The 140,944-nt window shown below is 51.3% G+C and overlaps 3 protein-coding genes and 1 long non-coding RNA gene across 17 annotated transcripts; 3 read left to right on the forward strand and 1 right to left on the reverse strand.

The window, feature by feature from the left end:
• The first annotated feature begins 15,866 nt into the window (after positions 1–15,866).
• On the forward strand, positions 15,867–78,220 carry ZNF185 (zinc finger protein 185 with LIM domain). 8 transcript variants are annotated; one of them, XM_077145773.1, is made up of 26 exons: positions 20,656–21,030; positions 24,754–24,780; positions 26,493–26,613; positions 26,838–27,048; positions 28,500–28,577; positions 28,676–28,799; positions 28,976–29,041; positions 29,936–29,974; positions 30,450–30,527; positions 30,780–30,869; positions 31,524–31,610; positions 32,950–33,033; positions 33,148–33,189; positions 34,205–34,288; positions 34,651–34,740; positions 36,913–36,996; positions 38,793–38,897; positions 41,112–41,201; positions 45,356–45,559; positions 56,456–56,659; positions 68,483–68,593; positions 69,668–69,748; positions 71,568–71,639; positions 73,526–73,628; positions 76,813–76,911; positions 77,333–78,220. In XM_077145773.1, the coding sequence occupies exons 4-25, from the start codon at positions 27,042–27,044 to the stop codon at positions 76,909–76,911; spliced, it is 2,022 nt and encodes a 673-aa protein (XP_077001888.1). In that variant the 5' UTR covers positions 20,656–21,030; positions 24,754–24,780; positions 26,493–26,613; positions 26,838–27,041; the 3' UTR covers positions 77,333–78,220. The 8 variants fall into 8 exon arrangements, with proteins under 8 accessions (XP_077001890.1, XP_077001887.1, XP_077001889.1 ...); XM_077145772.1 differs by lacking the exons at positions 20,656–21,030; positions 24,754–24,780 and adding an exon at positions 17,166–17,242 and having other exon boundaries at positions 26,493–27,048; XM_077145778.1 differs by lacking the exon at positions 30,780–30,869 and having other exon boundaries at positions 20,657–21,030; positions 26,493–27,048.
• A 10,097-nt stretch (positions 78,221–88,317) lies between these two features.
• Positions 88,318–93,740, forward strand: PNMA5 (PNMA family member 5). Of its 7 annotated transcripts, none has more exons than XM_077145161.1 (4): positions 88,355–88,430; positions 91,409–91,468; positions 92,101–92,160; positions 92,316–93,740. In XM_077145161.1, the coding sequence occupies exon 4, from the start codon at positions 92,409–92,411 to the stop codon at positions 93,738–93,740; it is 1,332 nt and encodes a 443-aa protein (XP_077001276.1). In that variant the 5' UTR covers positions 88,355–88,430; positions 91,409–91,468; positions 92,101–92,160; positions 92,316–92,408. The 7 variants fall into 7 exon arrangements, with proteins under 7 accessions (XP_077001274.1, XP_077001276.1, XP_077001275.1 ...); XM_077145162.1 differs by lacking the exon at positions 88,355–88,430 and adding an exon at positions 89,242–89,257; XM_077145163.1 differs by lacking the exon at positions 88,355–88,430 and adding an exon at positions 89,324–89,346.
• Positions 93,741–109,341: 15,601 nt separating this feature from the next.
• On the reverse strand, positions 109,342–109,931 carry LOC143671157 (uncharacterized). The gene is made up of 2 exons (XR_013169497.1): positions 109,767–109,931; positions 109,342–109,574 (listed from the first exon to the last, which is right to left on the reverse strand). It is a non-coding gene; the product is annotated as an uncharacterized LOC143671157 (long non-coding RNA).
• Positions 109,932–130,435: 20,504 nt separating this feature from the next.
• On the forward strand, positions 130,436–132,545 carry LOC143671075 (paraneoplastic antigen-like protein 6B). The gene is given in 4 exon segments (XM_077146029.1): positions 130,436–130,797; positions 130,799–130,929; positions 130,932–131,000; positions 131,388–132,545. Coding segments are annotated over 4 exon segments (1,539 nt in total). The 3' UTR covers positions 132,365–132,545.
• The last annotated feature ends 8,399 nt before the right edge of the window (positions 132,546–140,944 follow it).

Consider the following 140,944-nt stretch of genomic DNA (forward strand, 5'->3'; position numbering starts at 1 on the left):
TCCAGCTAGAACCTTAGTTCAGCCCCTGCAAGACTGAGCTTGCCCTGGCTCACACCCCAGCCCATAACTTCTGTGTCCATGTCCTCAGAGCCACCCCACCCATCCTTCCCTGATGGCTGACAGCCTTCAGCACATGTCCCAAAAACGTCATCCCAGAGCACAGAAAGGCCAGTTCCCTCCCAGCTTGGGGACAGCCACAAGTCCATTGCCAGGTTCTGCATGTCAGTCCCTCCTCCCTCCATAGTGACACTGACCAAAGTTCAATACCTGGTCCCGGGTGCTGGGCCAGCTTCTGAGCTGCTCTCTGGCCTCTGCACCCACCCATGGGGGGCTTCTGCAGGAAACACTCCAGCAGGCCTTGTTTTTCCAGACTCCCTCCCCTGGCCTTCCACAGCCAGTCTGCCGTGACCTGCGCCAGGCCCCAGGTCTCTGCCGTGCACCTGCTATCCTCCAGCTAAGCCGAGCCAAGGCCCCCTGCTCCTGCTTTGGCTCAGTTTCCCTCACTGCCTGCAGTGACCCCAGCTGCCTTCCCTAGAACGCCTGGCCTGAGCCTCCCACTTGGAGAGCTGTCTCTTTTCTGCCCCCCCAGCCTGGGGCTCTCCTCGCTCAGTGCCTTCTCTCTTTACAATTTGTGCTTTTACCGTCCACCCTGGGCCAGCAGCTCCTCGAGGTCAGAGCCACCCACTGGCCTCCACAGCCCAGAGCAAGGGCTCAGGGAACACAGGCCACCACCCGCCTGGCTGGGAACCCTGGAAGGGCGGAAAGGAAACAAGCCAGGGAAGGAGCCTGAGGCATCCTCTGACTTGAAGATTCCTGTCTCACACAGAAAGCTCTCCCTCCCACTGAACTGAAATCCCTGGGACTTCCTCGCCTTCCCTCCCTCCAACTCAGGCCTTCCTCCAGGGTTTAAGTGCTGGCTTAGCCTCCCATGCCCCTGCCAGCCCCGGGGCTCCACAGGAGAGCAAGTGTGGCTGGCCTGGAAGGGCTCCTAGAGAAGGAACCCCCAACCCCCACCTTGACCAGCTGGGGGAGCCCTGGAGAGCAGCCACCACCAAGGGCCCCCGGGCACTTGGCAGAACCAGGGCCAACTGCCCCGCATGTGGCCCGTGTGCATTGGGGTGGCCTCACGCAGCAGCGGCGGTCCCTCTGAGCAAGGGGAGGTAGCTAGGAGAGATACAGCAGAGGCCTGTCAGGAACCTCTTAGAGCCTTCCATCGCCAGGCCTGCCCCAGGAGGGCCATTCATCCCCGTTCCTTGAGCCCAGGGAATGCCCTAGAGAAGTTTCTGGAGTGAACCAGGTAGAAGAGAAAAGGAAGGAAGTGGGAGAAGGCTTCAGCCTGTCTCCTACTAGCTCTTGCAAGATGCCACGTCCAGCTGGGAGACACCCACTGATTCTGTTCCCCACAGAGCCAGGTGGGAAAGGGGGAGACGTCAATCCAGAAGATATTTACCAAGAACCCACCATGTCCAAAGGGTTGCAGAGATCAGCAAAATGGAGTTCCTACCCTCAGAGAGCTCCCAATCCCACAGAAGAAAGCAAATGCCAAAGTCAGTCACCCACCCCTGCAGCACTGAGCTCGGCCAACTAAAGCCCACCCGTCCCATCCAGCCTGCTGCTTGTTTTTGCCAATAAAATTGTATTGACACACGACCCTGTCCACTTACTTAAGCATTGTCCATGACTCTAGTGCTACAACAGCAGAGATGTGGAGCTCCGACAAAGACCCAATGGCCCATAAAGCTTAAAATCTTTCCTGCCTGGTCCTTTATGGAAAAAGCCACTGTGGGAAAGACCCCAGGGCCGATGGGGACTTCTGAGCCAGACCTGGGAGGCTGAGAGGGGCTAAGCCAGGCTGAGAAGAGGAGGCATGGCATTCCGGAGTCCGGGGGCAGGAGATGGGGCTGCAGACCCCTGGAGCTTGGACATTTTTCCTCACTGGGTGAATCTGCAGGAATCGGAGCTTAAGGGTGTCATTCACCAAGCTAGGGACCCAGAAGAAAGATTTGGGCAATGAGGAAGGAGAGGCTGAGATCCGAGCTGGCCATGTTAAGTTGGAGGAACCTGGGGATTTCCAGGTGGAAGCGTCTAGAAGTCAAGAGAGAGATTTGAGTAGTTCTAAGCCCATTGCTGCTACTTGAGGCCATGGGAATGCAGCAGGATTAAGGATGCAGGGTTGAGAACTGAGAGATGAACCAAAAGTGAAGTAGGCAAGGCTACGGAGAAGCAATTGGGAATGGAACGGGGTCAGCCATACCGGTGGCACTGAGGACTCAAGGAGGCGGAGGGCTGGACAGGCAACGAGGACCTGCCCCCAAGGCCTCACAGCCAAGAAGTGCCTGCGGAACTCCTCCTTGGTGCTGGTGCTGGGCGAACGGAGGGGAACAATCTAGCAGAGGCCATGTGGGGGTGGATGGGCCTAGGCAGGCCCATGCCCAAGCAGATTTTCATGTCATCTTCACGACACCTGCATCTTATTTGAGCCTCCCCTCTGTATTCTTTGGCAGTGGTCTTCTCGGAGGCAGATGTGCTTAGCCCCAGACAGCGCATTCCCAGATGCACGGATGGACAGACAGATGGACAAGCCTGTGCAGCATGGCCAGGCTGACTGTCCCCACATCTGCGAGAACCCCAAAGCCTCAGAGCGGGGCAAGGGGTTTCCTGAGGCACACAGCTGGTTAGGGACAGAGTCAAGCCTCTGCCCCAGCATCCTTTTCCCCACTGGCCTTCTACTTCTCTCACCTTTGCTGGCAATTTGTTCCTTTCCTACTGCTGCTGTAACGGATGACTCCAAACCTAGTGGCTTAAAACCACACAGTCATCCCCTTACAGTTCCGGAGGTAGGAGGAGACCCTGTCCTTGCCGCTTCTAGTGGCCGCCTGCTTTCCTTGGCTTCCCTCGCCTCCTGGCGTTCTCTCCTGCAGTCACTGATTTTCCTTCTGCCTCCCGCTTATCAGGGCACTCGTGATTGTATCTGGGGCCCACTCAGCTAATCCCAGGTCATCTATGCACCCCAGAACCCCCCGGTTCATCCCATGTGCAAATCTCTTTTGCCATGGAAGGTCACAGTCCCCGGGGACTAGAACGTGGAATCTCTGGGGGTTGTGATGCAGCCCGCCGCAGCCGAGAGCAAGGTGCCAAGGATCTGGGAAGGGGCTTCTCTGGGCTTCTGGGGCAATGGCACCCCTTAGCAAGCTGGCCTGGCCCCCGTCAGGTCTGAGGTTCCATCACGGGAGTGAGACAGGACTAGCTCAGGGTAGGGGCCAGGTGGGAGACGTAGGCAGAGGAGAGGGCCGAGCAGGCCACTGAGGGTGGGCTCCAGTGGGGAGGGGGGCGCCAGGGCAGGCGAGTCCCAGCAGGTCCGGTGGCCACACACCCAGGGTGGGGCACCCCGCCAAGCTGGCCGGGCGAGGCGAGCCCCTGGGCAGAGTGCCCATGGGCTGCCCATCACTCCAACACTCCAGCCCACCGGGGCTCCCTGTGAAATGACAGATCCTCGGCACTCACTGATGACTGCCAAGCCCGGACACAGGCCACTGAGAGACGGCAGGGGCTTGGGGGGCGCCGAGAAATGTGGGTGCGTCTGCAGGGCAGCTTCGAGAAGCCCTGAGAATCCAGTGACCCAGGTGAGCAGGTGCTTGTCCCAGCTTGTCCCGGGCCTCGGTTCCCAGGACGGGGAGGGCGGGCCTCGGGTTTGGATGTGCCCTTTGGTGCCCCATTTGGAGCGGGCATTAGGGTTGGAAGGCGTGAAGCCAAGGCCACGGGCCCTACCGAAGGCCCCAACTATGGCCCCAGTGGCCCCGAGACCAAGCCTGCACGCCGGGCCCCGTGAGAGAGCCAGGGCAAAACCCAAGGCCCCAACGACCCTGCTCCGGCCAGGGCACCCAAGGTGCCAATGGCGACAGGTGGGACTCCCCCTTGGAATGCCTGCTGCCCTCTTGGCCAGGCCAGGAGAAGCTCCCGCTGATGTCACCAGCCTGCGATTTCAGGCTCTGGGACCTGCCTGCCATGGGAGAAGGACCCCTCCAGGTCCCTCAGCACCTGAACCCTGCCACCTGCAAAGGGCTTAGCCCACCCAGCAGCCCCTCGCATCTTCAGTCCAGCTCCCACCACGGGCCTTCCAGAAGCAGCTGAACCTTCCCGGTTTCTGGTGCTGAGAAAGGAAGGAGGGAGGGCGGGAGCCTCTCACTTACCAGGCACCATTGGCCAAGCAGGTGCTTCACAAACCTCCAGTAGTGAGTGAGAGGTGAGCGCCGTGGCCTGCTCAGCCACTTCTGCCCTGGCAGCATTGGGGCCTCTGGAGCGGGTTGCATGTGTAAAGCGTGGTGGAAATGCTCATGAGCTGTCAGTTGATTGGATGCAGTCACGTGTAGCTGCGGTGACATCATCTCCACTCGGTGCCCAAATCCAGCTGCAAATCAAGTCTGGTGACTCCCGGGCCGGGAACCTCGTCTTGTGGTGGCATGTCACGCCTCCCCCTCCCCACAGCTCCCTGGGCTTTGGAAACAACCCCCACCCCCACCCCCACCCCCCCCTGCAGGGGGCAGGAGTGGCTGGGCAAGCACACGCCTGTGAGAAACTCAAATGTGCTTTCAGCTAGTCCATAGACCAACTCTCCAGGGCCCTGCAGTCCCGAGGGTCCCTGGAGCCACAGTTTCCTACAACCAAGACCAAGGGACCCCAGTGAGACATGCTGCCCCCAGCAGTGCCGCCGATTCACAGGGTGGCGGCGGTGCCCGTCCCAGGGCTCCCCGACTCCGTTGGTGCTCCCCTCTCCGTGCACCCGGCAGCCAGGAGCTGCTCTCGGCACCCGCTGCAGACCCTGGCAAGGGCTGGCCATTGTCTTCGCCTGGTAGTGCAGAGGCCGGACAGCCAGCAGCAAAGAAAGCAAGTCCATCCCCACCCCGTCCCCTTTCAGTGCTTCCCATTAGGAAAGAGGAGACAAAACCCAGCATGAGGAGCCAACACACCTTGCGCACAGCCCCCCGGATCAGGAAACAATGGAGGAGCTAAGCATCCATCCCAGGAAGTTGGTTGGAAAAGGAAGAACAAAATGAACTCTCCAAAAAGAAAGTCGGGTGGTGCAACGGTGCCTCAGGGGCAGAGTTCTCGCCTGCCAGAGACCCGGGTTTGATTCCCGGTGCCTGCCCATGCCAAAAAAAAAAACAAAAAAAAAAGAAAGACCAAGTGAAGATGCAAACAGAAATTAATGAAATAGGAGCGGGGGCAGGGAGTGCATGCAGTAGACTCAACAAAGCAAAAGTTTATTCTTTGAAAAGACTAATAGAATTGACAGAACTCTGGTGAGCCCAATCAAGAAAAATAGGAAGTCCCTGGAATGAAAAAGGGACCGTCACTACAAATGCTATGGACATTAATAGATGAGAGAAGAAATTATGAACAACTTGAAGCCAAAAAGAGAAGTTGAAACAAAATACAAATTCACAGACAAAAAAAATGCAAGTTAGTGAACTAATTTGTCTAAAATGCAAATCAGAATAGTCCTACAGCAACCATTTAAAAATTGAATTGAGGGGGGGTGCAAGGGTAGTTCAGTGGTAGAATTCTTGCCTGCCATGCAGGAGTCCTGGGTTCCATTCCCAGCCCATGCACTTTCCCCCACCCCCACCCCACCCCCCCAAAAAAGTGAATTAGAAATAGACGGTGGTAATGAAGCAAATGTTAAAAAAAGAATGATCATGGTGGTGACTATACAACTTTGTGATGATATCATGAGCCATTGATTGTATACCACGTATGGACTGTATGTGTGCGAACATATCTCAATAAAAATATTTAAAAAAAAAGGAAATGGATGGTGGTGGTGGCAGCACATAATCGTGTGTGTAAATAACAGGGCTGAACCGTACGTGTGACGGTGGTTGAAAGGGGAAGTTTAGGGTCACGTGTATCACTAGAAGGAAAGCTGGAGGTTAAAACATGGGGCTGTGGTGGACAAGGACTGGGGTTAACTGCACAAATATGAAAAGTTCTTCAATGAGCTAGAGCAAATGTACGACACTACAAGGAGGTAATAATAGGGTGGAGTATGGGGGTAAATGCACCTAATGCAAACCGTGGACTATAGTTAACAGTAAAATCTTAATGTTTTCCATCAAATGAAGCAAGAGTAGGGGAGTATAAACAGCCTGGAACTATGAGAATATTCTAAAATTGATTGTAGCAGTGTAAGCACGGCTCTGGGGTTGTACTGAGGGCCGTTGATCGGATACTCTGGATGGATTTTATGATGTGGGAAGGAAAAAAAATCGAATTAGTCATCACAAACCCTCCACCCCACCCCACCCCCACCCCACTGCCGTCCACCTGGCTGGTCTTGACTCCCCAGCTGTGCAAACACTAATGTAGGGGAAGGGGGTTAAGTAGATGTGATTGAAGTCCATAATCAGTGGACTTTAGGCAAAGATTATCCTAGGATAATCTGGGTGGGCCTGATCTAATCAGTCGAAAGGGCTGAAGAGCAGAGCGGAGGCTTCCCTGGAGCAGAAGGCATTCCTTTCTCCGCCCCCGGGACAGCAGCTCCAGGTGGCAGGCAGAGTTGCAGCCGCCTTCCTGCCTACCAGCCTGCCCTGCAGATTTCAGACTTGCAGTTCTGCTTCTCTGGGGGGACCCGGACTGATACACCACCCCTCCAAAAAAAGCACTCCCAGCCCAGGGTCTCGTCAGGGACCCGTACCCACCATTCAGGGAGAAAAGGAGGCCAATCGTACAAAAACGATTATCTTCCAGAGCCTAGAAAAAGACAGAGTACCCCCTATTAGGAACAGACTGTAAAAAGAAAATGACAGGCCAATCCTACTCATGCACACAAATGATGGGGGGAACAAAAACTCTCAACAAAATATTAGCAAAGTGCCATATTTAAGTTGTTGCTGGCACAGGGTGGTGAAAACGTACAGGCAAGCATTGTACCGAGAATTCTCCGGAAGCCTTATCCAAATTCCCCAGGGTTGTTAACATCTTGCCACATTTCGGATTAGATTTTTCAGGAAGGAGGAAGGTGATATTTTGTTGTGACCACTTGCATGACCAGAACCTTCCACTGGAGAGTGGCCATGTGACGGAGGGGTCAGAGGCTGGGCCCCGGTCCTAACCCTGATAAATGCTGGTCGAGTGACAGCGGCCGAGTCCCCACGGGACCACCTGGGCCTCCAGGCACGTCCGCGATGGAATTCACCTTGAAAACAGTGGCAGCCCAGCAGTCAAGCTTTTGGAATGAAATGCGTTTTAAATCAAGACCCATATCCTTCAGCCAGCCTTCCTATTCTTGGTAGCCTTGGCACCTCCATGCCCCAAGGACCCAACGCTTAGAAACCGGGTTGAGTTTGGTTCCCGGCTGCGTAGATGCTGCACCTCCTGAGGCCCCACCCACCCACCCACTCTGTCCATTTCGCTCAAAGGGTAGCCTCAGTCCTTTGTGCACCTAAAAATCAGACACTCTGGGGATGGAGCCTGGGCACGTATATTTCTCCAAAGGTGACTTCACTGTGAGCCACTGGTCATAGATTCTGGATGGATCGTCCGGTGTGGGAAGATATTCGCAATCAAATTGCATTGCAAAAGAAAAAGAAAAGTTGTCTTTATTCCCTCCTGCCCTGTGAAGCATAAAGTGCCTCAATCGTCCACCCCTGCAGGTGGGCTGCGTCCTCACGCGCAGATTCATCCTTTCTGCCTTTCCTTCTGCTTCAAAGGAGGAGCTGACTCTCCCCAGGACCCCCACCCCATCCCCAGCCCTGGCCTAGTGGAGTGGATGGAAAGAACGAGAGCTTTCCAGAATCAGACAGCTGTGCCACTTGGGGCATTACTCACCCAGCAAACCCACTTTCCTCCCAGGTTGCCTTGGATTGCTGTGTGGCCATGGACAAATGACCTCCCCGCTCTGACCCTCAAGCTCCTCCTCTGGCCCACAGAGGAGGAAAGGGCGGCAGCTCCTCTCCCCAACCCCAAGTAGGCACTGCAGGTTTTGGCAGGTGTTCGGACAACAGCTCTGCCTTCTGCAGCCCAGGAGGAGCCGCACTTCCGCCAGGGGTCTCAGGAGGTGCCGTCGCCTCAGCCAACAGCTCTCATTGCCAGCAGCCAGGCAGAGTTTAATTTTCACCAGGCGAGCACCACCTGACTGTGAGTGGCGTCGTTAGCGTGGCTCCCACAAAGGACCCCTCATTCCCCAGGTAACCAGCTGTGCGAGCAGGCTGACCCCAGCGGGGCCTTGGTCAACAGAAACCTTGAGTCACGGCCTGGAGAGAGACGACCTTAGTTCAAATCCCGGCTCCAGCACTTGCCAGCTGTGTGTACCCGGGCCTGCGACTCACCTCTCTGTGCCTCCATTTCCTCATCTGTAAAACAGGAATAACAGTGCTACCCACCTCATGGGGCTGTGGAATAAGTGCCTAAATCTTGGCAGGTGCCATATAGCCTCTGGTCAGTCCCATCACTCGAGCTCTGTCAAGCCGGCCTGCCCCGCCGATGAGCAGCCAAATCCTGGACACGCTTCGGAAGTTTCTAGTCCCTTGTGATTAGTACAACTCAGACTAGTTTGAAACTCGACAGCCGCAGACTGGATTTAACTCTCCCCCTCCTGCAGCCCACTGCGGCTCAGAGACCCCCCTCCACACCCCATCACCAAAATGTCCCTGTGTGGCTGACACCCCCCGGCTCTGGCTGGCCGGTGGCCCTTGGGTGGCAGGCACCCAGATGTCGGCTCTCCCCTGCCCAAGTAACCAACGCAAGGAAGCCGGCATCCTCCCTCTTTCGTCCTCAGCCCAAACTCGCCGGGGTCAAGCCTGTCCTTTCTTGTAAAACGCACCCCACACCTGTCCTGGACTTGGCCAGGCCAAGTGGGAGGAGAGGGGCCAGGAACTGGCCTGCAGGGAGATGGGTTCCTGGCAGCGGGAATGAATGGGAATCCGTGGTGACTGCCAGCAGCCGGCGCTGCTGGGGGAGTCTGGATGTTACAGGGAGGGGGGACCTGTCTGTACCCCTGCCCTGGCCCCTGCCCCTCACTCCCAACTGCCAGAGCAGGAGTCTCTGGGGGCTGGGAGGCTCCGTTTCAGGGGGAGGTTACAGCATTTGGCCCTCTTTCCTCTTCCTTCCCCTACCGTCCGAAACACACACTGACCCTTTCTCTCTCTCTCTCCCCCACCTTCTCCCCTATTTATATATAAACTATAAAGGAGGAATAAAAGCTTAGTGGCTTTGGGATAAAGGCTGAGTCCAACTTGGACACGTAGAGTTAAAAGGTGCAGCCCATTGATTGGATGGCGGCTGGGGGGTGCTGGGAGACACCCCCAATTCTACCCAGCCAACAGTGAGTTGACCTCCTGTTCGAGTTAGACCAGCCAGTTTCCTCTCAGTTGGGGGCAAGCCCTGATTCTGGGGAGCCAGCGCCTCCTGGATGAGTTGACATTCACCATCTCCACGCATTTCTGATTTTGTTGACTTTCATTGTTACCCCACAGTGCTCACCTTCCCAGACTCAAAAAAGTGCTTCGTTCAAAACCCAAGTTCCTGCCGAGCTGCGGAGCTGGGGCCAGTCATTGGCTGGGTGGTAAGAATGTCTTTCTTTTTTTTTTGTCTTTATTACTGTTGTTTTTTAATCACAAAACGAAAACGGTCATAAAAATTCAAAGAGGGGCGGGGCCGCGGTGGCTCAGCGGGCAAGAGTGCTTGCCTGCCATGCCGGAGGACCTCGGTTCGATTCCCGGCCCCAGCCCATGTAAAAAACAAACAAACAAACAAAATATAATAAAACAAGAAAATTTTTCCCTTTCTTCCTTCCTTCCTTCCATCCTTCCTTCCTTCTCTCTGTCTTTCCTTCCCTTCCTTCCTCTCTCTTAATAATAAAAAAAAAAAAAAAAAAAATTCAAAGAGTACAGAGAGGAATCAAGAGAAAACAAAAAGTACCTTCAGTCAACCCACACAAACCCACTCCCTACAGGTCACTGCTAGTACCAGTTTCATGTGGAACCTTCCAGAAACTTTCTCCATATATACAAACATGAAAAAGATCAGAAGGCATTTGGAAATGAGATAGGCCTGTTTTTAAAACAATCAAACATTGCAGGATCGTGTCTCGCTTTTATGGCCACTGCTTTCTCCCCACCCTTGCATTCAGCAATATATTATGGCCATTTTCCACGTCCATAACTAGAGACCTACAATCACCGTCTCCTGGATGGGAACTTAACTCGTTACCAGTTTTTGTTTTTATTTTTTAATATCCTGAACGATGCCAAAGGGCGCCCACTTGTACTTAGTTTTTTTTCTCACCCTGATGCAGTCCCAAATTTGTCAATGCATACATATGAGAGCATGGGTAACACAATTCAAAGCAACAATGAGCTAACACTTTCTCTCCACCGCATTGGCAAAACTGAACGCGTCTGAGCACATCACATGCTGGTGATGGGAAGGAAAATCAGGGTTGTGTCGTCCAGTGAACAGGCACGTGCCCGGTGACCCAGCATTGCCCCTCATGGGTGTCCCATCCGTGGAGCTGCGCTGCTCCAAGCCTTGTGGCAACAGCTGTGATGGGGTAAGCTGCGGGAGGAGCAGGTGCGGGAGGGGACGACAACAGCTTGGTTTGGGACATGTGCTTAGATGCCTAAATGGTGTGCAAGTGGAGGGAAGGGGATGAGCAAGGTGTTAGGGTAGAGGAATCCGGCAGCCAGGGCAGAGGCCTGGCTGCGGGGGAGTACTTTTGGGAATCACCAGCGTCCCCACGGGATTTTTTCTTTTTTTTTTGTATACTGTGTGGTGGGGGTCACATCTCATTCTTTTTCCATGTGACTATCCCATTATTATTGCAGCACAATTTGTTGATTTTTTAATTTGTTTTTGGAAATGCCTGGGCTGGGAATCGAACCCAGGTCTCCCACGTGGCAGGCGAGAAGTCTACCACTGAACCCCCCCTCGCACCCCCTCCCATGGGATTTAAGGCCACCAGGTGCATTGGGATCCCCTTGAGTGCAAACGAGAAGCTTCCGAGCACTGAACCCCGGGTCTCTCCAAAGTTAGGAGGGGGGGAAGGGCTGTGAGAAGGGGCCAGAAGAGACCACGAAGCAGCAGCCAATGAGGCAGGAGGGAAATCAAGAGAAGGAGGCGTCCGGATGTCAGGAGGAGGTGACAGGGCACGATGACAGTGGCAACCCCTGGAGTCTGAGACAGCCCATTTTCCCACACCCCAGCCAACACAGCGCTTCCCCTTCTAATTTGTGCCTACCTGGGGGTGGGGGTGGGGTGGGAACAGCTGGTTGTATTTACATTTCCTTCATATGCTAATTATCCATTGGCAAGTCTTCTTTTGCCCTTTGTCGCTTCCCTTCCCTGGCCTGCCCATTTTCCTAGGAGGTGGCTTGGAAGAGAGCTCTTTTGTAATTTAGCCAGACCCAGCCTTTCGCTGTCACAGTCGATGCAAATAACTCTCCCCCATTCGTCATTTGTCTAACAACAGTTGTGGTGGGTTTTGCCATCCAGAAGGTTTTCATTTCTCCATCTTTTCTTCTATGGTTCCTAGTTTTCATGGCATACTTACAAAGGCTCTCCCCACCCCAGGATTCCCTTTTTTTCTTTTTTCTTTTTGCATTAAGTGTGTGAGCTGGAGGACCAGCAAAGCCAGGCAAACACCTATGCAGCTAGGGTGAGGAAAACCACCCTAGGGAAGAGGTTTCCCACTAGAGGTCGGAAACAAGAGCTTGGCTTCCAACACGTGTCGTTGGAGTTGACCCTTAGACACTCATGCGGCCATTGCAAATAGCCACGGCAAACACTCATGGCTGCATAACAGGCTCCGAGCTCGTGCACCTGATCCTCACAACCACCCGAGGAAGGGAGAAACTGAAGCCCAGAGAGGGCAAGTCACTTGGCCAAGGTCACACAGCTCTGAATTGGCACAGGTAGGATTTGCACCCAGACTGCCCAGTTCCAGAAAAGGTTTCTCAGAAAAGGCGAATGACCAACCGTCAGGGCAGAGATGTGAGTGTGGGGTTTGGAGGAAATCATGGGTGTCGAGAACAATTTTAAAGGAGCAGTGGGGCCGAAATCCTTTTTGGTAGGGGTTTGTGAGAGAACAGGGGAGGGGAGAGAGAGAGAGACTTCTTTGAGGAGTTTTGCTCAGAAGAGCAGAGAAGTGGGGTACAGTGAGATGCTTTTATAAGAATGTTAAGCCCCTGCTTAGGTGAGAAGTAGGGGGGTCCATTCTGCACAGCTGAGGGCTCTCTACCATCGCCTTGGGCAGATGGGAAGCAAGTAGACAACATAGGATCAAATCTCCTCCCAAAGGGCTGACTGGGAGGAAGTGATGGGGGAACGGGCCGAGTGGAACTTGCCATCTCCGGAGACACCCACCACGGCCCCTCCTTCCCTCGGGCACAGCCAGCATCCTGTTGTCCGTCCCCAAGACTGTAACGCAGGCCTCCCACTTTCTGATCCCTCACCTCCTCTCTTTCCAGCCGGCTTGTCCGCCTCCTTGCACAACAGGGACCTCCCATCCATTGACCCCTCTCCTCTCTTCACTCAAAAGCTCCTGGGGGTGCCCAGATGGGGACCGCCGGCCCGCTCAGGACGAGGAGGGGATGGTGGTGGCCTCTGAACTGCTCGTATCTCCAGCCTCTCACTGCATTTTCCCTTCCCAGGTGGGTGATCCTAGCACCTGGGCCTCGGCTCCCACAGCACCCAAGGGTGCAGCCAGGCCAGGCATAGCAGGGTCCCCATGTCGTCACTCCCTCCCTTGGTCGCGGGACAGACCTTCCTGCTGGGAAGCCAGGGTCCCTGCAGCCAGCCTCTCTCTCTGGGCAGGTCTCCCAGCCCCTGGCCTTCCCAGTTCCCGAGCAGGAGGTGGCACCCCCGTTTTCTCTCTTGGGTCCGTGCACATGCTACCCGTGGGATACCAGCCCTGCCGGGGTGGGGGACAACGGGTGGAAGCCAGACAGCTATGGACGGATGGACAGATGGACGGGGTCAGGCCCTCGGCGGGGCCCCTCGCCGGCAGCGGCTGAGCCCGGGGAATGAGGGGGCGCTGGGCAGGGAGCCCACCGTCCCCTCCTCGTGGCTTCCCTTCCTCCTCATCCCAGGAGCCTCCTCGCCGGCCAACTGTACTAAAACTCCGGAAAACCATGGCGGGGAGGTTTTCCAATTAGAACATTCTTTTTCTGATCTGCGGCTGATTCTTAAAGCAGCAACAGGCAGTTCTTCAGGGCACGCGGGGACCATCTGCCAGCAGGCCTGGCTCCGCTCGTGCGCACGGGGCTGCCGAGGGCCGGTCTGGGGCGGCCTCCGAGCCCGAGACACGGGCGGATTCTGGGTTCGGGGCTGCAGGTCACCCGGGCCGGCCGCGACCTCGGTGGGTGTTCCCTGGGCTTGTTCAAAGCAGCGGATGGAAAGGGCCGCGGGGGTCTGCGGGGGTGGGGGGCGGGGGGGGAGGGGGGCCGGCTGTTGGCACGTGGCCTGCGGGACCTTCCCTGTCACCTTGCTTTCCGATCAGGCCTCAGAGCCAAACTGGTGTGCCTCCCCCATCAGACTGGGTGGGACCTGGGGCGGCCCGGTCTCTGGGCAGGATGGGGTTAGGGGCGGCTGCACTTTTGGGGTCAAGAGGCCCAAAGAGGACATCTGGTGAGTTTGGAGGAGCTTCGCCCAGTTCGCTGAGGGGGGGGCACCAGCTCCCAGCCATTGGAGGAGCCGGTTCCCAAGGCAGGGGCCTGGTCCCACAAGTCCAGGGCTCTTTAGCGCCCATGGCAGGTGCAGGCACACCTGGGGGACCCTGCCCCCTGGGGGGATCCGCCCTGCTTGGAGCCGGCAGAGTCACCCAGCAAGTGGAAACTGGTCGAAAAGCTTAAGAGGATGAGGCAGCCGGGTGGGGCTCCTGGAAGGAGGGAGGGGAGAAGGGGGTAATGACGGAAACAGGAGCGGGGCCCTCCCGGTGGGCGAGTGAGCCCAGCACCCCGGCTTCTCCCCTTGGCCTCCAAGCCGCCGCCTCCTGCTCTGCAGCTGGTGGGGACTGGGTGGGGGTGGGGAGGCTCCATCTGAAGCAGCTGGAGCCTTTAGTCCCAACGCTGCCACAGGCCAGCTGTGCAACCCCGTCTAGGACATGTCCCTCTCTGGGCCTCTGTTTCCCCGTTTGTACAACTGCAGGGTTCCCGTTGGGTGAACGGCTCCAGGCCCTTCTGGTGTGGGACCACCGCGCCTCGGGGAGCAGCCTTCTGCCTAGCTTGGGCGGGCCCTATGGGGCCTGAGAGCTTGCACGGCCCCACCCGTCCTCTCCCTCCGCAGCCTGGGGACTCTAAATGTCATCCGGCTCCTCCGAATTCTGTTCCCCACACCTGGAAATCAAAAGGGGTTCTCCCCTGGAGCTTAGGAGTGCAGTTGGCCAATTCCTTCCAAAAAGAAATACCTATCCAGCCTCCCTACCTGTGTGGCTTCCCCAAAAATCCATGTCCACCATCTGCTCCGAGGCTGTGGCTCCCCCAACTCAGCATCCGGGGACGCCACCTGCCCCCCGCCCCCCCCACTCCCCGCCTCTGGCCTCCCCAGTCCGCCCGGTCAGACACCACCCTCAAGCCCAGACCCGTGGAGGCGGCACTGCTGCTGAGCCACGGTGCCTCCGGGCTGACAGAGGCCTGCGGAGACGGGGGCCGGGGCGGGGTTGAAGGCGCAGGCGGCGCTGAGCGCAGGGAAGCTCGGGGCAGCTCGCAGCGCCCAGGGCCTTGGCCTAGAAGTTGAGGGGGCCCCAAGGGAAGAGTTCAGAAAGGTTTGGGAAGGAGATGATGTCGCAACTGCGTGTGAGTGGGAGGCCCCTTGATGTCCCTTGGGGCGGGTGGGGGGGGGAGGAAATGTTATTCCAGAACCAGGGGACAGCTTGTGCAGTCCTGGCGGGGTGAGGGCACTTGATGTATCTGGACCCACATCATTAGGGGGACTTGGAAGCGCGGCTTAGGTGACTGGAGGTGGCTGGGGGGGGAGGGGGAGGAGGAAGCATCAGGGCTGAGGGGGAAGGCAGCGGCCAGGTGGGCAGGGCAGGGCGGGGCAGCTACTGTGCCAGTCAAACCCGTTTGCAGGCAGGGCCAGCTGCAGGGCCTGGCAACTGGGCAGGGAGGGAGGAGCGGCAAGGCTGGTATGCCCTCGGCTGCCGCTGTCATGGCGGAGCTGGGCAGGGGCTGAGTCACCAGGACATGGGAAGAGCTCGAGGCCCAGGGCAGCCTCTTGCTCATGCTGTCCAGCCGCCGCACCCCGCCACCTCCCGCTGGGTTAGGGCTCAGGAGTGAGCGTGCCCTTGTCCACCGGTGGCCTTGGGAGGGAAATGCCACCCTCTTCCTTACCCTGACATCTAATCCGTCACTCTGTCCTGTACATTCAGTCTCTTTAAAGCAGGGGCACTTGAGGGGATGGAGAACCAGGGAGCGGATCATATGTGAGCACGTTTAGGAGCTAGGACGTCAAGCCCATGGGGAGCCATCAGCAGCTGGGGGAGGGGGTTTGAAAGCCGGCCGCCAGCCTCGGATACGTGATTCTGGAAGCAGAAAAAAAACAAACGCTTGCTGGCAAGAGGCAGAACTTATAAGCCATCTGTGCCTCTGTCCCCACCCCAGTGCCTGCCCCCCACATTCACACACACACACACACAGAGGTGACCCCCAGGCAGGGAAGGATGGGGCCCGCTTCCAAAGTGTCACTCGGCCCTCCATGCCCCCTTCTACAAACATTCTCAGAACCCCGGTGCTGCACTCCCGGACCTCACAGCCTGGAACAAGAAAGGGTGACAGCCACCGTGACAGATTGTGACAGATTGCGTGCTTCGGGACAGGATTTACGGACACCTAAGCTCAGTTTTGAAGAACGAGTCATGAGGCAGACGTGCTAGTGAACCAACAAGAGCCAACACCCCAAGGTGAGAGGACACGCGATGACCTCGGGAGTCAGAAGGCACCCAGTGTGGCCGGGAGGCAGCCAGCAAAGGGTGGGGGGTGGGGGTGAGGGGCGAGAGGGCCGCAGCCACCCAATCCTTGGGCCATCCGAAGAGTTGTAAGCGCAGGAGTGATGTGATCGTATTCACCTGCTGAAACTGTTAAGCTAACTTCCGTGTGGGGTCGGGATGGGAAGGAAGCAGGGCCACTAGTGGTGATGCTGGTCCAGTGGCCCAGAAGAGATGAGGGCAGCCTGGGCTTGGGGCTGGAATCGGGGTGGCCGGTGGGCGCCCACAGAAGTGGCCCGACTTGAAGAAAGGCCTCGACGAAGGAGGGCCTCGGGACCCCACGCCAGGGACACAATCATCTCGACAGGCCACCTCAATGCAGCCCCTCAGACTGGCTTAACGGTCCCCAGGACCTAGCCGCCTTCCCTGGCCCCCAGCCCAGTGCCTGGCATGTAGGGGGCCTTCAGTAAGCAGGAAGGAACGGCTTAGCCAGCCGTGCAGGCCCTGCCCGGGCCTCTGCGCCCAGGCCCAGCACGTGGCAGGCCTTCAGGTCCGCTGGCCCTGGTGCCCCGGGAGCCCCACCCCCGCGCGCACCCCAGAGCCCCCCAGGAAGGCCTTCTAGGGAGACCAAACGCCTCCCAGGCGCCGCGGCCCAGAGCTCCTGCTCTTTCTTCCCTGCCTCCAGGACTTCCTGCATGATCTCAGCCGCCAGGCACCCCCAGCCCCCGCCCTGTCTGGGCGCTCCATCTGTAAAATGGATCTAGGAACAGTGGTTCTCCAGCGCCTGCGCCCGACAGCATCTGGGGAAGTCGTTGGTCCGCGCTGGGGGCCAACCCGGGGCCCTGCGCTCCGGGGGAGGGGACGGGACCCGTCGGGGTCCTTCACTTGGCCGAAGCCGAGGCCCCTGCCCGAGGCCGCCAGCCGGGAGGAATTGGTCTGGAAGCTACTCCGCGGCCGCAGGGCCTCCTGGCTGCGGCGGGGGTGGGGAGGTGGGGGGGTGAGGGGTGGGGGGCGGAGGGGGGCTCCCCGGGCCTTGATTTCTCCCGCGGCCCCAGGGGCGGGGCCGGGAGGGGGCGGGCGCGCCGGGGGGACCCTGGCGGGAGAATGTGCGGAATGCGCCGGGCGCATCTACCTACCCCAGGAGAGGCGGGCAGGGGAAGGGGGCCGGCCGAGGGGAGGGGCGAGGGGCGAGGCTCCCGGCGGCCGGAGCAAACCTGTTTGTTCTCCTGCGGGCCGAGCCCAGTCGCGCCTCCTCGCCACCCCGCGCGCTCCCCGCCGCGCCCCCCGCGCCCCCGTGCCCCACTAGCCGGGCACCTGTGCCAGGTAGGGCTGTCGAGGGGCCGTCGGACCCCGCCCGACGGGGAGGCAGCGTGGGGTGGGGGGTGGGGTGGGGTACCCGCCGTGGCCCCACACCTGAGGCCCAGCCCCGTTGCCCGGTCTGGTGACTGGGGACAACTCACGGCCTCAGTTTCCCCCTTCGGAAAACCAGACCCGCTCTGAGCATCCCCCGTCACCCCCTTGGAGGTGTGCTGGGGTTGGTGGGGGGAGGCAGTGCGCTTGGATTTTTCTGGTTTCCCCTGTGACCAGGAGGCTAGCAGGGACGCAGAGGGGGCCAGCGTGCTTTCCGAGGTCAGTGCCCCCCACTTGCTGGCCACCGTGGTCCCTCTGTCATCCCTCTTTCGGGAAGAGATGGTTGGATAAATGGCCTGCAGCCAGGCTGCTCTGAGAGTTGAGTTCAGGCTCACAGGAATGAGGGCGTCTCTGATCAGCTACCTCACCCTGTGTCCATTTTGTGGATGAGCAAACTGAGACCCAGAGGCCGGCCCTGCGTGGGTGGCTTATGAAGGGCAGGTGCTGGGCACCGGGCGCGCTACGGGACGGCCTCCTGGAAGGGAGCTGCTCAGACAGAAGGCGCCGAATCGAGTGTCGCGGCACTATCTGGGGATCTGCAGCGGGCTGGCTCAGTGGCTGGATTGTTCTGATGGGGGCCAGGGGAGCAAAGAGCCTGGTCCTTTTTTTTTGGAGAGAGAGGCTGAAAGCTCGGCTCCTCCCGTCTGCCCTGCTATTTCCCAGCTGGGACGCCTGGCAGCTCCCTCGTCCAGAAGGTAGCACTGTGGGCTGCCTCCCACTGGGGTTCCTGGGGACTCAGACGGGGTAGGTGGATGGGTGGGTGGGGGCTGGGTGGGCTTTGGGGCATCAGCTGAAGTGCACGTCGGAGTTGTGTTCTCCCTGAGCCGTTTAGTTTGCCCTTAATCTTGATATTGGCATCTCCGGGCTTGTGAAGCCGATGGAGGGTGGGGAGTGTGCCCACACGCTGGGGACGCCGAGCCCCTCCCATCCCCGCCTCCACCCCCAGCAATAGTACTGTAGGGCCTGCTCAGAGCTCTGCCTGCCTTTTAGAGGCAAGTGGCCAGATGCACAGACCTACCCCAGGTGTGGGCTGGGCAGACACATCTCACTTGCCCCAGGCCCCCTGGGACCTGTCCCATCCCTTCCTTCTAGCCCTGGTCCAAGCCCCTTCTTGGCCTGGTCTGGCCTGTGAAGCCTGGCCCTGGCTAGGGCCTCTCGCTTTAACTGCATGGCTCTGATGGGCGCCAACCTGTGTCAGGCTAGGCATACAGCAAGTGCTTAAGCTGTGTTCCTTCCCATCTGCCAGACATCCATGAGGCAGTGACAGGTGGCCGATGACCACATAGGCTGCCGTGGCTCTGACCCACACAGGCAGGGGTTATGGGAGCCCAGGGCAGGAGGAGCACATCTAGTTGGGAGGCTCAGGGCAGGCTTCCTGGAGGAGGGGGCCTTGGAAGCAGGAAAAGGAGCTCAGTAGCCAATGGTTAAGCCCCGACCCCCTAATCCCTGCATGTCTCTCAAGGTCCCTTGAGTCTAGCCTCCCCAGCAGAGCTCGCCTTATGCCATTCCTGTGAATTGTCCACCCAGAGCTGGGTTACGGGGGGCTGAAGAGAAATTGGACCCGGGCCCTTGCCCCAGGAGTGACAGTCAGATGGGGGAGACAGATAAGCCACTCAATAAGGAGCTTCCACCTGAATTGAAGTGACAGCAGTGGCTGTCCCCTTCATTTCCTGCTCAGCTCTAAACAGAGCCCTCTCCTCCCTGCCCCTTCTGCCCCAAGGGTGGCCATCCTGGGGGCAACCAATGTCTTCCCACCACCTCCCCCAGCCCATCTTGTGCAACCCACATTTCTTCCTAGCCCCCTGCCACCCTCCTCTGAACCCTTCTCAGCTGCGGGAAGCTGGAGGCCTGCTGCACCCTTCCCGACTTGAGGTCCCGCTGTTGACTGGGTCCCAGCCCCTAAGGTACAGGGTCACTGCTGAGCCCTGAGGCTGTCCCCACTGCTGGACCTTTGTGGCATGGGACAGGAAGGTGGCCGGGAAGTAGGAGAGTGCCCATCTACCAGACCTTTGGGTCCCCGTGGTTGGGGGGGACCAAGGGATTTTTTTTTAAGCCAGACTAACACACCCCTGACCATGGCAGACATCAGTAATTGATCATCGGTCATGGCTTTGGGAGCAAGGGCTTTGATGATTGCTCCCACAGTGACCCCAGAGGGAAGGTGGGCGACCCGGAGCCCAGACACACAGCCTCTGGACTCCTCGGTTTCCGCGCCGGCTGTGGGGCAGCCACGGTGGCCAGGGGTGAGGTCGGGGGCCGGTGGGCAGGACAAGCTGACCAGGAACAACTTTGAAAAGCTCTCTGCTTGTCTACACCACCAAGGTGTCCATTGTCACTCCACGGCTCAGACGGTGGTGACAGGACACTGCGGTCTTTGGTTGATTTTCAGATCTTTCTGTCGGGGTCAGGTGAGCTTTCCCTTTGCTTTTCAAAATCTCGCCTTTGCACTCTGTGCTTTGATTCAATTGGGAATGTGCAGGAAGTTGGTAAGGATTGAACCGAGAACTCCCCGGAGGCCTTGTCCGGATTGTCCAGGGTTGTCAACATTTTGCCACATTTTTGGATTAGGTTTCCTCAGGAAGGGGGAAGTTGATATTTTGTGGTGAGCCCTTGTGTGAGGGGAACCTTCCTCTGGAGAGTGGCCGTGGGGGTCAGGGGCTGGGCTTGGCAGCCGCACAAATGGTGAAGCATTTTTGGATCACGGGTGCCAGCCCGGTCCTGGCCCCAATAAACGCAGCCAAGTCCCCACGTGGCCACCTGGGCTGGCCTTCGCTGGGGCTGAAAGCGCCACGCCGGTTAATGACCTTTCAGATGTTTCTAGCGTTTGGTGGCTTCAAAGTCAGTCTCACAACCAAGGTCACTGTCCTTGAGGTGGGGTAAGGGCGGAGTCAGCTCATTTCTCTGAAGAGAAACCAAGGCACAGAGAGGGGCCCGCTCCAGACCATTTGAGGATTGGAACTGAGCGGGTGGCTTCATCTCCCACGTGCACGTTTGGGCGCTGGTGAAGCATTTTTGGATCACGGGTGCCAGGGTGCCGAGAGGATTGAGAAGCGGCCTGGGGGGTGGGGGTGGCGTTGAAGGGGCCAGTGTTGGTGGATGAGAGACTGGAGGATGCAGGGACTGATAGGCAGGCGTCGCATGTAGGGGGCACGCGGGGGGTTCGGGGGCCAGAGGGGCTGCAGAGGGAGCCGCCCTCAGGTCTCACTGACACCCGCTGGGCCCCCGGGACAGCCAGCCCGGGCGGAAGGGAGAGGAGGCGGGGCCTATGGGGCCGGCTGGCGGTCTCTGGTGGGGGCCCTGCCCCGTGCACTCCTCGCTGCGGGCCCCGGGACTGTCAGCTCAGCACGCCGCTTTCTGATGACTAGCTCAGTTTCCCCCAGAGCTTGATGTGGCCGAGGGTTGCTATGGAGAGGGCAGGCCCAGTTCCAGCCACCAGAACGGGTATCCCTGGTGAAAATGCTGACACCAGTCAGTGTCTGCTTTAGACTTCCAAAAAAAAAAAAAAAAAAAAGCCAACAGATACCAGGAAAGGCTGGACTGGCTCCTCTGCTTCTGCCCCACCCCGGGGCTCCAGTCTGCCTCCCAGCACCCAGCCTGGTGGCAAACTTTCAGGAAGTGGCAAGGAAGGAAACAAAAATGCCATCTCTTGCTCCTGTCTGGGCCTCCATCTACTGATCTAACAGTTAGGGTGGTGAGAGGAGGTAAGGGTTGGCAGTCTGGGGTCCTGAGGGCAGGAAGGTGAGGGGGAGGTGAGGGAAACGCCTGGGGGGCGGGGGAAGAAAACCAGGTGGGAGCGCCCCGGGGACGGGTGGTGGCTGGGCGCTTCTCTAACTTTCACCTTCACTCCTGTTCGCTGGTAACTTGGCCACTGAGAGGGCGGCGCAGGTAAGGATGAGTTTTCTGCAAAGGCTGAATGGGCCGGGCTAGGAAGGAATTGGTGGATGTTCTTGGAAGAAGGAGAGCGAGTGTGTGGGGGTGTGTGTGGGCGGCAGACCCGGGAGGTCCCCCCGGGGATCGCCCTCCCTCCTTCGGGGCTCCCACTCACCCATCCCAGACAGCAGCCACCCAGAGCCCCTCCAGGCTGACGCCGAGAAGTCTAGGTTCTGGGGTGCTGGCGGTGGAGGTGGGGGCGGGGGGAGGTAAAATTCCAGACTTTCATGCAAAAGTCATTTACCTGTAAAGTACATTTACAAACAGGCCCCTCGCCCCACCCCCCGCCCCCCACCTCCCCTCTAGCTTTCTTTTTCCATATTACATTTTTTTGGCCCCTGCTGCAACCCAAATCTCCTCCGGGCCAGAGCTCACCCGGGGGTCCTGGGAGCTGAGCTGTGAGCCGCAGATGAGACCAAGCCTGGGCCTTGGCGGGGCCTGAGGTCTCAGCGGCCACCCAAGCCGGTGGGCCCATCAAGCTCTGCAGTCATCTGAATCTTGGAAGTGCCAGCTCTGTCCCCCTCCGGGAGGAAAGTCACCTGACTGCTGACTTGTCAGGATGGCCTGACACCCTCCCCCCTCCCCAAGAAGTGGGGCCCCAGGAGGTGGCTCCATTAGAATGTCCTGGTCCTGTCCCTCACGCCCTTTTGGCCCAGCGACAACTGGTGAAAAGTTTCAGATCACGCCGGCGGTTGCACTTCTTGGCTTTAAGCAGGCCCCAGCCCCTCACGCCCCCGGTGAAGCCAGAGCTATCCCCTCCTCTCCTGGGCCTCTGGCTCTTGGGGCGGGAGGGGGATTCCAGAGGGAGAACAATGGAGCCAGGAGGGAGCCTCGGCAAAGTGCCATTGCCGGCTTTTCTCTGGGCCCAGCCTGAGCCCTGGGGCCCCAGCGATGAGCAGAGGGGCTGGGCCCAAACTTCGGGTGCAGGGGCGGGGGTGGGGGGGGGTGCTCTGAGGCCCTCCCGCAGCCACGGATTACTGGGCTCCTTGTCCAGTGCTCTTTCCCGACCGCTGAGTTGGAGGAGACAGTGGTAGGAGTGGCTTTGGGTCAGGGGCTCCCTGCCGTCCCTGTGTGGAGGACCTGGTGCCGCCCTTCCCGGGAAACCCTTGGGGACCTCTCTCGGGCCCTTACTCCCCAAGGGAGGACCCTTATCTGGAGGCTGAAAGGCATTTAAAAAAATTATTTTTATTGAAAAATATCCATGCACATACAGTCCCTACATGGTATAAAATCAATCAGTGGCTCAGAATATCATCACATAGTTGTGCATACATCACCATGGCCATTTTTTTGGGGGGGTGCATGGACCAGGAATCGAACCCAGGTCTCCCGCATGAAAGGTGAGCACTCTACCACTGAACCGCCTGTGCACCCACCATGATCATTTTTTAGAACATTTGCATTGCTCCAGAAAAAGAGATAAAAAGAAAAACCTCATACATCCCATACCCCTTACCCCTACCTCTCATTGGCCACTAATTATTGCCCTTATTTTTTTTTACTCTTCTGTGCATACCCTGCATAAAGGGAGCATCAGACACAAGGTTTCACAGTCACATTGTAAATGCTTATGTAAATAGTTATACGGTTGTCTTCAAGAATCAAGGCTACTGGAACACAGCTCTACAGTTCCAGGTACTTCCCTCCAGCCTCTCCAACACACCATGAACTAAAAAGGGATATCTGTATAATGCAGAAGAATAACCTCCAGGATAACCTCCTGATTCTGTTTCAAATCTCTCAGCCATTGACACTTTAGTTTGTCTAATCTGAAAGGCATTTGCCTGAAACTCACCCAAAGAGGACCCTGGCGACTGTTTTGGAGGGTGGCCACAGAGCACGGGACCTGGCCACAGTTCTTTTCCCCTCCCACCCGGAAGCCCTCCAGATTGCTCTCAGACAGAGCTTTACTGACAGTTGGCCTGGGGACTGGGCTGAGCCCAGCTTCCTTGCCCAACCACCACCCCCCGCCCCCGCTTTCCTGGGGTCTACTCAAGTTCTCGGAAGAAGCCAACCCACCTGAGCTTAGCCGAGGGGACCCTAGGTGGGCTGGCATGGGACGGCAGCTGATCCACACTGAGGGTCCCGGGATGGGGTGACACTCGGGGTACGCATGCCCCTCCATGCCCATGGCGGGCTCTGCTCAGTCCCCAGCACGCCCTGCCTGGGCTTGTCTGAAGGAGGGTGGCCTTGTGCTCAGCCCCCCGTCATCTCTCACTGGATGACCTTCCTCGGTGGGGGGCTCGGTGCCATTTGGGGAGGTGGGGACACAGGTAGTGGGGCCAAATGCCTGGGTGAGCGGCTGTGCCCAAGAGCCGGAGCTGAGCAGGGCACCAATTCCACAGAACTTTCTCCAAGGTGCTCTTGTATCTGGGAGACAGAACCCATCCCCGTGGGGCGCTGGGGTGCCCCTCCTCCCGCCCCCACTCTCTCTTTCTCTGTCTCCCCTGCAGCAGCCAAGCAATGGCATCACTGCCACCTCCCCTGGCACCTCACATCACTCCTTTCAGGCCCAGGGGCCCCTTCCCTGAGATGTCAGCCGGGCAGCCTGGAGAGGCTGCACCTAGCAGGGAGGAAGAGCCTGTCACCGTGTCCCCCACCCAGCCCTGCCAGGGACACTTGCCCTGGCTGCTTCGCCATGGCCTCTCAACTGGCCTGCCCCAGACCCCACCCGCTGGCTAATGGGAGAGGGGGAAGGAGTGGGACGAACAGGGCTGGGGGCAGGGCCCTGCCTCTTGGGGAGGTGGTACTGGACAATCTGGACCCGGGCAAGGGGGCTTGTACGTGGAGGGTGCTTGTGTACTGGGGCCTTTGACTAGTGGGGCTCCAGGGGTGTGCCATGAAGAACAACTGGTATGGAAGTGGCTGGAAGAGTCAACAGGGTGAGTTGGGGTTCCCCAGCTAGCAAGACTTTCCCCTAGCAAGGCAGAAGGGGCTGCCCAGTGTTCCAACTAGAGATGGACTCATGGAGCCCATTTGAAGACGAGGCCACCCATCAGTGTCACGCCACTCAAGCTGGGGACAGATCCCAGGGAGTGCCTGCAAGCTCCCTCCTGGGAGTGTCCTGTCCGGAGGAGGCCCAGCAAGCAGGGCTGCAGGCAGCATGTCGGCTGGGTCACAGGTCTGTACCCCTTTATAGATGAGGAGACTGAGGTTCAGAGTGGGACCCAGGCAAGACCACTCAGGAAAGGGACACAAGATGTGAGTGGAGGACACAGTCAACGGAAGGGTGCTCTCAGGCTGGGCAGCATCCTCCAGATGCCAGGGTGGCCGGAAGTAGTTTAAAGGGGCCCCAGGTTCCCAGAGGAGAAGGAAGCCGGGACGGCCCAGCCAGACGGGAGAGCCCCTTAGTTTTTGAAGGCAGCTGGCGATGGCAGCATCACAGGGACCACCTCAGCTCATTCACTACCTTTCTGGCGGGCTGAGCCAGGAAGGTGCATGCGTACCACTCAGATTTCTTCTTGAATTCTTCTTTGCCTTTTATTCTGTCACAGGTGGTGGGCGAGGCGCGCTGAGGGAAGGTGAGTGGTTCCTGGACAGCGTGGAGGGGTGACTGCAGGCAGGTGGCGCCGCTTGGGTTCCGTGGGACTTGCAGGTCTGAGTGCATAGGGCAGGCCCTGGGTGGCCGTGGGGGTCTGGAGAAACTCGCTTCCCACCCACCCCCGGAGAGGACTTGGGGTGGCCTATGGGTGTTGGCCGCCGATGCCCAGCGCCGCAGCCTTGGAGGCTGCCTGAGCCACCCGGATCCCGTCCCTTTGCCTGAGTTTTCGATTCTGTCGTGGGTGGGGTTGGTGGAGGGAGGGGTCTCTTCTGTGGGCTGAGGCTGCCTGCTGGGCCCGTGGCCTCGGGACAACTTGGGTTTCCTCCCCGAGACACGCCGTGTGGCTTCAGTGCAAGGGGGAGGCCCACCCCACTGCGGGCAGGGAGGCTCCAGGCAGGGTGCTCACATTGTGTGCTCCCCAGCCCGCCTCCCGGGGACATCCTAGGGCGTGAACTTTGAGCCTGGGACGAGGGTCCTAGAGCATGTAACCCCCCGCCCCCACCACACACACACACACACGATCTCTGCCCATGGCCACACGAGCAGTGCCCCCAAACACACACACACACACAGTGTACAAGAGCAGGAGCACGTGTCCCAGGCCACACCCCACCCCCGCCCCCCTTGAGGGTAATCAGTGCTGCCCCAGGTCCTGGCAGGGCCCTCCTCCTCCGGGCAGGGTCTGGGCCCGAGGCACTGACTCGGGATTCCCCCTCGCCCCCCGCTGGCACCTGGAATATTCTGGCGGCTTCCCGCACGCACGCCTCCCTGCGCTGCTCCCCTCCTCCCTCCCTCCCGGGCGGCCCCGCCGGGCCTCCGCTCCGCGACAGGGATCACTGGGCCCGGCAGCCCCAGCTCCCGCTGCACAGGGCACAAGCACCCCGCCTGCTTTGTCACAGGCGAGGTACGCGCCCGCTGTGGGGAAGTACGGCACCTGGGGAGGAAAGCACTGCCCTGCACATGCCCTTCCCTGTGCTTTGTTTTTTTCCTTTTGTTGTTGCTGTTGTTTACCATTTCTTACTGTGAACTGTAACATATATCCAAGCAGGCAGAGAAAAAAAGCAATAATTCTCAAAGCGTACTTTAAGTAGTCACAGCATGAATCCCAGAGTTTGTCACAGGCTTCCATTCTGCCATCTCCGATTTTCCTTTTGGCTGCTCCAAAACCCCCGAGGCTAGAAGGAATAGTCATATAGGGATTCAGCAGTCATACTAGTTTGTTAAATCCCATTCTCTGTGTTCTACCTCCTCCTTCTCCTTTGGTCCTTCCCCCACTCTATGGGGATCTTTGAGCAATGCCCGTTCTGCCTTTTTCATGCTGAGAAGGGGTGTCCACACTAAAGGACAAGGGGATGTAATTAATTGATAATCTTGGAGAGGCTGGTCCCTCTGGGCTTCTTTCCCTGTGCTTTTTAATGCATAGATATATTTTATGTACATTGCATCATCCCACAAGTCTTGCTTTAGAATCTGCTTTTCACTTAATGATCTGTGAGAAACCTGTTTGAAGGCATGTTGAATCTATAGCAGTGGCATTTTTCATAGCTGCATAGTATTTCCTTGAACGGATGGGCCATAGTATGTTTAAATACAGCTGGTGGGCACTTGGGTTCTATCCAGACCTGTTCTACTCAGCCCTGGGCCAACATCTTCTTGTCTATGGCTTTGTTCCCCTCATGTGGCCGTTTCCAGAGTATTCTGCACATACAGACCACTGGCCTCCAGGAAGCTCTCCACATCACCCCCTGCCAGCTCCCTCCCCATCAGCAGTGCCTGACGTGCCTGCATTCTCTGAGGCTGCTCGTGACTGTGGGTGAGGACTGTCCCCAGCTGTCCACTCTCACGGACGCCATCCTGTGCCGCTCTCTGTAGAGGGCCCTAACGAAGTACCACGACGGGACTGTCCCTGGCCTCTTGGTAGCTTCTGCCAGTTGACCGGTCATCCCTGGAGTTCCTGGACTTATAGAGAGCGTTGCTGCAACCCCTGCCTCCTCTCTCTGCACCTGTGTCCATCTGTGTCACTTCTCTCCTTCTTAGGACCCTGGTCAGATTGGATTAGAGCCCACCTTACCTCATTGTGGCCTCATCTTCTCTGAACTCATTCCATCTGCAAAGACCTTGTTTACAAGTAGAGTGACACTCATAGATACTGGGGCTCAGAGCTTTGGCATATCTTTTGGGGGACCCGATTCACCCCGGAGCACCAGGAAAGGGGGGTGGTGATTCCAAGAGGAAAACTCAATGTCAGGTATGTTGGGAGCTGCGGGGCGCCCCGGCCCTGCCCTCCATGAGGCTGGCAGAGGGAGGGGGGACAGGTCAAGCTGGGAAGACTTGGGTCAGCAGTGCCTGAGGAGTTGGGCGGCAGGGAGAGCCCCAGGAAGCAATGCTGGCCTGAGGGCAGGGCGGGTTCAGCTCCGGGTGGAGTTGGGAGGGCATTCCAGGTGGAAAGGGGAGGACACGGTGATGGTGGAAAGATTCTGCCCTGGCCGTGATCTTTCTGGCTCTCTCAGATCTGTTCTCCCATCAAAACAGAAATCTGTCTTCTGAAACACAGCCCGGCCTGAGGGCAAGGCGCCAGGGTGGAGGCTGTGCCGAGTCCTGGGTAGGGAAGGAGTTTTCCAGCAGCCTGGGGCCCTGGGTGGGCTTGATTTGGCAGAAATCTTCCAGGCAGTGGCGCCATCGAGTTTCTGAGAAGCTGAGGGGAAACTGGAAGGAGTCTGTCTTTGGGATGCCCTGCAGCTAAGAGATGCCAGAAGCTACGTCCTGGTGGGAGTGGCAGGGACCCCCAGGCCGAGGAATGGGGGGCCCTCCTTGTCCCAGCGGAGGTGGGAGGCTCAGCCAGCCAGTTGGTGGCCCCAGGAGTCAGAGGGACTGAGGCCTCGGTCTGCAGTGGCTTGCCTTGGTGCAGACCCAGTCCTTCTGTCCTGCTTGGTGGGGCTGCTCCATGGGCTGCTGGGATGAGGATGGACAGCTGGGCCTTGGATCACCTGTGGAGCGAGTCCTGCCTCCCAGAATTCCGTCTGGCCTGGCCACCCACCCAGCTCTTCGGCTCTGTCCTGCTCCTTTGTGACAATTACTCGGGGGCCAGCTCTGGCTGACATGGCTCATTTGGGTTGCCCTCGGCCTCTGCCCTGCCCAGTACAGCGGGCCCCACATCAGGGGGCCCCCAGGTTCGACCCCCACGGAAACATTTCCGAGCCCTGCCAGCTGGCAGTGGGGACAGGTACCCACTTAAACATTGGCTCATTCCATCTTCGTGTCCATCCTGAAAAGTAGGCTTTTCATTCCCATTTTGCAAATGAGGAAACTGAGGCAGCTCTGAGAGGCTGTCTGACTTGCCCCCGCGGTGAGAGTGACAAGTCTGTCAGCCCCTTGCCCTCCCCCACTCCCCGACCGTGCATCTGTCCTCCAGGTGTCCCACCCTCGGGTGCATGCCCCTGCCTTGCCTTCTGGGCCTGGGCAGTATCTGGGGGAGCTCCGTGAAGGCTCCCCCCTGCAAACTCTCTTCTCCCGGGGACCACCAGTGCTTGCCGGACACCCAGGCCTCCACCCACAATGGCCACCCCTGCTGCCCAAAGAACATTCTGGACAGTCTTGGTGTGCCAGGGGCCACTGCGAAGCCTTGGAGCCCAGCCAGTGACCCTCGAGCCGTTGCAGACACATTAGGGGATGAGCCGTGTGCATGTCTTTTGTCCCCAGGAGCCCTGTCGAGCCCCCCGAGAAAGGGCCGCAGAGGAGATATGATGAGCATCTCGGCGCTCGGCCGCGGCCTCAAAGGTGAGGGAGGGAGGGCCGGAGAGGGGGGATCCCCTGGGTCCCGGGGCCCTGGGCTCCCCTTCTGAAGTGTCCTTGCCTTGCCCGCCCCACGCCGCCAGGGAAGGCCCTATCGCCCGGTGAGGAAGAACGCAACAACGTCCTCAGGCAGATGAAGGTGCGCACCACGCTGAAAGGGGACAAGAGCTGGATCACCAAGGAGGACGCCTCCGAGGGTCGCACCATGTAAGGCGCTCGGCCACAGGACCCCCCACCCCCACCCGGGGCAGTGATGGCGGTGGGAGAGACCCTGCCCCCTGGGAGGTCCCCTGGAGCTTGGGGACAGTGGGCAGGGTGGGCCCCGTGGCCTGGCCAATGGCAGAGCCCGGGGGCCACTGTTCGGGGGTCCCTTCTTTCTCCAGAGAGCTGCCCTCCAGCCGGAACCGCGCCACGTCCTTCTCATCGGCGGTGGACGTCCAGAAGGCCAGGTAAGGGGCTGGGGACTGTCGTGCAGCATGGAGGACGAAATGTCCCAGGAGGTAGGACAAAACTGGATGAAAAGGAGAACCAGTGCGGGAGAGCAGCAGTCCAGGGGTTCCAGAAAGAGAGGACGACAAGCCGAGGGGGAGGAAGCCGTTGGCCCTCGGTCCAGGAAGGGGCGCTGGGGAGGCTGGGGGTTGAAGTCCACACCGCGGGGCGCCCCTCACGCAGCTCCGCTCCCCCTCCAGCTCTCAACCAGGGTGGGAAGGGCCCTTACCGAGGAGAGGACAGACAAGGAAGACAAAGGTGGGGTCCGTGTAGAGCTGAGCCCGCAGCTCCGACCCAAAGCCCCGTCCATTCCTGGACAGGAACACCCTCTGTCTGGAGTCCCCAAGTCCCTGCCCAAGAATAAGGAAACTCCTTGATGGTGGGTGTCCTGCCCTTCCGGCTGTGGCACTGAGCCGTCAGCGCCTCGGCTGCTCCCAGGCAGGAGGCCCCCAGCCCCCGGAGCCTGGCATTTCCCATCTTCCGTCCCGGCACGTGGGGGTGGCGGGCATTCATGGGGCTGGGGCAGGGAAGAGACGGCTTTTGGCTCCCTCCGGCTCATCTCGGCCTCGTCCCTCTGGGCCTTGTGAGCCTGGAGGGGGCCGGGGTAGGACATCAGGACTTTGCAAGTCCTTGGGGCTGACCCGACATCCTGGGTCCCCAAGAAGAGCTCTCCCTCCGGGCGTCGAGCGTGGCCCGAGCTTTGGGGAGCACTGGAGGGCCTGAGGTGCTGGGGTCTTTGTCCCCTGGTTCCCCCCTCCCCGCATCGGGACCCCTCCAGCCACCACCCTCTGCTGTAGGCGGGGCTGGAATAAAAGAAGCCTCGCTGCACTTCACGCTTAATTTCCCCCCGGCAGGCCTCCGGACACCAGGGCTCCCACTGGCTACATCATCAGGTAGGTGACTGCAGGGCCCAGGTGTTCTCCCCATGCCAACTCCCCCACCCCAACTTCTCACCCCTGCACCCCTGTCAGGGCACTTCACTGAGCTGCTTCTCCTGGTCTCTCTCTCTCTCTCTTACTCTTCTCCCTTATATAACTTTTATATAACTTTTTAAATTGTATAATATAACATATATACAAAGCAAAGAAAGAAAGAAGCTATAATTTTCAAAGCACTCTTCAACGACTAGTTACAGAAGATCCCAGAGTTTGTCATGGGCTACCACTCCACCATCTCTGCCTTTTCCCCCTCTACCTGCTCCAGCTAAGACTCTATAAAGGTTTCCTGCCCTAAGTTTGCCTTCCTGGAACCTCTAATTCCTGGAGGCTTCCAAGCTAGACAAATCCCAGAACTCAGAGGGACCACCCTCTCTAAAGTAGCCCCCCCATCCTTTGGTGTGGACACTCCTTCTCCGGGGCTCTCTTTTAGGGGAGTGTTCACCAAGCCCATACACAGCTCGTCGCAGCCCCAGCAGCACTTTCCCAAGGCTAATGGAACCCCGAAGAGGTGTGTTCTCGGGGGGCCGGGCCGATGGGGGCCGACGGGGAAGGCGGGAGTCTGGAGAGAGGGCCCAGCCCCAGCTCACGACACAGAGGGGCTCGGTCCACCCCTGGGAGGGGGCTGAGGGGGGTGGGGGGTGCAGCACGGGTTCTGAGCCGGGGCCACCAGCGAGGGGAAAGGCCAAGGAAGCCGAGTCACCAGGCTGCTTCCCAGAAGCCTTTGGGGCCTGTGGCACAGCGGAACGTCTTGCCTCCTCAGCGCTGGCAGTCCCGTGAGGGCAGCTAGTGCTGGGGGTCCCCGGCCCTTGTCCTCTGGCTACAAGATGACCACGGAGGATTACAAGAAGCTGTGAGTTGACCGTCTCCACCCCGTGTCCCCTGCAGAAGGAATGAGCCTAGCCACGGGGCCCTTGAGGCAGCTGGCAGCTGGCCTCTGGGCACAGCCTTGGGGGAGCTAGTCCCACCAGCCTGAGACCCTCAGCCAGTCACCCACTAAGGGAGGGGTGGTGCGGTAAGGGGATCCCCCCAGGAGGGCCCTGCACCCCCTCCACTCCTCCAGCTCACAGCCGGGGCCGGGCTGGTGACCCCAAAGACGCTTTCTGCCCAAGTCTGCATATACGTTTATATTCCTGCACCTAAATGTTTGGGGTTCCCCCTGAAGCTCTCCTGGGGTCCCACTCAAAGGCACCCTCCTGTGCACCCAGTGGGGAGGGCTGTGGGCAGAGCTGTGGGGCCTGCCCACAGTTCTCTGCTTTGCCTGTCCCTGGCACCGCTGTGCAGCAGGGCAGGGTGGCTGGGAAACCTTTCTGGGACATGGGAAGGCAGGGAGACAGAGGAGGGCCAGCTCTCCAGGAGGAAGAAATGGCCCCAGCGAAGGCCCCCAGGGGTGGTGGAGGCCGGGAGGGGCAGTCTGTGGGTGGGGGCAGGGCGGGAGGTGGGGGGGACAGGAGCAGCTACCCCTGCCAGCATTCTCAGCCCTACTCCCCCTGTCACTCCGCCCTAGGGCCCCCTACAACATCAGACGCAGCTCTTCCTCGGGGGCTGCGGAGGAGGAGGAGACACCCTTCTCTTCGGATGAGCAGAAAAGGAGGTAGCACGGGTCCACAGGGCTTCCCAAAGGGAGGCTGCCCACACGTGGGGTGTGCCGGGCGGGCCCGGCCAGGCCAGGGACTCCGGGTCAAACACCTGTCACCCCAGGCAAGGCCCCTTCTGTCTCCAGCCGCAACTCCAGCTTGTGCCCCTGCCACCCCCCTCCTGTGGGCACACATGGCTCCTGGGCACCCTAAGGGATGAATGGTCCATCAGGGGTCCCTAGCCGCCCCCCACCCCAGTGGGCCGCGATGGAGAGGGACTTCCAAGCCCAGTGCCTTCTTTTATTTATTTTTTAATCACATAGCTATATATCTATCATCATGATCATTTCTTAGCACATTTGCATCAATTCAGAAAAAGAAATAAAAAGAAAACAAACAAAAAAATTCATACATACCATACCCCCTTACCCCTCCCTTTCATTGATCACCAGCATTTCAATCTAAATTTATTTTAACATTTGTTCCCCCTATTATTCATCTTTATTCCATATGTTCCTCTCATCTGTTGACAAGGTAGACAAAAGGAGCATCAGACACAAGGTTTTCACAATCACACAGTCACACTGTGAAAGCTGTATCATTATACAATCATCTTCAAGAAACATGGCTACTGGAACACAGCTCTACATTTTCAGGCAATTCCCTCCAGCCTCTCCATTACATCTTGAATAACAAGGTGATATCTATTTAATGCGTAAGAATAACCTGCAGGATAACCTCTCGACTCTGTTTGGAATCTCGCAGCCACTGACACTTTATTTTGACTCATTTCACTCTTCCCCCTTTTGGTCGAGAAGGTTTTCTCAATCCCTTGATGCTGAGTCTCAGCTCACTCCAGGATCTCTGTCCCACATTGCCAGGAAGGTCCACACCCCTGGGAGTCATGTCCCATGCAGAGAGGGAGAGGGTGGTGAGACTGCTTGTCGTGTTGGCTGGAGAGAGGGGCCACATCTGAGCAACGAAAGAGGTTCTCTTAGGGGTGACTCTTAGGCCTAATTTTAAGTAGGCTTGACCTATCCTTTGCAGGATTAAGTTTCATATGAACAAACCCCAAATTTGAGGCTGAGCCCAGCACCTTCTGTGTGCCTTTGGCTCCAGCTGAGGAAATCAAAGCCCCAGGCCCGGCCTGCATCCACTGCCACTGCATGGCCACCTTACTGGGGCCTGGGCTGGGAAGCCCAGCAGAGCACCCCCACACCCCGGCTGGAGGCCCCTGGCATGATCTGTGATTGCTGGGGTGGCCCTGAGCCAGCCTGGGTACAGCCCAGGCCAGGCTGGTGAGACCCGCCCAGCTTGATGCCATCCAATGCGCCACCCCCGCCTTGTGCCCCCCAGGTCGGAGGCCGCGAGCAGCGTGGTGAGGAAGACACTGCCCCGGGAGCACTCCTACGTCCTGTCGGCTGCCAAGAAAAGCGCTAGGTGAGCCTCACCCCTGGCCCCCTGGGAGTCTCAGATGCACTTTCCAGAGGACACAAGGGTGTGTGCCAAGGCGGGGGGCTGTGCCAACACACTGTCTCTCTGTCTTCCTTGCAGCAGTCCCACCCAGGAGACACAGGTCCCGTTTCTCGCCAAGCGGTGCGTGTCAGCCTCCAGCCCCCGTCAGCAGGGAAATCAAGGGGCTCATGGGAGGGCACAGGGGTGGGCAGGGCTGCTGGCAGCTCCGTGGTGGCATGAGCCTGGCCGACGGGACATTAAAGCCATGGCGTGTGGCTGGAAAGTTCCATTTGTCCAGGGCTAACAGGGCTGAGCCCATGGCTCCATAAAGCCCACTGCATTTCCCAGAGCCCTCTGGGGTCTTGATGCAAAAGGAGCTCCAGGGGTCCAGAGGGTGGTTCCATCGGGAGCCCCCTGTCCAGCTGGGTGCAGGGAGGTGTCTGCTATCCCTCCATCAGCCAGGCAGTCGCTGGAAAGCACAGGTGGGGGGGGTCTTCTCCTTGGTCTCTGTGTCTCTCGCCCCACCCCCTGCTCTCATGCTGCTGCCTGGTCCCCCCACCACCACCTAGACCTCCTAGAGTAGGGAGGCAGGCAGGAACACAGGTGGCCGTGGAAGAGGCCCATCATGATGAGCACCCACAGAGAAAGGGAACATGACCCCCTCCTCCCCCCCTGCACCAAGGCAGTGAGGCGTGCCAGGGCCAGTGGGAGAAAAGTTCCCCTGGGAGGTGACCATGATGGGCCCAAAAAGGTGACACCTTTGGTGGAGGAGGGGGATAGTCTAGGGGTGCAGGGAAGAGAAGGACTCCAATTCTAGAGAGCTGAGTTTTAGGGGCCTTTGGTGGGGCGGCAGGTGGAGAAGCCAGCAGGCTCAGTGTCCCGGGCCAAGGGGCTGGCGGCTGCAAAGGCCGGGAATGGGACCAGCTGGCTGTGTTGGAAGAAAAAGGTGGGGAGGTGACAGGGGCTGGGGTGCTGTGACTGTCCCTTGTCTCTTTAGCTGGAGCCTAGGCTGCCCCTGAGCCTGGTCTTGGAGGGCTGGGTCCATTAGGCACCAAACGAAAATGTGCCCTTCAAACGCTGGCCTGCTCGAGGGTGGCCAAGAAGGCTGCTGGTGTCCTGGGGACACGCTGTGCATCTCTCCTCTTCTCACCCAAAGGGTTGAGGTCGTGGAGGAGGATGCACCTTCTGAGAAGAGCTGGGACCCGCCTGCCCTGGCAGGAGCCTCTCCCAGCCTCAGCAGGTACTCGGTGGCTCCTGTCTGCCCAGGGTCAGTGACCCCACGTGTCCAGTGCCAGGCTCTGGATCCCGAAACCTGTCACCACCTGTCTGGCTGGCCGTCCCAGGGCTGAAAGTGGCAGAACAGCCTGGCCTCCAGGGAGGGAGTGCTGCGCTTTTGTCCCTGGGGTACTTATCTGTGTCATCTTAACCCTTGTGCCACCGAGCCCAGTGACAGCCCAGCAACATCCGAGAAGAGTCTGAACTGTGGGGCCTGACGGGAAAGGGCAGGAGGCCCCACCATCCCCAGTGCCCTGCCTGCACCTGCCTGAGGTGGGAGTGGGGGTGAAGGTGGGGGCTGATGCTCATGGCGACCTTCTTTGCCAGCATGGATGGAGGCAGAACCCAAGTGGCCCGGGCACTTTGGATTGAGCACACATCAAGTGTGCCCAGCTCAGCTGGGAGCCAGGAGCTCAGGTGGGTGCTACGGATGCTCTGGGTTTGGGGTGACAGAGCAGAGGCAGGCAGACAACTTGTGATCTCACTCCAGGTGGGACCTGGATTCATTCTGGTTTCTGGGTCCTGAGTCTCAGGGCAGATAATGGGGCACTCTTTTGGGCAGATGCCCAGAAATCAATATCCCCGTGGGCTTAGCGCCGTTTGGCCCAGATATCACTGCTATTGAAAGCACCTGCCTGGACTGAGAGTGGCCCCTGCCCGGGTCTCAGAGAGGTGCTTCCAAAAAGTCATTTCTGGGGCCCCAGCTGAGCATATCTGGGGTGGTCCAGCTCCCTGGATGATGGGTGGGTGTCTGGGGCTTGAGGGAGATGGATGCTTTGAAGCATCTGCCTTCGGGGGTGGCTGAGGGGGTGGCACCCATGGGCATGAGGTTGCGTGGATTGTTGGAGTTGTCATCAGGAAGGCCTGGGTTAGCAACGCACTCCAAAACTCAGAAGCGTGCCCCAGGGGGCTGGTCAGGAAAGTTGGAGTGGGAGGCCCAGGCTCCCATTAGGGGGCTCAGTTTGATGCTGCTGCCAGTTCTTCCCTCACCTCAGATCCTGCAAACATAGACTATTTTGAAGCCACCCAGGTCGGCTTTCTCCTTGACCCTGTCCCATCAGGCCCTGCACTGGGCCAGGCAGCCACCAACCACCCGCCATGCCCCCATAGGGGGGCCTTCCCGGGTGACACCCATGGGCTATGTCCAGAGTCGGTAGGGCACAGCCAGTGAACAGGTTTGGGCGAAGACCCATCCCTGGCTCTGCTGCTTCCCGGCTGTGGGACCGTCACAAATCACATCACCTCTGGGTGCCTCAGTTTCCCCGCATATGAAACAGGGTCGGCACTAATAGCTGCCTCCCAAGGCTGTCGCCGATACTAAGTGGGATCATTCATTTGAAGCTCTTAGCACAGTGCCCTTCTTCAAAAGCAGAAAGAGGCCGAGCGTGCCCCCTGCTGGCCCCGGAAGGAGGTGCGGCTGTGGGTGCCCCAAGCTGGGCCAGCCCTGCCCACCTGCCTCGGCAGATGGGGAGGGGGAGTTGGGGTGTGGCCTTGAACTTCAGCAGGCACCATGCCCTGTGTTCCCTGAGTGCCTTCCAAAGGCGTGATGGCTTCCAGAATGTTCCTGTCCTCCACTAACTCGCAGCCCAGCAGAGGGGAGGCTGAAGCCCCCCAAGAGGTGCCCTTTGAGCAGGGTCTTGAAAGCAGAGTTTGAAGGTGTCAACAAAGGACAGGAAGGAGGGCGCAGGGTGGGGCAACCTGTCTCTTCTTGAAGGAAACCAGAAACACTGGTGAGAAAGTAAGTTTTAGTGGCCTGTGATGGCTTTACTGTCATCATCATCATCACAGGACATGGGAGGAAACCAGAGCCACCCTATCATCCAGTTTCCCTCCTGGCACTTCCAGGAACTACCTGCCTCGCTGCCTTCACCCTGGCCCCTCCAATCCCTCACCCCCAGCACCACCCCATGAGACTCCTGCTCCCCCTGCTCCCCACCCCAGCTGGCCTGCCCTCCTCTGATGCCTCTGGGATGGGATTTGTGCAGATCCTCACGGCCAGGTTTCAGGCCCTGCCATGGGGCCAAGTGCACAGGAGCCCTGTGTCTGCCAGGACCCCGTGGGTGCCACCTCAGGAGCACCAGGTCACTTGCCCTCAGCCCCTGAGTCTCCGACGTGCCCCTCCCACTGGCTGTCACTCAAAATTTGTTCTATCGGTTCCACGGGCATCACATCTGCCACCGGTCACCACCAGCCCCAAATTCAGAATTCAGGCCAGCCTGGCAAATAGCAATTTCAGACACCCCACTGTGCCACAGGCAGGGCTCTCTGCCATCTGGCCCCAACTGGGTGGTCCGGAAGCTGAAGATAGGGCATTGGGGCTGGGAGAGCCCTAGCTGGGTCCCATTTCCACCCAGAAGGAGTCCTTCACTCCCTTCCTGCTGGAGCTGGGACTTGGGCCAGGAAGGCAGTGGCCCCGGCTCAGCTGCAGCACCAAGAAGGCCTGAGGCCAAAGAGAAGAAAAGACCCAGAGTGAAGAAGGGCCAAGGGTCTAGGTGGCCCTTGGTACAAGCGGATGCCCATCGAAGACAGGGGAGAGGGAGGCTTTTGGGAGCAGCAGCTCACTGGCTCACTGTCTCTGGCCTGCAACAGGAGAGGTGAGGAGATTGTCTGCCTGCAGATCACGACACCCAGGACAGGACTCCATCTGGTGACGCCAGACCTGGAAGGAACAAGGTAGGGGGTTTCTGCTGCTGTTCCGGCTGCTGCTTTCTGGGGTGGAGGCCGGGAGAGCCCGGAGCAGAGAGGGAGCAGGTTTTCCTAGAGGGGCAAGCCAAGGGCTGGGGACCTCCCTGCTTCTCCGCAGCACTTTGTTCCCACAAGCGTGCCACCTCCCTCCACCCTTTACCAACCATCCCTTACTGAGCTGCACATCCACTGCCCTGCCTAGGCTGGGGGCACTCAAGGAGGGCTTCCTGGAGGAAGCAGCCTCGGCAGTGAGTCCTGTTGGATTCCCCAGGCCCTCAACTCTCTTTGGCTCCTCCAAGCGCCACCCCTTTAGCCAGGCACCAAGTCCTGTCCCTTCTGTTTTAGAGAGGTTTCCACCCGCACGGGCGTCCCCGGGCACCCCACCTTTCTGTCATAGCCTCCTAATGGTCTCTCCCCCATATTTCACCTGTGGGACATTTCTAAAAGGCAGCAGTAGTCATAGAGCAAGCAGGGGCCCCACCAAAGGCAGCACCCAGGGGGCTGGTGTGACTACTTCTACCCCCCTATTACACTCCCTGCCCCCTGCCCTCCTCCACCCCAGGCCCCTCTCCGTTCCCCAACACCCACTACCTTGCCAGCATCATCTGTCCCTGAGGCTGTCAACGCTGCCTGGGATGCCCTGTCCCCTTCAGCGATCAGGCCCTGGTCTGGGAGTGGCAAAAGCCCTGGACTGCTCCCTTCCCTTTTCAACAGGAGACTCAAGTCAGGGGGTGGGGTGGGAAAAAAGACCAAATGGCTCAACAAAGCCCTGCCCTGCCCGCACGGCCTGGCCTGAGTCCCCTGCGCCCATTTCACAGATGAGGAAACCGAGGGCCCAAAGGGTTCTGTAACTAGGTCAAGATCACAGTCACCAGCAGGCAGTTCCAGGGGCCCTCCACCCTTCCACCCCCCAGCCCGCCTCACTGCGCAGCTGGGGACCAGTGAGGACCATAGCAATACTTACTGTTTGTTGAATGAATAAATGATGACTTGATTTATCAGCATCCTAGTGAACATTTTCAGGAGGTGGCTGAGGGTTTGTGGTTGAGGTTTGGGAGATAAGTTGGGGGGCTCAAGAGCTTTGCACACTATATGCAGCCAGGTGGGAGCTGAGATTACGGGAGGGAGCAGATGCAGTTTATATGGGCATCTGCCAAAATGGTCAAGGGGGGCGGGCAGGGGGCTGGGCACAGGCCCCAGTGCAGGGTGGCAGCTGACATTCAAGGGAAGAAAGGGAGGGAAGGACGAAGGGGACCACCGGGAAGTTGCGGCCAAGGAGGGAAGAAGTGGTGCCCCAAAGTCACCGGAGGAGAGGAGACGAGAGGGCGGGCAATGGTGCTGGCGTGTCTCCATTGGGTTGCACACTCTGAGGTTCCCCAATGACCTCGGAGAAAACAGAGGGGGTCAAATTCGGAGGAGAGGACCCAGGTTGACTCTCGTCTGGCCAAGACTCTCTCTAGCCCGCCTTCCCGGGTCTAATCCCAGCTCCTCCCTGGCGGCCTGTGGAGCTTGAGGCAAGTCCCTCGGGCTCTCTGGGCCTCAGTTTGCCCAGCTGGAAAGCGGGCACAGCTGCAAAGAGTGCCTGTGGCCTGGACAGGGCCTGGGGTCTGGCAGCCCACCACAGACAGTAGCTGTTGGTAAGGAGAACTGGAGAATCAGCCCATCGCTCTGGCAATGACAGGTTTTCAGCGCCTTGGAGACAGTGGCCATTCGGGGGAGGAATGAACTGTTCTCTTTGCACGAGTGGCGGGGGGGTGGTTACGTAATGTTTCTTTCCTGCACAGGGAGCCCTCAGGCCTCAAAGACAACGATTCCTCCAGCTCCAGGGAGCCCAGCGGAGACACAGCTGGCGAGGAGGTCTTCAGGGCCCCCAGCTTGGACTCCGAAAGGTAATTCCCCACAACCCAGGGCCCATGTACCACTGAGCTGACGGTCCCCCATGGCCCCAAGCCTGGCACTGTCCTTGCCCAGCCAGAGGCCCAGTAGTCAAGAGATGGAACTGGGGCCAGGTCTGTCCCCTTTCCGGCTGTGTCCCCAGAGCTGGGGGGCCGGGCAGGGTCTCAGTGAGTATCGGCTGAATGAATGAACAAATGAATGCATGGGGCCTGGAGGAGAGCAGACCCTTGCCCAGGACCCCCCCCCCCCCCCCCCCGGAAAGCCAGTTCTTCTGTGTTTCGGCTTCCTTCTTGCTCCCAGCCCATCAGGTTTGGATGAAACATAGAAATCAGAAGATCAGACCCCCAGATCTGAGTCAGCAAATGCTTCTGTTCCAATCACAGGCCTGCAGCCTTGGCTGGAGTAGATGGCGCCAGATAGCTGAGTCACTCATGTCCCTGGGTGGCAGGCCCCGGCCCTCTGTCACAGCCCTTCTCTTCTTGGAGTTCTCTGCCGGACTCTTGCTCCCTCTCCTATCCCCTTGCTCTCACGTTCCACCAGAGCAGGGGGAGCCCAGCTCCCCCTTGGGGTGCAGTGGAGGTGTGAGGGATGCATGGCCAATGGGTGAATGGCTCTGAGCCTTCTCACTTGCTTGGCTACGCGCTGAGAACAAGCTGGCAGGAGGCCCATTTGTCCTGCTTTCTCTCTTCCCTTCCACAGTTGCTAAAACCTCCTCTTCCTGCCCGCCCGCAGTCCCCAGCCTGCTTTGCCCCAAGAAACAGTGCCAGGAAATGGGGCAGCCTTGGGTGGGCTGGGCTAGGAGACAGGTGTGTCCAGCTGGGCCTGGATGGAGACAGGGGCCATTACTCTGGTGGTTCAGGGAGCAGTATGGTCCCAATGTCCCCGGGTCCCAGGCAAGGCCACTGGGCCTGAAACCCCGGTCTTTGAGCTGCCACCAACTGGGGGACATGCCTAGAAGATGCTTTCAGTTTCCTTGGAAGGAAGCAAAACTGCACAGTAACTTGTGAAACAGTCTGAGTGAAGAATCTTCTCGATGGTTATGACTATTTCACAGTTGTCTTAACTATACTGAGATAGACTTCATTGGACAGCAGTTTGTAAGAAACTCACCTTTCCCAAACATTCGATGTAGTTCCTGTGGAAACAGCCACCTTCCATTTCCATCCATTTTCCTAGGCTTATCAAAGAGTTTATTGAATTCACTCGCTGCAGTAGCCTGGACGGGTTTGGGAACAAACCCGAGGGACCCTTGGGGAGCATGGAAGGTCGCATGCCGTTCTGAGTGCTTGGTGTCTACTCACCCCTCTCCTCTTCTCAGCCAGCTTGGGAGGCAGGCACGCCCAGTGTCCCCATTTCATGGAGGAGACAGCCCTACAGAGGCCGGGCGAGTTGCCCCAGGCCACACGACATGGACTTAGAGGCAGTGAAGCCATGATATGTACACAAGCATCCATTTGTGCAGTGTCTTGGTGCCCTATACTGGCACAGACAGAGGATACCCTCCCGGGAAGGGGTGACCAAGAGTTCCTGAACCCAGACCAGGGGTGGCTGCCTTCCATAGTCTGTGCCCCTCTCAATCTCGAAAGCCTGGACTAATGACACACATCGGGGAAGGGCCACTGCCAGTGACCAAGTCCATGGCCAGACACAGCCTTCCAGGCTCAGCCTCAGGGCCCCAAGGGCCCCCCTCAAACTTCTCAGCTTCCTGCCACCTTCCCATCAGGGGGCTACAGCAGGACAGGGGGGCTTGGGAGGGGTCCCATCCTGGCAGTGGACCCACCAATCAGGGAAGTGGGGGGAGGAGACCAGGTGCTACTACTGATGACCCCAAGTACCCCAGTGGGGTGACCCAGTGAGCACGGGTCAAGGAGAGGAGTCCCAAGTGGCAGGTGTCTGGGGGGACAAAGGGCTCCAGGGACATGAGGTACGAAGGGCTTCACTTCATCTCCCCACCCAGCCAGCCACCATGGGGGCATGGTGGGTACGGGGAGCATTTAGCAAGCTCTAGTAAGCAAAGATCTTTCTGGAACTCCAGGAGGTAGGTCAGGTAAGGATACCAGAACCCAGGCCACGAAGAGGCTTCCCCAGGGACCCCAAGTTGGTCAGGGGCAGCGCTAACCAGCAGTTCAGGACTCACGTGACATTACAGTGACAGACACGGGTCCTTGCTCTGAGGCCCCAACAGGCCTGTGTGCTTCCTTCCCCAGCTCCAGTGCCACTTTGGCCGCGGCTATCCCGGCTGACATGAAGAGTGAGAAGCCAATGGACATGGAGGATACCAAGGCAGGCCTGCAGGGGTAAGGCCAGGAGGCAGTGCTGAGCTTCTAGGGTGGAGAAAGGCAGCTCAGGAGGTGTGTCAGCAAAGGCCTGTGAACTGGCCTGAGACACATGGTGAGGGGCAAAGCCCCAGCTGGAACCCTCTGCTTCTTGGGCCTGGAGCTTTCCATTACACCCTGTTGCCTCCACCAGGAAAAAAATCCCTAATCGGGAAAAGTCGCTTCCTCTTGCAGTCAGCAATCATTTGGAGGCTGGACTGTCCTGACAGATCAGACACAGCCTCTGCCTTTCGGGAGCTCTCAGGAGCCTGGCCCAGACATACTAATGACCCTCCCCCATCAGCTGGGATAGAGTGACCAGCAGTGCTTGGGGAGAGGGGCCAGGAAGGGAACGGCATATCCAAAGGACTCAGGAGAACCCAGTGCTGCCCAGACACTGTAAGTAGCTGAGTGTGCCTCCAGCTGAAGGTCCTTGTGGGGGGAGGGGGAGGGAGAGGGGGGAGAAGAGGTGTGGCAAGGAAGGCAGAGGTTGATTGGCTTTTCCTACCATGACGATGCTAATTGTCACAGTTCCACTCTGGAGCACCTGCGGTATCTCATACAATCCTCCCCATGACCCCACGAGGTTTATGCCTAATCAGGATGAAGAAAGGCTTGGAACCCAAGGTCTCTGTGCCTCCTGCTTTGATGGAGTGCTGGCAGTGAGGAGGGTATTCCGGCAAGCTCCTTTGAAGAGGAGACGGCACACATTTGGGGAAGGGCAGGGGGAGACAGCTCAGATAAAGGAACTGCAACCCTAAAATCCCTGTGGCCCAACAAGCTTAGCACGATCAAATTCAAGGCCTTCTGGTGAGGGGAGCCCTAGATGGAGCAAGTTTTAAATCAAAGAGAAACATGGTCTGATTCAGGCTTCTGAAAAGTTAGGCCATTTTCACACCACAGTGCAACCTGTGAAATGGATAAGATGAGCAAAGCGAGGCATAGAAAGATTACATAGCAGAGCTGAGTCCCAATGCAAGACGTCCTAAGAAAAACCTCGGGAGAAACTTAAAAAAAAGAAGTTTGTTCGTGAGATCTGTTTAGCTCTGCCCCACTCTAGACCGGGCTCGGAACTACTTGTGTCTAATGTTCAGAAGTTTGCAAAACAGGTTCAAAACTTCTTGATCACCGTGTCTCACAACCCCGGCTGCACCCTCCCTTTTTTTTTAAAAAAAAAAAAAAAAAAACTCCCTGAGCCGCAAGGAGAGATTTAGATTTACTGGCCCTGGAGCTGGGATTGCCACCATCGATGCCATTTATAAAGCTCCAGTTTGTTCTCCTGCCAGTGCGGGTGCACTGTCCGAGGGCAGTGGTTCTGAACCAGAAGTTACAAAGCAGTCTGCAAATGTGCTTGACAGCCCCCGCGGCAAAGAATTTTCAGGCCCCAAATGTCACTAGCGTTAAGAGTGAGAAACACTGCTCTAGAACTTTCACACGTCCTGGGTGGGCGCCGGGGTCAAGGCGCGAAAACCGCGGGCGGCCATGGGCTGCCAGGACACCGGACAGCGGGCGCAACACGTGCGCGCCTGCGCGCCCGGCCTCTGCGCGTCTCCGGCAGCGCGGCCCTCGTGTCTGCGCCTGGCCCGCGCGCCAGACTCCCGTGTGCGCCTGCGCGCCGCCGCCATTTCCTGCCTCCGCGGGCTCGGGCCGCAGTGCCCGCCGGGAAATTCAGCGTCTGCAGCAAAATGGCTGCTGCGGACCCGCTCATTCTCGGTGGCGCTTCTCCCGCCGCGGTGCCCGCTCCGGCCGCTGGATGGCGCCCGAGGATCACAGATGGGCCCGGCGCGCTCGGTCCCTTCCCCCGCGGGCGATGGCGGCGGCGGTGACCCGACGGGGCGGCGCTGTTCCCTCCGGGCACGTGCGGCCGCGGCGGAGGTCAGCTCGGGGGCGGCCGGGAGCCCCGAGGGGAGCTGCGGCCCTCCCGCCCCTGGCCGGCCTGCGACGCCGGGACACCCGCCTTCCCAGCCGGCTCGGGGCAGGGGCTGCGGGCGTGCGGGGCGGGCGGCCGGGCCTCACGCCACCGCGGACCCCCGGCCACGACCCGGCTTGTGCCGTCGGGCTCAGGGGAGGGGCTGGGGCCGGCGGGCTTATTCCCTGCGAGCTTCTGGCCCGGGCGGTGAGGGCCGCGAGCGCAGGGAGCCCCACTTTTCCTGGGTTACAAAGCAGGGCCATCTGTCCCAAGGTTGAGGGACTCTGGCTTCCTCTAATGCGGGGCTGCTCCACCACAGGGATGGGCAGAGGAGTTAGGAGCATGGGCTCGGGGGCTTGGACTCACATCTAAACTCTGTTACTTACTGGCTCTGTGGCCTCAGCGGTGTTATTCATCTCCTTTGTGCCTCAGTTTCCTCACCTGTAAGTAGTGGTGGTAATAGTCCCTCCCATGTGGAGTTGGGAGAATTAAATGGGTTTATATATGTAAAACCTATAGAATATTTCTGGCACAAAGTAATATGAAATACCAATTTTATCAAAGCTTCAACTTGAGTAAAGCAGCAGAGAAGTATCCCTTCTTCCAGAACTGTTCCAGCATACATGGAAAGCTAGCGGTTGCTCCCTTTTACCAGGTTGATTGGCCCAATTTCATTTGGCAAAAGAGGGTAGCTTGTTCCCTATCCCTAAACTTTTGCTATTAGACTTGACATCTAAACCAGTTGCTGTTTTTTCCCTTGATAGATTGCAAGTTTGTGCTTTTAAGGTTAATGTTGCATGAGGAGCAGGGGACCTTTAGGCATGTCTACTTACAGGTGGCAGTTGCCATCCAGTGGGAGAGTACTAGAAGGAGTGCATTAGTAAGCGAATTGGGAGCAGGCAATGGCTGTATTAGGCTACTGGCTCTTTGATCTGGTTACAGCCAGAAGGAAGGGCTTTGTATAAGCCAATTGTTAATCGCCTGTGGCTTCCGTAACAAATGATCACAAACTGGGTGGCTTCAAACAACAGAAACATATTCTCTCCCTGTTGTGAATCCAAAGTCCAGATGTGGGCAGGGCCATTGTCCTTCTGAAGGCTCTGGAAGAGGCTCCTTCCTTATCTCTTCCAGTTTCTGGTGGCTCTAGGCATTCCTTGGCTTGTGGCCGCATCACTCCAGTGTGTGCCTCTGTCTTTACAGACCTTTTCTAGCCTATTTCTAACCTCTTGACTTCTGAGCAGTTTTTTCAGGGGCCTGGTCAGGATATCTGGGAGATAGGCACCCCAGGACTTTACATTGCTCAGGAAGGCTTTATGGGACTACTTTGCTGAGATTTCCTTTTTTAAGGGCCAGACGGTTAGAACTCCTAAAGGTGTAGAGGGCTTGCTCTGTGGCCTATCCAGCCATTTGTCCCGACATTCCAATGAGCCCCAAATTGTCTTGGTGGAAAATCTTGGCTCTATTCACAATCTGGGTGAGGACAACCTCTGGTACCATATTATACAGAGGATGTCAATTCAATCTGTGGTAAAGTGAGCTCATGGCCACCAGAGATGGGAGGCAAGGTCTTTAGGCTTTCTAAGCTTGTCTTTGACTCAGCATCTCTGTCACAGACAGAGGTGGGATTGGTGTGTCCGGCCATGGTGCTACTTCAGGGGCCGGTATTCTCTGAGCAGATGGGAGTCTAGATGGGCTACAGTGAATGGTCAGGGTAGAAGCAGCGTAGAGAGGCTTAGCATCCATGGACCGTTCCCCCAGAGTCACTGGGGTGGCGTCACATCCACTTACCTGTAATACTGCTGGGTGCTACTGGAGGTAGCAGTCTGCTTGCTGGGGCATTTTGGTTTCCCCCACCTGGGGCTGAAGAGTCCCAAAATTAACTGCTCCCCTCATTAATCCAGCTGGAGGGCAAGGGTTAACTTCTATGACTAAGGAGGTCCAGGGCTGGGGACAACTGGGGCCAGGGTCTTTTGCTGTAGGGATGGGCAAACCAACATAGAGCTCACAGGGGATGCGCCTCCCTCTTGGCTGGATTCAGGGCTGGCAAAGGCATAGCAGGCTCAGTCCTCCTTTCGCACACTTGGAGAGCACTCTCATCAGCAAGGAGGGACATGCAGGGCTGGGGTCCTCCCACTTGCAGGCTGGGGGCTGTGCCTGGCTCCTCACTGCCCCACCTTCAGGAGTTGAGCCCACTGTGCCCACCATAATGGTGCTTCTCTTTCCTCAGCGCCTTCTCTAGTGATGCAGAGGAAAAGGTGGTTCCCAAGGTGGGGCAGGCCGGGCAGGAGAGGCCTGGAACCCCAAGAGGTGGCCCAAGAGACCCAGCTGTGCCCAGCCAGCCGTCTGCAGACACCAGCACCCAAGAAGGGCCGAGTGGGCCCAGAGGACCCCAACTCAAGCAGCTCGTGCAATTGGAGAGCCACTGCAGCAGGTAACGTCTGAGATGAGCTGGGGTCCTTTCTGCCTGTGGAGCCTGGGTTTTTGTTGGGGGCCCATGAACCAGGTGGGAAATACTTCCCCGGCCCTTCCCTGACAGATGACTGACCAATGGCACAGTAGGGGCTCCGGCTCCTTCCTGCTTTGTGAGGTATGGTGGTGACTCCCTGGGCCTGGAGCAGTGCTGAGAGGCTTCCTGGTGGCATGAACAGCTGGTGTGGGGGCCTGCAGTGTGAGCAAGTGTCTTTTCCTCAGAGTGAGAAGCCGTGTGCTGGCATGGGGAGCTGGAGGGAGGGCCTGTCTCCTGGAGTGTAGGGGTCCCAGGCAGGGGGAGGGGTATTTGTGGATATGAATGATGCTGGTAGAGGACAGAGAGGGTGAGAGAGGCAAAGAAAGAATGTGAGAGAAAGGGTGAAGCATATAAAGAGGGAAGGTAAGAGTGAGCAGAGGAGAATGTTTGGAAAATGGATAAATGGAGGGATGGACGATAGATAGAAAGATAGCAGCAGCCAAGAAGTAACAAAGGCATTTATTTGGGGGTCTTAGAATTGCAGTTTGGGGAGCACAGATTCAGGGAGCAACCCAAATCATGTTCTAGCTCGGCATTTCCAGGCAAGGCTTTTTTAAACAAATTTTTTTATGTGTTAGTTATTTATTTGTTTTTTAATCACATAGTTGTATATTCTTCACCATGATCATTTTTAGAACATTTGCATACTCCAGAAAAAGAAATAAAAAGAAAAAACGCATATATCCCATACCCTGTACCCCTCCCTCTCATTGATCACTAGTCTTTCCATCTACCCAATTTATTTTACCCCTTATCTCCCCTATTATTTGTTTATTTTTTATCCTTATTTTTTACTCATCTGTCCTTACTCTGGATAAAAGGAGCATCAAACACAAGGTTTTCACAGTCAAACAGTCACATGGTAAAAGCTGTATAGTTATACTGTCATCTTCAAGAATCAAGACTACTGGAACACAGTTAAACAGTTTCAGGTACTTCTCTCTAGCTATTCCCATACATCATAAAATAAAAAGGGATATCTATATAATACATAAGAATAACTTCCAGGATAACCTCTCTCTCGATTCTCAGCCACTGAGACTTTATTTTGTCTCATTTCTCTCTTCCCCCTTTTGATCGAGAAGGTTTCTCAGTCCCTTGATTGAGTCCCAGCTCATCCCAGGATTTCTGTCTCATGTTGTCAGGGAGATTTACACCCCTGGGAGTCATGTCCCACATAGAAGGGAGGGCAGTGAGTTCACCTGCCAAGTTGTCTTAGGAAGAGAGCAAGCAAGGGTATTTAAAGGAAAAGAATAGGCAAGTTGTTTGTGGTTGGTAGATATTTGGGGTGCTCCAGTTGTCCTTCAGGCTTTATGTTGTGATTTGTTTTATGGTTTCTGGATATCCTTAGGATTTTGAGGGGCCATTGTTCCTTGAGGTTTTTTGTACTTTGGCAGTTTGTGACATTGGGCTAACATTTGCTAAGGAGTAACCTGCAGAATGACCTGATTCCATCTTAAGTCTCTTAGCCATAATAACCCTATTTAGTTTTATTTTTTAATGATAGAATGATACAGCAGTTGTGGCAAAATGTTAAAAATTGATGGATCTGGGTATCTTGGGGCATAGGGGTACATTGGAGTTCTCTCTATGGGACTTGTATTATTTTGTAACTGGCCTGCAACTAAAAAGTTAAAAGAAAAAATGAATGAATGGAAGGAAGCGTTAGTCTGTGTGCATGAGGGAAGTGACAGTGCAATTGAGAGTGACAGTGGTATTGAGGGTGGCAGCAAGATTGGGACTGCAGTGTGTTGGTGGGTGTGAGTGTGCACAAGTGAGAGGGCGGCCTTGTGGCATGGAGTGTGATTATAAAGCCAGGTTCCCCCATCCCAGAGGCATATAGCCTGGCCACCCACTTCTGCCTGGCCCACACAGCTCATGAATGCGTCCGTCCACGGGGAGGTAAAACACAGCAGGCTTGTGTTGTTCAGTGATTTGAGAAAGAGCAGAGGAGAGCACTTAACACTTCTGCAGACCCAAGCAGACAGTTTATTTCCCAAGATAGAATGTGCTGGAAGGAGAGAGATGGTGGAGTCGGGTGGGTAGCCTGCTGTGGCAAGCAGGTGGCACCTGTGGCTGCACTTGAAGGGATAAAATGAAGATGCTGACCCCACTTTCCTGATCCTGCAGCTTCTCATACCACGGAGGTTCCTTAAGTACAGAGGAGGTGATTTATAGGGCCAGGCTCACCTGTAACACGGCAGGTTTCTTCTTTAAGAATATCCAATCCACCCTTGACTCCTCTGCCCGTCCTTGACCCCAGGCCCCCTAGAGGCCCGATCTAAAGGTACTGGGTGGCTTTGGACTTTCCTTCTCAGTTACCTGGCTTCCTTCATGGCCAGGGTCCCATGCAGTGAGAGATGGGTGGTTGTCAGGAAAGACTTTCTTAGCATATGGTGTGAGGTTGTAGCTGCACTGGGAAGGCCAAGGAAGATTTTGCCTGACAGATGTGCTGGAGAAGGCATCCCAGGTCAAGGAAGGAAGGGAGGCTTACAGGAGCCAAGGTGCCTAGGGAACCAGAGGAAGCTGGGGGCTGCAGTGAAGGAAGGGTTCATTGGGGGCTTGGCAGAGGTGACAAGGGAAGTTGGGCAGACTCGTGAGCTCCTGGGCTGAGGACTGGGAGCCACCCCCCCATACACACACCCTGGGATTGGGGACCCACCACTGGCCTCCATGCAGGAGAGTGTTGTGGGTGAACTTGAGTTGTGGGGGGCTCCCTACAACTGCAGATGGACAGCAAGACTGGAGTCATGGGGCTGTCAGGAAACTGTTTGCTTGGGCCAGGGGATAGGCCATATGACCTGGAGAGGCATTTGAGTCTTGCTGACTTGCTTAAAGGTAATGGCAAAGAAAAGTCAGAGTAACCTAGCCTGCTTCCTGGGCTTCGGAGTCAAGGGATGGGGGTGGATGGTGAAGATCCCTTAACTGTGCAGCAACTAGCAAAGGGGAGAGTTTGGGGAGACATGATAAGGCCATTTGGGCCATGTGGAAAATGCAGTGCCTGTTGGGGACCCAGTGATGATGTCTAGTAGGCTATAGTGGAAACAGGTCTGAAATTCAGTGAAGATCTGATCTGGGGCTAGAGATGTGCTTGCTATCAGCTCAAGTAACTGGAGGGTGTGGAAGAGGTTGCCAACCATGCCCGATGCCAGATGATTGCAGAGGGCCACTTGCTGGAGTCTCTGGAGTTCTCTGGCGATGATGGTGGTGGTATTGCTAAGATCTCCCACAGTCCTGGTTATCTCCCGGAACTGGAGTGGCCGGCACACCGGCAGCCAAGTCTTTTAGGTTGACTCCCGATCTCCTAGTCTCGTGTTCTAAAGCTTCATGAGAACCTGGTGAGGAGGGAAGATCATAGCCTCCTTCCAGGGCTGTAACACATTTTTGAAGACTGTTTTCGTTGTCTAGTGCCTAGAAAACTTAGATCAGAGATAATGGGGTAGTGAAGGTGAGAAAAGAAAGCAGTCTGGTTAAAGATTTGGTTAATAAGATTAGCTAGATAACAGGATCCAATCCAGTTAGCAGGCAGATACCAATAGGCATGGAGGCCACAGGTAAAATGTCTCATTCGGGGCTTTCCAGAGTTCATGGAAATGACTGTCCCCTGGATTTCATCTTGGAGTTTATTTGAGCCCTTTTGATAGAGATGTTGTCCCATCCAGTTGGGAAGAGGAAAGTCATCAGGCTGGTGTTTACAGGGTGGGTGGACCTGAACGTATCAGGTCAAAATTATGTTTAAGATCATCTGGGTCTCTCAGGTGCATGTGGCAAAGCAAGGTGTATGCACTCTTGCCTCCCATGGTAACTGTGCAAGTATTTGTATTGGTACGACAGTACGTGTTATTGCAAACACACACGTCCATGAAAGGGCCCTCGTGCAGGTTACAGTGGAAGCATAGATTGCTGTTTCTGAAAAGTATTGAGTTTGTAGGAGGTTTGTTTTGAAGTTTCAAAAGAAAAGCGTAAGGACTCCTGAGTGTTCACGGAAAGGATGCCCTTAAATCAGCGATAGGAATGGGAACTGGGGGAGAACTGGAGAGCCCCAAGAGGGTACATAACCCACAACTAAAAGTACAGTTCTGAGATGGTCCTGTGAGTCGAGTGAAGAAGTGCCAGAGATGCTGGGGTCTTTGCAGGAGGGGGGGCTTATTAATGGGGGAACAGCCCAGGGGAAGGAGATAATACGAAATAAGGCTCATTCGGTAAGGCTGTGGTTACAGTGGTGGGAGTTCTGTGGATATTGAAAATGACGATGGAGGGGACAGGAAAGAAGGATAGAGCAAAGAAGGGCCACACAAATCATGAGACTAGGTGGCAGGCATGGGGATCCTCGGGGGTCTTGTTCTGGCATCTTCGGTAGATGCCGCATGTCATGATGCCATGACGGTCCTGGAAAAGCTTTCTAGCTCACGGCGTGTCGGCTTCCCGCGGCTCTCTCGAGAGACAGAATTCAGTGTAAGGTCTCCTAGTTGGGGGGGATTTTCAATCCAAGTTGCTTTCGTACCTGTTTAGATGTGAGACATGAACCCAGGGCTGGACCCCTGAAGTCTTGCAGCAGTCTTAGTGACAAGGAGAGTGCTCTAAGCGCCCTTCTAATGGAGTTCAAGATGGGTTTTCCAGCAGTGTCGCTTCCAGAGAGCCAGGTCACCAGTACTAGAGGAAAAGTAGCCTTGATCTGTTGCTGATAAGTGTGGGTATAATTCATAAGTCCCTTGTAGGGCTGTACAGTGTCGGAAGTGGCCAGGTCAGAATCTTCAGGAGCCCAGGGAGAAGAGGGAATTTTCATGAGTTGGCCAGTTTTTATTTTATATGGGGAGAGTTGATGTAACCCAGCAGGGGCAGGCCTAAGGGCAGTCAGGGCTAAAGGTCCCCATTAGGTCATGTGAGACTGAGTTCCTCTGTCAGTTTGGCAAGCTTTACTTTTCAGAGTTCATTAGCTGTATTGTCTCAGATGATGCAGGATGAGGAGGACAGTGTAATTGGGTGGATAAAGGAACCAGTCTTTGGGTTTCTTGGATGACTTTACCAGTGAATTCGGTTCCTCAGGCATTTGAGAGAGCCAGTGGACTTCTCCGTGTGGGGAATATTCTTTCTCACAGAAGTTGAGCAGCGCTGGTGGCAATGGCCCTTTTAAAGGGAAAGCCTCTACCCAGCGACAGAACATGCGCCCGATAGCAAGAATGTATTTATATCCCCATGACATTTACGAGCTGAATAAAATCTGATTGCCAATGAAGAGAAGGGCCTAAATATCTATATATTAACCAGATTTCATAGGTAAATGATGAGAATCTCCAATTGAAAACCACTGGCCTAGAATATACCAGATTTATTTTTAAAAGTTAACACTTTAAAAAATAATTGAAATTGTGACCAATAGCAGGGTACTGTTGTCTAATATCAGGCAAAGCAACAAGACTCTGATAAATAGAAACATATAGACTGCATGGGCATTGACACATTTCTAGGAATTTTGTATAACTTCTGAGATGTTTATATTAACATGTTAATTCATTAAAATTTACTGTACGGAAGGCTGAATATTTTTTAAAATTTTACAGCCCTTGCCATGCAATGTAGGCAACAAGCCTCATAATTTTTAGCATCTCTTTTATTACAAGGTGAAAGAACAACTCCTCTGCGATTTTCCAGGGACCCTCTGGGATATCACTTAGGATTAGATTTTTGGGGAAGGCAAAATGTCAAAAGTTGTCAGGACGTTTGAATACCTGATTAAATAGGATTATGGGATAGTGAGAAACAGAACTTGGTTCTATTTAATCAAAGTGACTAAAGATTTAAAATATCGGAGGTAACATGATTGTAAAGAATCTTGGCTACTTTAAAAGCAAAGAGGCTTTTTAAAAAACAACCAAGAACATGATAAAGTCAATATAAAGCATAAGAAATTATTGTGACAAAGCATAAAATCTGTGTCTTTTAGGCAAATTAGAAGGAAAGACAGCCAATTTATAACCTTTTATTATGAGCAGACCAATCATCCAAGAAAACTGTTATTTTAACAGATAAAGCCAAATTTTAATTTTGCATCCGTATAATATTTGATACTAAAACTCTTTTTGAAAATCTTATAAATAAACACGTTAAATCTTAGTCAGTTTTGAGCATGAGAAATAAAACTCCTTTTCTGTGAACCTTTTATAGTGTTTTATATTTGTCCCACATAGTTTGGAACTAGTAGTCATTTTAACTTAGGACAAAACCACTCTCTTTTCCCTTAAAAAAACATATTTTGCATATCTTGCATACAAAATTGTTCCCTTTTGGCATTATTACTTTCATTAATTTCACTTATGCATATTGATGATAATTTTTAACCAGTATTAACTTCTGTTTTACAGAGAAATTATCATTAGGAGGTAGATAATTGTGAACTGTTACCACTTTGTAGCAGACTAACAAAACTTATGAATATACATGTCATAATTTCTTTTAGCTGTATACTTTTTTATGGTATAATTTTTCAGTGTGGAAAAATAAACATGTTTATTGACAGACCCAAATATATATATTCTCTCTGAACCATACAAAGATAAGAAGGAAAAAGTATGTACTTAAAAAAAATTATGTTCAGTAATTAAATATTCTGTATTTCATCTTAGACATGATGAAGGTATTGGACATCTATTGGTTAATTTAATTTAGTATAATTGTAAAGTTTTAAGTTACCAAAAAAGATCTTGGAAACTGTCTTTAAGCTGACAAATTAAAAAACATAGTTACTGTTGAAATAGTTTTTCTGAATAATGACTCCGTTTTACATTTTACAAATAATTTTAAAAACCTAGGAGATGTAATGCTAGCTTATTTGGCTAGAAGATTCAGTTATGTTTAGTAGGCCAAAAATATCAAACCAGTCTTTTTTGCCACAGATTTACCAAAATTGTGTGAACTTGAATTTTTAAAATGTTTGGATTTGTTTTTATATGAATATATATTTTTTACATTGGAAGTATTAGAAGTTTGGTTTCCTTAATTTATGGAAGTTTTAGGAATAGTTAATTTTTATGAGTGCTTATTTATCTCTAAGCAAATAGAATAGAGCTCAGTTAAGGGATTTAATAAGTTAATTAGGTAATACCAATCAGAAGATAGGAAAATATTACACATACATAACATCAATATATACACATAGACATAAACATATATACAGACACAAAATAGAGAGCTTATAGCTTTAATTCTGAATTTTCAGCCATGAGTCAAGTATAAACAAACACAAAATTCGCTGGTTTATATAACAGAGCTAACTGTCATCTTTATTCCACTGTCTGTTTTTACCAAGATTTTGTTTTTGGAATGTGGGACAAGTTGAGGTTACCTGCTCAATATGTGGGCTAAAGAGTCCCCACCAATATTTGTGGAGGGCATATTTAAAATGCTCCATGCCCTGCTGTGCAATATTATAGAACTGTGGACTAAATTTTGGGTGAGGGACTGAGCAGACACCAAGCAGTCTCCAAAGCCCATCTGACTGGATAAAATACCCTGTTTCCAGTGAGCTTTTTCTGCTTCAGGTGGTTGTTTTTGGGGTCCCCGAGACGCTCAAGAGTCTCTGGTGGGGGCAGGGCGCCTAATGCTCCAGGGAGTTGAGGGGCTGGAGTGAGAAGGGAAAGGTCTGGCAGGGCGGAGAGAGGTGCGTAGGAGGTAGGGGTGCTGGGGGGCAGATCAAAGGATCAGTGGAGTTGAAGGAAGATCTTAGGTAGTCGTAAGGAGGAAGGCGGAGCCGGGGGTGATGGGAACGGCAAGGTCTTAGATGAACCAGTGTGGAGAAATCTCAAGTTTCACAAAGAGGCCGTGGAAGTTCCAGATTCCCCTTTGTGAAATTTTCCCAGTTTTCGAGCTACAGGACTGCTGAGGGCTGTAGCAGCAGGGCATATAGTCAGCAAGGGGGGAGTACACGTGCCCAGTTGATTGAGAGTTAATAATATGTTACCCATTAAAATTTACTGTAGGGAAGGAGGTGGGTCAAGTTAGAAAAGGAGCCAGGCAGAAAAAAGGCTCACCAGAAAGTTCCGTGCACAATTCTTGTCTGGGAGCCAAAGGTGGTCTCTTGGGCAGTCTTTTTGAGGGGCTAGAAGACTTGCTCTGTGCGATCCCTAGACAAGGAGTAGGGAAAAACAATGCAGCGTCAAAGGAGAGCCAGGAACTTCTTACTTGAGAGTCAGGGAGTAAGTCCCCACTGCAAAGGAGCCAAGAAGGTTTCTGTCCTGGAAGATTCTTGTTCCAAACATTAAAGACCTGGAAAAAGCCCCATTTAATAGAATGAAAGTGACTCCCTGTCATATTACCACAGACAGATGTCCAGAGCACTGGATTAGGAGTTATGACGCACAATTGTGAATCCTCATTTTCCCAGCCACGAAGGACACAAAGGGTCTAAGTAGCCGGTGTAAATACCGAGGTGAAGACATCAGGGCCTGAGGGGCTGTCAGCACTCCATCTGAGTCACAGCACTAGTAACTGTCAAATTAAAAACAAATCCACTTAGATAGGAGGGGTTTCATTTAAAAAGTGCTATCCCAATGGGAGAATGCTCCAACCTCTCTGGATCTGGAAGTATTTAAAAATCAAATAGAAAAAAATGTTTTTAAATTATTGTTATCATTTATATATATATATATATATTTTAGTAGGAAGGGTTAAACAGAGCTTGCAGAAACTTTTAAGGGGAAAATGGGCAAGAGGGAAATGATCAACATGGTTTGACAGGAAATGTATCTCCCTATGGCCAGTTGGTTCTTGGGATAAACTAGTAAGGGGGAGCATGTTCAGTATTTTAGTGCATGCTCAGGCTTAGGGGCAAGGTAAAGTTCAGGGGTTGTGGGAAGGAGAGGTCAAGCTGAGGTAGAGGGTAAGAAATTGTGAACATCTCAGTCATCATTCAGACAATAACCTCTCCTGGGTTTCTGGCAGGAGACTGAGAAACAAGGGGAAACATAGCTGGTGGGACCAACAGGCTCACTTATGTTTAGTTTCCACCAGGGTGCTTCATGGACATTTCCCCATTCCTAAACTCAGCATGTCCCAGACCAAACACATCATCTCTTACTAAAAAATAACAAATAAAACAGAAATTCATTAATGAATTAATTCTGCATCTCCCTCTATATTTCACATCTCAAAAATTGGTGATACCATTAGGCTTTCAACCGGGGAGGCGGAAGAAGATTGCAAGTTATATTTTGGACATGTTGAGCGTGAGATACCAATAAGACATGTAAGAGGTGAGGTCCAGGAGGCGGATTGATGGACAAACTTAGGGGCTAGGTCTGCACTGAAGACAGATATTTGTGAACCATCTACATGTGGGTAGCAACAACTAAAGCCTTGGGGATGGTTCAGATTGTTCAGGGAGGCAGTATGCATAAAGTGAGAAGTAGATGTTGGAATCCTAGAGAAGTACCCGTATTAAGAGGTAGGGCCTGACAAGAGGAACCTGTCAAAGAAATGAATGAGTAGCAAACAAAGACGTAGGGCCAACCCGGAGCGTGCTGCCTTGGAAGATGAAAGAAAGAAAAGGTTCAAGGAGGGGGAGTGGCCAACTGTTCCAGAACACCCAAGCCTGTCATCAGTAGACTTGTCTGGCTGTACTGGATAGAGACTGGTTCGGGTGTTAAGCTGTGCCGCAGGACCACCTTTCGGTGGCAGGCAGATGCAGGGAAAGGGAGAGCCTTCAGCACACGAGCTTGTAAAGCACTAGTGGCCTCAATTGGCGTGTTGATGGGAAGAAGGGAGTGCCGAGTGAGTGCAGTAAGCCCTTTCAAGAAGTTTGGCAGTTGGAGGGGGGAAGAGAAGGATGAGAGCAGCGGCTGGAAGGGGGCTGAGGTTGAGAAGGGGGTTTTGTTTGTTTTAGATGGGACTTTGAGGTGATGAGACCCCGCCCCTACCCCACCCCGTCTCGATCCTCATACTTCGAGGCGAGGGAGGCATTGAGGCTGTCACGTGATCGAGTTCAGGGGCGGGTGGATTTCACTCTGACTCCAGCTTTAGTTTTTAAAAAGGGGACGAAAATGCTATTGCCTCGTAATCATAAATGTTACTACTTGGCGATCAAGTCAAGAACGTCCTAGCTGCGAAAACTGAGCAGCCGCAGCCATGCGTTTGCCCCTGCGCGGGTGTGCGCCTGCGCGCCGTCATTTCCCGTCGCCGCGGGCTCGGGCCTCAGTGCCGGCAGAGAAATACCACCCTAGACAGAGCGAAATGGCCGCCGGGGTCGCGAGGGGCTTTGGCGGGGCTTCTCTCGCCGCTGTACTCGCACTGGCCGCCAGATGGCGCCCGAGGACCACAGATGGGCCCAGGCCGGGCGCGGCCGTGTCCTGGAACCCTCGGGTTCTCGTGGGCCTTCCCCTGCTTTTTCGCGTCGTTTAGAGATCGCGACGGGCCTGTCCCCTACCCCCGACAGGCACACGTGTCCCCCTGCACGCACCTTTCGCCTTTCCCCCTCCCCTGCACGTGCCCTAGGCCTCCCGAGCAGCCGGGGCAGCCGGGGGAAAAGCGCTTCCCAGAGACCACGGCTTGGGGAGCAGATGGGATGGCTTGGGGTTCATAGGCTGGGCACATGCGCTGGGGCCGGGGGAGGATTGGGGAAAAGAAGGGAAGGTGGGAGGAGGAGGGGACAGTGTGTTTGCAAGTGAAGAATGTCTTTAAAAACCTCGTTGAAGTTATCAGCTGCACCTGGAAACTGCTCCGGTCTGTGAGAAGGGGAGCGGACCTGGGGGTTGTGCTTGGTTCCTCTTTGCCCCACACTCAGAGTCCAGTCTATTGTGCCCACCCATAATGGTGCTTCTCCTTCCTCAGCGCCTTCTCTGGTGATGGAGAGAAACAGGTGGTCCCCAGGGCAGGCCAGTCCTGGCAGGAGAGGCCTGGAGTCCCAAGAGGTGGCCCTAGAGACCCAGCTGCGCCCAACCAGCCGCTTGCAGAGACCAGCACCCCAGAGGGGCCGAGTGGGCCCGGAGGACTCCAACCTGAGCAGCTTCTGGAACTGGAGAGCCACTCCAGCAGGTAATGTCTGAGCTGCACTGGGGCCCCTTCTACCTGCTGGAGCCTGGATTTTTTTTTTTCGTTTTTAAACTTTTTTTTATTAATTAAAAAAATTAACAAACAAAACATTTAGATATCATTCCATTCTACATATACAACCAGTAATTCTTTTTTTTTAACTTAACATGTAAAAATTTATTTATTTATTTATTTATATTTTTACTCCTAAAATATCAATAATTTATTAGCATTATACAGTTTCTAGTGTTCACATTTCCCCATTATCTCATGATTTGTTTTTTTTGTTGTTGTTGGTTTGAGTCTAGGTTCAAATAAGGCCCATCTATTGCCACTGGTTGATAAATCTTTTAAGCTTTTGTTAATCTGTACCTTGCCTCACCACCACAACTTTTCAGTTTTCCTTGCCATTCAGGAATCATGTGTCCTGTTGTTCCCACAGCATGGTTTGTTGATTGTATCTCAGTGGAATTTTTTTTATTATTAATTAAAAAAAATTAACTAACACAACATTTAGAAATCATTCCATTCTACATATGCAATCAGTAATTCTTAATATCATCACATAGATGTGTGATCATCATTTCTTAGTACATTTGCATCGATTTAGGAAAAGAACTAGCAAAACAACAGAAAAAGATATAGAATGATAATACAGAGAAAAAATAATAATAATAAAAATAAAAAATATATATAAAAAAAGGAAAAAACAAAAAACAAACAAAAAAAACTATAGCTCAGATGCAGCTTCATTCAGTGTTTTAACATAATTACATTACAATTAGATAGTGTTGTGCTGTCCATTTTTGAGTTTTTCTGTCTAGTTCTGTTGCACAGTCTGTAACCCTTCAGCTCCAATTACCCATTGTCTTACCCTGTTTCTAACTCCTGATGGTCTCTGTTACCAATGACATATTCCAAGTTTATTCTCTAATGTCGGTTCACATCAGTGGGACCATACAGTATTTGTCCTTTAGCTTTTGGCTAGTCTCACTCAGCATAATGTTCTCTAGGTCCATCCATGTTATTACATGCTTCATAAGTTTATTCTGTCTTAAAGCTGCATAATATTCCATCGTATGTATATACCACAGTTTGTTTAGCCACTCGTCTGTTCATGGACATTTTGGCTGTTTCCATCTCTTTGCAATTGTAAATAATGCTGCTATAAACATTGGTGTGCAAATGTCCGTTTGTGTCTTTGCCCTTAAGTCCTTTGAGTAGATACCTAGCAATGGTATTGCTGGGTCGTATGGCAATTCTATATTCAGTTTTTTGAGGAACCGCCAAACTGCCTTCCACAGTGGTTGCACCATTTGACATTCCCACCAACAGTGGATAAGTGTGCCTCTTTCTCCGCATCCTCTCCAGCACTTGTCATTTTCTGTTTTGTTGATAATGGCCATTCTGGTGGGTGTGAGATGATATCTCATTGTGGTTTTGATTTGCATTTCTCTAATGGCCAGGGACATTGAGCATCTCTTCATGTGTCTTTTGGCCATTTGTATTTCCTCTTCTGAGAGGTGTCTGTTCAAGTCTTTTTCCCATTTTGTAATTGGGTTGGCTGTCTTTTTGTTGTTGAGTTAAACAATCTGTTTATAAATTCTGGATACTAGACCTTTATCCGATATGTCATTTCCAAATATTGTCTCCCATTGTGTAGGCTGTCTTTCTACTTTCTTGATGAAGTTCTTTGATGCACAAAAGTGTTTAATTTTGAGGAGCTCCCATTTATTTACTTCTTTCTTCAGTGCTCTTGCTTTAGGTTTAAGGTCCATAAAACCGCCTCCAATTATAAGTTTCATAAGATATCTCCCTACATTTTCCTCTAACTGTTTTACGGTCTTAGGCCTAATGTTTAGATCTTTGATCCATTTTGAGTTAACTTTTGTATAGGGTGTGAGATACGGGTCCTCTTTCATTCTTTTGCATATGGATATCCAGTTCTCTAGGCACCATTTATTGAAGAGACTGTTCTGTCCCAGGTGACTTGGCTTGACTGCCTTATCAAAGATCAAATGTCCATAGATGAGAGGGTCTATACCTGAGCACTCTATTCGATTCTGTTGGTCGATATATCTATCTTTATGCCAATACCATGCTGTTTTGACCACTGTGGCTTCATAATAGGCCTTAAAGTCCGGCAGCGTGAGACCTCCAGCTTGGTTTTTTTTCCTCAAGATACTTTTAGCAATTCGGGGCACCCTGCCCTTCCAAATAAATTTGCTTATTGGTTTTTCTATTTCTGAAAAATAAGTTGTTGGGATTTTGATTGGTATTGCATTGAATCTGTAAACCAATTTAGGTAGGATTGACATCTTAACTATATTTAGTCTTCCAATCCATGAACACGGTATGCCCTTCCATCTATTTAGGTCTTCTGTGATTTCTTTTAACAGTTTTTTGTAGTTTTCTTTGTATAGGTCTTTTGTCTCTTTAGTTAAATTTATTCCTAGGTATTTTATTCTTTTAGTTGCAATTGTAAATGGAATTCGTTTCTTGATTTCCCCCTCAGCTTGATCATTGCTAGTGTATAGAAATGCTACAGATTTTTGAATGTTGATCTTGTAACCTGCTACTTTGCTGTGCTCATTTATTAGCTCTAGTAGTTTTGTTGTGGATTTTTCCGGGTTTTCGATGTATAGTATCATATCGTCTGCAAACAGTGATAGTTTTACTTCTTCCTTTGCAATATTGATGCCTTGTATTTCTTTTTCTTGTCTAATTGCTCTGGCTAGAACCTCCAACACGATGTTGAATAATAGTGGTGATAATGGACATCTTTGTCTTGTTCCTGATCTTAAGGGGAAAGTTTTCAATTTTTCCCCATTGAGGATGATGTTAGCTGTGGGTTTTTCATATATTCCCTCTATCATTTTAAGGAAGTTCCCTTGTATGCCTATCTTTTGAAGTGTTTTCAACAGGAAAGGATGTTGAATCTTGTCAAATGCGTTCTCTGCATCAATTGAGATGATCATGTGATTTTTCTGCTTTGATTTGTTGATATGGTGTATTACATTAATTGATTTTCTTATGTTGAACCATCCTTGCATACCTGGGATGAATCCTACTTGGTCATGATGTATAATTCTTTTAATGTGTTGCTGGATTCGATTTGCTAGAATTCTGTTGAGGATTTTTGCATCTATATTCATTAGAGAGATTGGTCTGTAGTTTTCTTTTTTTGTAATATCTTTGCCTGGTTTTGGTATGAGAGTGATGTTGGCTTCATAGAATGAATTAGGTAGCTTTCCCTCCACTTCGATTTTTTTGAAGAGTTTCAGCAGAGTTGGTACTAATTCTTTCTGGAATGTTTGGTAGAATTCACATGTGAAGCCGTCTGGTCCTGGACTTTTCTTTTTGGGAAGCTTTTGAATGACTGATTCAATTTCTTTACTTGTGATTGGTTTGTTGAGGTCATCTATTTCTTCTTGAGTCAAAGTTGGTTGTTCATACCTTTCCAGGAACCCGTCCATTTCATCTAAATTGTTGTATTTATTAGCGTAAAGTTGTTCATAGTATCCTGTTATTACCTCCTTTATTTCTGTGAGGTCAGTGGTTATGTCTTCTCTTCCATTTCTGATCTTATTTATTTGTGTCCTTTCTCTTCTTCTTTTTGTCAATCTAGCTAAGGGCCCATCAATCTTATTGATTTTCTCATAGAACCAACTTCTGGTCTTATTGATTTTCTCTATTGTTTTCATGTTCTCGATTTCATTTATTTCTGCTCTAATCTTTGTTATTTCTTTCCTTTTGCTTGCTTTGGGGTCAGTTTGCTGTTCTTTCTCCAGTTCTTCCAAGTGGACAGTTAATTCCTGAATTTTTGCCTTTTCTTCTTTTGCTGATATAGACATTTAGGGCAATAAATTTCCCTCTTAGCACTGCCTTTGCTGCGTCCCATAGGTTTTGATATGTTGTGTTTTCGTTTTCATTCGCCTCAAGATATTTACTAATTTCTCTTGCAATTTCTTCCTTGACCCACTCATTGTTTAAGAGTGTGTTGTTCAGCCTCCACATATTTGTGAATTTTCTGGCGCTCCGCCTATTATTGATTTCCAACTTCATTCATTTCCCCTAAGAGGGAAATTTATTGCCCTAAATGCCCCTCCATGGTCCTTGGCCTCTCTCAGAAAACAACCCCCCACTCCCCATTTATCTTCAGACTACTGGTGACAAGTAGGGAACAGCAGCAGCCTCTAGATATGCTCCCCACAGGCTGCTTGAGTATTCCAGGGTGATCATTTCCAGCTCCTGGCCCCTGTAGAGCAGTGTGTATTTACACCAGATCACAGCATTTTTGGTAGCTCTGATAACTTTTCACCTTTGAAAACTTAAGTGGCTTGTACTTGTCACATTTTTAATGATTACAAGTTAAAAAAATATGCTTTTATAAGCAACCTGGCACCAGGTCGTAAACTGTCCTGAAACCCAGTCTTTCAATTATCATTTCCAAAAATCCACAGAAAGTTGTAGTTTTTTGGTCCGACACAGTGTAGTCATTGTCCGTGTGGGCAGAAGATAGAAGACGTGAGGAAATGTCATGTTTTCGCTCTGTTCTCCCCAGTCCCACAGGGTTAACTTCATGTTCATCCCCATGGTCTAGGATGTGTGGTAGAGGCCTCTGATCTGAGGCAGGATTTGCCACTATCTCAAAATTTCCTCATTGTTGGAGCTTCATGGCTATTTTCCTGTCCCCTTACATCATTTTTTTCTGCGGGGATGGGAGGCTGCATGGTCCGGAAACTGAACCCAGGCCTCCCGCATGCAAGGCGAGCATTCTATCACTGAACTGTCCATGCACCCCTTCCCCCTACATGATTTTAAGCCACTGCCTTCCTTTGACCCTGAGGTTCTCCTAGTCTTGTCTAAACGTCCCTCTGCCCATCAGTGTTCTAGCTCTGTGGTCACCTTCTCCTACCTCATGATCCATTGCCCAAGTATGGTGCCTCTAGTGGGTAGAGGGAGAGACTGTTCTAGCTCTGTCTTGCTGGAACGCAGCAGAGGTGTTTTCTAATCTGTTTTATTCCAAAGCTGGGCTCTGATCTCCCAACATGACTGATGGGGTACATGCCCAAAATCAGCTTTGGCACCCCTGTTGGCCCCCATTTCTGTGCATGGCCAGAGGTCCTTGTCACCTCCTGCAGCTGCAGTCACTGAGGGAGGAGGGCAAGTTTGCCTGTTAGGAGGCCCCTTTGCTCCCCAGAGACCGTACCTCAAAGCAGTTATGAGTTGAGGAATAACCAAGTGCCACAAGCTACAGCCTACAGTATGTGCCACCACATCTGGGATCAATTGTAGATCCAGGCCTCATACCCAGGGAGCAAACTGGCTGAGGGCCTGTCCTTGGGGAGCACAGCCCACAGTGAACAGACACACAGATACCAGAATAGTAGCCAGGGCCTTTGCATGCTGAGGAGGTATGGGCTTGGCTTTCCGTGCTGTCTGCACTTGCACTCCTCTGGTTCCCTGGCCACTCCTGTGAGGCATAGGAGCACTGGGGGGCTCCTGTTGTTCACGTTCTAGTCATGGGATGGGGGGGCGTCCTGTGGGTTGGTCTTTTCCTCTTCTCTTGGCTTTCCTGTCCTTTCTTTTTTTTTTTTTTTTTTTTTTGATCAAGCTGCAAATTTTATTAAGCAAGCCGGGTGTATATATACCGACTTGGGGAGGGAGTAGGGTATGTGGAGCATTATGATAGGAGGGAGTTCGCGCTGGCAGGAAGGGCTGGTTAGATAATTGGTGGGGAGTTCGTGCCAGCAGGAAGGTCCCGGTGGGAACCTATTTCCGTGAAGAACCTTGTTGTACTACATAGATGCCATTGCATCAGCCAGGGTGGCCATGTTGGCTCAATCGCTATCTTAGGTTAGCCTCTGGTCCCCAACATCTCCTCCCTTTGTTTTTCAAAAAAGGGATAGAGGAAGAATGCTGATTAAGCATTCTTTTGGCATTAACCTTTGCTGGGGGAAGTAGAGGCCTCATTCCCCAAGTTGTTTGTGGCTCTGTTTTTCTGGGGAGGGGAATTTTTGCAGAGCGAACCCCTATGCAAATGAGGCATACTTCTCAAGGAGCTCGAAAACGGCCTTTGATTGTTCTGGCCCTCCTTTGCAGTGCTTTGCCTTGCACCCAGCGGTACCAATCATTGCATAAGCCAGAAGCATACTTTCGAGTTATATGCTGCTCCCGTAGGAGGGGGTTTGCAGAGGGTAGATGTTTTCTTGGCCTTCCAGGGTCACGCCCTGGTCCTGGAGATGGAGCCTTTGGTAATGCACCTGAATGGGCCTCCCTAGTGCTGAATTAACTTGATCCTTTACAAGCTGCAGTATTTTCCTTATAATGGCAGGTGCAATAGATATTATAAGGAGTAGGGTTATTAAAGGGCCTAATATAGGGAGGAGGTAAGGGAGGATTCCGTTGAGTCCCCAGGAGGAGCCTCCTTGGGCTTCCCGCTCACGTTTGCGGTTTGCAATTCCTTCCCTAAATTTGGTCATTGAATCTTTAATTAAGCCAGAATGATCAGCATAAAAACAACATTCCTCGCCTAATGCTGCACAAAGCCCTCCTTGTTTAAGGAAGAGCAGGTCTAGCCCCTTCTATTTTGGAGAACTATTTCTGATAGGGACGTAAGGGACTTTTCAAGGTGGGTGACGGAAGTTTTAATATGGGTTAAGTCCTCGTCTATGGCAGCCCTGAGATGGGAGAGGCTTTGTTGCTGGAGGGTGATTGAGGCGATACCAGTGCCTAGACCAGCAACACCAGTAGATGGATTCTTAGACATCAGTCGTCTGTCAGCTTAGCCGTCGTTGAATAGGTTATAGCAGGGCTTGCTGGTTTATTAGTAGCTTCAGCTGTGCTGGAGAGAGAAAGAGAGAAAAATGCCTTTTCTCAGGGCAACTTTTTTGCCCTGGACAGATTGTTATTGTCTATTTGTTTTGTTAATCGCTTTGGCAACCATCTGACTGAATCGAATTCTTTAGAATATATATACACTGATTCTTTTCCCCATATCAGGACCGGATCTGGTCCTCACCAAGTGTTATCCAATGGATCTTTCCAGAGGACCGTGGCGAATTGTGTTCAAATAGATCTAAAATAGGCCTGTGGGAGATTGCAAGGTAAAGAAAATAATAAAATCAACAGGATTTTTTAGATTTATTTAAACAAGCTGTCCTTTTTGAATGCATTGTTCAATTAATTGTAACTCTCGTTCAGCTGCAGCTGTTAACTGCCTTTTGCTTAATAAATCAGAATCTCCTTGTAAAATATCAAACAAGTTTTGTAATATATAATTAGGAATCCCTAAAATGGCAGGTAGCAAAAATGAATGCAGAGTGTCAATAGCGACATGTACCCATAGCAAATGACCAGATTTTTTTAAATTGAATTCATTGGATTGATTTAAAAGGAATGCAGGAATGTGGATTCTTTATAATTGGTTGTGCATTTTTGCTAATTTTAAATTTATTGCATGCAGTTTTTATGGTATTTTCTCCCAATAGTGGCCAAATTTCAGTTTGCTTACATGACGGGGCCCAGTTGGGTCCTCTGGGAACTGGCTAGGGACCAAGAGGAGCTTCCTGGACCTAGATATCTTTATTAAAGTACACCTCTTTCTGGGGGGATAGCCAGTCCTCCCAGCTAGAGTGTACATTTTAACTATTTTTTACCAAGGTCATGTGATAGCAATATCAGTTGCATGTAATGGCAACGTCAGGTGAACAAAAAAGACTCCACAAGTATATTTTTTCCTTGCATTCAACCCTCAAATCTGATCTGCTTCCAATATAAGCCATGGTTATTTTAGGATAAATTTAGCTTATACATATGTAGTTTATATAAAGATTGGACAAAGCCTTAAGATATTTTGGCTTAAAGGAATATAGGTATTTATATGATTTGAATATGATTTAGCCAGTAATAGATTCATTTATAGTAATAGTACTTAGATTAATAGATTAAGCCACCTGGTTTTGGGCAAGAAAAGAAGCACTTTTTGCCAGTATAATGATACCCAGGAGAAAATTAGTATTTTTTATACAGATAACAACATGATAAAAGTTAACATAAGTTATTTTGACAAAACACAGACTCTTTGCTTTCTAATTATTTGGAATTTTTTAATATTTTTTCATTATAACAGGCTAAAAGTTCAAGAAAACATTGTCATTTTAGACTCATTAAATCTTTCTTGATTTTAACCATAATTTCTATTTTTACAAACCCTCAGCACTTATTATATTAGTTTAGGCTTTATTTCATATTTCATTATTCAAAAATAATGCGTAGGGGGCAATTTTTTGAATAATGACCCGATTTGTTACAATTGAAACAGATGGGGCCGTTGTTTTCAGGGCGATTTTGTAAGACAGCTAATATTGCCTGAGTATTAGGATTTATTCCGTTACAAAGTTTAATATAATTGGAGAGGTCAGTATTACGAAAAGGGCAGATTGCTGCCTGACAGGTGGTGTTAGCATTTTCATAAGCGAGATGCTTGATAAAATCACTTTCGCTCTCCTGATCACCAAGAATGCACTGGGCTGTGGTCTGTAGCCAACTGAGGAAGTCAGTATACAGCTCATTGGGGCCCTGAACTATTTTTGATAAAGAGGAGGTGAGAGCCCCTTTTTGGGGAAGTAGCCTCCATGCTTTAATGGCGGCAGACTGCACCTGGAGACCAAGTCCTCGGGGGTATTGTGCCTGGGTGGAATTAAGATGATAAGGACTTGACCCTAGAAGCCTTTTTAATGACCAAGATTTTGTGCTGTCTTTTAAGATGTTGCTTTCAGCATACTTTTTACACTGTTCCTCATAATCTGCTTTCCATAGCAGGAAATCGCCACCTGATAGGGTGGCTCTGGCGAGCTGTGACCAATCATTTGGAGTAAGCTCCTTTTCGCTAATATTGTCTAGCAAAGCCAGAGTAAAAGGGGCAGTTGCTCCATAATCATGTATGGCTTTCTTTAGTTCTTTTAAATATTTTAGATTAATCCTTTCGTATTTATTGGTTCGGGGTGTTTCCTCCCGCTCGCGACTACGCTTGCGGCTATGCTCGCGGCTACATTCTGATTTTATTTCATCCTCATCATTAGCCTTCTCGCTCCCTTCCTCCTCACTGCTTTCCTGTTCAGACTGAGGCTTGGAAGCTTCTGACCTTGCCTTTTGCTGGCTACGGAGGACCGGAAAAGTGTAGTGGGCACAGTGGGGGTTAGAGGGCTTATTTTGGTTAGTCATTTGAGAGAGAGAAGAGAGCGCCTGACTGGAGGTTTGCAGGGAGTTAAGGAGGTGATTATTTTGCAGTTTTGTCCATTAGCTCTGGCCTGTTCTTGGGCAAAGAGTTCATTAAAGGCATTTGCACTGTTCCTGAGCGTAGTGGCCGCTTCCTCCAAGGCTGTATATTGTGGCAGGAAGAGCGGAACTCGGGGCATTATAGGATAGTAATGGTGAGGAGGTTGTGGCGCACATGGCACATGGGGGGGGTTGGAAGGCCGGGAGGTCATTAAAAGCTGAGAGGGGTTTTTCGGCACAGGGGGTTTTATCTTCTTGGAGGTCAGTGTCATTTGGCATATCTATAGTGACAGAATTACATTCTGAGTGGGGTCTGGAGAGGGGACGTGCATTTTTTAAGGCATTCTCTCCCTCTCTATAAAGCTTTAATATTTCAGGGTCTGAATTTTTTAAGGTGTTTTCTCCCTCTCTACAAAGCTCTAGTATTTTAGGGTCTGAAGGGGAAGTTTTTATGGCCTCATTGATTAAGTTCCAATAATTGAAGGTTGTAATTGGTACCTTTTCCGGCCCGAAAATTTTATAATAGTCCTTTAAACAATCTCCTACTCTCGATCAGCATTTTTGGTCTATGGTCCCGTCAGCAGGGAACTATGGACAGGTTTGATAGACAAACTGAAAGGAATTTCTAAGGTCCTTTTTCTTAACTCTTGCTCCTCGCGTCTTGAGGGTTTCTTTTAATTGTCTCACGTAAAGCTCATGTGTACTAGATTCCTGTCCCATAGTGAATTTTTTAAATGAAAATGAAAGTGACTTACTGCGTGATCCTTCGCTCTTCTCTTTTTTCGTTCGTCGGCGCGAGGCAGTGTCGCCGGGGCTGCATTCACAGGCGAGTTACTTCTGTGGCAGTCCGGGGTTATGGGAGGGCCCTCCTCATTTTTCAGCACGCGACGCTTCTATCTCTCAGTTAGCGGTCAAGCCCCATGCTGGGCGCCAATTGTCCCGACCTGCAGGACAGTCAACGGGGTCCGCCACCTGCTGAGGGAAGAATGGCTATGGGACAGAGAGACACAAGAAGGACAGCAAGACAGGATTCTGATCAAGCTGCCTCCTGTCCTTTCTTGAGTATCCACGGATTGTGGGCATGGGTCACAGGATTCCAGATGCTTGTCACTTGTCCCAGTAGAAGAGGATCAATTTCCTCTTCTAGTCAGTCCCTTTCTCACTCTTTGGCTTTGTATTTATCCCCCTAGCCCCACCCTACCTGTCTTTCCTGGTTCCCTTGGGGCTTCCCTCCATCAGTCCACCTTCCCCTGTCAGTCCACCTCCTCCAGTCTCCAAGGCGCGTTCATGGGTCATAGGGTGATGTTGGAGGAAGCACAGGGTGATTTGGTACCCTGAGATGGGATACCTCAGACAGCCGGGGGTGGGAGGGCAGGCACTCAGGAAGGGCTACCTGGAGGAGGCAGCAATATCATCTGCAAAGGCATGAGAGAGAGTTGCATGTTTAGGGAAGCTGCCGTCAGTCAGTGGGCTAGAATTTCAGTGTCACGTGACAAAGGTCTAGAAGACAAGGCTGGGAAGCTGGGCAGGTGCTAGATTGTGATTGTTCTTCCCCCACCCCCCTCGTAAACTAATTGGGGGCTTGGGTATGGATTCTCTGGCAAGGGGGTGATTCTCCAGAGCCTAGTCCAGATGGAAACAGCTGTGAATGGAATGTGAGCTAGGAGAGAACAGGGTGGGGAAAAGCCTGAGGTGACCCAGAGCAGACTGTAAGCTGGTGTACACACATGGCACTGGCCTGGCTAGAAGTCACAGGTGTGAAGGGAGGTTGGTGCCCAGCAGAGCACCATGGACTGTGGTTGGCAGCTTTTGGCACAGCGGAGGTTGCCCGGGTGGGCAGGATGAGAGTGAGTGGGCGAGGCTGCTGGAGGCCCCGGGGGCTGGCTGGGGGACGGCATCCATTCTGAGTGCAGCAGAATCACACCGTCTGCCTGCTTCTTGCCTCTGCCTGGGGCAGGTACCCTAAGGATAAGGAGCAGCTGACTTTCTGCTTCGGTGATGTCTGAATTCCTTTGGTGCTCTGCCCCTCAGCCTTGTGTCCTCTGGAGAGTTTTCTGGGGGAGCGGTGGGCCTAGGGAGAGGCCATCCTGTCTAGTCAGGAGCTGCACTGGGCCATACCTTCCCTTTTACTCCCTGAGTCTCGGCTTCCAGCACCTTCCTACCTGTCGTGTTGCCGCTGTTCCCGAGGGTTGCCCCATGGCTTCACTCGAACCCAGTGGAACATGGGCCAAGGCCCATGGCCGCAGTGAGAAGAGTTCTGGGTAGACACTGCAAGGTTTGGGTTCACCACTGGCTCTCTGGGTGACCTGGCATGTCTCAGCTCCACTCCAGCTGGTTTTCTCACCTAGAAAATGAGAGGTTCCAGTCATTTACCTCCAAGGAGCTTTCAGAGGAAAGCTTAGTGATTTGCAGAGGTTGTTTCAGCTGGCATTCCTCAAACTCCTTGAGGTGATGTTCTTGGGATTAGGCTTAGAAGCCCAGTTCGTGCCTGGATGCTGTCAGTTCTCAGGATTGACACACTCTCCTCCCCTCCATTTCCTTCAGGGTGAGAAGTCCCTCGAGCTTCATGGTCGCAGTGACTGTTGCCCCTGCTGCTGAACAGCCCCACATTTATATTCCAGACCCCTTGAGTGAACAGGACTCCAGCTCAGTCAAGTAAGAAGGGACACACATCCATCTGGGAGAGGGTCTCTGGGCACAAGGGGTTCCCTGGAGCCTCCTTGGAGCTGAAAGTCTCTACTTTTATACCAAGTTGCTTCCCTGACCTTGGCACCTCCTCCAACTCCCAGCATCTTGTTGGCTAAGGGGCCCATGGGGCAGTCCTAGTGCCCCCACTGTGGGCTCCTGTTTTGGGCCTGGGTTTAGCCCCCAGACCCTTTTCTCATGGTCCTAAAAGGGATCAAGAGCAGGAGGGACATTTCCTGAGGCCTTAGTGGGGCTCCGGCCTCTGGAAGACCTGGTCTCTGTAGGCCAGTGACAGCCTGTCTCTTTCCCATTGCCCCTCGTGAGGAGAGGGACACGTGCACTGCCTCATCTGCAGTTCTAGCCGCCTCTTGGGAGGGGATGACATTGCGGGGAGGTTCCTGAGTGGCATTGGCATGCAGGGAGTATCTGCAGGGACTCTGCCAACATCAGGTCAGCAGGCGGTAGTGGATAGCATGGAAATGGGGGCCAGGTCAGGGGTCATGGCAAGCCCAGCATGAGGCAGATCTGGTTTCCAAGGCTGCCAGGGGCCCATCCAGGATGATGTGATGTCTAGGCCTCCAGAGCTCCAGGCGTAAGGAGAGAGAGGTCCCAGCCAAAAGGGTGATTGAATGGGGGACGGCACAGAGGGGGCAGGGACTGATGGGCATTGAGGAATATGGGACGTCCTGGGCCTGGGAGGAGGGGCCAAAAGCCCCACTGTCCCAAGGACAGAATTCAGAAGTCTAGGTCGAGGGTGAAGCGTGACTCCCATGGTGCTGAGTCAGCCATTGGTCACAGGGAGCCTTTCCTAGGATTCTCAGATTCAGCTGCAAGAAGTCCGTAAGAGTTTTGGCAGCCCCGCAGCTCTAGTCTGCAGCTGCCCCTGGAGCCTGGCCCTTGGAAGCCTCGGGGCCTTTGCCCCCAGCCTTCCCACAGGCTTCCTCAGGTCCTGCACACTTTGCGGGGGTCCCCCCAGCCCTGGACCCAATTTTCCCTGAGTCATCTGGTATACTCCTTTCTGGTCTACTTGTATTGTTTCTACAGCAAAGGGTTCCTGTTCGTGAAAGAGTACACGAATGCTAGTGAAGTATCCTCTGGGAAGCTGCCATCTTCCTGCCACAGCAGGTGAGAGCAACTCCCGCTCCCTGTAGCTCCGTGGCCTTCTCCTACCAGGCCCTGGGTCCTCGTTGCTGCATCCTCACCACCTCATCCAGGGCTTGGCCCACTGTGCCTCTGGGTATCAGCTTGTTGGTCGCATGAGTGAAAGAATTGCCCAGTGACATGACTGTTGCTTTGGCCTGTTATATCACTCAGGGCCAGGTGTGGCATTCCCCCTTACAGTTCACCCCCTGCCCCATTTCCCAGGTGCTCCCTTCTGCCTGTCTTTGTTTCTCCGTAGACCGCATGCTTGCTTTAATGAAATCCAGAGAGCGTCGCTCTGAAGAGAGCCGGCAGGGCGCTAGGGACTGTCAAGTTCATTCCCTCCTGTCCCGAACACAGGTTCCTCTCTTCAGCTCTCTCCATCAGACCTCGTGTGAGCACACATCCGATTACAGTTCCTGATGCGTGTGCTGAATCTGTCACTGATTCTATCCTAGACAGAATGCCATACCAGAAGGGGGCCTCAGCATCACCTCATGTGCTGGCACATACCCACACTGAGACCAGGTCCCTCTGGGAATATTTTCTGTGACATGAGATCCCCCTGCTTGTGTGAGGATTTTAGTAACCAACTGGAACGTCTGGCCTTACTGCAGTGTTGGTTCCTGGGGGTTTTGGACTTGCCTTCCCTGGTGCTGGGGTGGCCCTGGGGGTCGAGTGGAGCTCAGGTTCACACCCCAGCTCAGCCCTGCTGGTCAGGTCGTCTTGAGCCTGTTTTCTTATCTGTGACTCCTCAGGGTAGTTTTCTACACAGCTTGACTGAGATATAAATCAGAAATCATCAACTTCACCCTGCAAAGTATACAATTCAGTGACATCTTTTCAGTGTGTTCACAGAGTTGTGGGGCCATCGCCACTGTCCAGTATGGGAACATTTTTGTCACCCCCCAAAAGAAACCCTGTGCCCGTTAGAAATGACTTCCCACTCCCTTTCCGCATCCCTGGCACCGACAAACCCACTTTCAGTTTCTAGAGCCTCGCTCAGGCAGGTTTTAAGTTGGGTGACCTTTGGCCCACGTGTTATTGCTGTCCGGCCACTCCTGGTTTCTCTTCTCCCAAGCAACCAGTCTGTTAAATTGCACTTTTAGTCTCTGATCATTAAATTTAGTTTAGAATTGAACTTAATATTCAGTCAAAATTTGATGTCTTCTGGAAAACGAGTAGACTCCCTTTATCCAGCAGCAGGAGTTGCTGAGTGCCGTGTGTTTCTTGTTCTCCCTCACTGTTTTGCCTCAGTCAAACTCGGAACCACGTAGGTTCTGAGTGTGCAGTGCGTGCCAGGGTTTGTGCTTAGTGGGCGATCTCTCCTGGGCCATAGTTTCCTTTGCTATTTTAATCGTTAGTTTTTGTTATGGAAAGCAATGTTATTGAAAATGAAGATGCAAAAAAGAAAAATTCCCCACGCTTCCCACCCCGTAACTCAAGCCTGGGCATTCCGTTTCCTTCTTTTCTTTTTTTCTATCTCCAGTGTCTGCTTTCTGATGTGAGTGTGTGCCTGGTAACTGGTCAGGCATACTGGGGCTCTTCTGGGCTGCACAGCCTCGGGGATCCTGGCTCCTCACCAGCTCCCTCCCCGTGACAGGCCTCCTCTGCCCACCATAGAAGGGCTCTTTGCTGAGGGATCTCTGATACCCTGGCCTCAGCCCTCTGACTCCAGGTTGCGCTCCTCTTATGGAATTCACTTCAGAGTGGCGATAGTGAGTGCTGGTGCCCCCTGCTTACTAGCATGGTAATGATCCAGCTCTCACCTTCTGTCCTCCTCTCTGCCATCACTCTCTGGCAGCATCAGTGGCGTAGAAGATTCCTTCGACACGGAGAAGAAGCCTGCATATGATGGAACTCCGTACTCTGAGAGGTACATCTGCTTCCTCACTGGGGTTGGGGCTTTTTTCCCAAGGAAAAGCAGCTTTTGTCAGAGGCTTTGCTGCATCAGATGCCCTTGCCATATCTGTGGGGCATTGTGTAGGGTAGCCCTTCCCTTGTCGGGCTGTCACATGTGGGACAACCAGAACTTTCGAACCCAGGTAAGGCCACAGGGTGAACACAGAAGGCCGCTGAGAGGAGAAATGGTGTCAGAAAGCCCAGGGAGCTCAGTTAGAACTCAGTCGATCACTTAATTAACTGGCAGATCTGACCAGAAGGGGGAGAATACAGAGCCAGCTAGTGTCAAGAGCCGGAAAAGAGGCACAGAGAGCACCTGTTCAGCAGTTTCTAATACTGCTGCCAGGTGACGGCACAGTCACAGGATAGGCTCCAGCACAGAGAAATCCCAGTTCTCAGTTCTTGGGGTGGTAGGAAGGGGTCTTAGAGATCAGTTGACAGTCAAGGGAACTGAAGCCTGGATAGAATGGCTGACTTCCCTTAACTCACACAGTGAGTTGGTGGCAAGCCAGGTCGGGATGTTTCTCCTCTGCCGTCTGGTTCATGCTTCTTGAGATAGTGAAATTCCTGTGGATGCCACTTCACAGGCCAGGGATAGGCTGGGGAGAAGAAAGGAAGTGAGCAAATTAGAGATGAAGGGATTCCCACCAGGCTCCCAAGGGCAGACAGGCAAGGCACAGGTGAGCAAAAGGGGCAGGATGAGCCCACCATTGGGCTGAAAAACAGCCAGATACAGGCCTGTGGGTCCTGGGCAGCCACAGGGCACTTGGTGAGTCACCTCACCAGGAGTGGGGCTCTGACAGATAAAGGTAACCAGAGAAGGCAGTTTTTGGCCAGAAACCTGAGAGCTCTCTATTATTTGGAGCGAACGAAAGGAGGCAACACTCCCAGTATCATAGCAGACTCCCTCATCACACCACGTCCCAGCCCTGGAGCTATCATTACCGATGAGTTACTGGGCTTGCAGGAAGTAAGGGGATGCTCCAAGGACAGCCCCAGCCACTTGTGCACACATGTGCCTGAACACAGAGCAACGGTGAGATGGGACTGAACTGGGAGTGCTGGGTGGGAAACCACAGAAGGAGCAGGGCTGTGCCAGGGGCAGGATGGAAGGCTGCACCCGAGGCTCCCGTGGTGTTTGGGAAGCTATAAAGGGACTCCAGTTTGGTAGCATCAGCCTGGTTCCTATCAGGAGCAGGCACAGATGTCTGGAAAAAAATACCCCCACTTCAGGCCTGTAGGAGGAGTGAGGCAGGCAGACAGTCTCAGCAGGTCCTAGGGGGGGAGGAGGAGAAGCAGGGGTGATTCCCAGGAACAAAGGCAGGGAGAAGCCCAGTACCGTGGACTTTGACATAAGATCCCAGTAGGCCCTACAGCCAGACTGCCTTTGTGACATTCACCACAGTTGGCAGGGTGGGCCTGAGAGAGTGGGGACTGGGGGCAGACTGTGGTGGCCAACTGTGAAGGGAAGGGCCACACAACACATCTACTATAGAAGATGACTTTGGTTTCCCTGTTCCAGCAGGCTGGCTAGGCAGAGGGGAGGGAGAGGCAAGTGGCCTGGATTCCCAGTCACAGCAGTGTCTCTACATGAACAAGGCCTGCTTGGTAATGACCACTGGACACACACACCAGTGGGAGGAGGGTAAAGAGACATGACAGGTTTCTGGAAATAAAGCAGAGGACTATGGCAGGCTCTGGGCTCACCTGACCCAGGGCAACACTCCCAGGAAGCTGCCACCCATTGCACACCCCAGGAGAAGATAGCATCCAGAATCCTGGTACTGCATCTGAGCCTGGCTGGGTGGCACCCAAAGTCTGTGTGTTGGCTTGACTGCTGGGTTCTTGTTCATCTCACAGAGTGACTGCAGGAATCTGTACTTACTGCAACCATGAGATTCGAGACTGTCCAAAGATTACCCTGGAACATCTTGGCATCTGCTGCCATGAATACTGCTTTAAGGTAAGAAACAGGGGTGTTGCTGCAAAGAAAATCCTCCAGACCCAGGAGGCTTAGAGGTTCAGAGACCACGCAGAATGCTTGATCTCTTTGTATGCGTGTGCTCAATCTCAGGCTTTGCAGTACTGCAAGCTGACAAAGTCCAAGGGACTGAGTGAGTGAGGATAAGCCTGTGTACTTAGTAGTCCTATGAGGAAGACAAGGGCACTCTTCTGGGGGCATATTTTTCTAGACAGAGAGCCAGCAAGTGCCAAGGTCCTGGGGCAGCAGCATGGAGTGTTCAAGTTTATGCAGCTGGTATGGTAAGTGTGAGGGGAATGGTCGGAGAGGTGTTCATGGAGACAGCTGGCAGCCAGATTGAGTAGGCCTTGGAAGGCAGGGAGACCTTGTAGATTTTATTCTAAGTGTGATTGGAACTCTTAGAGAGTTTGAGTTGGGGAGTGCCAAGATCTGATTTGGGCTTTTGACAGGATCCCTCTGGCTCTTTAGTGAAGAAGAGACTAAGTGGGTGTTTTCATTTTCTGGCTCTGAAGGAAATACCATGCAATGCATTGGTTTCAACAACAGAAAATTTATGGCCATATAGTTTTGAGGCTAGGAGAAGTCCAAATCAAAGCCCTCATCAAGAAAGTACCTTCTTCCCAAAGATTGGCATTCTGGGGCTGGCTGCTGGTGTTCCTTGGTTTTTAGCCTTTCTGTCTTGTGGCAGTGCTCATGGCAGCCTCTCTTGGCTTCTCTGGGTTCTGTTAATCTCCAGCTTCTGGATGTTCCCTTTGTGGCATGCTTGCTCACTCATGTGTGTGCTCTATCTCTGTCTCTATCTCTGTATCTCTCTCTGTGGCCTTCCATATAACGCATTCAGTAATAGAATTAAGAGCTGTCCAACTTGGGCTGGGTCACATCTTAACTAAAGAAGTCACATCACCAAAAGGCCCTACTTACAAGGAGTTCATACACACAGGAGCGGATTAGATTTAAGAACATGATTTTCTGGGGTACATACAGTTCCAAACCACTACACTCCTCCTGGACCCCAAATAGACATGTTTTTTCCATATGCAAAAAATATTTGTGTTCCATCACAATATCCCAAAAACCTTAAGTCATTTCAGAAACAACATTCAGTACAAAGTCTTACCACAATTGCTTATGGGCATGGTCTTCCCTGGGGCACAAATCCCTCCAGTTGTGGATGCATGAAACCTAGAAAACAAGTCATCTGCTTCCAATATACAAAGTGTGTGGGGCAGGGGCAGAAATAGCATAAACGTTTCCATTCCAGAAGGGAGAAATTGGAAGGAAAGCAGGGGCCACAGGTCCCAAACAATTCCAAAACACTGCAGGGCATACTTCATTAGGTTTCAAGGCCTGAGAGTTATCTCTGGGATGAAGTTTTGTCCTCTAGGCCTGATGAAACAACAGCTCCAGCCCTTCCAAGTGCTTATGCCATAGCCGTGTTCTCCCTGAACACTGGGGTGCAGGCTCCACCTTCTCCAGGCACTAGGATGGTGGCCCGGGGAGGCTGCTGTGTGCATTGCCAGGTGTCATGGGTGGGACAGAGGGGAGTAGGTTTGGGCATGTATTCGAGAGTGATGTTTGAGATGTGTGCGGTGTAAGCTGACTCTGAGAGAACCACCGGGAGCGGTCCAGGAGTTGGTCAGATGTGTGAGTTGGCATTACAGGAAGAAGCCAGGGCTTACAGTCTTGAGGGTGTGCAGTCTACCCACATGGGGCCAGATAAGTCACTCCGTCTGCGAGCAGGTGGAGAGCAAGCCTGGGTTTGCTGGCGTTTGAGGCTATGAGATATTAGAGGGGTGGTGGCCAGGAGCCACATGTCAGTGGGTGCTAAGAGATGGAACAAGCTGGAAGCTGAGTGTTTGCCTTTGGAATTAGCCACACGCTGGTCACTGGTGACCTCAGGAAGGACAGTTTGGGTGGCAGGGTGGGGTGCAGAGCCCGGCAGGTGGAAATGGAGATGGTGAGTCTGTACCACCCTCTTGGGGGGTTGGCTTTGCAGGGGAGTGGAGCAGAAGGGCAGCAGTCCAGTAGAGGGTGAGCGCTCACCCCGATGAGGCGAGCCACATGGACTACTGGAGGAAGAGCGGCAGTGTCGGGTTCCCAGGCACAGGCCCGGCCTTCCGTGGTTTGGGGAGGGCCGAATACTCAGGTCCTATGCAGGTGGGTGGTGGGGAACGAGGACTGTCCTCATCCACGGTTCACTTTTCTGTCAGTAAAAGCTCCGTCATCTGCCAGCGAGGAGTGGGAAGAGGGTTGGGCCTTTGAGGAGCTCGGGGACGGGGTGAAATACTTTCCCCGAGAGTGGGAGGGTGAGTGGCCCTGAGGGTGAGGGAGATTATAAGAGGTGGGGAGGCGCACTGGAGGGGAGCAGGGAGAGCTGTGTTTACTGGGGCTCAGATGCTACCAGAGGAGGGTGATGAACTCGTGTCAGCCCCCTTGATGAGTGGAAGGAGGGATCAGTGAGGCTGTGCCGGGGACAGTTACCACGTGTGATCAAGGGAGGGAAGGGAGGCTGGGAGGGGGCAACTGAGGGCCTGGCCTGGTCCATCTGTTGGAGTTCCCCAGTGACAACGGGGACCTGCCAGAGAAGGCAGGAGGGGTCAAGGGGTGAGGCATTTGACTTGAAGCTTTAGGTAATGACAGAGGTCTAGAGTAGAGGTTCTCAACCTATGTAGGTATCAGGAAGACGGCCTGAGGAGGGGCCGAGGTAGAAAGGAGCCATCACTGGGCAGGGGAAGGGAGCAAGAGGCAGGATGTTGGAGAGGTCCTCTATCCCCATGGGTCCCCTGCTCACTCAGATGAGGGCGGAAGGAGTGGTAGAGAGAAAGGAATCCCAACACCGAACTCAGCCTGGAGAGGCCCCCTTGCAGCTCACTGCCCTAAGAGGGGCAGGCAGGAACCATTTGAGGGCTGGTTGTGTGCAGGGCGCCTCGAGGATGATTATAGCTTTCAAGCTAAATGTCATGACCCACGGCTTTCCAAATTTGTGTTTTTGACTTGTGTGTTTGTCTGAAAGGTCTCGGAAGGTTTGATAGACTTAGTGCCAGAGCATTCCTATTAAACCCAGGGTAGGGTTACGTGAACCTGAGGCCAAAGCAACTCCTGGCTTCACCTTGTGTGTTCTTCCTGCTCTGTCTCCAGTAACCACAGCCCTTGCTTTCTCTTTCAGTGTGGGATCTGCAGTAAACCGATGGGGGATCTCCTGGACCAAATCTTTCTTCACCGTGACACCGTCCACTGTGGGACATGCTACGAGAAGCTCTTCTAGGTGGGTGCTGCCACCCAGAGATCAAGCGGCCATTGGCCCTGATCTCTTCCCATGCCTCCATTCAGGACACTGCTACCCTATTTGCCCTTTAGGCTCAGGGGGGCCTGAGTGCTCAGGTGTCATGATAGAGACCCTCCCCAGGGACACTTACAAGCTGCAGGAGTCATAGGCTCTTATTCACAGGAGGCACCTTCTCAGCTGGAAGGCCAGAGCAGAGTATTTTCCTTGAAAGCAGCTGGAAAGGGTAGCAGCCAGGCTCTCCTATCACGTAAATGCCTGTGTTGCCTTCTTTCTAGAAGCCACATTTACCTGGACTTTTACTCCTGGTCACTGGAGCAGTCACCCACCCGAAGGGCCTTTGACTAGTTACTGGATCGGATGTGTGCTTTCCTATCTCACATCTGTTTATTTTTTCTTCTAGCTCCCTCAGGCTGAGAAGAAGCTGATGACTCCTTGACAAATTTGGCTGTTCCCAGCTGCCCCCAGTTGCTGGCTCCTCGTCCCACATTTCCTCCCTCTCCATTTGACTTCATGCTTTTGCCCTTTACAAGTTGAATTGGCTGACATCCAGTAGTGTGTCTTAAATGATAATGACTTGTGTCTGTAGCCTTTTATAGTTTACAAAGCACTTTCCATGATCTTATTTCAGGCATGATCAAACAGGATTGAGCAAGAATCCCCTCATGGCTCCCTGATGAGCTTAGGCAGCCCTGGACCTCTGGCGTGGGTGGGAGCAGGGGTTCCACATGTCCTGACCTAGGCAGCCGCCGAGAGCACCCAGGTGTGACCGAGAGCCCACCGCCTTCCAGTGGAAGCAGAAGGAGACTCCCCTGGGGCTTCTGAGGGCCGAGTTGAAGACTCTTGACGATCCCTGCTGGGTAAATTGCAGGCATTGAATGCTAAGGATTGGCATTGGCTAATGTTTAGCTTATATGTTTGCCATACTATTTTTTTTTTAAATTCCGTATGCATTTTAAAATAGTTGCTTTTGATCGAGCTATATAGCAGATTCTAATGACCTCCTCCCAGCCACCCTTTGCTATATTTGAGTTTTTCCAGGCAGAAACATGGGCATGTATTGCAAAGTTTGCACAATTAGATTTAGATTCTGCAGTAGGTGATTGGGACTCGGCTGCCTTTGGGCCCAGTGTCACTTTGTAAGCTCCTTAGGAGGACCAGTCTTAAGTGTTTCTGATGACAAATGAGGGCCTTTCCTTGACTTACTTGTAAAATGCCTCTCTATCTTTTGCTGGTTTCCGAACCCCATGTGCACTGGCTTGTGGCCTTGTTCCATTTGTCTGCATTGGATTGTATGTACAGCCCACCACATACTGATGCTGAGCCCTTGAGCCCAGCCTAGCCTGTGCCAAGTGAATGTGTGGAGGGCTTTTGGGGGTACAGTGCTGGGCCCGAGTCTCAGTGCAGGCCCACCTGATGGAATGCAGGGTCAAGAGGCCTGAGAGAGGCTGACTACCCCACCTTCAAGGTACACCTCCCCTTTAAGGGACTTGTAAAACCAACATGCAAGTGGTTGAAAGAAAACTTGCAAGATCATCAATTTCCGTCCTAAACAGACTCTTTCATGTCTTCAAAAGGCACAGAGTTCTGCAGGTTCAAGGAAGAGAGTGGTTGCTTTACATTTTTGCTTCTTTTTCCTTTGTAGTGTTTCTCCTTGTACTTGCTTAGCCCAGGTTAATGTATACAAATCTAATAAATGTTAAGATATTACATGTGTGTTAAGGTTTCCCTTTTTTAAAAAATATTTTATTGTGAACAACAAACAAGCATACAAACATTCTTGACATACAAATATTCTCGACATGGTTACAATCAGTGGCTCACAATATCATCACATAGTTGTGTATTCATCACCATGATCCTTTTTTGAACATTTGCATCTCTCTAGCAAAAGAAATAAAGAAAAATCTCATACATTCCTTAGCCTTTACCCTTCCCTCTCATTGACTACTAGTATTTCAATCTATTCAATTTATTTTAACTTTTGTTCCCCCTATTATTTGTTTATTTCTTGTCCATATTTTTTTACTGATCTGTCCATACCATAGATAAAAGGAGCATCAGACACAAGGTTTTCACAATCACACAGTCACATTACGAAAGCTCTATCATTATACAATCATCTTCAAGAAACAAGAGTACTGGAACACAGCTCTACAGTTTCAGGTACTTCCCCTTAGCCTCTCAAATACACCTTAAAGTGAAAAGAGGGTATCTATATAATGCATAAGAATAATCTCCAGGATAACCTCTTGACTCTGAAATCTCTCAGCTACTGACACTTTATTTTGCCTCTTTTCTCTCTTCCTGCTTTTGGTTGAGAAAGTTTTCTAAATCCCTTGATGCTGAGTCCCCACTCATCCTAGGATTTCTGTCTCATGTTGCTAGGGAGGTTTACACCCCTGGAAGTCATGTCTCATGTAGGAGGGGAGGGCAGTGAGTTCACTTGCTGTATTGGTTGAGAGACAGAAAGAGGCCACATCTGAGCAACAAAGGGGATTCTCTGGGGGTGATTGTTAGGCCTAATTTTAAGTAGGCTTAGCCTATCCTTTGCAGGGATAAGTTTCATAGGGGTGAACCCCAAGATTGCGGATTCAGCCTATTGATTTGGTTGTCCCACTGCGTGCCAATTTTAATAAATGTTAAGATATTAATGTGTGTTAAGGTTTCCCTTTTTAAGTGTAATAAGTTCACTTATTGCAATGTGTTGGGGTGTGTAATTTTTCTTCTATTACCTCAATATATTCTCTACAAAAGGAAATAAATACCTTAAGAAGTATCAAATAAAAAAAAGGTCAAGATCTAGAAACGGCAAAACACAGGCAGTGTGGAAAGCTAAACAAATATTCATTTCTTTAATTTTAGTAATATGGTATATTTTCTATAACCTAACCTATGCAAAAATATCAATTTAACATGTAATAGACTTTAAAATATTGAGATATTCTGCATTATTTTGCTTATTAAGTCTTTGAAATCTAGTGTTGTTCTAGTTTGCTAGCTGCCGGAATGCAACACACCAGAGATGGATTGGCTTTTAATAAAAGTGGATTTATTTTGTTGGTTCTTCAGAGGAAAAGCAGCTAACTTTCCACTGAGGTTCTTTCTTACGTGGAAGGCACAGGATGGTCTCTGCTGGTCTTCTCTCCAGGCCCCTGGGTTCCAACAACTTTCCCCGGGGTGATTTCTTTCTCCATCTCCAAGGGCCTGGGCTGAGCTGCAAGTGCTGAGATGAGGAATGCCAAGCTGCTTAGCAGTGCTACATTGCAATCTCCCACTTAAGCACCAGCCAATTAAGTCAGACGTCACTCATTGCAGCAGACACGCCTCCTAGCTGACTGCAGATGTAATTGGCAACAGATGAGGTTCACGCACCATTGGCTTATGTCCTCAGCAACAAGACTAGGTATGCTCACCTGGCCAAGTTGACAACTGAATCTAACTAACGCAAGTGTGTATTTTACATTTGAACACATTACGTTTTCTTTGGAAATACTTGATCTATATTTGGATTTCATAAAATTTCAAATTGAAAAAGTGAATTCACATACCCAAGTTTTTTTCAAACACAAGTTTTCCACTAATGGCACTGAGAAACAGTTTTCAGTTTAACTTCTTAAAATTTTTTTTATTGTGGTAATATATATATAGAAATATTATCCATTACCAGAACTCTCCAGATTTACTGAATCTTAATGAGAAATCTTTTATTCTTTCGGGCCACCTAGTCCTTGTTGCATGCTTCCAGTGTCTGGGGGCTCAGTCCCTTACAAGCCCCTTCAGTCGGTGGACAGACCCCGTTTTAGAAAATATATTCCTCATTGGAGTTAGAATCTGCTTCCTTTGAACTGTCATCCAGTGGTACTCTAAAATCCCTCGCCTCTGTGCCAGCCCCTAAAATACATGGAGAGAGTTATCACGTCCTCCCTCAGGCAGCTCTGCTCCCAGTGAAACAACCCTGGTCCCTTCCACTCTGCCTTTCAAGTAATCCTAAATAGGCATCAGTCAGGGCTGTGCCTCCTGCCCAAACCCAGTCCTCCAGCTGTGCCCCAGTACTCAGCCCATTGCAGTGGGCTCCTTACGGCCCAGTGCCCCAGCCTGTCTGAAACCTGTTGAATCTTCCCTCTGCCTAACAAATGAGCCAAGCTTCTGAGTTCTGTATCATCTGCAGAGCTCATCTGCATTCCACGAAGCCTCCACCCAACCCTTAAACAGAAAGGCTGACCAGGTAGGCCGAAGATAGAGGATGTGACCCTCGGAGAAAGCCCTGCACCCCTGAGCGGGGCCCTCAGGGTTCAATAGCTAGGAGCCCCACTTCTCCCCCCTCCCAACTTGGGCACCATCTCAGCTACACTGGGTACAGCAGGGAAAGGGAGGCAGAGGATTTACTACTTCAAAAGATGAAGACTGCCGCGGCAGCTCCTGAGTCGGTATTTCTGGGACTTTCAGCTGGTGAAAGTGTGAAAAGCACCCAGATGGAAAACAAGGTATCATTAAAAAAGTTGACTTAGCAGACCTAGTCCCTATCAAGCATGTTGATCCCGAGACTTGGCCTCCTCCATTCCCAGTCCTCCTGTGCCCCGTCCCCGGGCCCATGCCTGTGGGGTCCCCTACCCACACACTCCACCCGTGTCATGTCCTTTTGGGACTGCTCTTTGCTTATGAAGGGCCTTCCACTTCTGAAACTTTAACTTGGCTTCATCCTAAGGGCCATGCTGGGGAGCCCCATCTGCATAGGCCACCCTCCGTGAGCACCCTTGTACACTGTGCTTTGCTCAGGCAGTGGAGCTCAAAGTTCACCAATTTTGTTGACCTCAAAGAACTAAGTTTTGGCTTCACTGATTTTTCTCTATTGAGTTTTTCTATTCCCCACTGCATCAATTTCTGCTCTAATCGTTATCATTTCCTTTCTTCTGCTAGCTTTGGGTTCAGTTTACTTTTTTTTTTTTTCCACTAGTTCCTTAGGGTGCAAAGGTAGGCTATTGATTTGAGATCGCTCTTCCTTTTTTTTTTTCTTTGCATTGGCAGGCACCAGGAATTGAACTTGGGTCTCCGGCATGGCAGGTGAGAATCCTGCCACTAAGCCACCATCGCACCACCCCTCTTCCTTTTTAATGTAGACATTTACAGCTCTAAGTTTTCCTCTGAGGTACCTTACGCTTTGGTACCTTGTACTTTCCTTTCCATTCATCTCAAAGCATTTTCTCATTTCCTTTGTGAGTTCTTCTTTGACCCACTGGTTATTTAGGAGTTTGTTGAGGAATTGCCACGTGCTTGTGAATTTTCTTAATTTCTTTCTCTCCTGGAATTCCAAATGCATCCCAATGTAGTCTGAGCAGACACTTCGGATGATTTCAGTCCTTGGAAAGTAATTAAGACTCGTTTTATGGCCTCAGGCTTTGCTGAGAATGTGTTCTTCCCGGGGGCACTTCTGATCAGCTGCCTTGGGGGGCTCCCTGCCTGTGGCCTTCCCCTCCACCCTGCCCTCTGTCCTCTCCTGATAATGCATTTGCTTGAGAACCGCCCCCGTCTCTGAAAGCCTACCCCATGCGGCCTTCACCACCTGCCTTTCATGCCTTTTCCTGATGCCTCTTCCTGGACTGCTTTCTGCTTGTGTAGGCCATGGGACTGTGGGCGCTGCTGGCAAAGGGCAGGGCGCAGTGCTGTGCTGCTAGTTCACCCCCATACCCGGCACTCTGCCTGGGGGTCCATGCACCTTGCTTTCTGCCTGGGAGTTGTGTCTGCCAGTGTCTTTGCCTGCAAGTGCCCAGCACGGGACTTCTTTGTAGGTACCCTCACTTCAGCACCCATGAACGTGGGAGGCTGGTCAGTGCCTTCTGCAAAGGTTGGCTCCCTTCTCCTTTCGGCTCATAAATCCCCAACAGCAAAGGTCTTCAGCCGGTCACTGCCTTGGCACCTATTCCCTTAGTCCCCCAGCAGGCAAGCATTTGCTACCTCTCACTCCTATTGAATCAGACCCAGTCCATATCCCTGTAGAGCTCAGAATCCCACAGTGAGTGAAATGCCAGCATGCTCAGTGGTCTGGATGAAACATGCAGGGCAGGGAAAGATGGCCACGATCTGGGAGCCCACTCAGGTCTGGGTGGTGAGGGAACCTCTCCCAAAGTAATGAAATGTATTTGTAGGAGTTTGCAGAAACAGGAGGCCATCTCCCAGCCCCTTTCATAGGGCCCTACGCTGGGCTCCATTCCAAGGCAACTCATCCATTCCCTGTTCAGCATACATTTATTGAGTCCCTGAAAAGTGCTGGGACACAGAGGAGCAAGACAGACACAGCCCAGGCTCTCTGGGAGCACCTGTCTAGTGAGGAGAAAGACGTGGGAACAAGCCCATCTGCTAGTACCTGCCATACGAGTCCGGGGAAGAGTCACGCACTTGGGATTCACAGGGTTACGGAACAAGTGATCTCTGAGCTGAAACCCCAAGGATGAGGAAGAGTTGCTGGTTCATCCATTGAATCATTTCGATATTTCCTGAGCACCTACTGTGGGCCCCGCGCTATCCTAGGTTCGATGCCACTCTTCAAGATAAGGGTGGGAGGCAGGCAATAAATGCACACGCAGCTCATTCCCCTCCTCCCCATTTCCCCGTCCTCCGGAGCCTGGTCCTGCCAGGCTTTCACCTGCACCACGTTGCTAGACCCGATGGTCGAGCCTCAGCCCCGTCTCCTCACTCCAGCAGCAGCATTTGGCAGAACTGATGGCTCCTCCGCTAGGCTTCCAACACTGTCCTGCCTTCCCTGCCGCACACATCCGGAAGCTGCGCGTTTCTCACTGTCTCCTCTTGCCTAAATGATCAGAGTGACCCACCCTGTCTTCTTGCCTCTGTCCTCGTGCCCCATACCCAAGCTATTTCGGCATGGCCACCGGAGTGCATGGTTTCGACTCAAGTCGGATCGCACCCCTCTTTTGCTCCAAATCTTCTCCTGGGCTCCATTTTCCCTGGAGTCCAAGTCCAAGCCCTCCCTGTCTGCTCCGGCACCTGTCACCTCTCTGAGTCCCACCCCTCCTCCCCCAATCCCCCCGCCCCCCCCCTCCATTCTAGGCATCCTCCTGCCTCAGGGCATTGCATTGTTCTCCCCTCTGCCTGAAGATGCCCACCGGGCTGGCTCCCTGAGGCCCCCTGGACCACTCTGTGCAGAATTGCACCCACTCCTCAGCTCTCCTTAGACCCCTTTTAGCTTCCTCTGTTCACATGGCCATCTTGTTCATGGTTTGTCTTTCCCTACTCAAATGCAACCTCTGCATGGGATTTTTTTTTTTTATTAATTAAAAAAAGAATTAACAAAACAATTAGAAATCATTCCAATCTACATGTACAATCAGTAATTCTTCTGCATGGGATTTTTGTTATTTGGCTCACGCCTCTTTCCCACGTCAGTACCTGGCATTATGCCCGGCATCAAGCAGGCACTTGATAAATGCTGCTGACAAAAATAAGTGAGATCATTTATGACCATGACGGGCTGGAGCTGTGCCGTTTTGCCCTGGCTGCCATGTGCCCCACGAGGCAGTTGAAACGTAAGCATAAATGAGTTAGAATCCAATTTAACAATTCAGTGCCTCATTGCACTCCCCACGTTTCAAGCGCTTGGTGGCCACGTGAGGCTGGCAGCTACCCTATGGGACAGTTCATCTGCATCCTTGCAGAAAGCTCTGTCAGGCAGCACAGAGCGAGAGAGCAGCTGCATTGGTGACTTTAGATGAGAGGGGGAGGAATCTCAGGTGAGGAAATTTGTCCTGAAGGCAGAATGATGAGAAGCAGCCACTGGTACAGGGACCTGGAGGGAAGAGGTTTCCAGGCAGAGGGACCAGTCGGTGCCATGCCTAGTGGGGCTGAGTCCTGGGGGCCACCAAGCAGAGGAGCAGCTGGAAACCCCAAAGAGAGGAAGGACCAGTGAAGGAGGAGGGGAGCCGCAAGAATCTGGCATCCCAGGAGCCGTGGGAAGAATGCGCATGAGGAAGGAAGGAAGGAAAGGCCCTTGGCTGGTAGAGTTCACTGGTCTTCCCCCACCGAAGGGCAGCGGGTGTGATGGAGCAGCCTTTGAAGACTCAGTTGGGATGCTAAAGGGATGGCCAGCCTTTGGGGCAGGGTGGAGTACTGCCCACTGGTTTTGGCAGATGCCAGAATGGCTGGGTCCAGAAACTGAGGGGCAGAAGTGGGAGTGGCTCCGTTCAGTATTGTGTTCCTGGTCCACTAACAAAATATTTGTTTCCCATCCCTGCAATTTGGGGCTCTGCTGGTCCGGCAGACTTAGTTTCCAAGGGAGGAATGCTTCCACCAGGGGACCCTGCGCCGGTCCCACTGAATGGGAAGTTAAGGCAGCCACAGCCAGCTGGGTGAGGACAGGGGTCCTTGGAAGGTTCGCAGAAGGAGGAAATTCTAAAGATTGGCTACACCTCAGGGCCAGCTGCAGAAATAAGAGCTAGAGAAGCTCTGTGCATTTTGTCACGCTTTTGAGTATCTTAACTCCTTTGTTCCTTCTTACTTTCCTTTTCTAATCCCGTGGTTAATTTATCTTGGTGGTAATTGACCTCACAATTGGGCCAGAGAATGAGAATTTGCCTAATGGGACCTCGGACTCCCCCTTTTCTGGAGAGAGGGTGAGGGTGTGTTCACCTACCTGAGGGCTGGTCACGCCCCGCCGAGCGGAGGCATAATGTCACCGTGGTCATCACCTGGGAGATGAATGTGGGTGGGAGAATGTGACGGATGCTGAGCGGGAAGGGAGGGCTGGCTGGCTTGGCTTTCTCAGCTCTGCTCGTCCCTGCCCTTTTGTGTAAAGCAGAGGCCTGGGAACCTCAGGTCCCAGGTTCCTTCACCACACTGGCTCTGCGTTCCCTTCCCCAGGGAGAGGCATTCATGCCACATTGGGACAGCAGCGAAGCCCTCATTTTCTGGTAGCACGCTAGTATGGGGCATCCAAAGAAATCACACGCAGACTTTTCCAGCAGCTTCCCGGCAACCTCCTGGCAATCAGCCCTGACAGTCCTGCAGGTAGCTGGGACCATTGCATCTTGGGGCCTGGGAACCACTTATTTACTTTCGGATTTCCCCAAAGCCTGCAACAGCCTCCCTGCCCCTCAGTCCCCCCGGCCTGGTAGGGATTGTGGAAGTCACTGATTATCTGAGCCCTTCCTGCTCGAAAGTGGCCCTACCTCCCTGGCACCTGCCTCTAAGTCTGTCAGTGCTGCTTCACCCAGCTCGTCCATGCTGTCCAGCACACATCTGCTAGGGAAGGAGTCCCCTGCTGAGTGCTCTGTCTGTGAACACCTCCTGCCTGCACCCTGCACACCTCCTGGCTTTGGACTCCCTCTGCGAAGGCCTTCTGTGGACCCCTTCTTCATGCCACACTTTTCCCAGGGCGGCTGGTGCTATTTCCACCCCTGGGGAGACCTTCAGCTCCCACATGTGCCTGGGAATGCATACATCTCTGCTCTAAAGCTTCCTCCGGCTACTGGAGCTCACTCCCTGTGAGAGCCTGGACACCAGGCCTTTCCTGAGAATACTCTTTGTACATTTATGTTTTAATAGCTTTACTGGGGTTATAATTGGCACACAATAAACCACGTCTCAAGTGCACGCTTGGATGAGTTTTGGCATCCGTGAAACCATCACTGCAATTAAGAGTGAGCACATCTGTCACCCCCCAAACTTTCTGGGTACCCCTTTGTGATACCCCTGCCTTCCCGTCCCTGTCCCTATCTCTGCATTCTCCGATCTGGTTTCTTGTCACTGCAGATCAGTTTGCATTTTCAAGAGTTCTACACAAGTGGAATCACACGGTATGCATCCATTTGGGGTAATGGAGACATTTCTTGGTCTTGACTGGGGTGGTGCCCAGACTCTAAACTTAAAATGGATGTGTTTTACTGCCTATTAATTATCCTTGATAAATTGCTTTTTAAAAGGAAGGAAGAGTTATGAAGTTAACACCCCAGCCATTGTGAGGGGAAGTACAGGTCTGGCAGGCAGAACTAGCAGTGTCCACGAGGCCAGTGGGAGTCAGGACACTGGACAGTGATCTGAGAATCCGCCCACCGCCCCGGGTAAAACAACCCCCCCCCCCGAATAAAACATCCCAACGGGAGTGTAACACCCCAGCAGCACCAGTTAGCCTTGTTTGCTCCTCCAGCCAAGGAGACTGATTGAACAAATCTGCCTATTCTTAGGAGGTAAGGCACACTGAGGGAGTCTTCTGCAGTTAAAGGGGAATATGCTGTGCACTGCAAACATCTCACTCAGTGACTTTTTATTGAAATTTGCTTTGTTTTTAGGATTTTTTTTTTTATAGAACAATCATGAAACCGTCTGGGGGTGTTTTTTTTTCTTTTGTGTGTGTGTACCTTTAGCAAATAAGGGTAAAGAAATCTACTATGTCACCAAAGGGTCACATCATCTGGCCCTGAAAAGTAAAAACAGGCTTTTAGAGCCTCACGACCCAAGGCATGGTCAGGCACCTGCAGCATCGGAGTCAAGGAACTTTCCAGAACACCCCTCCCCCACCACGCCTCTGCCTCAGAGCAAACCTCTTCAGTCTGGAGAAAACGTTCCTTTAAGAAAGGGCGAGAATTCATTTGGGTCTAGCTGGGTAATACTTGGTCCTGAAAGCGAGAGAAAAACGAGGATTAGGAGTCTTTTGATAGTTTTCTATTTCGGGGTGGGGCGGATCCCCGTTTCTCGCCATGCCTCACCTCCCCCCCAAAGCACGCCCACCCCACCCCGCCTAAAGGCAAAAAAGGCGCCAAGCCTTGCTTTCCCTCTGCGCCCGGCCGCAATATGGAAATGAGGAGGGCGTGGGTGGCTGTCGCGCCACAGTGTCCGGCCAATGGGGAGCGGCACCTGCCCTCGGGTCCCGCAATGGCTGCTGGGGCTCGCGGGACACGTGGCTTGGCGGGCTCCTAGGGGCCGACCGCATGGGGTGGGGTAGGGGGGTGGGGTGGGGTGGGGTAGGGGGGTGGGGTGGGGCGGGGTGGGGGTAGGGGGGTGGGGTAGCGGGGTGGGGGTAGGGGGGTGGGGTAGCGGGGTGGGGGTAGGGGGGTGGGGTAGCGGGGTGGGGGTAGGGGGGTGGGGGTGGGGTGGGGTAGGGGGGTGGGGTGGGGTGGGGGTGGGGTGGGGTAGGGGGGTGGGGGTGGGGTGGGGATGGACTGGCGGGGGACAGGCCGGCCGGCACTGTGAGCTGCTGGCGGGGGGGGGTGGGGGGTGGGGGCACCACGTGGCCCAGGCTGGCTTCTGGGTGGGCTGCCGTGCGGGGTGGGGGGGTAGAGGGGTGACAGGGCGGGACTTCGGTTCCCCCACCCCCACCTCGAGGCGTGCAGGCTTCAGGGCGCAGCCGCGAGCGGGCCGTGTGCAGCTCCGCGGGGGGCCATCACGCGGCTCCCCTTAACACTCCACCCACTGGCGGCCCACACTGCACTGCGGCGGCGGACGAGAGGTGGCGGCGGCCCGCGGGGGCTCCGCTCCTCAGGCGTCTCCGACGGGTAAGGTGCGGGTCCCCCGGTGTCCTGGCGGCCCTGTGGTCGCAAGGGAAACCCTATTCCCCGTCCCATATTCGCCTTCCGTCCCCACCGGGCATCCCCGGGGCGGGTGACCGCAGGGTCCCCAGGCAGCGGGTTCCCGCTAAGATGGGCCCGCACCCTGACAGCGCGCAGCATGCGCGGGCCTCGGCCGCCCTGGGTGTTCCTGGACCTCGGGCCACCCCGAACCTGCCCCGAGCCCCCTCGCGGGCAGGCCAGGGCGCCCGGGTCTCTCTCCGCCCGGTGTCCGCCAACCTGCACGTGGGGAGACGGTCCTCGGGGGACGGGGTTGCTGGGCCCCAGGGTGGGCGTGAAGGGGGTGGGGGTGGGGGAGCGAGTGTGGGAGAGAACCTGGGGTGGGAGGTGGTGGACGCTGTGGCAGGGGCCTGAGTGAGGGGCTGCACGCATGGGGGGAGGTCGCGGGGGTGCAGGGGTGGGCTCCTGGGCGCGAGAGCGTGAGAGTGGGGCTACATGGCAAGGGCGAGACCGTGAAGAGGGAGGGTGCGCGTGGAGTCGACATCGTGGAGGCGGTGGGGTGGGCCCCGCGCGACAGAGGGCGAGAAGGATGGGGGCAAGACCGTGAGGCGGCGACTCAGTGCGTGGGGTAGGCGGGGGCGAGAGGGGGCGGGGGCGAGAGGGGGGCGGTGCGCTGGCAGCGGGGCGTGCGGAGGCGGGAGGGGGCGTGCGGATGTGGGGGCAGGACGCGGCGGAGGCGGGCCGACAGTGAGCTGGGCGGGGTTACGTCGAGGGGAGATCGCAAAGGTTACAGGGTGCGGGGGCGAGAGCGCGAGGTGTGGGGGCGAGTACACGGGCGTAAGACCGTGAGGTGGGAGGGTGCGCGGGTGGGGGCAGATGGCGGCGGTTGGGGGATGGCACGAGGGTGAGAGTGTAATGGGGGAGGGTGCGCGGGTGGGGGCAGATGGCGGCGGTTGGTGGATGGCACGAGGGTGAGAGTGTAATGGGGGAGGGTGCGCGGGTGGCGGCAGGTGGCGGTGTTTGGGAGATGGGCGCGGGGGTGAGAGCGTGAGCTGGGTGGGGCACGTGGAGGCGGGATCGCGGAAGTGAGGATGCGGGCGCCTGGGTGAGTGAGGTGAGGGGCTGAGTGGTCAGCGACAAGAGTGTGAGGTGGGAGGGTGTGCGGGTGGGGGCATCATGGAGGTGGAGGATGGGTGCCCGGGTGAGAGCGTGAGCTGGGTGAAGTACATTGAGGAAAGATTGCGGGGGTGAGAGTGCAAGGTATGGGGGCGAGTATATGTGTGTAAGAACGTGAGGTGAGAGGGTTTGCGGGTGGCGGCAGATGGCGGCTGGCGGTTGGGGGAATGGGCGCGGGGGCGAGCGTGGTGGGGGAGGGTGCGCGGGTGGCGGCACATGGCGGCGATTGGGGGATGGGTGCGTGGGTGGCGGCAGATGGCGGCGGTTGGGGGGTGGGTGCGGGGGCGAGAGTATGAGCTGTGCAGGGCACGTCTAGGCAGAATCGCGGAGGTAAGGGTGTGGGCGCGGGGGTGAGAGTGCAAGGTGAGGGGCCGAGTGCACAGGGGAAGCCCATGAGGTGGGAGGGTGCACATGTGGGTGCATCAAGGAAGCGGACGGTGGGTGCAAGGGTGAGAGCTTGCGCTGGGTGAGGTACATGATGAAAGATTGTGGAGGTGAGGGAGTGTGCACGTGGGTGAGAGTGCAAGGTGTGGGGGCGAGTACACGGGCGTAAGACCGTGATGGGGGAGGCTGCGCGGGTGGCGGCACATGGCGGTGGTTGGGGGATGGGTGTGGGGGTGAGCGCGCGATGGGGGAGGGTGCACGGGTGGCGGCAGATGGCGGCGGTTGGGGGATGGGCGTGGGGGCGAGAGTATAAGCTGTGCAGGGCACATCGATGAAAGATTGCGGAGGTGAGGGAGTGTGCACATGGGTGAGAGTGCAAAGTGTAGGGGCGAGTACATGGGTGTAAGACCGTGATGGGGGAGGCTGCGCGGGTGGCGGCAGATAGCGGCGGTTGGGGGGGTGGGAGCGTGAGCTGGGCGGGGGGCATCGAGGAGGATCGCGGGGGTGAAAGTGTAAGGGGTGGGGGTTAGTGCATGGGGCAAGACGGAGACGCGGCAGATCGGGCGGTTGGGGGATGGGCACGGAGATGAGAGAATGCGCTGGGCGGGAGCATCAAAGCAGGATCGCGGAGGTGAGGGAGTGGGTGCAGGGGGTGAGAACGGAGGTGAGGGGGCGAGTGCACAGGGTTAAGACCCTGAGGTGGGAGGGTGTGGAGGTAGGGAGATGGGTATAGGGGAGACAGAGTGAGGTGGGACTGGGCAGTTCCTGGGGAGATCAGGAAGGTTAAAGGGTGAATGTGGGGGTGAGAGCAGGAGGTCATGGGGCGAACCAGGAGGCATGGGGAACGCGCGTGGGGGTAGATTGTGCAGGTGGGGGATGGGCGCAGGGGCGACAGCGTCAGCTGGGGTGGGGGTGGGGGTGGGGTGTCAAGTTGAGATCCCCGAGGTTTGAGAGTAGGTGTGGGGATGAGAGGGTGAACGCACCAGGGCAAGATCATTAGGTGGGAGGGTTCGGAGTGTAGGCAGATAGCTAGGGGAGGGAGTAGGCAGAGGGGTGAGACTGTGAGGTGGGAAGGGGGCACTTGGGGGTGAGATGGGGGAGGTGAGCAGGTGGGCGAGCAGGAGCATGAGGGGCATTTGCGCATGGAATCAGAGTGTTGGGAGTATGAGCAATTGTGGTCCGAGGTGTATGAGGGGTGGGTGCCGGGGTGAGGGTAGAGGGCATGGTGGATGTGGCCATAGCCTCACTTAGGAGCCTGTTGGTGCCAGCAGCAGCGCCCAATTGAGGAGTTTCTTGTACCCTGGGTCTTGTATCCAGGGTCTTGGTGGATGTCTTGGCACACGGGGATCAGCACGGTGGCATCTGGGCAGAGGCAGAGTAAAGCAGCTCTGCATTGTTATCCACAGCTCCTGTGCGGCAGGACCCACTGCCCCTGGCCAGGAACTGCTTGACTGGACAGAACTAGGGTACGAGCAGGGTGCTAGGTGCTGGGTGCTGGGCCCTATTGGACCTCCTGGGAGGAGGGTGAGGACCTGCGATGTGGCCTCTATCTGGAGGGGCTTGTGTTGGCTCTGGTCACAACTAGGCTGAGGGCTGTGAAGCACTGGGCACCCTGTCTGGGCTTCTTTTCTTCCTCTGACCACAGCTTCCACACCATCTGAAACCGTCAGCTCTGGTGTTTTTTTAGGGCACAGTCCTCGCCCAGCTCACCCCCCTGCAGCAGCCCACTGGTTGATAGAGTGCTCCAAGGCCGGTAGCATCGCTTGTTGTTCCTCAGAGGCCTTGAGCCGACCACCAGACCCTTCTGCAATGGAAACTCAGGGTCTACGTAGTTCCCCGTAGCCATGGCAACACTGCAGCCTCTCATCCCCTCTCGCAGCTCACAGCGCAGCGCTCCGGCCATCTTTTTCATCTGCTGGGCGTTTCCTGAGGGAGTGGGGGGGCTGCATCTGCTTCCTCCAGCCTTGCCTAGGCCACTTGGGCCGCAGTGGCACCCAGCCCAGGAGAGGGGCATTTTCCTGCCCTCATCTGCTTAGAAGGCTCTGCCAGCGGCCTTGGGTGGCAGGCCACGCCTCCTTATACTGACCTTTCCGGGCAGGCAGTGGTAGCTCTCCAGCAGAGTCCCTGGACTTGGAGGAGGAGCCCACAGCAGCAGCAGGTCGGCAGGGAGGGGTGGGGTGGGGGCAGATTTGCCTGGGGAGATCTCTCCACACAGTGACTGCAGGAGCTCTGCAAGTGTGGGGGGCCTGAGTCCATGTGGGGGGCCAGGGTGGGGCTGGGAGTTTCACAGTGCTCTCACCCCTTTGCGTTTAGGCTGTGGAATCCTGGGACAGTTCTGCCCTCGTGAGTCCTGGCACAGGCTCATTCCTGCTCCTGTGTTAGAGCAGCCCTGAGGAAGCGGGAGCAATGGCAGTGACCCTGCTAGAGGACTGGAGCAAGGGGATGGACCTGGACCCCAAGAAGGCTCTGCTGATTGTGGGGATCCCCCTGGACTGTAGTGAGTCCGAGATTAAGGAGACGCTGCAGGCAGGCTTACAGCCGCTGTGCTCATACACAGTGCTGGGGAGAATGTTCCGAAGGGAAGACAACGCTAAAGCCGTTTTTGTAGAATTGACTGACACCATCAACTACGCCCTGATACCCAGTCAGATCCCAGGGAAGGGGGGTGCCTGGGAAGTGGTGGTCAAACCCCGTAACCCAGATGATGAGTTTATCAACAAACTGAACTACTTCCTGAAAGATGAGGGCCGGAGAATGGTAGATGTGGCCAAAACATTTGGGTACAGCCAACTCACTGCAGGGCCTGCAGAGGGCGCAGTGACACCCCTGGAGTTGCCGTCCCTGAAAGAGAGCATGTGGTACCGAAAGCTGAAAACATTCTCAGGCAATGCTTTGCCAGCCCCAGACGAGGAGACCTTTGAAGTGTGGCTGGAGCAGGTGACAGAGATGATGCAGCTGTGGCAGGTGTCGGAGGCGGAGAAGCGGCGCCGCTTGCTGGAGAGCCTGCGCGGCTCGGCCCTGTCCATCATGCGGGTGCTGCGGGCCAACAACGAGGCCATGACGGTGGAGCAGTGCCTGGAGGCCCTGAAGCAGATCTTCGGGAACCAGGAGGACAGCAGGACCTCGCAGTTTAGGTTTCTGCAGACCTTCCCGAAGGCTGGAGAACAAGTCTCTGCTTTCCTGCTCCGGCTGGAGCCCCTGCTCCAGAAAGCCGTGCAGCACAGCCCCATGTCTTTCCGCAGTGCAGACATGGTTCGCCTGAAACATGTCCTGACTCAGGCAACCATGAGCGGGGCCCTCCGGGGCAAGCTGGAGCTTCTGAATCAGCGAGGGTGTCCTCCCACTTTCCTGGAGTTCATGAAGCTCGTTCGAGACGAAGAGGAGTGGGAGGCGACCATGTCATTGACAAAGGAGAAGCAAAAGCAAGCAAGCAAGGGCCGCAAGGCCTCGGGCAGACAGGTTGGTGGAGAAGGCAGCACCCCCCCATCTCACATCAGCACGCAGACAGGGCCTTTTAGCGAGGACACCACCCAGATCTTCCAGGAAGGGGTGCCCCCGGCCCTGAAGCGTCAGCGCCTCTCGTTCTGCTGCGGCAGTGGGGATGAAGGCCAAGACCAAGCAGCGGGCCCTGGGGCCGATGATCAATTTCCATTTCCGGCGACTCAGAGGCAGCAGAGTGCAGTAGAAGAGTCGGGAAACGGGGTGGGGGCTGGGGCCATGAGCCACCCCAAGCCCTAGAATCAATTGGCTCAGGACACTCAGGCACACCTCCTCCTAGCAGCCAGCAGAGAGATTTGAGCAACGGGCAGGCCAGACAAACAGCAGAGCAAGAGAGCAGGCCAGACAGCCAGGTCAAGACTGAGCCCCTGAGCCCACTCCCAGCCGGAGGGGACTCCATCGATGACACCGCCCATGCTTCAGTGGGCACCAGCAGCATGCCACCCACGACGAGCCAGAGCCACCAGCAAGGGCCTGCCGCACCCAGTAGTACGAGTACAGTGCCCAGAGGCTTGCACCAGGGAATTGGACCCATGATCGGGCCTCCCCTGAATGCCTACCCTGTAGGCTCTGAGCTCCACATGGGGATCGGCCCCCAACCGCCCCCCTGGGGCCTAGAGGAGCCCTCCATGGGGCCACCAATGTTTGCCTCTGGATACACGCTGTTTGGGGGAGTGCCGCCACTGTTAAGCTCAAGACCACAGCTACTTGGGGCCCAGCCACCGTTCTACGGGGCCAGACCACCTCTGATTGGGCCTGGACCTCTGCTCCTCGGGACCGGACCACACCTGCCCGGGGCAAGACCACCACTGGTTGGGGCAGGACTGCCCCTGTGTGGGGCTGGACCACCCCTGCGGGGGACTGGACCGCCCAGATCTGAGGGTAAAGGAGGTGCGGCCAGAGGCTTCCACCACGGAATCGGACCCATGATCGGGCCTCCCCTGAACGCCCACCCTGTAGGCTCTGAGCTCCGCATGGGGATCGGCCCCCAACCGCCCCCCTGGGGCCTGGAGGAGCCCTCCCTGGGGCCACCCCCGCTTGGGGCAGTGCCCCCCATGCTAGGAAGAGCCGGCAACAGTGAGGAAGCCCCGCGCGGCGGAGAGGTAACGCCAGAGGGCATGGAGCGCAGGGTCCACACCGTCTTCGGGATCGTCTACGCGGCCTCCCAGGGGCCCCAGGAAGGTGGCGCCCTCAGGCCCCTACACGAGTGAAGTCCGGAGCCACCAGGCCCCTGGGAGCCCAGCGGTAGGCCCTGGTCACTGGCCTCCCCCAGCGTCCAGCAAGGGCTCTGGGCAAGGAGAGCCGGACTGTCGGGGGAGGGGGGGGGACCGTGGGTCAGAGCCTCTGCCGAGCTGGGCGGGAGGGGGCAGGGCTGTGGGGACCCGGTGCACAGCGAGCCCAAGCTGGCCTTGGTGTAAGCAGGTGTGCAGGGAAACTCTGGTGCCTAAGCGGGGGCAGGTAGGAGAAGGGAAGGGGGAGGAAATAGAGGAGGAGGAGGGGAGGGGAAGGAGGAGAGAGGAGGGGGGAGAAGAGGAGCAGGAGGGGGGAGAGGAGGGAGAGGGAAAGGAGCAGGGGCAGCAGGAAGGGTATTGGGTAGGGGTTTTTGGTTTTGCTCTGCTTGTGTTCATGCCACAGGAGAACCCGGGATGCCTCTGCGAGCTGGAAGTCAGCAGCCGTTGCCCCAGCCAGCCCCAACCCTGGCCGCTGGGCAGCCTGCCAGGAAGCACTCCTGAGCCGCGGGGCCCCCGCTCCCACCCCCACCCCCACCCCAGGCCCAGATGAAGGGCGCCTGAGGGCATTTGCCACCCACCCTGAACTGGGAGACCCTAGTGGGGAAGAGGCCATCCCGAGGTGCTGCCTGCTGGCGTCTCCCAGTAGGGGGACCCCATCCCCACCCCCACCCCTTGGGGCCTGCTGCTCCCGGTCCTGGTGCCCACCCGGACCTCATTGGGCCCAGCAGTCACCCACGCGTCCAGCACTCGTCCACCTCCAGCCGTGTTCCGGGCAGAGCCGTTGCTGTGCTCACCCGGGGTGGATGCTGGTCGCCCCTGTGCCCTGTACCCTCGCGGCCGAGTGTCCCGTCTGGGGAGCTCGGCCCTGCTTTCCGGGCCCAGGTGGGCCGGCTGTTGCTCATGCTTGTGGAGTTGTGTGTTTCTTATCTGAGCAGCTGTTCCCAGGAGACCCCGAGCCCAGGAGACGGCGGGCAGGATGGAGGGGGGCCCGGCGGGCCCTCACTCGGAGCGCGGGAAGCAAGGATGGCCCAGGAGCCGGGGCTGCGGGGAGCTCCGCGGGGACTGTGTTGAAGTCGCACCCCAGTTGACGTCTGTGACTCCGTTTCCTCGATGTGCTGATGTTCTCTGCCGTGTTTGCCAGTGTCCCTCTGTGAAGTCCCGTGGGAGTGCACATGGCCAGAGGCCTTCGTCCCGGCGGGAGGCACGTCCTGGGGCCCTCGGGGAGGGAGGACGTGGCCTGGGGGCTGGGGGGTGGGGGCGTCTGAGGCCCCTCATGAGGGACCCCAGGAGGAGGGGGTGCGCCGGGGCCTCTGGCCTTTAGTGGAGTTTCCAAGTTCTCTGTTGCAATTCCTTCTAAACGAGTTCGTTTATGGTTCTCTTCAATAAAGTTCATTGACTGTTCTCCGGGTCTCCTTTCGATGGGGGCAGTTGAGGGCGGGTCTGCTGGGGAAGGGGTGGGGGCAGGGGCCTGGAACCCCACCCTGGAGGGGCCGTGGGTCCTCTAGGCGGGAGGGAGCCAGGCGACAGGTCGCAGGTGGGCACTGGTGGTGGCCTGGGAGCCCCCCAGAAAGGGGTGGACAGGACATGGGAGGGAGGCTGAGGGACACCGGGCAGCAGCCTGAGACCCCAGGAACTCTCCCTGCACTGTGGGGGCTCAGGGCAGCCAAACCCGCCCAGAGGTGTCCTGGGGTAGACCCAGGCCGGCAAGGCCCCCCAGGAGCGCCCGGGTGCAGGGAAAGACCCCTGTGCACTGGGCTGTGGGGACCCGTGTGGGTCTGCCCACCACCCCTGCCCAGGCTGCCCCTGCCAGCTGACCAGTGTTCCCTTCTCTCTAGCCGCGGGGGGCACATTTGGGGTCCTGGGTGTGTGTGAGGGGCTTCTGGAGCTCTCTTGCCAGCGGGGAGGAGGGAGCGGGAGGAAGGGAGGTGTGCAGGGATTGCTGCCCTCTACCCTGAGTCCTGTGCAGGGCGGCGCCCCAGGGCAGGGGCTCCCTCCTACCGCCCACCCCAGCCGGCTGGGCAGCACCACCTCTGTATCCCTGGGGACAACTGGACGCCGCGGGTTGGGAGGCGGGGGTGGCGGGCGAGGCCTGGGTGGTGGCCTCTGTCCCAGTGGCCAGGCCGTATGTCCCTGCAGTGCCTGCTGGGCCCTCACTGTTGCCATTGGGTCACCCGCGGCAGGTGGAGGGCACTGCTGAACCCCGGAGGGCCCTCTCTGAGCCCTGTGGCCGGGTCTGCGTTCAGGGGTGAGGAGCGGGGACCCACGGCCGCCTCCATCCTCAGGGGTCTCTCCGCTCACCTGGGCCGCTGGGCCCACAGCCCATTGACAGCGCCCCTCAACCCGCAGGGGACTGGATTCGGTCCCTTTGGGCACCAGGCACCTGCCATCAGCTCCCCTCCCTGCAGACGGGGTGCCTGGGCAGGCGTGTGGACCCGGAAATGGCCAGTGGCCCTCAGACCCAGCTCGGGGTGTGCCCACGGGCGTCCGCAGCCTTTCTGAAGACAGAGCTCTGAGCACCCATGGTGCAGGAAGTTCAGTGTCCCCACCTCACCAGCCCATGAGCCAGAGGCTCAAACCGGGTAGGGGCCCACCCAGGGTGCTGACTCTGCAGCCTACCTGGCACAAACTTTTGTTTTGGAGATGATGCAGTTGGGGGTGAGATTGCAAGCCTGCAAGATGCAAGTGCTGGCAGAGCCCCTGTGCACACATGGGCAAAGTTGGAACAGGGGTGGCAGGGAGCTGTTTGGGGAAAAGCTCTGAACAGCAGGACATTGAGCAGTGTCTACAACCTCCTTGGCCCAAAGGGGCTGGGCCCTATGTCTCAGTGAAACTTGTAGTGTGTCCCCATAGGGCACGCTGCAGCGGTAGGGGCTGAGGCTTTGTGCTGCAAGCCCTCCCTTCCTTCTTCAGGCCCGGTAAAGCCTCTGGCATGTCTGTCTTGCATGTGTCTCAGCATGGCCATGGCAACTGGCCACTTTCTAAGGACACTTCCAGGCTTCAGGGTGCAGGAGCAGAGGGAGGGGACAGGACAGGGCTCATCTCAGCTCCTTTGGCCACAGCAAGAATCTATCTGAGCTTCTTTGCGTTCCTTTGTTCAGAGAGTGCTGTGCTCCTTGCACAGGTGTCAATGTGTGTGTGTGTGTGACTGTGTGTGCTGGTTTGAAAGGATGTATGCCACCTAGAAAAGCCATGTTTCAATCTAAATCCCATTTCATAAAAGCAGAAGAATCCCTATTCAATACTGTATGTTTGAAACTGTAATCAGATCATCTCCCTGGATGATGTGATTTAATCAAGAGTGGTTGTTAAGCTGGATTAGGTGATGACATGTCTCCACCCATTTGGGTGGGTCTTGATAAGTTTCTGAAATCCTGTAAAAAAGGAAACATTTTGGAGAATGAAAGATTCAGAGAGATCCAGAGAAGAATGACATAGCCATGAAAGCCCACAGGCCGGCGACCTTTGGAGATGAAGAAGGAAAATGCCTCCCGGGAAGCTTCATGAGACCGGAAGCCAGGAGAGGAAGCCAGCAGATGACGCCGTGTTCGCCATGTGCCCTTCCAGATGAGAGAGAAACTCTGAACGTCATCGGCTTTCTTGAACCAAGGTCTCTTTCCCTGGATGGATGCCTTTGATTGGACATTTATATAGACTGGTTGTAATTGTGACATTTTCTCGGCCTAGAACTGTAAACTAGCAATTTATTAAAGTCCCCTTTTAAAAAGCCATTCCGTTTCTGGTATATTGCATTCTGGCAGCTAGCAAACTAGAACACTGTGGGTGCATGTGTGTGAGTGTAACTGAGTGTGAATGTGTGTGAGCATGTGTGTGTGTCAATGTGTGAATGTGATGAGTACAACTGAATGTGCATGTGTGCAAACGAGTTTGTGGAAGTGTCTGTACATGTGTGCATTAGCATGGCTAAGTGAATGAGCATGAATGTGCATGCACGTGTGAGTGTAGTGAGTGACTAAATTGAGAGTGTGTATGTATGAATGAGTTTGTGAATGGGTATGTGTCCATGCATGAGTGAATGTGTGCACATTAGCATGTAGGAGTGAACGTGTGCATGTGAGCGTGCCGACTGTGACCGATTGTGTGTGTGTATATGTGTGAATGTGTGCCCCTTCCCATAAGCCCTCCTGCCACCTACCCCTCTGGTTGTCATTGTCAGAAACCTCCTGACAATGTTCAACTTTACTGGAGGCCTGTGACCCTGGAAGAGAGTGAGGGTCCAGGAATCCCTCCCCATGCCCCGCCGCCCCCCTTTTGTGGTCCAGGAAACAGCTTACTACAAAGACTCACCCTTCTCCATATAACTTAGATGAGGCTCCCAGATGCCCCTTGTTTACCCAGGACAAGTCCACACACAGACTGGGGTAGGATGGAAAACTTGGCTGGGCTTTGTCCGCAGTCCCTGGGGAGGCAGCTCGGAGTCTTTGGCATTTCCCTGTGGTAGGTGCGTCTTTAGCTCCTCCTGGACCACCCCAGAGAGCTGATAAGCTAATGGAGGAGAGGGACCAGGCAGCTGCACCTGCGGTTTTAGGGTGGGGCTGATCCCAGCAGAGACACCCACCAAGTGCTTAGGGGGTGGGGGCTTTGAGTCCACCCCCAGACCTTGCTCACTGCCTCCCTTCTTTTGGTTAAAAGAAAAAAAAAGTATCCTTTTGCTGTTATAAAACTATTATCGTAGGTATAGCACTTTCAGTGAGTTCTGAGTCATTCTAGTGAATGATGGAACCCGAGGGAGTAGTGGGAACCCCCTGAGTTTGTGGCCAGTTGATCAGAAGTGCAGGTAGCCTGCCCCCTGCCCCCCATGAACTTGTGGCTGGTGCCTGCAGGACGTTCTAGCAGAGGACGACCCTGAACCTGTGGGGTCCCACCTGACTCTGGGGGTGGGGGTGGGTTAACTAGAGGCAGAATTGAGCTGACTGAGCTTCTGCAGTCTTTGCAGTTGGTGTCAGAAGCCACTGAGGAAGTCTCAGAGGTGTTTGCTATATATACAGACTATGCTGGTTTGAAAGGATTTCTGTACCTTAGAAAAGCCATGTTTTAATCCTAATTCAGTTTTGTGGGAGCCACCATTTCTCTTAATCCCTATGCAACAGTGTCAGTTGGAAACTTGGTTAGATTATCTCCATGGAGATGTGACTCACCCAATCGTGGGCATGGACTTTTGAATGGAGGGAGGTGTGACTCCACCCCTTCCAGGTGGGTCTTGATTACTTTACTGGAATCTTTGAAAAGAGGAAGCATTTTGGAAAAGACTTGAGGCACCGAAGCAGAGAACCCACGCTGCCAGAGACCTTTGGAGATAAAGAAGGAATACTTCCCTGGGGGAGCTTCATGAAACAAGAAGCCTGGAGAGAAAGCTAGCAGACTTCGCCGTGTTTGCCATGTGCCCTTCCAGCTGAGAGAGAAACCCTGAACTTCACCGGCCTATCTTGAGTGGAGGTAACCTCTTGTCGGTGCCTTAATTTGAACATTTTAATAGACTTGCTTTAATTGGGACATTTTCATGGCCCTAGAACTATAAATTTGCAACTTAATAAATTCCCCCTTTTAAAAGCTGTTCCATTCTGGTATATTGCATTCCGGCAGCTAGCAGACTAGGGCACAGGCCTTCCGCATTCCCATTCTTTGCCTTGTACCTGGTTCGCTGAACCATATGGTTCCCACCAATCAGTTAAAAGAAATGCTTGTTCACCAAAGTTTGGCTAAGATTCTCTCCCTCAGAACTAGGGTTAAAATAAATTAGGTAGGTCAAAGAGAGGGAGGGGTAAGGGGTATGGTATGTATGAGTCTTTCCTTTTTTCATTTTTATTATTTTGCTGGAGTGATGGAAATGTTCACCAAAAAAAATGATCATGGTGATGAATACCCAACTACGTGATGACACTGTGAGCCATTGATTGTACACCATGTATGGAATGTTTGTATGTCAAGATGTATGTTTGTATGTTAAATTTTTACAATAAAAATATTGATTAAAAAAAGATTCCCTCCCCAGGTAACTGAATTCTGCCTGGCTGACAGGTTCTCTTTAACAGCCCCTCCTTAGAGGGTGTAAGAGCCCCTCAGCTCCCCCAGCCGATCAGGCCCCCCATTCATCTTGCCGCCCCCTCACCGGGTTTTTCCTGACCTTGTTTCCTTGCTGACTCCTTCCTACAAAAGCAAAAGACTGTGTGCCTAGGCCCTTGAGACACTTGCTGATTTGATGGTCAGAGCATATCCTCTATTGCCATAGCCCCTCTCTGCCCTTGCAAGGATCCAAGTCTGGATTTGCTTTTATTTAAACAGTTGGTGATGCCGGGATATGGATGGAGTGCTGACCTTCCCTCAGAGCTGCTGTCTTCAGCCAGGGCTCCTGCCAGCTTCTTGGGCCCTTTGTGTCCTTCCTGACTTTTCTTTGACCCTTCTGGGAGGCCTCTTCTGCTTCTCCTCAGCTCCCTTACCCCTCAGATTGGGGGAGAATGGGCTTCCTTCCATTCTACAACCCCCAACATAGTGACTGAGGTGGGGGTTCCCTCAGTTCTCCCACCCTGGAGACAGCACAGGGGGAAGGGAGGGCCCACCTGGCTCTCTCAGAACCCGGAGATTGTGGGGGAAGGTCCCTCAGCTCTACAAATCAGAGCTTGAGGGGGCGCTTTCCTGGGCTTTCTGACTCCTGAGATCATGCAGGGGCTGGACTTTCCTTGACCCTGGAGATTGCATTTGGGGTGGAAGTGGGGTTTCCCCCTGCTCTCCCTGAATCTGGAGATTGAGGGTAGAGGGGCTTCCCTTTGTTCTCTGAACTCTGAGGTTTCAGCACCCTTAGCTCTCCTACCCCAGAGACTGCGAGAGGGGCTTTCCTTGGCTGTCGACTCCTTGAGATTGTGCGTGGGGGGTGGGGGTGGGGGTTGTGTAGGCATCCTTCGGTTCTTTCCCAATGCAAGGATTGCGAGGGAGGGTCCCCTCAGCTGTCCTACTGTGGAGATGCCACGGGGCACGCCTCATCTCTTCCACCCAGGAGACTGCACATGTCTCTGAACTGAGAGATTGAGAGGGGGTTCTCTTGCCTCCCCAACTCCTGAGGTTGCATCCCAGAGATTGTGGGCTGCAGGTATGGGTGTGGGTTCCCTCAGCCCTCCCCCGAAATTGTTGGGGGTGACTTACTGATGGCATAAGGGGGTGGTTACCTCCAACTGTCGTAATTGCACTGGGGTGTTACCTAGCTCTCCAATTGGGATTCAACCTTTCCTGCCTCTTGTAGTTTTTTTTCTCTTTGGTGTAACTTAGGGAAATCCTCTGGGTAACCCTCACACCAGGCACCCCCAGGCCCCCGTCCCCGCGCACTGCATGCTTTGCCCCTGCAGCACTAATTCAGTCCAATAGCTCCAGAAATGGAAACATTTTACTAAAGGCAACTTAGAACATCAGTGGCCTCTTTGGGAAATTTGAGATCCCCAAAACTGGTTCATCTATGCCCTTGCCCCCTTCCCATCACCCCCGGCTCTGCCTTTCTCCTTGTGACTACCTAAGACCTTCCTTCAGCTCCAGTAATCCTTTGATCTGCCCCCCCCGCACCCCTACCTCCTCCTCACCTCTCTCGGCCCTGCCAGACATTTTCCTTCCCACTCCAGCCCCTCAACTCCCTCCTGTCACTAGCTCCTTAGGCCCCCTGCCCCCGTCAGGGGCTCTTGAGGGGCTCAGGGGCCCCAAAAGCAACCACAAGAGAATGGAAAGGCAAACTGGAAACAGACAGGGTATCTTATCCACTCAGATGGGCTTTGGAGACACCAGATGGCCACCTGGAGTTTCCTTGGTCCCTCAACTGAAATTTAGTCCACCACAAGATTATACTTCATGGCAAAGGAAATCTTAAAGGTCTCCTTCAAAAATGTGGGACCACTTCAGCAACCTTGACTTGCCCCATCTGACAGAACACAATCCTGATAAAAATGAGAGTGCTGAGCAAGGATGAGACTCACCTCTTTTATGAAAACCAGTGAATTTTGTCTTTCTGTCTTTATACCTGATTCATGGCTAAATTTTTAGAATTGATGCTATAAGGTCTTTTCTGTGCCTGTCTGTATGCATATGTATGTATGTGTAATTATTTTCCTTCCTCTTTATGGTCTTAACAAATTAGATTCTAAAATCACTTCAAGAAACTCTATTCTGGTTGCCTTAGAGACAATTAAGTGCTTAAATAAATTGAATATTCTTAAATTTCCCAGAAATTAGTGAACATTAACTTAACTCTGACAAACTATATTTCATTAGTAATTACATTGCATAGTACTTGTCTGGGGAAGTTGTGGACATGCTCAGCAGCCATCTCCCCACCCTCACCTACCCCTTCCATCCCCCCTATTGCTGTTTGTTTGCAGATGTTCAGTATGTTTCTTGTTTTGCTTGTTTGCATGCAGGTGTTTGGTATGTTTACATTTCGCACAAGACTACAAGCAGCCAGGAGAAGATGTTAAATCTGTACCAGCCCCAGCTACTTGTCAGGACACAAAGTTTACTTGATGAATGCTTTTTGCTTGTTGACAGGGCCCCGTCCCGCTGAGTGGATAAACACCCAATACTTGGGCAGCAAAATGTCCATCTCCAATGCAAAGCAGGGTGTGTGGTGCTATCAACCCTCATCTAAGCAGTCGGCCTCCCTGAGGGTTTTGGTTGGTGTTTGGCAAACCGTGGCAATTAGCAATATCTAGCTGAAGCTTGCATAAGAGTGACCTCCAGAGTAGCCTCTCGACTCTATTTGAACTCTCTCAGCCACTGATACCTCATTTGCTATACTTCTTCCCCCTTTTGGTCAGGAAGGCATTGTTGATCCTACTGTGCTGGGGCCGGGTTCATCCCTGGGAGTCACGTCCCACGTTGACAGGGAGGCGTTGAAAGGTTTTTCATTAACTCCCAAGTTTTTTGCTTAGAAAGTAGAGATTTGGTGTCTGGTCAGAAAAATTTGCTGTGCTTTGTGTTGACTTTATCATGTCCTTGACTGCTGAAGAAAACAAAGTCTTCTCACTTTTAAAAGAACTAAGGATTTTTACACTCATGTTGCCTATATTTATTTCTAAAATCTTTTATTGTCACTTTGGTTAAATAGGGAGCCAAATGCTTTTTCTCACTAAACCATGATTCCATTTAACTAAGAGCTCAAAACTCCTGACAACTTGAGACATTTTTTCCTCCTCGAATCAAATCCTAAATTATATCTTCTGCATCAAAAACCGTGTTTGAGATTTCCCAGAGGGCCCCAGAAAGCTCAAGTACCTTTCATTTGTAAAAAGAGTGGTGCTGGAAATAATAGGTTTATTTGATATGTTACGAATTACCTGGGAGACGTTGTCAAATAAAAGAGATGCATAACCTTCCCTAGGTAAATTTGCATGGTAAAATGTTATGACTATAAATATTTCATAAATTATAAGTTGTTTGGTAGTGAATGGGTAACATTTCTTCCAAAAAGGGGGGCTGGCCATGTTGAACTTTACCTGAGCCTTGTGAGCCTGGAAAACAGTGAAGGTTAAGAAATCCCCTGCTCTTCTGCATTTCGAGGAATGGCTTACTGCAAACACTCTTCCCCACAAGACTCAAGACTCATGGATGCCCCTGTTTTCCTAGGACGAAGGAACACACCCTCCAAATTTCCATTCTTTGCTTCCGAAGTGATTAGCTAAACTCTTTGGAACCCATCAGTCAATTTAAGTAAACTTCATGTTAACAAAATTTTGGTTAAGTTTCTCTTCTTCTTCCAGGCCCCTGAACTTTGACCCAGCCTTAGCCTGAGCCAGCATATAACTCCTCCTTAACAGCCCCTCCTGAGAACAGGCTGACTTCAGGGTAAAATACCTTCTCTTACTCTCTTGTCAAGATACCTCTTCATCCCACTTCCCCACACCTGGTTCTTTTAAGCCTTGTTTACTCCTCCCAGTGAAAGAAATAATAGCCTTTTGCTTAACCCTTGAGAAGCTTGCAAATCTAATAATAGTCTGAAACTTTCAGATCTTATAGTCTAAGTGTCCTCTTTACTCTAATAGTCTTTCCTTATTGCAATAGTCCCCCCTCTCCTTGGTGATAGTCTCTCCTTACCAATGTCTATGTATATATTTTTAATTTCTGAGTGCCTGGACTCCAACTCGTGGCTCCCTTTCTAACAGCAGAATGCCAGAGGTCCCTAGGATCCCCGCATCTCCTTGGGAAGTCACAGCCCCTCTGCAGAGAAGGAAGCACTGTCCCCTAAGCAGAGCTCTTACCTGTGCTGTGACGGGGGTGGGAGGCCGATTTCTCTCCAGCAGGGTTGGCAGCCAGCCCATGCTGTCACTGAGCAGCCCTAAGACCCTGTTCTGGGGTACCTTGTTCTGCCAAAGCCTAGGTCCTGACCTTCTTCCTGAGCCCCAGGCTGAGTGCACACCCACCCGCTCTCTGCACAAGGCTGACCGCCATGCCTTGTACCCTCCTTGCTGCTTTCTGTGGTATTAGGAGTGGCACTTCTTCCCTTTCCATCCCCACACCTGGCTTCCAGTCCCATGAGGCAATCTGAGAGCCATGACTCCACCTGGTCACACAAGGGACAGCAGAAGCCTTGCACTTAGGGCCCTGCACTCCTTCAGCCCTCCACCCCAAAGATGCTGAAGTGTTTGGAGTTGGGAGAATAATAAGTCCTTTACTCAAATCTTCCCTCTATGTGCATTCATTGTGTGCAAGGAGTTCCAGAAAAGACAGACTCTTTGGTCTGCAAAAGTGACCCATTAAAGAATACTGTCACTTGGACAGTGAGTTGAATTCAAGAACCTACTCCCGTACCTGTGATCCTGAGATCAAGAAGTTGGAAATAAGAAGGAGAAACTGCCTTTCAACACCAAAGAAGCTTGTGAATGGAGACACGTAGCAGTGAACAAGGAATAAGAAAAGCAGCCGTCCCTTTTGATAACACCACTGCAACTCTCTCTCAACCCTCAGAGAGCTGGAGAATGGGATCTGGAAAGCTGCTTGAGAAAAGCATCTGGTTTCCATGATCTTGGTTTCCAGTAGAAACACAAACAAAAATGGCATGAAGACATCACTGAAAATAGTGAAGTAAGGACCTCCAAAATTTGCCTTTCCATAAAATCAGTGAGAAAACTGGCAAACAAAGGTCAGAATCAGTGTTTTCCAGAACTCTGGAAATTGACCAAAGCTTATAGCAACCCAGAGAAGGTTTATTCAAGGAAATTGCTGACTGTCACTGGAAACAGGAACTTGATGGTTTTTTTCTAACTCAGTGGAAGCCTTGAACGATATCAGCTGACATTTCAGGTATTGGTGGGAAAAGAATGAAGCTGGAGCTCTTTCAACATCTCAGTCCTAAAGAATTGTCATTATTTGACCAGCCTTGCCATTCTCTAGAGGACCCCACTCAAAAGGCTGGTCTTTTTTGACATGACTTGGAGCTCACCCAGTGCTAAAATCTCTCCACTGGAGGTTTTGTTGAAATATTTACAGGCAAGTTTTTAATGCATGCCTGAGGCAATGGAAAACACCTGGAGCTAACAACATCCTAATCAAAAAGCTGAAAAGGAAAGGCTGAGGAATGAGATGCCCCTAGGGTCTTTGAAAAGCTCCCACATATCCTTCGCAGTCTAGAAGGCTATGTAAATGTATAGAGCTGCATGCGTACTCTGGAAATATCTAAGAAGGCCTTAAGCTTTCACTTTTGGCTGAAAGAAGGCTCTATGCAAGCAAAAATAAAGGCTTAGGCAGAGTTGTAAACTGTTGAAGGCTTGCCTCAGCATGCTAACAGAGCCCATTGGCAAAGGCCAGGAGATTTACTGGTTTCTGGCATCTAAGAATATCTTTGTCCAGTCACTAGCTGACCAATCAGAGACTTCAGTAGCCACACATAATAAGCAACACAAATTTTACAGAATTAATTCAGGAAAGTCACTAAACAAACTACTGCTACTACTACTATAAGCAAAAACAACAACAAACCAAGGGGATGGGTATTTTAGTTTCCTAGGCTGCTCAAAGCAAATAAAACAAAATGGTTTGACTTAAACAATTGGAACTTATTAGGTTACAGTTTTAGACTGGGAAAGAATCCAAATCAAGGCATCATCAAGGCGATGCTTCTTCTTCCCTGATGACTGGCTGCCGGTGATCCTTGTGTCCTCTGTCACATAGCAAGGCACATGGCAGCGTCTCTGCTGGTCTCTCCCTTCTCTTTCAGGTCTTGTTGAAGATTAAACCCATCCTGATTGAGATGAGTCACAACTTAACTGAAGTAGCCTCATGGCTAGGTCCTATTACAATGGGTTCACACCCACAGAAATGGATTAAATTTAAGAACATGTTTTCCTGGGGCACATACAGTTTCAAACCACAACAATAGGGGAGAATCTGATCTGTAGAGTTCCCATATAATATTCAAAGGGACCAGTTTTCAATAAAAATTATGAGGCATGCAAAGAAACAAGAAAGTACAGCATATACACAGGAAAGAAAGCAAACAATAGAAACTGTAACTGAGGAAGTCCAGATTTCGGATGTATTAGACAAAGATTTCAAGTTAGCTTTTCGAAATATTTTCAGACAGGTAAAGGAAACAATGTCAAAAGAATGAAAAGAAGGTATGTGTGCTGGTTTGAATCTATTATGTACCCTAGAAAAGCCATGTTTTAATCTTGATTGACTCTTGTGGGAGCAGCCATTTCTTTTAATTCTGATTTAATACTGTTGGTTGGAAACTTTTGATTAAATTATTTCCAGGGAGATGAGTCATGTCCAATTATGGGTGTGACCTTTTGATTGGATGGAGACATAACTGTGTCCATTCAGGGTGGGTCTTCATTAGTTTACTAGAGCAGATGTAGGTGCTTGGAGAACAGTTGCTTCAGAGAACAGAGACAGATGTTTGGAGATGCTTGGAGCCCAGCAGAAATTACCATGAGATGTTAAGCAAACCAGAACCCGGAGAGAGCCAAGGGAAGCCAAGAGATGAAAGCCAGCCCTGGAGAAGCAAAGTGAGGAACCCCCACAGGAACAGAGGCTGAGAGCAACAGATCCCAGGAGCAAGGGATGAGCAGATGCCAGCCACATGCCTTCCCAGCTGACAGGGTGTTCTGGACTCATCAGCCTTCCTTGAATGAAGGTATCTTATCCTGGGTGCTTTAGTTTGGATATTTTTATAGGCTGAGAACTGTAAATTTGTAACTTATTAAATACCCCTTTTAAAAAGACATTCCATTTCTGGTATATTGCATTCTGGCAGCTGGCAAACTAACACAGTACGTGAATGGTGTCTCATCAAATAGAGAATATAAAGAAATGGAAATTACAAAAGAACCATATAGAAAGTTTGGAGTTGTAAAGAACAATAACTGAAATAAAATAAGCTGAGGCTGTCAGCTGCCTTACACGGGTTCTGAGCCCTACTCAGCGCTTCTCTGCCCCGAGTGAGTTCTGATTCAGGCCACTAGACTAGCGCCCTGTCCCTCAGTGGCCCCAGACACTTAGAAGGGACAGACACGGTACAGCTCGAACAAGGGGTGCTCTGCTCCCCGGAACCGGGCCCCGGCCCCCACTGGGACCCGGGCTGCCATCCCCAGTCCTGCTGCCCGCTGGGGAAGGGGTGGGGCCGGGGCAGGTGAGGGCCCCGCTGGGCGCCTCCACCGCTTCTCCCCTGCCTGGTTCTCCATTCGGTTCACTCGGTGGCTGCAAACCTGCGGCCGTTACTGAGAGCTCGGCACCGTTTCTCATCATTTATTCCGTGTGTCTGTGGAAGGGCAGGTGCCTGAGGCTGCCTGCTCAGCCACTGTGCTGATTCTTGCCTGCCATGTGGGAGCCAAGGGTTCGATTCCTGGCCCCATGCACTTCCCCCAAAACAAGCAAAGAACAAACAAACAAACAAAAATTCAACACATGGTGCTGCAATAATGGGATACTCACATGGAAAAAGAATGTAATGTCACCCCACCATAAAGCATACAAACACAAAAAAGGAAACACAGCATAAATGCATATTTTCATCCTTCTCTTGATTGCTTTAAAAAGCGATTGTATAAAGCAATATTATATATTATATTGTTCAGCTTTAACATCTAGAAATGGAATATATTTGCCAATAATATCACGAAGGAGGTGAGTGAAAACAAAGCTTAATTGGTGAGCTTTGGGGCCTTCTGATGTGTGTATGTGTGTGTGTGTGTGTGTATGTGTGTGCATGTGTGTGAGCACCACTGTGAGGCAGGGGGCCTGGAAGTTATTTCTTTACCTTATTTTGGGAGTGTGTGGGTGACCCTGCCCCCCTCCCCCACATCACACCTCTCCCCACTTGGGTTCTGGCATCCAAACCCTGATATCATCACACACACACACACACACACACACACACACACACACATAAAGCCCATTGTCCTCCCAGGCCATGGGTTAAGTTGTTAATCTGGAAATGTGGGGCAGTGACCGTTTCTGACCCATCCTCACCCCCGATGCCTGGCTAACGATGAACCTACAGTCCGGCTCCCAGCTCTCCAGGACCCCACCTTTCTCCCCTCCCTCCCACGGGCCTCCTCCTTTCCTTCCCTCCGTCCCTCTGGTCAGAAACGTGGCAGAGAAACACATATATCTGGACTTGGTGCGATTCAAACTGAGTTTATTCTCATCACCATCTCCTCTCTATCAAGGCTGGCGCGTGCGGGATGGTGGCAGCCTGCATCTGGCTTCAGTTTGAATCTGGCTGCAAGGCTGCGTGCGGCTGCTCTTTTGACTCGGCTGAGCTTCTGGATTAATTCAGGCGCTTCACCTTGGAGACTCATTTCTTGGCACGTGCTGTCTTTCTCTTAGATGTTCCAGGTCGTACTTTCTGTGCCTGGGAGGGAAACAGGATGATTAAGAAAGGTATTGAGTTGGAGGAAGAGAATGGGGACAGGATGAGAAGGGGGTTTCCTGGGAAAGCGCACAGGCTGAGGAGGGGGTTGTGCCAGGAGGGGATAAGGTGGGGGTCCTGGGGGAGGGGGATCCATGGGGAATCAGAGGAAGAGAGGCTATGAGGTGGTCTCACCTTGGCGCCCCGCCTGGATTGGGCCTGGCATGGACGCTTGCTCTTCTTCTTTCCTGCCTTTCTTGATGAGCTTTGCTTTCTGCGGGGGGTTAAGCCGCTTTTGCTCTCTCTACGGAAACGAGCCACGTTGAAGCTGGTGGTGGTCTGGTCAGGGCGCCTGGGCACCCTATATATACCCTCCCAGGGCCCCGCCCTGCAGCTTTGATTGGTCACCTGGGCCCTTACCCCAGCCAATGGGGGCTAAGGGAGGTGCACACGTCACAAAGTTCTACTCCTGACATGCCCTGGGGCTGGGGGTGGGATGTCTCGGAGACCAGGAAGTGGATCTGCCCTTGACATCCCAGCAAGGAGCTTTCCCAAAGTGACCTGCCACCCCTTCTCATCCCGCGTGCACATGCCAGGAGCGGGGTTCCCCCGAGCCCTTCCTCAGGGCCATTCCCATTCTGTGGCTTCTTCTGTTCTCTGCCCCCTTCACCATAACCTGGCATTTTGCATGTTTCACCTAAAATCCCTCCAAGATAATGTGCCCATATAGAAGTTTCTGTGACGTGTGAATCACCCACTGCCCTCCCACACATTGCTCTCATTCTTGAAATGTAGACATAAATCTTCATGACCTTGGAGTAGGCCATGTTTTCTTACGTATGATACCAAAGGCAGAAGAAATGAAAAAACTGATAAATTTGAGTTGATCAAAATGTAAAACTTTTGTGATTCAAAGTTCACAATGAAGAAAATGAAAAGAGAACCCAGAATGGGGGCAAACGTCTGCATGTCATAGACCCGATAAAGGGCTCATGCAGAATATATTAAAAATATTTTGCATCTCAATTTAAAAATGACAACCTAGTTAAACGATAATTTAATTAAACAAATAGCCAACACACAGGTAGATGCTCAACGTCATTAGCCATCAATGAGATGCAAATCAAATCCATAATGAGATGCAAATCAAATCCATAATGAGATGCCACTTCACATCCACTGGGATGGCAATAATCAAAAAGAAAGACGATAAGAAGCGTTAGCAAGGTTGTGTAAAAGAGGGAACATTTATGCACTTGTGCGGAGAAAGTAAAATGATGTAGCATCATTGAATTGGTTTTGCACTTCCTCCAAATGTTAAAAATGGTGTTACCTTATAATCCTAAACTTCAAATCTTGAACATGTAGCCAAGAGAAAAGAAAACTACATCCACACAAAACCTTGTATATGCATGTTCATAGAAACATCCATAATAGCCAAAGGTGGGAAAAAACAAATGTCCCTCAACTGAACAGTGAATAACTAAAATGTGTTAAATCCATATGGCGGAATATTACTTGGCTGTAGAAAGAAATTAAATAGTGATACATGCTATAACATGCATGAACTCTGAAAACATGCCAAGTAAAAGAAGCCAGTCACAAAGTACTACATATTGCATGATTCCATTTATAGGAAATATCCAGAATAAGTCAATGCATAGAGACAGAAAATAGATCAGTGGTGTTGCAGGGCTGGATGCAGCGTGGGGACTGGGAGGTGATGGCTAAAGGGTCAGAGATTTATTTCTGGAGTGGTAAAAATATTATAAAATTATTTGAGGTGATGGCTGCACACTAAAGACACTGAATGGTACACTATAAACGGGTGAATTTTATTTAAATAAAGCTGTTTAGAAAGAAGATGAGTAAGAGCTGTCCTCATGTACACAGGTTAATAGCGAGTGTTTTGGAATCAGACAGACCTGAGCTTGAGTCCCGAATACCACTAACAAGCTGTGTGACCATCAGCAAATCTTTTCACCTCTCTGGGCCTCAGTTTCCTCACCAGGGTCAATAATTGTACCAATAAAAAATAACAGTACCAGGCAGTGCAATGGTGGCTCAGTGCAGAATTCTCACCTGCCATGCCGGAGACCTGGGTTTGATTCCCAGTACCTGACCATGCAAAAAAAAAAAAAGTACCTAACTTATAAAACTATTGTAGGCATTGAATTAAGTGAATAGTGATTCTCAAATATGAAGACCCTAAACAATAACTCACTGCACCCCAGACAATATGTCCTGTGTAGAGAAATTTGAAAAAAAACTGCCGTTTTTATCACAATCAGAAACATAAAGGCTAAAGAAGTTATAAGTAGTCCCTATAATTATCCAGAATATACATATGTTTAGATTATCATTAAAATTTTTTTGAGGGTATAAATCTTGTCTATTCCTGCCACCTATTTCTTTCCTCTTTTTACTTTTTAACTTTTTTATTGTATAGTATAGCATATACACAAAGCAAAGAAATAAAAAGGCAATAGTTTTCAAAGCACTCTTCAACAAGTAGTTACAGGACAGATCCCAGAGTCTGTCATGGGGTACCATACCATCCCCTCAGATTTGTCCTTCTAGCTGCTTCACAATATAGAAGGGTAGAGGGCTTAAATATTTTTTTTATCATCACAATCAACTTTTTTCCCTTCTTTTTTTTGTGAAAAATAACATATATACAAAAAGGCAACAAATTTCCAAGCACTTCACCACATTTAGTTCCAGAACAGATATCAGAGTTTGATATGGGTTACAATTCCACAATTTTAGATTTTTACTTCTAGCTGCTCTAATATACTGAATATGAAAAGAGATAACAATTTAATGATTCAGTATTCATGTTCATTTGCTAAATCCTATCTTCCCTGTATAACTCCACCATCACCTTTGATCTTTCCATCCCTGTCTTTAGGAGTGTTTGGGCTATGTTCATTTTAACCTTTTCATGTTGGAAGGCGCTGTCAATTATATGGAATGGGGAGACGGAACTAGCTGATGTTCTGGAGAGGCTGGGCCCTCTAGGTTTCAGGATTTATCTGGGCCATGGATCCATCTGGAGGTTGTAGGTTTCTGGAAAGTTACCCTAGTACATGGAACCCTTGTGGAATATTGTCATTAAAATTTAATTAGAAAATTTTATTCTTAGCATAAAAAATGCACTGACCTAGTCCCCTTATCAATACTCACAGCAACTGGCACTTTCATACACTACTGCAGGGAGTGTAAATTGTTAAAATCACTTTGGAAACATGGTTGGCCATCAGTATCTACTCAAGTTAAACTTATTCATGCCCTGTGACTCAATAATTCCAGTCCTATGTATATATATATATATATATATGTATCCAACAGAAATATGGATAAACGTCCACCAAAAGACATGTACTGGAATATTCATAGTAGCACTGTGCCCATAGTAAAAAGCTGGAAACAAAATAAATGTTCATCAATAGTAGAATGGACAATATACACAATTATTGTATATATAATTTTTTATATACAATTATTATTATTATTATTATTTTTTAACATGGGCAGGCATCGGGAATCGAACCCGGGTCCTCGGGCATGGCAGGCAAGCATTCTTACCTGCTGAGCCACCGTAGCCTGCTATATACAATTATTTACACAGCAATATATACAAATAATTAGAAACTATTCAGCAATGAAAACAACTGAATTCGAGGTATGCACACAGTATGGATGTGCCTGTTAAGACATTATGTTGCAAAAGGAAGCTAGGCATAAACAGATATATATGATATGATTCACTTCAATAGCAAGCAAAACTAATTTATGTTATTGTAAAGTAAGAATGGTTCTGCTTGAGAGGAAGAAGAAGCAGTGATTTGTAGCTGAGCAAAGAGGACTTCCAGGATGCCTGCACTGTTTGCGTCCTCTCTCTTCTTCTTTTTGTCAATCTTGCTAAGGGCCCATCTATCTTATTGATTTTCTCATAGAACCAACTTCTGGTCTTACTGATTTTCTCTATTGTTTTCATGTTCTCAATTTCATTTATTTCTGCTCTAATCTTTGTTATTTCTTTCCTTTTGCTTGCTTTGGGGTCAGTTTGCTGTTCTTTCTCCAGTTCTTCCAAGTGGACAGTTAATTCCCGAATTTTTGCCCTTTCTTCTTTTTTGATATAGGCATTTAGGGCAATAAATTTCCCTCTTAGCACTGCCTTTGCTGCGTCCCATAGGTTTTGATATGTTGTGTTTTCGTTTTCATTCGCCTCGAGATATTTACTAATTTCTCTTGTAATTTCTTCCTTGACCCACTGGTTGTTTAAGAGTGTGCTGTTGAGCCTCCACGTATTTGTGAATTTTCTGGCACTCCGCCTATTATTGATTTCCAACTTCATTCCTTTATGATCTGAGAAAGTGTTGTGTATGATTTCAATCTTTTTAAATTTGTTGAGACTTGCTTTGTGACCCAGCATATGGTCTATCTTTGAGAATGATCCATGAGCACTTGAGAAAAAGGTGTATCCTGCTGTTGTGGGGTGTAATGTCCTATAAATGTCTGTTAGGGCTAGCTCATTTATTGTAATATTCAAATTCTCTGTTTCTTTATTGATCCTCTGTCTAGATGTTCTGTCCATTGATGAGAGTGGCGAATTGAAGTTTCCAACTATTATGGTAGATGTGTCTATTTCCCTTTTCAGTATTTGCAGTGTATGCCTCACGTATTTTGGGGCATTCTGGTTTGGTGCATAAATATTTATGATTGTTATGTCTTCTTGTTTAATTGTTCCTTTTATTAGTAGATAGTATCCTTCTTTGTCTCTTTTAACTCTTTTACATTTGAGGTCTAATTTTTTGGATATTAGTATAGCTACTCCTGCTCTTTTCTGGTTGTTATTTGCATGAAATATCTTTTCCAAACCTTTCACTTTCAACCTATGTTTATCTTTGTGTCTAAGATGTGTTTCCTTTAGACAGCATATAGAAGGTGCGGCTTGGGGCTTGCCTAGCCCAACCGCACTGGGGTCTCGTCCTCGGATGTGGTTCGGCCGGAGAGCGGCGTCAGCCGAGACCACGGGGCTCGAAGGTCTGGAGGGCGCGCGAGCACAATAAACCGAGACTAAAGAATAATAGCAGTAATTTATTGTATAAGGGCTCGCGGGACCTAGCTGGCTGGCAAGGCTTACAGGCTAAGACCCCGACAGGAGGAAACACAAAGAATATATAGGGTTGGTGAGGGGGAGTTAATTAGAGGTGAAGAAAATTTGATGGGCAGCTGGTATGGTGTCGTGTAGGATGTGGATTGGCTAGGAGGTGTGTTGAATATTATAATGGGTGGTGAGGTGAGGAGTGTACATGGTCTAATGAAGAAGAGGTGAAAAGGTGGTGCGATATATGCTCAGGAGTTGCTAGGCAGGGGGTTAGAATAGCAAGGCTTGCAAGAACGAGAGATGTCTGGATATGTCAGGGCATGTTAAGGCAGATAAGAGGCAATAGTTACAAATATATGCAGCAGAAGGATCCTGTTTTTTAATCCATTCTGCCAGTCTATGTCTTTTGATTGGGGAGTTCAATCCATTAACATTTAGTGTTATTACTGTTTGGGTAATACTTTCCTCTACCGTTTTGCCTTTTGTATTTTATATGTCATACCTAATTTTCCTTCTTTCTACACTCTTCTCCACACCTCTCTCTTCCGTCTTTTCGTATCTGTCTCCAGTGCTCCCTTTAGTATTTCTTGCAGAGCTGGTCTCTTGGTCACAAATTCTCTCAGTGACTTTTTGTCTGAAAATGTTTTCATTTCTCCCTCATTTTTGAAGGACAATTTTGCTGGATATAGAATTCTTGGTTGGCAGTTTTTCTCTTTTAGTAATTTAAATATATCATCCCACTGTCTTCTTGCCTCCATGGTTTCTGCTGAGAAATCTACACATAGTCTTAATGGGTTTCCCTTGTATGTGATGGATTGCTTTTCCCTTGCTGCTTTCAAGATCCTCTCTTTCTCTTTGACCTCTGACATTCTAACTAGTAAGTGTCTTGGAGAACGTCTATTTGGATCTATTCTCTTTGGGGTGTGCTGCACTTCTTGGATCTGTAATTTTAAGTCTTTCATAAGAGTTGGGAAATTTTCAGTGATAATTTCTTCCATTAGTTTTTCTCCTCCTTTTCCCTTCTCTTTTCCTTCCAGGACACCCACAACATGTATATTTGTGCGCTTCATATTATCACTCAATTCCATGAGCCCGTGCTCATATTTTTCCATTCTTTTCCCTATAGTTTCTGTTTCTTTCTGGATTTCAGATGTTCCACCCTCCAGTTCACTAATTCTAACCTCTGTCTCTTGAAATCTACCATTGTAGGTTTCCATTGTTTTTTTCATCTCTTCTACTGTATCTTTCATTCCCATAAGTTCTGTGATTTGTTTTTTCAGACTTTCCATTTCTTCTTTTTGTTCATTCCTTGCCTTCTTCATGTCCTCCCTCAATTGATTGATTAGGTTTTTGAAGAGGTTTTCCATTTCTGTTCGTATATTCAGAATTAGTTGTCTCAGCTCCTGTATCTCATTTGAGCTATTGGTTTGTTCCTTTGACTGGGCCATATCTTCAATTTTCCTGGTGTGATTTGTTATTTTTTGCTGGTGTCTAGGCATTTAATTACCTTAATTAGTTTATTCTGGAGATTGCTTTCACTTCTTTTATCTAGGGTTTTCTTGCTGGATGAATTTTTTGTCTATCTGTTCTTTGACATTCTGTTCAGCTTTATCTGAACCTTTAGCTTAGGTTTTGTTTAACAGAGGAGAATTTTTCAGTTCTTGTTTTCTTGTTTCTTGCCCTGCTTGTGTGGTACCTTTCCTCCCCACACATTTAGGAGGGTCTGCTTAGATATTATAGCCCCCAGCCAGATTTTCCCAGACCAAACTGGCCTCCTATCAGGAGGAAAGAGTCACCTGCGTCGGTTTTCCCTGAGCATGAGACCCAGCAGGTTGAAAGACTTTCCTGTGAAGTCTCTGGGCTCTGTTTTTCTTATCTTGCCCAGTATGTGGCGCTTGTCTGTCTGCGGGTCCCACCAGCAAAAGATGTTGTGGCTCCTTTAACTTTGGAAGGCTCTCCCTGCTGGGGGCGTGATGGAGACAGAGGAAAGGTTGTAGGCTGGTTTTAATGGCTTCAAATTGCGAAGCCCTGGGGTCTGAATTCCTTGAGAGAGGGATTCCACCTGAGTTGTGTTTCACCCCTCCCGTGGGGAAGGTTCAGGTGGGAGACAGCCCTGAAAGCAGCCTGTTTCTGCGTTTGGGGCAGTTGCAGCTGAATCCAGAGGCAGCCAAGCCTCCTTAGAAACAGCCTCAGAAGGTTCCGTTTCGTCCCCTTTCCTCTTTTTTGGTTAGCCCAATAGGCGACCTCCGCCTTGACCAGTTTCGTCTGAGCTGGAGGCCTATTTTTAGTAGTCAGAATTTGTTTATTAATGCCACTATTGGTGTTTGGTTGGACTCAGTCCCTGCTACTGTTAGAGACTCTTTCCTTTCCCTCCGGGAAGCTGCCTGTGGGGGAGGGGCGCCGGGCGCCGGCTGCCGCGGCTTGGGGAACTGCGCATGGCTTGGGGAACTCACTGTTTCGGAGACTCGCAGCCGGTCCAGCTGGTCCAGACTGGGGTACGCTGTGTGTCCGGTCACTGTCGTGGCTCCAGGAGCTGTTTTGTACTGTTTCTGGTTATTTAGTAGTTGCTCTGGAGGACGAACTAAAACGTGCGCACATTACTACGCCGCCATCTTGGCCCCCCTATATAGGATGCCTGCACTGTTAACCAGTCTGCTGGTTACATGGGAAGTTTGCTTATGGTTTGTATCATTTATGAATATACATTATGCTTCACTTTAACTGGTAAATTCTCATCACAAGCAATGGAGGCCAGAAGTTGGGAATATTGGAGTCCCAATAATCCTTGGCCCGGCTCTTCCCAAAGGGACTGAATTCATTTTCAACAAAGCATAGAGAAAGTCAAGACTAAGGGTGTTCTCCAGAACAGTGGAGACAGTTGTTGAGTGACATCTGCAAGATTAGCAAATTCATTGGACATTTCCATAAACCATAGGCTGGCTAATCTGAAAGGGATAACCTCAGAAGGAGATAACTGGAGGAGATCACCTGGGGTCAAAAAGAAAGAAAAACAACACTGACCTCAGGAATTTCCCCTTCAAAGAAGCCCTAATTATATTGCTTAGACTGGGGAGTAATTTATGCCCCAGGGCATTGATGAAAACAATAGAGTAATCATGCTGTAATTAGTGGAGCTCAGCTGGCTGTGATCAGGGAAAGTGACCCCTTCTCAAGCCTCTGCTACCCTAGGGTGCCTGAGGGATATTCAAGGCTTTAAACAGGCTTAACAATGTGGGTGGGAAATAGTCTCCACCAAAACAATCCAGGGAGTCAGGAAACAAATAAACAAGGAAATGAAAACACTAAAACAATCCTTGAATGGGGGGATCCAGTTCACAGATGCAGACCTGCTACACTATATTACCTAAAACTTCCGGTTTCCAAGAAAAATATGAGACATGGGAAGAAACAGGAAAGTATGACCCATAAAACAGAAGGAAAAAAACCCACACACGGGCAACAGAATGTGTCTGAGAAAGTGAACAGATATCATTTTCAACAGACCAAACTATCAAAGCAGCCAATAGAAATATGTCCAAAGAACTAAAGGAAACTATCAATAATGAAATAAAGGATGTTATGATGATGGTGTCACATCAAATAGAGAGTATCAATAAAAAGAAATGATAAAAATGAACCAAATGGAAATTTGGGAATTGAAAAATAAAGTAAACAGAAAAAAATTCACAAGAGGGGGCTCAACAGGCGATTTTAACTGAAAGAAAAGAATTACTGAGCATGAAGATAGATGGATAGATATGCACTGGAAAGAAGAGAGAAAAAAGAATGAAGAAAAATTAATTGAGCCTCAGACACATCACAGTAAAAATGCTGTAAGGGAAAGACAAGGAGAAAATCTTGCCAACAGCAAGAGAAAATTGTTAGGTCGGAGGAACCGGGAAGGGCACTGCAACCGGAGCTGCAGAGGCTGTGTCGCCCCTCCCAACATGACTTCCGGAACGGCCCCTTCTGGACACCTGACTTCCGGGGAACCGCCCCTTCCGGCCACCACCTGACCCGCTTGCTTAAAAACTGCCTACCCATCACCCAGGCGCAGTCTCACCTCTCTCCAACTTGCGTTGGGTGAGATGTGCCTGGGAGTGCAGAAATAAACCAGCCTGCTTTAAATTTCCTGGTCTACCTTCCTTCTTTCTCACCCTTTCGCCTTCTAGACCTTTCAGAAATGACATGTCACTTAGAAGGGAACCCCAATAAAATGGACAGCACACTTCTCAGAAGAAACAACAGAGGCTGTGTGGCAGTGGGAGAACATACTCAAGGTGCTCAAAGCAATGAAATGTCACCAGATTAGTAATTTAGTAAATTAAAACCTTGCTAGATAAACAATAGCAGAGAATATGTGACTAGCAGAACTGTCTTTTAAGGAATACTATAGGAAGTTCTTCAGACTCAAAGGAAGGAACCCCAAGTGGTAATTTGAATCTGCACACACACATAAACACACACCCATGCAACACCAGTAGAGGTATATATCCCTTTAAAAGGCAGCATAAATGCATATTTTCCTCCTTCTCTTAATTAATTTAAAATCAGATGGTATAAAACAATATTTTATACTATATTGTTCAGCTTTAACATATAGAAATGGAATATATTTGCCAATAATACCACAAAGGAGGTGGTGGAAGTAAAGCTTAATTGGGCTAAGGAAATGCTCCACTTGGTAACTCATATCCACAAGAACAAATGACCAGAACCAGAATTGATAAATAAGGGGTTAATATTGCAAATGCTATAAATATATACTTCCTTTCCTTTCATCTCCTGGCTTCCTTAAGAGACCTAAAATTACATTGAAATTATAATAAAAATAAATGAAGTAATAATCATAACTGTCATTCATACATTTATAGGTGTAATATGTATAAAAATAATTTCACAAAAGGGGATAAATGAAATAGAGCTATGCAGGTATAGCATATAAACAGCTTGCTGAAATTAATTTAGTTTAAGTCAGTATAAATCTGAATTTGATTCTGATAAGGGTAAGAGCAATCACTAATGTAATGATTTTTTTAATGTAGTGAAAAATCATTAAGGAAATTTAAAAACTATATTAGAAAATATTCATATAATGCAAAAGAATCTTGTAAAGGAGGAATAGTAGTGTCATAAAGATATGAGACACTTTATAAAAGAAATAAAATGGCAGAGGTAAATCCAACAATACTGATGATATAATTAAATGTGACATGATGAAATAATTCAATCAAAAGGCAGAAATTATCATGCTGACTACAACATGAAGATCCAAGTATATGCTATCTATAGAATACACACTTTAGATTCAAAGATAGAAATAGATTACAAATTCAAGGATGGAAATATATGTATCGTGCAAACAACAGCTACAGGAAAGCAGGAGAGGCTATACAAATATCACAGAAAATAAATCTTAAAGCAAATCATGTGACTAGAGAGAAAAAGGGACATGTTATAATGATAAAAGTGTTGATCCATCAGAAAAATATAAAAAGTATAAACATAGGCATGCAATAAGAGTACTCAAAAAATACACGAAGCAAAACTGACAGAATTGACAGGAGAAATAAACAATTCAGTAAAATAGTTGGAGAATTCAATACTCGACTTTCAATAATGAACAAAACAATTAGGCAGGAGATCAGCGAGGAAATAGAAGACTTGGACAATACAATAAACTAACTAGACCTAACCGACATCTATAAAACACTCCACCCTCAAACAGCAGAGTTGATATTCTTTTCAAGTGCACGTGGAACATTCTTTAAGAAAGATTATATACTAGCCAAAATACAAACGTCAATAAATGTTAAAAGATAGAAATAATATAAAATATTTCTCTGATCACAATAGAACAAAATCAGGAGTCAATAACAAAGAAATTTGGGAAACACACAAATATGGGACATTTAGTTTACTTGGTACAAAATTTATATTTTGACTAGTGCATTTCCTAATATACCTTATATGGAGAGGTTAATCGTACAACATAAGTACATGGAACCTTGAATAGAGCATGAGATTTTCTACGTTTGTCCAGTGTGATGCCCTGATAAATCCCAGAGTGATTTGAACAGTGAATAAAGAAGTATTTGCAAAGTCCCCTTGGGGGAATGGTGAGAAAGACGGAAAATTCAACTTCCCCATTTGGAGAATTTCTGATATTCTCCCAAGCAGTGGAGACAACCAAATCAGTAGGCTGAGTCCTCAATCTTGGGATTTGTTCATATGAAACTTATCCCCACAAAGAATAGGATAAGCCTACTTAAAATTATGCCTAAGAGTCACCCCCAGAGAGCCTCTTTTGTTGCTCAGATATAGCCTATCTCTCTCTCAGCCAACATGGCAAGCAAACTCAGTGCCCTCCCTCTTTCTACGTGGGACACGACTCCCAGTGGTGTAAACTTCCCTGGTCACGTGGGACAGAAATCCTAGAATGAGCTGGGACTCAGCATCCAGGGATTGAGAAAACCTTCTCAACCAAAAGAAGGAAGAGAGAAATGAGGCAACATAAAGTGTCAGTGGCAGAGAGACTTCCGAGTCGAGAGGATATCCTGGAAGTTATTCTTACGTACTATATAGATATCCCCTTTTTAGTTTAAGGGATATTAGGCTAGAGAGAAGTCCCTGAAACTGTAAAGCTGTGTTCTAGTAGCCATGTTTCTTAAAGATGACTGTATAATGATATAGCTTTTGCAAGGTGACTGTGTAATTGTGAAAACCTTGTGTCTGATGCCCCTTTTATCCACCTTATCGACAGAAGAGTAAAAAGTATGGATCAAAAATAAATAAATAATAGGGGAACAATGGTTAAATATATATATATATATGATATTTAAACAACAAATCCAAAATAACCAATGGGTCAAAGAAGAAATCAAAAGTGAAATTATAAAATTTTTTAGAGGAAAGGAAATGACACTTCATATCAAAATTTAGGAATTGCAGTTAGAGTAGTGATTAGAGGGACATTTTTACATAACCTATATTGAGAAAGAAATATCGCAATAACTAATCCTTCTCCTTTAATACCAGAAAAAGAAGAGCAAACTAAAGCAAGCAGAAGAAAGGAAATAATAAGTATTAGCATGGAAATGAATGAAACATAGAATAGAGAAAATCACTAAGACCAAAAGCTGTTTTTTAAAAAAAGATCAACGAAATTGACAAATTTTAGCTAGATTGACCAAGAATAAAGAGAGGAGACAAATTATTAGTATTGAAAATGAAGGAAGGGCCATTAATACTGACCTTAAGGAGATGAAAAATTTTTTAAAGGAATACTATGAATGACTGTATACCAGCAAATTAGATAACTTAGATGAAATGGACAAATTTCAAGAAAGACTAAATGCTAAGACTGACTCATGAAAAAGAGACAATATGAATATGAATAACAAGTGAAGAGATTGAATTAGTAATGAAAACTACTCACAAAGAAAAGATAGACTTAAGAGCCTTCACTGATGAATTCTATCAAACTTTAAAGAAGAAATAACAGAAGTTCGTCACACGTACAAATCCTTCAAAATTTTTCAAAAAAATAGAAGGGCAAAGAATACTTCCTTACTTATTCTATGAAGCCAACATTAACCGTCACTAAAACCAGCAAAGGAAGGACAAGAATAGAAAACTGTAGACCAACATCTTTTATGAATATGGATCCCAAACCTTCAACTATATACTAGTAAACGAAATTCAGCAACATATAAAAAAAAAGAGAGAATTATAAACCATTATCAAATGGGATTTATCCACGGAATACAAGGGTGGTTTGCCCTGTGAAAATCTGTTAATATAATCCACCATATCAGTAGAATAGAAAACAACAACAATATAGTCATCTCAACAGCTGCAGAAAAAGCATTTGACAAAATCCAATACCCTTTCATGATAAAATATCAAACAAACTAGGAATAGAAGGTGTTCTTGTTTGCAAGCTGCCAGAATGCAATATAACAGAAATGGAATGGTTTTTAAAAAGGGGACTTTATTAAGTTGCAAATTCTAAGGCTGTGAAAATACCCAAATAAAAGTGTTCAAGTTAAGGCATCCAGAGAAATATACCTTGGTTCAAGAAGGCCAATGATGGTCAGGGTTTCTCTCTCAGCTGAGAAGGCACATGGCAAGATCTGCTAGCTTTCTCTTCACCAATTCCCCTGGGCTCTGTCCATTCAGTTGTCTCCCTCGGTTCTGGTGGCTCTTGTGGTTCTAAAGCTTTTTCCAGAATGGTTCCGCCTTAAAGGGCTCCAGTAAGCAATGCCACCTTGAATGGGTGGAGACACATCTCTATGGAAACCATCTAATCAAAAGTTACCACCCACAATTGGGTGGGTCACATCTCCATGGAAACAATAAAAAAGATTCCACCCAGCAATATTGAATGAGGATTAAAGGACATGGCTTTTCGGGGGTACACAATAAATTCAAACTGGCATGGAAGGGAACTTCCTCAATCTTATAAAAGGCATCTACAAAAACCCTACAGCTAACACCATACTTAACACTGAAAGACTGAATGTTGTCCCCCTAGGATCAGAAACAAGACACAGATGTCCACTTTCACTACTTTTAGTCAACAATGTACAAGAGATTCTATGCAGGGCGAGTAGGTGATAAAAAGAAACAGAAGGCTGGCACAATGTTGAATAGCCATTTCCATATTTCTTAGGTGTTTGCAACAGCAGCATCCATGCTTCCATTACCAAAATCTGGTTGTTTCCAGATTTTGAGCAGCATGGGCTGCTCAAATACCATGAAATGATTCAGGTAAAACAATGGAAATTTATTTGCTCACTGTTCTGAGATTAGGAAAAATGTCCAAATCAAGGCATCATCAGGGTGATACTTTCTCCCCAAAGACTGGCATTCTAGGGGTGGCTGCTGGCAATCCTTCATCCTTAGTTTGTCACATGACATGACACATGGCGGCATCTTCTGGTCTCTCCCTTCTCTTCCTGATTCTGTTGATGTACAGCTTCTGGCCGCTCTGTCTGTGGCTTTTTCTCTTTGTCCTCATTTCATTCTCTTTAAAAGGATCCAGTAATAGGACAAAGATCCATCCTGATTGAGGTGGGCTACACCTTACCTGAAGTAATCTCACCAATAAGTCCTACTTACAATGGGTTTATACCACAGGAATGGGTTAACATTAAGAACATGTTTTTCTTTGGTACTGTGTAAACTTAAGCTGTTATGTGCCCCAGATAAGGCCATGTTCTTATAATCTGTTCCTGTGAGTGCACACCTGTTGTGGGTGGCACCTTATGTTTATGTTGTTTCAATTGGGATGTGACCTACCCAATTCAAGGTGGGTCTTAATCCTTTACTGGAACCTTATGTGAGAAGATAAAAGGCAGAAATACAGAGAAAGAGCTTGGAGAGAGAGAGAAAAAGAGAAATTTGGATAGAGGAGAGAGAGAGGAAAGCAAAGAGAGGAGAAGTAGACAAGGACCTCTAGAAACTGAAAGAGCCTCTGAAGCCAAAACCTGACAGCAATATGCAACCTGGGAAAGTAGGACCGGCTTTTTTTTTTTTTTTTCCCCAGAGAAGGTATCCTCTTGTTGTTGCCTTGATTTGGACAGTTTTCATGGCCTTAGAATGGTAACTCGTAACTTAATAAATCCCCATGTTAAAAGCCAGTTCATTGCTGGTACATTCTATTCTGGCTGCTTTAGCAAAACTGAAACAGGTTTTGGTACCAGGATAGTGCAGTGTTGCAATTTGCAAATAGCAAAGATGTTGGACAGATTTTATAAATGGATAAGGGGGATATTTTGGAAGAGTTGTGAGATACTTGATAGAAAGGGCCTAGATTGATTTGAGGACACTGTTGGTAGAGGTATGGTTGCTAAAGGTACTTCTACTGTGACTCTAGACAAAAATGATAAATGTGTCATTGCCAACTGGAAGAAAGGTGATCCTTGTTCTAAAGTGGCAGATAATTTGGTAAGTTTGAGTCCTGGTGTTATATGGAAGGCAGAACTTGAAAGCGATGAGTTTGGATATCTAGCTGAGGAAATCTACAAACTAAATGTGGAAAATACAGCCTGGATTCTCCTTGCAGCTTTTAGTAAAATGTGAAAGGAAAAGGGATAAGCTGAGAATTGAACTCTTGGGTACAAAGAAACCAGAAATTGATGGTTTGGAAAATTCTGAGTTTCTGAAAAGTGAGACCCCAGAGAATAGTTCCCTGTGTGAAGATTTACCCAGTTAGCCATTTCAGGGTGAGTCAGGCTTGGAGATAGAGATTTCCAGAAAGGATTTGTGTAAAGTCCTATTGTCTGATGATTGGTACCCTGTGTGCTGCATGTGAAACTGACAGGTTTGTTGTGGGATCTGTATAAATGGAACCATTGCCAGTCTGAACTAAAAAGGACATAAAAGGGGTTGTATGGGTGGTTCAGTAGTAGAATGCTCACCTTTCATGTGGGAGACCCAAGCCTGATTCCTGGACCATGCAACTCCCCCCCCCCCCCCCAAGAAATGAAAAGGACATAAAAGGGACAGAGTGAAGGAAAAATGACATCAAGGCAGAACCATAACAGCTAAGGTATGGAGTCAAGTCACTTTGGACCAGGAGTTCAGACCCACCCATACACATGGAAAGGGTGAGTTTGCCCTGTGGTTTGCAGAGGGTGGGCCTTCCTTCCCATTGTCCAGGAAGAGTGCCGCCTTCCCAGGGCTCAGAGGGCATGGAGCACATTCCATGGGGACTGGGGGGAGCCTGGCTTGACCCCAGGATTCAGAGAGGGGTGAGCCTGTGTATCAGAGATGGCAGAGAGTCTGGGTGCTGCCCCAATGCTTGAAGGGGGTAGACCCTAGAGCATGGTGGTCTCTCCCACGTTTGGAGATGTTGGAACCCTCACCCCAATATTTGCAGAGAGCAGGACTGCTGTGTAAGCCCCTGGAAAGGGTGGAACTTCCACTCTCTCAAGCCCTGAGGATAAAACATTTTTCTATAAATGACTCCCACAGCTGGAAATCTAATGAAGTTTGCCCTGTGGATTTTTGAAACTGTTTGGGATCTCTGACCCCCTTTTCCTTTGAATTTCTCTCTATGGAAACGGGAATGTTTATCTTGTGACTGTCCCTCCTTTGTATATTGGAAGCAGATAACTTGTTCTATGTTTCACAGGTTCACAGCCAGAGGAGAATTTTGCCTTAGTATAGACCACACCTGTAACTGATTTTGATGAGCCTTGTACTTATTATTGTTACTGAAGTCACTGAAGACATTTTTGATATTGTAATGGATGAATATATTTTACATATGAAAAGAACAAGCCTTTTTGGGGTCCAGAGGGTGGAGTGATTGTTTGAAGTGGCTATGTACCCCAGAATATATATTTTATTTGCCTGGACAGGCACTGGGAATTGAACTCCAGTCTCTGGCATGGCAAGCGAGAACTCTGCCTGCTGAGCCATGGTGGCCTGCCCCCCAGAATGTTCTTTTAATTCATTCTTGTGGGTACAGACCAATTGTGTGTGGGATCTTTTAATTAGATGGTTTCAATTGAGATATGACCCACTCAATTCAAAGTGGGTTTTATTCCTTTACTGGAGTCCTTTATGGAAGGAGAGTGAGCTCAGTGGAAAACATTGAAAGAGCTTAGAGAGAAATGCCCCGAGATGTTTCAAGACAGCAGAGAGTAGAAAGCCCTTGGAGAAGCTGGCAAGGACCTAGAGAAGTCGGAAGAGCCACTGACGCCAGAACCTGAAAGCAATGAAACCCAGGAGAGAAGGACCAGCAAATGCCAACTATCTTCTTTCCCATGTGACAGAGGTGTCCCAGATGCCAGCAATCTCTCAACAGAGAAGGTATCCTCTTGTTGATGCCTTAATTTGTATAGTTTTCACAGACTAACATACCTATTCTTGAAAGCCAGTGCATTTCTGATAGATCACATTATAGTAGCTTTAGCAAGCTGAAACAACACATTACCGCTCTACTGAGTTCCTACCCTCTAGTTTAGTTACCATAGCCCACTGTATCGTGGATCAATTGCTTTTGTTACTTTTTCCCACATGCCACTTCATTTCATATCATGTAAGTTGTTAATAACACCCCAAAATATTCCTTCTAAATGATCCTAGAATAGGACACCCACTTTTTTGTGAGGGCATAAATACACCCAGTGCTGCTGGTGTAGCATCATTTGGCATCTCCCAGAGAGACTGATATATATTCTGAACAATTCGGATAATAAATATGGATACAAAATTTCTTTGAGTCTCAGGGAAAAGTAGTCATTTTTTATTGAACACTCACTGCACTTTGTCCAATGAACCAATGTCAGGTTCCCAAATCTGGCCAGGCAAAGCCCTGTCAGTCTTGCATTCTACATAATAGTTTAATTGTAAACAATGCTAATAAAGGGGGTAGGGTGATGTGATGGTCAGGTTCATGTGTCAACTTGGCCAGGTGGTGGTTCCCACTTGTCTGGTCAGGCAAGCCCTGGCCTGTCTGTTGCTGTGAGGACATTTCATGAACTTAAATCATGACTATGTTGGCTGTATCCACAGATGATCAGCTAAGGGGAGTGTCTTCTGCAATGAGTGACACTTAATCTAATCACTGGACAGCTTTTAAGGAGGATTCAGAAGAGACATTCATTCTTCCTGCTTCAGCCAGCCAGCCTCCCCTGGGAGTTCAATGAGAACCTTCATTGGAGCTGCCAGCTCGCAGCCTGCCCTACAGACCCTGGACTCTACATCCCCATGGTTGAGTGAGACACTTTTATAAATTTTATATTTACAGATGTGTCCTGCTGATTCTGTTTCTCTAGAGAACCCTAGTTAATACAGGTGGGGAAAGGAGGATGACTTCTACTACTCAAATAAGTGATAATCCAGGATAAATCTCAGGAAAATAGCCAGTGGATCAGGTAAACACATTCTCTTCCAGTGGCAAATCTTGTGCATAATTTCATTTACTTGTAAGTAGTGTGGGCAGGGAGCAAAAGCAAGCCCATAACATCAACATCCTACAGCTCTATAGAGCTAGAGCTCAGGGAAATTATCAGTCCCTCTCATGGCAAAAAGTCACACGTACTGGAAACCCCTTACTACCTTAAATGGCTCCGTTGTGAAAGGAGATACAATTTAAAATGTCTCAGGAGCTCTTGTTTCTGGGTCTGGGGCAGGCCCGTTCTGCCTTCTGTCAGGATGTAGGTAACAACTATCAAAACATCAGATGCTAAAAAAGTTCCAAATCCTGTGAAGTAGCATGAAAATGTGAGCCAGGATCACCACAGCCCTTCTGTTGTTTTCTATTTGTCAAAGTAAGTCACCATACCAATGTGGATTCCAGTGGTGGGGAACGAGGCTCTACTTCTTGCCAGAAGGAACTTTGAAGGCATATTGCAACCCAGGGAGCGACAAATTGGGGACACTTTAAAAATGAATCTAGCACAGGAGTTGATGAGCAAGTTGCTCACTTACACTTAGCCGGGACCATCAGATATGTCCTTCCCCATGTTTGTGTCTGGGGATGCTGGGTGAGGGCAGCTGCAGGGTGCCTGCATGGCCATGCTGAAGGGTGTACTGGGGGCCACTCTCAGCAAACTCCCAAAGCTGCTGGCCAAATGGGCAGCCCACCTTAGACATGCCAGATATTGGCTGAGTTCCCTGGAGGCCTCTCTTGACAAAGTATACAGAAGCAGAGACTCACATACACACCCTGTCACCTGGACTGGTACCTGAGTATTGCCCCCTATTTTAGTTTGTAAGCTGCTGGAATGCGATATACCAGAATCGGAACAGCTTTTCAAAAGGGGAATTTAATAAGTTACAAGTTTACAGCTCTAAGGAAGTGAAAGTGCCCAAATTAAGGCATGAAAAAGAGGTTACCTTCACTCAAAAAAGTCCTTCGTGTCTGGGACACCTCTGTTAGCTGGGAAGTCACGTGGCTGGCATCTGCTGTCCCTTGTCCCTGGACTCCATTGCTTTCAGCCTCTGTTCCTGTTGTGGGTTCCTCCATTTGCTTCCCCAGGGCTGGCTTTCCTCTCTTGGCCTCCCTTGGCTCTCTCCAGGCTCTGCTTTGGTTAACATCTCATGGCGACGTCTGCTGGGCTCCAAGCATCTCCACACACCTGTGTTTCTGTTCTCTAACGTCAGCATCTGTGCCAGCTCTGCTCTGAAGTTTCTGTTGGCTCTGTCATTTCTGAGGTTTCTCCAAAACGTTTCCCCTTTTAAAGACTCTAGTAAACTAATCAAGTCCCACCTGGAATGGGTGGAGTCACATCTCCATCTAATAAAAAGGCCACACCCACAATTGAGTGTGTCACATCTTTGTGGAAATGTTCTAAAGTTTCTGCCCTATAGTATTGGATTAGGATTAAAAGAAAGGGTTTACCTCCACAAGATTGAATCAGGATTAAAATGTGGCTTCTCTGGGGTACATAATACTTTCAAACTAGCACACCCCCCACAACCCCCTTTCTCCTTAGGTACAAAGTTGGGACCACTGAGCTGGCCTAAACACCTAGCTTCTGATATCCACACCATATTGGCCACCCCACTCCTTTCTATTCCCGCACCCTTGCGGCCATACTGAAGGCTTACTGCATTCCCTTGGAAGGTAGAGCTCCACTACTACCCTGCAAAATAAGGGCTCTGATTGCTTATGTGAAGGGCAGAGATGTTTGGTGACTCAGCTGCTACTGAATCCAAAGCCTATATTCTTCCCAGTGCAATGGCTTCCTAAGTGGTGCAGGCTGGCTTTACGGCATGAGGAACTGTGATGAGAGTCTTCAGTTGGGAACATTTCACCTGTGCCTGTCCCAGAGGTCCCAGGGATGATGCAGCAGGCCTGTGAATGCAGGGTGACACCGGGGATCTCCTCTGGAGACCCAAGGACTCCCAGTGTTCTGCACCATACTAACAAAGTACTTTTTGCCAGCTTCTCCCTCTCCCCACACGTCCCCAAGAGCTAGGCCATTTTGTTGGTAGAGGGCCAAATGGGTGCACCTTTACTTCTATGGCACCAAGCCTTGCCACATCAAAACCCTTATCGCGCGGGTCCTGTCGCCCTGGCGACCGTGAGGCTCCTTCACGTGCTCTCCGGATCCAGCCATTTGTCCTGTACAGAGACGCCGAGGACTTGCTCCCTCATCTGCCGGGTTGTTTTTTGGGGGAGAACCGGGAAGCCCGCGTGGCTTTGATGTACAGAGGACAGGGAAAACCTTGGTCTGAGGAGCCCCGTCCCCTAGGCTGCGGCGGGGTCTGCTGACACTCCTGCCCCAGGGCTTTTAGGCAGCCTCGGTGGCGGCCTTGCCCCCTGCAGGCGGCATTTTCGCGGGCAGCGGCAGCGTCTGCACGCTCGGAGAAGGTGAGCGGGTTGGCAGGGGCGTTGTTCTGCGCAGATTCCGCAATCACTGCGGGAACCCTGCTCAGTCGGGGACTGGGGGGTGGGTCGGGGACGAGAGAGGGTGGGGCACCCCTGGCTGCAGGGGTCCGCTGCGGGTGCGGGGGACGGTGAAGGGGACTCTGGTTACGGGGGAAGCGGGGCGCGGGAGAGGGGCTGCTGGCCCAGCGCAGGGGAAGAGAAGAGGGCGCAGGGCTGCTGGGTGCCGAGGATCGGGGAGGGGAGGGATACCGGTCGCAGGGTTCTTTGGGCTGTGGGGACACAGGTATTGAGAGAAGGGGAGGGGCTTTTGGCCACTGTGGTCCTGTGGGGGGCGCCGGCCACGGTGAATGGGAGGACCCCCTTGGCGGCGTCGCGGTCTCCCCTGAGAGGCCGTGAGGCATGTGGCCGGAGAGGGTGGGGCTCCAGGCGCGGGTGCACCCCGCGAACCTGCGCCAGGCTCCGAGGCGCGGCGGTGGGAGGGAGCGGGGTCCTGGCGGGGGCGGGGCGTGTGGCGCAAACGTTCCTCTCTCCCTTTTGCATTCCCAGGCTGCAGAGACTGCACCGAGTCCCCAGATCCGATTGTGTCCCACTCAGCCTAGGTCCAGGGCACTGGCGCTGGCGCTGCTGCGCGATTGGTGCAGGTGGATGGGCGCGAACATGCAGTGCTCTCTGCTCATCTTCGGCATCCCGGAGGACTGCGCGGAGGAGGAATTCCAGGAGGCCTTGCAGGTCGCCCTATGGCGCCTCGGCAGGTACCGAATGCCACATCTTCAGAAAGGAACTTCAGGCCAGGGGCGCCTTGATAGCATTTGCTGAGGATTTAAAAGGAAGTTTGAACCCCTGAAAAATACTAGACAAGGGGAGGCCCTGGACGGTGATCTTCCTGCTCCAGGTCCTGGCGAGTTACAGGAAACACTCGCTGTCCCTGTTCAGCCCCAGGGGCAAGCAGTGGCTGGCAGGACAGGTGAGACAAGAACCAGACGTGAGGTAGGAGCTGAGGATGTAGCCGTAGTTGCAGCTGAGAAAGGAGCTAGAGGGGAGGTAGGAGCTGCAGGTGCAGAAATTGCAGGTGAGACAGGAGCCACAGACTAGGCGGAACTCAGAGATGACGCAGGAGCCAATAGTGAAGAAGGAGCTGCAGGTGAGTTGGGAGCTGCAGGTGGGACAACTGCAGATGTGGCAGGAACTGCAGGTGAGGGAGGAGTTGCAAGTGAGTCAGAAGCTGCAGGTGTGGCAGAAGTTGCGGGTGCCACAGAAGCTACAGATGAAGCAGGAGCCACAGGTGTGACAGAAATTATAAGTGCCACAGGAGCTGCAGGTAAGGTAGGAGCTGCAGGTGGGACAACCGCAGATGGAGCAGGAGCAGGAGCAGCAGGTGAGGGAGGCGTTTTGGCTGCGGCAGGATCTGCAGGTGAGGCCAGAGCGGCAGGTGAGGCGACAGCCTGGGCCAGCAGATGGAGGCAGGCCCTGTACCCCCTGCTGGAAAGCGTGACCTACCAGGAGCTGAGACGCTTTTCCGGGAGGCCAGAGCCCCGCCCCGGAGAAGAGTCCTTCGAGGACTGGCTGAACCACATCAACGACATGCTGTACCTGTGGCGCCAAGTGTCGGAACAGGAGAAGAGGAGGAGGCTGGTGGAGTGCCTGAGCGGGCCCGCTCTCGACCTCATGTGTCGCCTGCTGGCAGAAAACCCCGAGCTCCCGGCGCAGGAGTGCCTGTCCGCCTTCGTGCAGGTGTTTGGAAACAAGGACACCCGCGTCACGGCGCGCCTCAAGGTCCTCACCTGCGCGCAGCGGCCCCAGGAGAGCCTCTTTGCCTACGTGATGCGCCTGGAGGGCCTGCTGCAGGCGGCCTTGGAGAAGGGAGCGGTGGACGCGGCCATCGCCGACCAGGTGCGCGCCCGCCAGGTGCTGATGCGGGCCCGCCCCAACGCCACGTTGCGGAAGAAGCTGGAGAGGCTGCGGCTGCAGAGACGGCCCCCTGGCTTCATGGGGCTGCTGCGGCTCGTCCGGGAGACCGAGGCCTGGGAGGCTGCCCTGGCCAGGAGCGAGCAGGGCCACGCGGAGCACGGGCCCAGGGTGGCCGGGGGAGCCCTGGGGGCCGCCCCTGCCGCGGAGACCCCTCAGCAAGATGGAGATGCCCCTGCCCCGGAGGGCGTCGGTCAGGCAGGGCCCCTAGAGGCCCCCGGGGCCAGCGCCCCCGCCCCGCCCCAGGTGGGCAGTGTTTCTGGGGTAGGCGCCCAGGGGGCCCAGGGGACCCCCGGGGAGGAGTCGGGAAACGCAGGCGGGGCTGGGGAGGGGAGCCACCCCGAGGCCCCTTGGGGCAAATAGGCTCCCAACGCCCAGGGTCCCCGGGTGCCCTGCCTCCTGCCCGGGGCCCCAGCCACCACCCTCAGCCCTTCCAAGGGGCCCAGATGACCATGTTCCACACAGAGTCCCGGGAGGGGGTGGGGGGAAGGGGCAGGCTCCCCACCACAGCATCTCTAAGCAGCCCCCGCCCCATCCCTGGCCACTGGGCAGCCTGCCAGGAAGCATTCCTGAGCCGGGGCCTGTGGCCTTTAGTGGCGGTTCCAAGTTCTCTGTTGCAATTCCTTCTAAATGAGTTCATTTATGGTTCTCTTCAATGAAGTTCATTGACTATGTCCTTTGGGTCTCGTTTCTGATGGGGGCAGTTGAGGGCGGATCTGCTGGGGAAGGGGTGGGGGCAGGAGCCTGGAACCCCACCCTGGAGGGGCCGTGGGTCCCCTAGGCGGAAGGGAGCCAGGCGACAGGTCGCAGGTGGGTGCTGGTGGTGGCCTGGGAGCCCCCCAGAAAGAAGTGGGCAGGACATGGGAGGGAGGCTGAGGGGAGATGGGCAGCAGCCCGAGGCCTGGGATTACCCTCCAGTATTGCAAGCTATTTATTATTTATTTTTTGGAGGGTGTGTCTGGGTGGGTGGGTGGGGATTGGCTTCGTCCACGGTCGGTCGAGGAATGGAACCCGGGTCTCAGGCATGGCAGGGGAGAATTCTGTCACTGAGCCACTGCTGCACCGCCCCACCGATAGCTTTATAATACATTTTAAAATTATTCTCATGTCTCTACTGTGTCTAGAACCGTTGTTTTAGAGCTTTGTGTGTGGAAGCCGGCGTCGGGAGGAATAGGCGTCAAGGCGCGAAAGCCGGGAGCGGCCATGGGCTGCCAGGACACCGGACAGCGGGCGCAACACGTGCGCGCCTGCGCGCCCGGCCCCTGCGCGTCTCCGGCAGCGCGGCCCTCGTGTCTGCGCCTGGCCCGCGCGCCAGACTCCCGTGTGCGCCTGCGCGCCGCCGCCATTTCCTGCCTCCGCGGGCTCGGGCCGCAGTGCCCGCCGGGAAATTCAGCGTCTGCAGCAAAATGGCTGCTGCGGACCCGCTCATTCTCGGTGGCGCTTCTCCCGCCGCGGTGCCCGCTCCGGCCGCTGGATGGCGCCCGAGGATCACAGATGGGCCCGGCGCGCTCGGTCCCTTCCCCCGCGGGCGATGGCGGCGGCGGTGACCCGACGGGGCGGCGCTGTTCCCTCCGGGCACGTGCGGCCGCGGCGGAGGTCAGCTCGGGGGCGGCCGGGAGCCCCGAGGGGAGCTGCGGCCCTCCCGCCCCTGGCCGGCCTGCGACGCCGGGACACCCGCCTTCCCAGCCGGCTCGGGGCAGGGGCTGTGGGCGTGCGGGGCGGGCGGCCGGGCCGCCGGGCCTCACGCCACCGCGGACCCCCGGCCACGACCCGGCTTGTGCCGTCGGGCTCAGGGGAGGGGCTGGGGCCGGCGGGCTTATTCCCTGCGAGCTTCTGGCCCGGACGGTGAGGGCCGCGAGCGCAGGGAGCCCCACTCTTCCTAGTGACTGAGATTACGGAGCCCCCTCCTTGCTCAGACTTGGAAACAGACAAGTGAAACGGAGAAGTTATAGTCACAGAATTGTAGAGCAGCGTTCCCCAAGCACGCCGTCCAAATGCAGGGGCATTTTGGAGGTGGGGACAGGGTGCAGGATTCTGAAAGCATTCCCTAAGCTGTCCTATTTGTTGTCCCACTTTCCGCCTCCCGCGTACTTGTGATGCTGTTCCAATCGACATCTTTTACGTTTGGAAATCCGATATTACTATACCGACCTCGATGGGCTCTCTGTCAATGTTTAAATTTCACCTGTTACACTGGGGGTGACGTCATGGCCACCAGTGCCTTCCTGATCTGCGGACACTAAGGCAGGTTGTGTACTAGCACTGGTGCCCAGCAGCTGGGATGGCCTTAGTGTATCTTTCTACTGTCAGAGTCTGCCAGTCTCTCTTACTTGATGTGTTTGTTTTTTTAATTTGTAACTCTACTATTTATTTCAAATGGAGTTTTATTGAGCTATACTCACACACCATACAAATCATTGGAAGTATAAATCACTGACTCACAATATCACCACATAGGCGTCCATACATCTCCATGATCAATTTTAGAACAGTAAGGAAAAAGAAAACCTTAATCCTCCAGTACTTCTTATCCTCCCCCCATTATTGACCCATAGTATTGGTGTGCTAAATTTGTTACTGTTGATGAAAGAGTATTAAAATAATACTGTTAACTGTGTTCCATAGTTTGCAATAGGTATATTTCCTCCCATATATTCCTCTATTATTCTCTTTATTTTTTTGTAATTAATTTTTTTATACTCCTCTATTATTAATTCCTTGTAATAGTGTTGTGCATTTGTTCTAGTTCATGAAAGAACATTTTTATATTTGTATTGTTAATAAAGGACGTTGCCCACCACAAGATTCACTGTGTTATATATCCCCATGTTTTAACATCCCACTTCACTTCTGGTGACATGCATGACTCTAAACTTTCCCTTTCCACCGCACTCACATCATTCCCTTATTCTCACAATAATGTGCTACCATCACTTCTGTCCATTTATAGTAGTTTAAGTTCAACCTACATAACCATTCTCTGCACATATTATGCTACCCCTCCCCTTTCTTTAGCCTCATTTTACATATGATAATCTACATTCTATAATGTTATAATTAGTTCATTTCAGTGAGATCATACAATATTTATCTTTTTTGTGTGTGACTTATTTCAGCTACTGTCCTCAAGGCCTGCATCAAGACTTCATTCCTTCTTTCTGCTGAATAATATTCCATCATATGTATATACCACATTTGTTTATCCCTTCATCTGTTGATGGACACTGGAATTATTTCCATCTTTTAGCAATTGTGAATAATGCCGCTGTGAACATCCGTGTGCAAATGTCTGCTCATATCCCTGCTTTCAGATCTTCTAGATATATCCTGAGCAGCAGGATTGTTAGGTAGTAAGGCAATTCTATACTTAGCTTTCTGGGGAACCACCACGCATGCTCCACAGTGGCTGAACCATCTTACATTCCCACCTGCAATGAATAACTGTTCCAATTTCTCCACATCCTTTCCTACTTTTGTAGTTGCCTGTTTGTTTAACAGTGGCCATTCTAGTAGGTGTGAGATGATACCTTATTGTGGGTTTTTTTGTATGCTGTATGGTGGGGATCACATTTCATTCTTATTCCACGTGAGTATCCAGTTATTGTGGCACCATTTGTTGAATTTTTTTTTTTTGAGGGGGTAAGTGCATGGACCGGGAATTGAACCTGGTCTCTCATATGGCAGGCGAGAATTCTACCACTGGACTACCCTTGCACTCCCTCATTGCGGTTTTGATTTGCATTTCCCTAATCGCTACTGAAGCTGACTATCTTTAGTTAGGTAGATCTCTTAGCCATCTGTATTTCCTCTTTGAAAAAATCTATTCATGTCTTTTGCCCATTTTAAAAATAGCATTGTCTTTTTATTGTCAAGTTGTAGGATTTCTTTGCGCATTCTGGATGTTAAACCTGTAACAGATGTGTGGTTTCCAAATATTTTCTCCAATTAAATTGGTTGCTTTTCACCCTTTTGACAAAGTCTTTTGTAGCATGGAAGTTTTCCATTTTGAGGAATTCCTATTTACCTATTTTTTCTTTCATTGCTTACATTCTGGGTGTAAAGTCTAAAAAACTACTGCCTGTGACCAGATCGTGAGGAGATTTCCCTATATTTTCTTCTAGGAGTTATATGGTACGGGCTCTTATATTTTATTTAGGTTTTTTATCCATTTTGAGTTATTTTTTTGAAAAGGGTGTGAGATAGGGGTCCTCTTTCATACTTTTGGTTATGGATATCCAGTTTTCCCAACACCATTTATTGAATGTTCTGTCCGAGTTGAGTGGACTTGCGATCCTTATCAAACATCAATTGACCATAGATCTGAGGGTCTATTTCTGAGCTCTCAATTCAGTTTCATCAATCAATATATCTATCTTTATGCCAGTACCATGATGTTTTTTTTTTAATTCTATTGAAAAATCTTCACACACATACAGTCCATACATAGTCTACAATCAAATGGCTCACAATATCATCACCACGATCATTTTTAGAACATTTGCATCACTCCAGAAAAAAAAATGAAAAAACAGAAAACTCATACATCCCATGTCCCTTACCCCTCCCTCTTGTTGACCACCAGTATTTCAATCTACCCAAATTTTTACCCTTTATCCCCCTTATTTTTAATTTATTTTTTATCCTTATTCTTTTAATCATCTGTCCATACCCTGGACAAAAGGGGCATCAGACACGAGGATTTTACAATCACACAGTCACAGTATAAAAGCTATATAGTTACACAGTCCTCAAGAATCATATCTTCTGGAACACAGCTCAATAGTATGAGGTACTTCTCTCCAGCCACTCCAATGCACCATAAACTAAAAAGGGATATCTATATAATGCATATGAATAACCTCCAGGATAACTTCTTGACCCTGTTTGAAATCTCTCAGCCACTGAAACTTTATTTTGTCTCATTTCTCTCTTCCCCCTTTTGTTCAAGAAGGCCTTCTCAGTCCAATGATGCCAGGTCCTGGTTCATCCCGGGAGTTCTGTCCCATGTTGCCAGTGAGATTTTCACCCCTTGGAGTCATGTCCCGCATAGTTGGGGGGGGGGGCGTAAGTTCCCCTGCTGAGTTGGCAGAGAGAGAGGCCACATCTAAGTAACAAAGGAGATTCTCTGGGGGTGACTCTTAAGCATAATTATAATTAGGCTTATATTCTCCTTTGCAGGAATACGCTTCATAGGAGTGAACCCCAATATCAAGGGCTCAGCCTATTGAATTGGTCATCCCCAATGCTTGTGACAATATCAGAAACTCCCCAAATGGGGAAGTTGAAGATTTCCTCCTTTCTCCCCTCTCTCCCAAGGGGACTTTGCAAATAGTTTTTTATTCACCGCTGAAATTACTCTGGAATATGTCGGGGCATCACACTAACCTAGTACCATGCTGTTTTGACCACTGTGATTTTATAATATGCTTTAAAGTTAGGAAGCATGATACCTCGCACTTCATTCTTCTTTTTCAAGATGTTTTAGGCTATTTGAGGTCACTCATTCTTCCAAATAAAATGAATAATTATAAGTAGTCTGTTGAAATTTTGATTGGCATTGCATTGAATCTGTAGATCAACTTGGGTAGAATTGACTTCTTAATGACATTTAGCCTTCTGATCCATGAACATGGAATGCCTTTCCATTTATTCAGGTCTTCCTTGATTTATTTTCACATTGTTTTGTAGTTTTCTGTGTACAAGTCCTGTACATCCTTGGTTAAGTTTATTCCTAGATATTTGATTATTTTCAGAAATTGTAAATGGAATTTTTTCTTGATTACCTCCTCATATAGCTCATTATTAGTGTATAGAAACACCATGGATTTTTGCATGTTGGTCTTGTATCCTGCCACTTTGTTGAACTCACTGATGAACTCAAGAAGGTTTACTGTAATTTTTTCTGTATTTTCAAAATATAGGATCATGTCATTTGCAAATAGTGACAGTTTTACTTCTTCCTATCCAATTTGGATGCCTTTTATTCCTTTTTGTTGCCTAATTGCTCTAGCTAGAACTTCTAGCACAGTGTTAAATAGCAGTGCTGACAGTGGGCATCCTTGACTTGTTCCTGATCTTACAGGGAAAGCTTTCAGCTTCTGCCCACTGAGTATGATGTTAGCTGTGGGTTTTTCATATATGCCCTTTATCATGTTGAAGTTTCTTTCTAGTCCTACCTTTGAGGGGATTTTATTATGAAAGGATGCTGAATTTTGTCACGTTTTTATCAGAAAAGGATGTTGAATTTGGTCAAATGCTTCTTCAGCATCAATTGTAATGATCATGTGATGTTTTCCTTTTGATTTGTTAATGTGTTGTATTACATTGATTGATTTTCTCGTATTGAATCATCTGACCTACTTGTTGTGGTGTATAATTCTTTTAATGTGCCATTGGATTCCATTTGCGAGAATTTTGTTGAGAATCTGTGCATCTATATTTATGAGGGAGACTGGCTCGTAGTTTTCCTTTCTTGTCATACCTTTACCCAGTTTTGTATTGAGTGATGTTGATTTCATAAGATGAGTTAGGTAGCATTCCTTTTTCGTAAAATTTTTGGAAGAATTTGAGTAGGAATGGTATTAGTTCTGTCTGGAATGTTTGCTAAAATTCCCCTGTGAAGCCATTTGGCCCTGGGCTTTTCTTTGTAGGAAGGTTTTTAAAACATTTATTTTTATTGAGAAATATCCCCATACATGCAGTCCAACCATATTATACAATCAGTGGCTCACAGTATCATCACATAGTTGTGTATTCTTCACCATGATCAGAACATTTGCATCACTCCAAAAGAAGAAATAAAACAAAGATAAAAGAATTCATGCATCCCATACCCCTTACCCCCTCTCATTGACCACCAATATTTCAATCTATCCAATATTTACCATTTATATTCCTCTATTCATTTATTTTTTTAATCCTTATGTTTTTACTCATCTGTCCATATCCTGGATAAAAGGAGCATCAGACACAAGGTTTTCACAATAACACAGTCACATTGTAAAACCCATTATCGTTACACAACTGTCTTCAAGAATCTAGACTACTGGAACACAGCTCAACAGTTTCAGGTACTTCCCTCTAGCCCTTCCAATACACCATAAACTAAAAAGGGATAGCTATATAATACATAAGTATAACCTCCAGGATAAAACACCATGACTCTGAAATCTCTGAGCTACTGAGAATTAATTTTGTTTAATTTCTCTCTTCCCCCCTTTTGATTGAGAAGGCTTGCTCATTCCCACGATGCCTGTTCCTGGCTCATCCCGGAGAGACAGGTCCCGTGTTGCCAGGGAGATTTATGCCTGTGGGAGTCATGTCTCACATAGGGAGGTGGGTAGTGCATTCACCCGCTGAGTTGGCTTAGAGAGGCCGCATCTGAGCAAAAAAAGACATTCTCAGGGAGTGACTCTTAGGCATGATTATCAGTAGGCTTAGCTTCTTCCTTGCAGAAATAAGTTTATAGAAACGAGCCCCAAGATTGAGGGCTCAGCCTATTGAATTGGTTATCCTCAGCACTTGTGAGAATATCAGGAATTACCCAGATGGAGAAGTTGAATATTTCCTCCTTTCTCCCAAGTCCCTGAAGGGGACTGTTGTAGTCAGGCTCAGGTGTCAAACTGGTGAAGTGATGATGCTCTGGTGTTCTGTTTTGTTGCCTTAAAACCATCAGTATGTGAAATTCATCTATGTCTGATTACATTTGCAATTGGCTAAGGGAGGTGCCTTCCACAATGAGTAAGGTTTGATTTGATTAGCTAGAGGCTTAAAAGAGAGAGTTCAAAAGAGAGCTCAGCATCTCGGCATACCTCATCAGCATTCGCAGCTCACCCCAGATGTCTGAAGATGCAGAAAGGAATCACACTGGGGAAAGCTATTGGAACCCAGAAAGCAGGAGAGAAGGCCCGTAGATATCGTCTGTGCCTTCCCATGTAACAGAGACCCTCAGATGAAAGTTAGCTGCCTTTCCTCTGAAGAACTATAAATTTTTAACTAAATAAATCCCCCTATTAAAAGCCAACCCATCTCTTGTGTATTGCATTCTGGCAGCTTTGGCAGACTAAAGCAGTTTGGTACCACAGAAATGGGGTGCTGCTGCAGTTTGCAAATGCCAAATATGTTGGAACAGTTTTTATAAATGGAAGATTTTGGAAGAATTGTGAGGACCTTGATGGAGAAGGCCTAGAGTGATTTGAAGAGACTGTTGGTAGAAACGGCACCAGTGCCAGTCTGGATAAGAAGGGACAGAAAAAGGACAAATTGGAGTCTGCAGACAGAGTATCATGAAAGCTAAGGTCTGAAACCAAGAAACCTTGGGCCAGGAGAGTGGCCACTTGGATACATGGAGAGGGTGAGTTTGCCCCAGGGACAGAGGGCAGGCCTTCCATTTTGTTGCTCAGGAAGAGTTGTGCCACCCCAGGCATTGAAGAGGGTAGAGCGCCTAAATCGGGATTAGGGGGGAGCCTGGCTGCCAGCTCATTGTTCTGGGGGGTTTGAACATGTGCCCCAGAGATGGCAGAGATCCCAGGTGCTGCCTCACATCTTGGACAGGAGTGGGGCTGAGAAAAAGGTGGTCTCCCTAATGTCCCCCACGATTGCGACCATCTCAGTGTTTGGAGAGAGCAAAGCCACTGCATAGGCCCTTGGAAAGGGTGGGACTGCCGCTTTCTAAAGCCCTGAGGATAAATGACTCTCAGACTTTGAAATCCAATGGGATTTATCCTGCAGATTTTCAGAACTGTTTGGGTCTAGTGACCCCTGTGTTCCTTTCGATTTCTCTCTATGCTAATGACAACATGTCCCTTCTTTGTATATTGGCAGGAGATAACTTGTTCTGAGTTTCACAGGTCCAGAGCTAGAGGGGAATTTTTGCCTTAGAGCAAACCATGCCTGTGGCAGGCTTTGTTGAGATTTTGTACTGGTTTTAACTTTGTATTGTAT

The sequence above is a fragment of the Tamandua tetradactyla genome, chromosome X, assembly GCF_023851605.1.
Source record: "Tamandua tetradactyla isolate mTamTet1 chromosome X, mTamTet1.pri, whole genome shotgun sequence".
Lineage (NCBI taxonomy): Eukaryota > Metazoa > Chordata > Mammalia > Pilosa > Myrmecophagidae > Tamandua > Tamandua tetradactyla.

Coding starts and splice junctions, on each gene's coding strand:
- ZNF185 (XM_077145772.1), top strand. Junction 29,975..30,449: donor CCCACTGGCTACATCATCAG/GTAGGTGACTGC, acceptor GCTCTCTTTTAG/GGGAGTGTTCACCAAGCCCA. Junction 45,560..56,455: donor TTGGAGAGCCACTGCAGCAG/GTAACGTCTGAG, acceptor CTCCTTCCTCAG/CGCCTTCTCTGGTGATGGAG.
- PNMA5 (XM_077145159.1), top strand. CDS start 92,409: ATGGCAGTGACCCTGCTAGAGGACTGGAGCAAGGGGATGGACCTGGAC.